Raw genomic sequence first — 144,179 nt, forward strand, 5'->3', positions numbered from 1 at the left:
GTGTGCGCTTGGGGGGAGGGGCAGAAAGCCAACTCTGCAGGGCTTGATCCCACAACCCTGAGATCACCACCTGAGCCGAAACCAAGAGTTGGATGCCTAACTGACTGAACCACTCAGGTGCCCTGATATCTTATTGTTTAAATGTGCAATTCCCTCATGTACTATACAGTGGCTAACTGAACATAATAAAAAAATAATAAAACCAACTCATTCAGAAAAAAAAATGTGCAATTCCCTAGTGACATATAATGTTAAGGATCTTTTCATAAGCTTATTTGCTAACTGTGTATCTTCTTTGGTGACGGGTCCATTCAGATCTTTTGCCCATTTTGTAATTGGGTTGTATTGTTAAGTTTTATGAATTCTTTGTATATTTTGGATACATTTGGATATATTTGGATATACATTTGGATATGTTTTGTGCAAATATTTTCTCCAAGTCTGTGGCTTGCCTTTCCATTCTCTTAAGAATATCTATCACAGTGCTGTTTTTAAGTTTTAATGAAGTACAACTTAGTTTTCTTTCATGGATTGTGCTTTTGCTGTTGTATCTAAAACAGCATCGCCTTTGGTAGCTACAGGATGATTAGGTTTCCACACCCACCTGCCAAATCTTAAAAGTATATATAGAGGCCTTAACTAGTTTCAGTCATGTATACCATCCAGATAATCTCAGCACCACATTTCTTTTAAGGTTGTCTTCTTGGGGCAGCTGCTGGGAACAGGGAAGGCAATCAGGGTGTATATTCCAAGGACAGGGGAGGAGACATAGAATCTCCAATTGCCTGGATCAATCCAGCTCCAGGGTCAACCGACACTCACATCTTCTTGATGACCTACCCCAAAAATCCCTGAGGGAAGATTTAATCCCATGTCCTGAAACAATTGCTCTTTGGCCTGGCCCTTGATGTTTGGGCAGAATTTCAGTATATATTCCAGGCAGAGAAATTGGCAAAAAAATACAAAAGTAAATGGTAGGATAGAGCATGATACAAAAATATAGAAAGTCACGGAGAAAGTAGGACTTAAATTGAGCCTTGAAAGATGAACAGGATGTTTAGAAGAAGTAGGTAGGGCACTCCAGGCAGGAGGTAAGGAGTGAGTGTGTCCAAAGGTGAAAATAAATACGGTTTGTCAAGGAAAGTGTGAAGCCAGGCTTGCTTGGAACCAAAGTGCATTTTTGCAGATAACTGGACACTAAATCAGATGGCTTAGGTTGGAGAGGAAGGAGGCTGGCAAGAAGTTTGGAGGCTTTGGAAGCTGAGAAAGAGTGTTTACAGGTGACACAGGGAAGAGGAACTCCATCCTGACTTACAGTTCAGGAAAACAGCACTCATTTTGCTCTCAAGCAGAGCTGGGTTTGATTTTTTGCTTTGCTACGCACTGGCATTTTGAACTTGAAGCAATTTCACATCGATAAACTTCAGTTTCCTAATCTGAAAAGTTAGGACAATAGCACCTACATCTCAAGCCTGTTAGAAGGATTCAATAAAATTATAATGTAAAATGTCCTAGTAAGGTGCTTTGCATATAGGAAACTGGAGGATTAAAATTCTCATCTCATCTCAACTATAAGGAGAGTTAAATGCCAAGGGTATGCTGTGCTCCTTTACTCCAATCACAAGATTGGAGTCACCATGTTGTTGTTGTTGTTGTTGTTGTTGTGTGTGTGTGTGTGTGTGTGTGTGTGTGTGTGTGTGTGTGTGTGTGTGTGTGAAGGTGTTTAATATTCTCAGGCCCTGCCAGTGAGGAGTGAAGGAGCCAAGCTGAGCATCCAGAGTCGGAAGGAATTATGTGAAAAGTGACAAAGAGGCAGACACTGAAGATGATATAGTTAGTAAGATGATCAAAAGTAAGAACAAAACTAGATCCAAAAACAGCTATCTAAATCTTTCTTGGAATTCTGATTCCTGAGTAAGGCCAGGAAGAGTGCAGCTTGGTTCAAAACGCATTAGACAATCCAGAGTTTTATAAACCAGGGCAATATTTACCCCTGGATAAGGGATAATGTCTGGAAAGTGGCAGAGGACAGATTGCTGGTAATATTTTATTTCCTGTTTTATGTGTTAATTATACTGGATGTGTTAACTCTATGCAAATTCATTGATGCACTTTTCTGTGTGTATGATAGACTTCAAAAAGTAGTTTAAACGCTTTTTACACTATAATCCTAGGGCAAAAGGGTCTACTCACCACACATTTACATAAACAAGAGAGGCATTTTAACTGTGCCTTACTGTAGAAAAATGATCAGTTTTTCTGGAATTAAAAAATTGAACTTCAATGCATTAGAAAGTTGTGTGTAAATTAGAATATCATGTAATCCTGGATGGTTTTATCTTTTATGAAATGGAAACTACCCATCACCTGCAAAGAAAAGAAAATAAAAACAATTTTTTAAATAGTAGGTATCTATATTCCTAACCCTGTGTTTTCCTTGGAGGACCCATAAAATCATAGAATCTCAGAGCTGGAGAGTCTGAAAGCCCTTTTTAATCCAGCATTCCACCTGACATTTATATTTCCTCTCCAGCAATCCTATTCTAATTCTCTTTGAATGACTCCCGTGAAAAACAACTCATTAGTCCCTGTTCCATAGTTACTATAGTCTATTTTCTCATAGGTTATATTCGAAAATAATGAGTACAGGTCTTATGAATAAAGACTAGGGTTCTTATTTCGACTGTGTCACTTATTCTGCCTTTGTAAGCTCTGGCAAAAAACTTCACTGCTCTAAACTTACTGGACCATCTGTAAAAAGGGAATAATAATTTCACTATATTTTTTTAAAGATTTTATTTATTATTTGAGAGAGAGAGAGAGAGCACAAGCAGGGGGAGCTGCAGGCAGAGGGAGAAGCAGACTCCCTGCTGAGCAGGGAGCCCAACGCAGGGCTCGATCCCAGGACCCTGGGATCATAACTTGAGCCGAAGGCAGATGCTTAAACAACTGAGCCACCCAGGTGTCCCATAATTTCACTTTATATAGAGAGGGTTGTGAAAATTAAGTCCTATTCAGCCACAAGTTTCCAAATATCTAATACCTACCAGGTTTTCAGTAAAAGTATGGAATTTTATCTGTACTGATCAGTCTCCTCTGGACACATTCCACTGAAGTTCTTAACTATAATTATCTGAACACCAACAATGTGAAAGGAATATTTCATGCATTTTTTCTAATTCTCAAAAGTGCACTTTCAGGTGAGTATGAAGATTTCCCACCTGTGTTCTCCTAGAAGTTTTATAGTTTCAGGTCTTATGTTTAATTCTTTAGTACATTTTGGGCTGATTTTTGTATATGATGTAAGATAGGGTCCAATTTCATTCTTTTACAGGTAGATCGTTTTCCCAATGCCATTTATTGAAGAACTGAAGAGACTATCCTTTCCTCATTGTGTAATCTTGGCACCCCTGTTGAAGATCATTTAAACATATGCATGTGGGTTTGTTTCTGGGCTGTGATGTTCCATTGGGCAATATGTCTGTTTCTATGCCACTAGCATACTATTTTGATTACTTTGTAATATGTTTTTAAATCAAGAAATGTGAAGCCACCAGCTTTGCTCTTCTTTCTCAAGATTGTTTTGGCTACTTGGGGTCCATATGAACTGTGGTATTGTATTTTCTGTTTCTGTAAAAAAAGATTATTGGGATTTTGATAAGAATTGCATTGAATCACTTTAGGTATTATGAACATTTTAACAATATTAAATCTTCCCATCCATAAACATGGGATGTCTTTCATTTATTTGTGTCTTTCTTTAATTTCTTTCAACAGTGTTTTATAGTCCTCAGTGTATAAGTCTTTTGCCTCCTTGCTTTATTCCTGTTTTATTCTTTTTTAAGCAAAACTAATATATCTCTGTTCATGATGGCGTAATCTTATGTATAGAACACCCTAAAGATTCCACACAAAAAACTCTTAGAACTAATAAATGAATTCTTTTTTTTTCAGCAAAGTTGCAGGATACAAAATCAACATACAAAAATCAGTTTCATTTCCATACACTGACAAGAACAATCTAAAAGAGGTCTTTTTTTTAATCCACTCTGACACTCTATTGATTAATGCATTTAGACCATTGACATTTAAAGTGGTTATTGATACAGTTGGATCAATATCTATCATATTTATTACTGTTTTCTACTCATCGCTCTTGTTTCTTTTATCTTCAACTCTCTTTCTGCCTTTTCTGTTTTTTTTAATAATTTTTATTGTTATGTTAATCACCATACATTACATCATTAGTTTTTGATGTAGTGTTCCATGATTCATTGTTTGTGCATGACACCCAGTACTCCACGCAGAATGAGCCCTCTTTAATACCCATCACCAGGCTAACCCATCCCCCACCTCCCTCCCCTCTAGAACCCTCAGTTTGTTTTTCAGACTCCATCGTCTCTCATGGTTCGTCTCCCCCTCCAACTTACTCCCCTTCATTCTTCGCCTCCTGCTATCTTCTTCTTTTTCTTTTTTCTTAACATATGTTGCATTATTTGTTTCAGAAGTACAGATCTGTGATTCAACAGTCTTGCACACTTCACAGCGCTCACCATAGCACATACCCTCCCCAATGCCTATCACCCAGCCACCCCATCCTTCCCACCCCCCACCACTCCAGCAACCCTCAGTTTGTTTCCTGAGATTAAGAATTCCTCATATCAGTGAGGTCATATGATACATGTCTTTCTCTGATTGACTTATTTCACTCAGCATAACACCCTCCAGTTCCATCCACGTCATTGCAAATGGCAAGATCTCATTCCTTATGATGGCTGCATAATATTCCATTGTGTATATATACCACTTCTTCTTTATCCATTCATCTGTCGATGGACATCTTGGCTCTTTCCATAGTTTGGCTATTGTGGACATTGCTGCTATAAACACTGGGGTGCACATACCCCTTCGGATCCCTACATTTGTATCTTTGGGGTAAATACCCAGTAGTGCAATTGCTGGATCGTATGGTAGCTCTAATTTCAACTGTTTGAGGAACCTCCATCCTGTTTTCCAGAGTGGTTGCACCAGCTTGCATTCCCACCAACAGTGTAGGAGGGTTCCCCTTTCTCCACATCCCCGCCAATATCTGTCGTTTCCTGACTTGTTCATTTTAGCCATTCTGACAGGTGTGAGGTGGTATCTCATTGAGGTTTTGATTTGGATTTCCCTGATGCCGAGCGATGTTGAGCACTTTTTCATGTGTCTGTTGGCCATTTGGATGTCTTCTCTGGAAAAATGTCTGTTCATGTCTTCTACCCATTTCTTGATTGGGTTATTTTTTCTTTGGGTGTTGAGTTTGATAAGTTCTTTATAGATTTTGGATACTAGCCCTTTATCTGATATGTCATTTGCAAATATTTTCTCCCATTCTGTCGGTTGTCTTTTGGTTTTGTGGACTGTTTCTTTTGCTGTGCAAAAGCTTTTTATCTTGATGAAATCCCAAGAGTTCATTTTTGCCCTGGCTTCCCTTGCCTTTGGTGATGTTTCTAGGAAGAAGTTGCTGTGGCTGAGGTCGAAGAGGTTGCTGCCTGTGTTCTGCTTTAGGATTTTGATGGACTCCTGTCTCACGTTTAGGTCTTTCAACCATTTGGAGTCTATTTTTGTGTGTGATGTAAGGAAATGGTCCAGTTTCATTCTTCTGCATGTGGCTGTCCAATTTTCCCAACACCATTTGTTGAAGAGACTGTCTTTTTTCCATTGGACATTCTTTCCTGCTTTGTCAAAGATGAGTTGACCCTAGAGTTGAGGGTCCATCTCTGGGGTCTCGATTCTGTTCCATTGATCCATGTGTCTGTTTTTGTGCCAATACCATACTGTCTTGATGATGACAGCTTTGTAATAGAGCTGGAAGTCCGGAATTGTGATGCCGCCAGCTTTGCTTTTCTTTTTCAATATTCTTCTGGCTATTCGGGGTCTCTTCTGGTTCCATAGAAATTTTAGGATTATTTGTTCCATTTCTTTGAAAAAGGTGGATGGTATTTTGATGGGGATTGCATTGAATGTGTAAATTGCTCTAAGTAGCACTGACATCCTCACAATGTTTGTTCTTCCAATCCATGAGCATGGAACGTTTTTCCATTTCTTTGTGTCTTCTTCAATTTCTTTCATGAGTATTTAATAGTTTTCTGAATACAGATCCTTTTCCTCTTTGGTTAAATTTATTCCTAGGTATCTTATGGTTTTGGGTGCAATTGTAAATGGGATCAACTCCTTGATTTTTCTCTCTTCCATCTTGTTGTTGGTGTATAGGAATGCCACTGATTTCTGTGCATTGATTTTATAGCCTGCTACTTGACCGAATTCCTGGATGAGTTCTAGCAGTTTTGGGGTGGAGTCTTTTGGGTTTTCTGCCTTTTCTGTTTTTAATTGATCATTTTATATAATTCCATTTTCTCTTTATTTTAGCATATCAATTATAGTTTTTTATTAATTGGCTGCTCTAGAGTTTACAATATACATGTCCAACTGATCCAAACCCACTTTTAAACACTGCACTTGCTCCATTTAATAGTTTTCTTACTTCCTTCCCTTACAACATTTCATTATTCATATCACTTATTTATAAGCTATAATCACTGAATACATTGTTATTTTTATTTTGATCTGTTATTAGATCAATTAAGAATAAGAAAAACAAAAGTGTTATTTTACCTTCATTTATTTCTTCCCTGATGCTCTTCCTTTCTTTATGTAGACCTGAGTTTCTGACCTCTATCTTTTCCCTTTTTACTGGAGAATTTATTTTAACATTTCTTGTAAGGCTGTTCTAAAGATTTTTTATTTATTTATTTTTGAGAGAGAGAGAAAGCACATGGGGGGGGAGGGTCAGAGGGAGAAGCAGACTCCCCGCCGAGCAGGGAGCCCGATGCGGGACTCGATCCAGGGACTCCAGGATCATGACCTGAGCCGAAGGCAGTAGCTTAACCAACTGAGCCACCCAGGTGCCCTCTTGTAAGGCTGTTCTATTGGCAGCAAATTCCTTCAATTTTTTTTTGAAAAAATCATTACTTCTTCACTAGAAAAGCTTAATAATTTAGGATTCACTTTCAAAAAAGCATAATAGCAAATATTAAAATGTTATACTTATAATTTGAATACTATAATATAAACACAAGACACAAACTATCCAATGTTAAATACTGATCTCCTTTGCTTGACTCTATGTAAATATTAGTATTTTGTATTTTATAGAAAGGAATTTCTAGAGTTTTATCAATACTTATATTATGTACTATTATTCCTCATCAAAATCTCCATGAAATCTAAAAGGCTGGTATTAAGGTAGTCATTTTTTCTTCTTGAATATTCTAAAACATGCCAGTTTATATTAGCCTTCAGATTTCCAGGGCGCTATTGATATACTAATACAGGACACACGAGTTTTGTTTTGTTTTTTGTTTTTTTTTTCGCATTTAAGTTTGCTTTCAGTATGACAGAAATGCCTTCAACTTTCAGATAATAGGAAAAAACATCCTAAGCAAATAAAAAAGATAAGATGGGTCAAGTTATTTCTTAGTAAAACAATGCATCACATGAATCAATTTTTAAACTAAATCCTTAAAAGCTTTTGAAAAACATTTGTATCTTCTAATTGTCAATGTAATCATGTAGTGGAAGAAGATATAAGAAAAGTAATAGAAATTTTAAAAATCTCAAACCATTCTAATTCCTAAAATAAGGAATTTGCAAATTAAGAAATTATCATTGTTGTTAAAAACTAAGCCTTACTCAATCTCAAATTCACTTTAAATGCTTGACATGTAATTTAATATCTAAAAATTCTCTAGCTAAATTATTTGTTAATGCTCATAGAGTGTTACTTCTCTGGATAGACAGGATTCAACAACAGTTTTCAACTAAATGCTGAAAAAAATCACTTGATAGCTGTTATCGTAATTACTGATTAACTTATTAGTGGCTTACCACTTAATTCAGGAATTTATTGGCATAGGTCCAATGAAGGGAATAACTTGATAATTTCTCATTGTGCAATTCTGCCCATTAGTAAAATTAAGAATTTGATATATATTCCACTTAGTTGCTTTACATGTTTCCATGTGTGTGATTTGACCAACTAAAAAAATGATTTGATCAATAACAACAAAAACCACATGTCAAGCTTTTTCCTTTTTCTTGCTTTCTTTCCTTTTCTTTTTTTTAAGAGCAACTCAATGATTTGGGAGACTGGTTAGTACAAGACAGAGAACATAGGAGAAAAGCACAAAGTGACACTGAACACCAAAGTCCAATATTTATCTCATATGGTTAAAACTAAGGATATTAATAATGTTTGTGCTATTCACTATTTTTTAGAACAAAATCAAAGCCATTAACTTGAGCCTGAGGTATACACAACCTTATGCAAAATACTTTTCACAAGTCATGTTATATATGTATATATATATATATATTTTAAAGATTTTATTTATTTATTTGACAGAGAGAGACACAGCGAGAGAGGGAACACAAGCAGGGGGAGTGGGAGAGGGAGAAGCAGGCTTCCCGCCGAGCAGCGAGCCCGATGTGGGGCTCGATCCCAGGACCCCGGGATCATGACCTGAGCCAAAGGCAGACGCCTAATGGCTGAGCCACCCAGGCGCCCAGTCATGTTATATTTTAAAATAGTAGGAACCAAATACCTGTACTGATTTGTGTTTTGACTTAATGGAACAAGAAGAGAACAATATTCAGCTAGGGAAGGTTATATTAATAGTGATAAGTTCTTAAAGTAAAAAAAAAAGTCTTCCTTTTCCTTTATACTTGCCACATGCTACACAATGCCCTGGAAGTATTCATGATGGGAAAACAATGTCAATCACAGCATTTAAACTTTGCTTTGGAAGGGACTAATGAGAAGCAAATTAGAAGGCGAGGCTTCATTGTTGTTTTTGAATAAGTGGTCTTCATTTTTCTTCTTTATAGAAGTTTAAATCAGCTTATTATAAATATAACTAAACATCAATTTTTGTGGCTTTCAGGTAAAGTCCAACACACTTCATTTATACAGTTTGTGAGAAGAGGTCCTGATTTTGGAAAGACAGAAAAGAGACTTCAATTCTGTTCTGTTCTATTTTTATTTTATGTAGACTGTGTATTTGTATGTTAAGCACATAAGTGTGTGCTGTGCTACCTCAAAACGATGCTTCATGATTTGAGTATCTCACAAATGGGGAGACACAGGATGGCATGGAAGGCTGGAACCTGGGGCCCGAACCCTGTCTTGGGGCTTCAAAGGAGGAATCTCGCACAGCAAACCAAAAAGAAGGACTAAGACATCGTCTTTCAATGTTAATTAAGCACCTGCTAAAGACTAGGCTCAGTGCTAGGGGCTTTGATGTCATGCTTTTTTTTTTTAATTAAAATTTTTTTACATTATTATTATTATTTTAGAGGGCAGGGGCAGAGGAAGAGGGAGGGAGGGACTCTTAAGCAGGCTCCACGCCCAGCCCTGAGATCAGGACCTGAGGGGAAATCAAGAGTCAGTGGTTTAACCGACGGAGCCACCCAAGCGCCCCTTGATGTAAATAATGCCTTTCAATCTTCAAAAAGTTACAAACACAGAATCTTGTTAAGATGTGTTGCAGACTGGTGGATTTATTTATTCACCACCTACTTGCCACTTAACCTCTAGGTCTCAGTTTCCTCAACTGCGAGATGGAGCTAAGAAGAGCATTTCCTGCATAATTTTGTCAGAATGAAATGATTCATGCACAGAGGCGAGTTTAGGTAAGGGCCTGAGAAACACCTGGCGCTGCTGTTAGCATCACTGTTTACCTGGCAAGATTCCAACTGTTGGATGAGAGGGTGATTGGAAAACACAGAGCTCCAATGCTTGTGGTGCTCTCGGAGATGCACCGGAACCATAAACCCAAGAGCCCCAGTGGTCTCAGAGACAAGCTTTCTAAACAGAAAAGAACAACGCTTCTAGCCTGGCCTTTTCCAAGACCCGTACGGGTCCTCCCAAGAATTCAGAGCCAGGCTTCTGGAGGGCAGCCTGGCTGGCGTGGGGTTTGGGGTCCAGGAAAGGAAGGAGGGAAAAGGGAGGCTCACTCGGCGCTGCGGGAGGCGGGCGGGGCGAACAGCTGGGACAGAGTTCCCACCCGGTGTGCAGTGGGGAGGGCGGCAGGGGCGGGGCGGAGTGGGGACTACAGGGGCGGGGCGAGTTGGGCGGGGCAGGTGGGCGGTCCTGCGAGCTCAGCTGCAGGGACAGGCAGGGACAGGCAGGGACGTCGCCCGCTCAGAGCACAGCCGAGGAAGAGGACCGAAGAGCCATGCCTGCGGCGGTGGGCTCCCTGACGGCCGCCGTCTGGGCAGTGCTCCATCTCCGCACCCTTCTGCTGGGTGCCGTCGCCTTTCTGTTCTTTGCTGATTTCCACAAAAGACGGCGCCCAAAGAACTACCCGCCAGGTCCCCTACCCCTGCCCTTTGTGGGCAACTTCTTCCATCTGGACTTTGAGCAGTCGCACCTGACGATTCAGCGGGTAGGAGCGGGCGAAGGTGCAGGGCTGTGCCCTGACCCTGACCCTGACCTGCAGGACAGGGGCCATCCCGGGGATCGAGGGCGGGAGGCTGGGTGGCTGTGCAGCTAACGCAGGTTCCTTGATAAACCCTGGATTGAGCCTCAGTTTTTCACTGTCAACTGGCATGATTACCCCCGCCCTTTCTAGAAGTGAAATATTATTCACTATTTACTATTTAAGGGTGCCAGACATGTTACATTCTTTAACCCATTTAATTGTGTATCTTGTTAAATGTTATTGGAGCATCCTATTGATAATATGATCACTTTGTCCTCTTTAATATTTTTGTCGGGGGGGGGGTTGTTGGGAAGCTGTACTTACCTTCTCGGCTGTATTTCCTGAGTGTAAAATGGTTAACAGTACTACCCAAATCCTCACCACTTTTCAGTAGCTGAGCCCCTCCCTTTCAGTCTCCTCTCCCTGCTATCTGCTCTCACTAAAGTAATTTGTTTTAAAAGTCCCTCTTCTTAAATTTTCTTAGTGCTTCCCCACTGCCTTCCAGAGTTAGGGATCCACTTGGAATTCTTCTTAACTCAGCCTCTTTCCACCTTTTTATAATCATGTCCCACCAGGGTTTCCCAACTCTGGCCCCTCTGATTTTCTTAAAGTTCCCTCCAACATCCAACCCTCTCTTAAAAATCCTCAGCTGGCTTCCTGTCACTCAGCTAGGTACCTCTGCTACCTGTCACTACCTAGCTGAGTGACAACACGGTGGTAGGTGTCTGTGAAGGTTAAATAAAACCATCAATGGTCAAACATGGCTTTTAGTAGGTGCACAACAAATATTAGTTCCCCTTTTCCTAGACGTACCTAGAGCACTTTAAAAACATGCTTCTATACTCAAGTACAGATGGGAGAAGGTTTTATCACTTTTTTGGAGAAACCCCCAGTTGGTAACACTAAATGACAGGATTAGTCACAGAATTTTAAAGCTAGGCTCCTAAACCTATACCCTTGTTTAAGAAATATGTTGTTTAGGGGCTTCTGGCTGGCTCTGTTGGGGGAGTGTGCGACTCTTGATGTCGGGGTTGTGAGTTCGAGCCCCAGGTTGGGTGTAGAGATTACTTAAAAATAAAATCTTTAAAAAAAAAGAAAGAAATATGTTGTTTAATTTCCAAGTATTTGGAAATTTTCCTGCATTCCTTCAATTAATGATTTCCAGTTTGATGTCGCTGTGGTGAAACGACATATTCTGTATAATTTCAGGTCTTTGAAATTTGTTAAGGTTTGTTTTATGACCCAGGATACAGTTCCATGCATACTTGAAAAAATGTATGTGTTCTGCTATTGTTGGGCTGAGTGTTCTATATATATCAATTAGATCTCATTGGATGATCCTGCTGTTTTAGTTCTTCTATACCCTTCTATATCTGACCTCTTATCTATTGATTCTGTCAATCACTAGGAGAGGCATGTTGAAATCTCCAACTGTAATTGCAGGTTTGTCTATTTCTCAATTCAGTTCTGGTAGTTTTTCCTTTGTGTATTTGTCATCTCTGTTATTTGGAAGATACACATTAAAATTATTATATCATCTTGGTGAATTGACTCTTTTGTTACTACATATTGTCTCTCCTTATCCCTGGTGATTTTCATTGCCTGAACTTTAGCTGATGTGATACAGCCACACCAGCTCTTTTTTTGATGATTATCTGCATGGTATATACTTTATTCTTTCACTTTTAACCTATTTTTATCATTATATTTGAAACAAAATTCTTGCAGACAGCATATAGGTGGATCATGTATTTTTATTTTTATTATTTATTTATTTTTAAGATTTTATTTATTTATTTGAGAGAGAGAATGAGAGATAGAGAGCACGAGAGGGAAGAGGGTCAGAGGGAGAAGCAGGCTAGGGAGCCCAATGTGGGACTCGATCCCGGGACTCCAGGATCATGACCCGAGCCGAAAGCAGTCGCTCAACCAACTGAGCCACCCAGGCGCCCCAGGATCATTTTTTTTTTTAATTCTGCCAATCTCTTTTATTTTTTTAAGATTTTATTTATTTATTTGAAAGAGGGAGAGAGAAAACAAGCAAGGAGAGCAGTAGGTGGAGGAAGAGGCACGCTCCCCACTGAGCAAGTCTCAATGTGGGACTCGATCCCCAGACCCCAGGATCATGACCCGAGCTGAAAGCAGATGCTTAACCGACTGAGCCACCCTGACATCCCAATCTCTGTCTTTTAATTGGTGGATTTAGATCATTATATTTAATGTAATTATCAATAAGTTAATACTTAAGTCTGCCATTTTATTATTTATTTTCTATTTTTCTCCTCTGTTTTTTATTCTCCTATTTCTCCTTTTCTGTCTTCCTGTGGGTCACTTGAACATTTTTTTAAGAATTCCATTTTATTTATAATGTTTTTTAGTATATCTCTCCATTGTGTTTAAGTGTCTGCCTAAGGATTATAAGAGGCACACATAGCTTAATGCAATCTACTAGTATCACCATTTTACCATGTCAAGTACAATATAGATACTTTACAACCATTACGTACTTTTATCCTCTCCTCCCTGCTTAAATATCATGTCTACATATATTGAGAACCACATCAGACAATATTATAAACTTGCTTTTAACTGTTAAACACTTTTTTTAATTCAAGAGGAAAATAATCTATTATATTTATCCATTTACCCTTTATGTTGCTCTTCCTTCATGCCCAAAGTTCCACATTTTCTACCAATATCACTTCCTTTCTACCTGAGGAACTTTCTTTAGCCCTTCTTTTAGAGCTGGTCTGCTGGCAAAAACTTTTCTTAACTTTCCTTTACCTAAGAATGTCTTTATTTTGCCTTCATTTCTGAAGTATATTTTCACTTAATATAGAATTCTAGATTGACAGTTTCTTTCATTCAACATTTTAAAATGTTGTACCACTTCTTTCTGGCCTCTGTAGTTTCAAATGAGAAATTTGCTGTGATTTGAATTGTTGCTCCCCATAAGTAATAAGTTGTTTTTCTCTGCCTGATGTCAAGACTTTTTTGTCTTTTTTTTTTTTTAGATTTTATTTAGTTATTTGAGAGAGAGAGAGAGAATCTGAAGCAGAAACATGTTGAGTGCAGAGTCTGACCTGGGGCTTGATATCATGACCAAGAAATCATGACCTGGGCTGAAACCAAGAGTCGGACACTTAACGGACTGAGCCACCCAGGTGCCCCAGGTTTTTTTAGTTTTCAAAGATTAGATTATGGTATGTCTTGGTGTTGATTTCTTTGAGCTTATTGGGTTATTAGATCTGTAGTTTGATCTCTTACCAAATTTGAGAAGTTTTCAGCCGTTATTTCTTCAAATATTTTTTCAATTCCACATCCTTTTTCCTCTCTTTCTGGGACTCTTGGACAGTGATGGTGCAAATGTTGGATCTTTTGTTATTTTAATATAGATCCCTGAGGCTCAGTTTTGTTTTTTTCAATCTATTTTCTCTGTGTTGTTCAGATTGGATACAGTCTATTGATCTGTCTTCAGTTTCATTGGCTCCTTTGTCATTCCTATTCTGCTGTTGAGTTGCTCCATTAAGTTTTTTCTTTGGGTTATTATATTTTTAAGTTTTAATTTTTCCCTTTGGTTCTTATATATATTTTTATTTCTTTGGTAAGATTTTCTATTTTTTTAATTTTTTAAAGATTTATTTTATTTATTTGAGAGTGGGGAGAAGCAGAGGGAGCAGAGAGCGGGGGGAGAGAGAGAGAGAGAATCCTAAGCAGACTCTGCGGTGAGCGTGGAACTTACTGCAGGGCTCAATCTCATGACTCTGAGATCATGACCTGAGCAGAAATCAAGAGTCAGATGCTTAACCAACTGAGCCACCAAGGTGCCCCCAACTATTTTCAAATTTTTTGAGGATATTTGTAATTGTTTATTGAAACATGTTATAGCTGATTTAAAATCTTATTCCTATAATCCCAAATCTGTGTCATCTCAGTATTGGTATCAACTCATTCAAACTGAGATTTTCTTGGCTCCTGGTAAGGTGAGTAATTCTGAAATATATCCTGGACATTTTGTTTTATATGACTTGGGACATATAAATTCTTCCATTTTGGCAGAGAGTCAACCTGTTTGTGGTCAGAAGCTTACTTTTGTGGATAGTGGTTCAAATGTCAGTTTAGGTTATAAAGCCTCTGTAGCACTTCTGGCCTTCCCCACTTATGTGTTGCCCGGCCACGGAGGACTCCGTCCTGCATTGTCATCGGTGCAGGCTGGGGAGAATGAGAATGGGGACAAAAGACAACTCCCACCAGCCCTGGGTACGGCAGCCTCTTCCTTACTGCAGGGAGGATGGAAGTCAGAGATCTGTCCATATCTGCTCCATGGGGAAGAAGCGTCTCCTTATTTCTGTAGAAGGGTAGAAATTAGAACTGCCCCTCTTAACTCCTCCAGTTTGGGGGTGATGGTTACAGTTCAGCTCACAGACTGGGCAGGCAAGGGGCATCACCTTGTTGCTACAAAGGTAAGGTAAAGACAAGTTCCCACCCATGTTTTCCACGGATGCAGCCCCCATTAGGGTGGGGGAGAATCATCTTTTTTCACGGTGTTGCCTCCAGAACAGGGAAGTAGAAAGGTTAAAAAGTCTCTGTCCTCTTAGGCCAGGCTTTTTCTGGCACTTCAGCTAGAGAAAACAGGACTTTCTTGTTATTTTTGCCTGTGCTAATTAGGGTCGTGATTAGTAGAAGGAGTAAGATGAAAATGCTTTTACTCAATCTTGTCTGGAATCAGAAATTTGATCTGTGCCTTTGTTTTACCATTAAGATAGAGCTAATTAGAAAGGGTAAATGATTTGCCTGTCATAAAACTGGCTAGTAATGAAACTGAGGCTAGGATCTTCTCTGTGGCCTGATGTTTTCTCAAGTCAGACTGTTAAATTTTACTCCGTATAGGTTTGCATTTTTTAAATTTTTGGTTGTAAAACAAATGGAGTCAAATGGTTCATTCAGTTATAATGAAATTTACATTCTAGCAATTTGGAAACATTAAGTACCAACTATTTGCTAGGTCTTGTATCAGGATTTATATGTTCATTTTCATCTAATCTTCACAAAGGACACAGAAGCTAGGTATTATCTGGTGGTGGTTCCATTTTGCCACTGAGGAAACTGGCTGAAAACAATAAAGTCATTTGCTTGAGTTACTCAGCATAGACAATAGCAAAAGAAGGACTGGAATCCAGGACTCTTTGACTCTTAGACCTATTCTCTACTTATGCCACTTGACTTTTCATGATAGAGGATAATTGATTTCTTCATGAATTCATTTATTTAACACACATTTATGAAGTGTTTACCACAGGACAGTCACAGTGCAAAACAGTGTATGATGAAATGTGTGGTGTAGACTCATGGTAACTAAATGAGGTATCAGGAGATAGGATCATGGAGAATGGGAAGCCCTCGAGATAACCTCTTGTAGAATATTGGAATAAATTGGACTGAGCTTTAAATGACTGTTAGGCAAGTGGCTAAGTGGAGTTAAGGGAACAGGATATTTTAAATTTTTTATTTTAAATATTTTAAATACCCACGCACAAGTGGCATGACTACTACACGGCAGCAGCACAGTGAAGAACCGAGCGTGTTTAAATGGCATGAAGGGAACGTTCTTGTGTTATTTCCCCTATTTTCTAAACTCTCTCTATCATAGCTATATGACCTATTTATCTAAGTAAGAGAAAACTTTATGGGACCGAAGTGGGAAAATGGTAGATAAGGTGGAGAAATGTATTAGTTAGGATACACGTTAAGCGCTTATAACAGAGACCCCAAAATGCGATGGTGTAAAAAACTGTTGAAATTTACCTTTCTCCCACAAATGAGCTCAGACGTAGGCAGGAAGTCCAGGACCGAGAAGCTGCTTTATACCTTGAGGTCATCCAAAAACTCCAGTTCCTTCTATGTTGGAGCTCTGGTCCTGCAACACCTTCGTGTGTGAGTTCTACTCCACAGAAAGAGCAATAGGGAAGGTGGTGAGCAAGCAGCTTACATTTAAGGCTGAGACCCAGAAGGTGCACACATCGCCACTACTCCTGTACCATTGGCTACACCTGGAGAAGCTGGGAATGAGGTTTTTTTTGATTGGGAAGTCATGTGGCTCATTAATATTTAGGGAGTGCTGTCAGAAGAAGAGCGAGTATCTTCATCCTTTCATTTAAGGATGAAACCTAAAGAGTTAGAAAGAGCCCAAACTTTATGTGCCCAAGCTATGTGCTAAATCTCTGTGCCTCCTTTTCTGAAAACTGAAAATGCTTTCAGGATTGTTAAAAGAATCAAATAACCCCATGAATATCAATTTGTTGCCAGGATGCCTAGCACATAGTTGATGCTTATTTCTATATCTATACCACTCTTCCCTCTTCTTTAAAAGTTGATAGCAAGAAATTCAAGGAAAGCCACTGTTGTTGCATATGAGGCATCCCCTGTCTGGCCTCCTTGCTGGATGGGCTCCATTATCCCACTCTCTGGCCTCTTCCCCTTCATTCCTTTGTCAATATCTTACCAGAGTCCCTTTGCTAAGATATACTCCCAAATATATCAATAACAATAAATAACTTTATGATTAATATTAGTGTTAGGGCTAATCCTGCCATAACCTCCATTTTATAAATTTGGAAGCTGAGACACAGGGAAGGCAAATAACTTGCCCCCAGATCACACAGAAAGTCACAAGTGGATTCAAACGGATTTGTAGGACTTCACAATCCAAGCTCTTAAATACTCACTTACATTATGTCTCCTAGTCAAACATCTCCAGACTTCTAATTACAAACAAAACAGGAATTTCAGAAACTATTTCACCTGGCATGAAGACTCTCCTCAATCTAGCTCAGATTACCTTGCCAGCCTTGTCTCCCATCTCCTTACTCAAAGGAGGAGATACTTTTCCCAGGAACCCGTCCTAGCGCCTGGTCCCCCTTTGTGCTTCTGAACTTGCCTTCCCATCGAATGATTTATTGTACAGAATAGTAAAAATAAGAACTGATTATTTTTCCATATACTCCATTAGACTGTGAGCTGCTTTTTTTTTTAAAGATTTTATTTATTTATTGGGATCACTATCCTTCTGTTTGAAGTACATCACTTAGGATTTCCTTTAGAGAGGGTCTAGGGGTAACAGAGAGAGAGAGAGAGAGACAGGGAGAGAGGGAACACAAGGAGGCGAAGTGAGAGAGGGAGAAGCAGGACTCCCACTGAGAAGGGAGCCCGATGCGGAGCTTGATCCCAGACCCCAGGATCATGACCTGAGCCGAAGGCAGACGCTTAACGACTGAGCCACCCAGGCGCCCCAGACTGTGAGCTTCTTTAAGAGCAGATCCATGCCATACACTAGATTTTCAAAGGATTCTGTGATCAGAAAAGAGTAGGAACCATTGTTAATGATGCTTTATTCCTTATTTCCTTAGGTCTGTTTTCTTTCCCTTCCCTTCCCCTTTCCCTTCCTTTCCTTTCCCCCTTCCCTTCCTTTCTTCTTTCTTTCTTTCTCTTTCTTTCTCTTTCTTTCTTTCTCTTTCTTTCTTTCTTTCTTTCTTTCTTTCTTTCTTTCTTTCTTTCTTCTTTCTTTCTTTCTTTCTTTCTTTCTCTCTCTCTCTCTCTCTTTCTCTCTCTCTCTCTCTCTTTCTTTCTTCCTTTCTTCTTTCTCTCCTTTCTTTCTTCATCAGATAGAAATACTTTTGAACTATAAAAGCAATACAGGGGCGCCTGGGTGGCTCAGCCAGTTAAGCATCTGCCTTTGACTCAGGTCATGATCCTGGGATCAAGCCCCATATCAGGCTCCTTGCTCAGCAGGGACCTTGCTTCTCCCTCTGCCTGCCGTTCCCCCTGCTTCTGCTCTCTCTCTCTCTGACAAATAAATAAAATATTTAAAAAAGAAAAAAGTAAATAAAAGAAATAAAAGCAATACAAACACATTAAGAAAACATTTAAGAATACAACTAGTGAATGAGAGGGAGAAAATCTTGCCCCTCCTTGTGCCAACCCAGCCCCCCAAACATGCTGAGCAATTCCTCTATAGGATTTGGTATATATCTCTCCAGACTCTTGTGTAATAAAATAAAAATATTCCCATTCATAACTTTTTATTAGAACTTCTACCTACCAGTGAGTAAAAAGTTGAACTTCCCAATTAAAAAATAGAAGACATAAACAGACAATATATTATACATATATATTAGGGAAAAGATGTTAAATCCTAGTAACGTATAGAAATGGCATGCATTTTTTTGTCTATTAGAATGATATGTGCACGCATACACACACACACACACACACACACACACACACACACACTGCTCAGGGCTGGTCAGAGTTCAGAGGACCAAACCTTCTCCCCCGCTGCCCGGGAAATGAGAATTGCTACACTTTTCCTCTTTTCCTTTTCCTCTCTTTGTGTCTTTGTTCTGTGGGTTTTTGAGTTTAAGAACTTAGAAGTGGAATGTCTCCCAGTTGTCTGTCTCTTGGGTATCATGGTTCAAGCTCTTGTCTCACTAACCCTCCCTTCTAATTTTTCTTTATTCTCAAGATAAATTTTGTTCTACCTTATTATGTAAGTACTTAATCCCACATTTGGAATTTTGACCATTTGTCTTAAATTTCCTGTCTCCTATTACTTTTGTCCACCTTTTATAGTTCCTGTGTGAATTCTTTTCTCTTTATTTTTCTATTTTCCTTTCTGATATTAAGCCTATTTTAGCCTCCTGAATCATCATATTTTTAACCTCTTTTGGTCTCTTGCTCTCTCATTTTTGTAGTGACTTGGGTTATTGTTGTACATTGGACAGTATGCTCTACTTTATGACGTCTTCAGATGCCTGGTGTGTCACATTTACATCCTGTAAAGTGATCGGCAGGATGATGAGCACAGTGCATGCGAGAACTGTTAGACACCACCATAGTCAATGAGGGTGCTCTGGGAGGTCATTTGACCTATCTCTGTTTACAGTTGACTATGCTGTGAGAGTTTCGGGTCCAGTTCTTCTGGACTAGAAACGTACCTGGGCAGAGAGCTGGTAGAGCTGAAACTCTGAAAGAGTTCATTTCAGTAAATACTAGTGGAGTGCTATGTCCCTGCCAAGTACAAGATTCTAGGTTGTATATGCACATCGTCATATATTCTGAGATTCTAGGTTGTATATGCACATCGTCAATTAGGAGTCATTTAGCTTAACCTGAGATTTTTAATCATTCAAAAAAAATCCTTTCTGAATATTCAAAATTAGTCAAGAAATCCTTTTTATAAAGCCCTAAGAAATTCATCCAGGCAGTCAGCAAGATGAAACAAACAAACAAACAAAAAGCTTTTGCTTGATTTTCATGGGCCCATTCCTGCCATTTCTAAGCAAATCTTGGCTCCACCCTTTCCAGCAAGATAGGACATACTGTGCTAGAGATGAATAAAGATTGATGGAAGACTCTGGGCTAAAAGGACAAGGGAAGCATTGAGTTCAGGCTTGGTTTTTAATGTGGGAGCAGGGTGGTGGAAGGAGACTGGTGTGATCCATTGCATTTGCTCTGATGAGGGTCCAAGGCCCCAAGAGTAGCAAAGGGGAGCGTGAATGCATAGGGATTGGGAATGAGGGGCCACAGACATGTGGAGGAAATGGAACCCTTCTGCTTGGTACCACTGCCTGCAACTAGCCACAGCCCGGCTAGACGAGAGGCAGGGGTAGGATCTACTCAGAGTCATCTCTTGAATGAACAAGTCAGGAAATACCTTGATTAGTAGCCATTCACTCATCCAACCCACTTGCACATACCTGCATATTTGTGCATACTTGTGACACACTACACACTTTTCCATTCTTCCCCTCCCACTCCCTCCCTCCCTCCCTTTCTTTCCCTCCCACTAAACTCTAAGGGCCTGGTGCCTTCTCAGGCTCATGTCTTTGTCCACAACTCACACATAATGCCTGACAAATTCCCTCTACCACTCAATAGCTTTGTCACCTTGGTGACATTACTTGGGCTACGACTCAGTTTCCTTTTCTGAAAGACAAGGAAAATCATTACTACCACTGGGTGGTTGTGAGCTTAAATGAAATAAACAGTGAAAGGTGCTTCACATGGCACCCAGTGTCCACGTGCCTTCCTCCAGCACATCACCTATGTGCTCTCATCCTCTCTGTTGCCATAAGCCCAATCATTCCTCAGGGACTCAAGCAGCTGTGTGCCAGGTACCAGAAAACCAAGTGCCTTTCACACTGTTGCTTTTATTCTTCCTCACCAAACCCTTTGAGGGAGGAATAATTCTTTTCTTTCTGTAGCTGGGGCTCAAAAAAAAAAAAAAGTGAAGCAACTTTCCCAAGAACCCACAGCTAGCGAACCATAGAGCTAAAGTGCCCACATAGCTCCAGAACTAGAGTGCTTTTCTGCGTAACTGGCCCCAACTATGACATGAATTTTCAGTCATCTAGCACATGTTGAGGAAGGGGACATTCTTTTCTACTTCAACAGTTATGATTTGCTAAAAAGTCCATGCTTGCAACCCCAGACTTACACTAAGTATATCAGCCTTCTTTGGCTAGTCACATATTCTGAATTCTCTTCCCTCACTAGACTCTAAGAGGCTTCAGGGTTGGAGACCTTGTTTGTTTTATTATAGTTACATCTTCATACCTTTTTCTTGGGAAAGTGGTGGATGCTCACTCAATTTATGTAGGTTGAATATATGAATGAATATTTATAAGGAACATCCACATCCTGTAGTGAATTCAATCCGAGTCTAGTTGACAGAAGGGGAAAAGGAAACAGGGTAGAAAAGTTCCCATCATGCCAAGGTGCACACTGACTCTCCTCGGTACAAGATCTTCCCCAGCTATACATATATCCTCCATTCCTAGACACACAGACATGTGCATATTCAACTGTGCCTATTTAACTATTTTTCAGTTTGTGAAGAAATATGGAAACATTCTGAGCATGCAGCTCAGTGACTTGCCTGTAGTTGGATTGACTTGCCTGTAACTGGATTGCCCTTGATCAAAGAAGTCCTTATTGACCAGAACCAAGTCTTTGTGAACCGCCCTATGACTCCTATCCGAGAACGTATCTTCAAGAACAATGGTGAGTGTCTTAACCAATGTAAGATGGCTATGTTTGATATTTTATGGCCTGTTAAAGGTGCCTCTGTGACTATAATTCTCCAACACTCTCAGGGAGCAGGCCCATTATAAAATTCCTGAAATTAAAGAAAGCTGGATGCTGGATGCCCACATTTCCCTATTGAAGGCACCCCCTTAGAGAACTTGGCAGGTCCTGTCAGGGATTTGGAAGAAGCTGTGTCTCCTGCATGAACTCACTCTGGACACGCTGATGAACAAGTAACTGCATTACTCAGTGATAGCAGAGGAAGAGGCAATGCATTCTTGCTCTCTCTTTCTGCTTCGTCCTCCGATCTCTTTCCTTAGGCAAATCGATGTAGATCTGCTTCCTTCTGCTGCTTATGTAAGTCCCTCTTCTTGCCTCAAGTTCCCTATGCTGTCTTGGTAGGCCTGTTCCCACAGGGTATATCAAACCTTCCATTCTGTGTTAGAACAGTTTGGCAAGAATACTTAAAATTATCATTAAATAAATGCAAACACTACTCTATGTTGGCTAACTGAACATAATAATAAAAATGCATAAATAATAAATAAATAAATAAATAAAATCTCTGTAAACACCCCCCAAAAATTAAAAAAAAAGTTTTTTTCAGTTTCTTTATTGGTTATATAGATATAATCAAGTTTTTTTGTTACTTCTTAGTTTTAGTAATTATTTCTTAGAAAATTCATTTTACAAATAAACAAACAAATAAATAAATAAATGTAAACATTTAAAAATCTAAATGGATAACTCAAATCTAGTACTCTACCCAAGCACCGTTTTTTCAGGTGCTTCCCAATTCCTTTTTGAAATAGTTTACCTTCCAACTCTACATCCACTCACTCCATTTATTATGTGAAGCACAGTGCTAGGCACTCTACCCACACAACCATGAGTAGTGCAGATAAAATCCATGTCCTTAGGTAACTTATATTCTATTCAGAAAAACAGTATCAGTTAGCTCTAATAACTTAAAGCATTAGTCTTATTAAGATATGTGCAGGATGCATTTATTAGGGGGAATCTAATCTAGTACTGGGATTCAAAGAAAGCTAATGTAAATAAATGGCAATCAATTTAACAAAGTGAAGAGGCAATCGGGCAGATGGAATAGAACAGGAAAAGTCCCTGAGGTGGGAAAAAGGACAACGAACTTGAGGAAGTAAAAGGTGGCCAGTGTGGCAAGTACAGGCATTAAATGGAGATAACTAAAGGAAGATAAAGCTGCTGAGCTTGGCCAAGAATTGTTCATGCAAGTTCTTGTTAAGGGTGTTGGGTTTTATGTTAATAACAATGGAACCTCTTAAATGATTTTAGGGAGAGAAAGAAATCACCACATTTACACTGTACATTTTAAAAACTTATGTAGGTTGCAGTGCAGAAGATGGAATACAGGGAACAAGAGACTATGGTAGCATTTTAGGTTAGAGAAGTTGTAACTTAGACTAGGGAGATGGCAAGAAATGACAATAGAGTAGACTAGACCAGGCTAGTAGCAGTGAAAGTACATGAATTTAAAGTATCCAGGGGGTAAATCCAATAAGATATGATGACCCAAATAGAGGGAGAAGGAAAGCAGAATGAGGTACTGAGGGAGACACCCAAGTGGGTAGATGATGGAAGGAGGAATATTTGGAGGAGCACAGGTTTTAGCGTTTGGCTTGGGTGTGGAGTTGTATGGAGAACATCATGAGTCCAATCATGGGTATACTGAGTTTGAAAGGCGTTGAAGTGGGCAAAGTCAGGCAAACAGTTGTGTATATGTGTCTGGAGCTCAGGGACAGAAATAAGTTGTCACTATCAATAGATGTTATTTAAAACTTTAGGAGTTGAGATTTCCCAGGAATGGGGTTTCAGGGAAGAAGAGAAGAGGCTTTATACCTTATCTTGAAGAACTCCATCATTTTAAAATTTGATAGAAGAAGATGAGCCCGCAAAAGATATGAGAAGGAGGAAAATCTGGAGGGTGTGCTGTCCTGAGCACCGCTGGAAGGGAGGGCTTCAGGAAAGAAATGCCTCGTGCTGCTGAAAGATCAAGAAAGATAAGGTTGAACGGTTTCCCTGGATTTGACAAAGATGGCCATCTCATGGAGATGGGGGAGGCCAAAGCCAGGCACTAAAAGGAGTTGGAGAGTACTCTGGAGATGAAGAAAAGAAAGGAGGGTGGCCTTATCTGTGTTGTAAAACAAATGATGAATTATTGAACATAACAAGTTGTTGTTGTTGTTGTTTCCTTTGCCTTTCCATGTGCTCTGCTTTCTGCATGGAATAGTCACTCTTCCTTGCTTTCTTGAGTCATTCCTTCATCTTTCAAGGTCCAGTTTAGATAAGACTCTCCTAGAAAGCTTTGCCTCCTTTTGAGTTGTGATTTATCTTATCCATGAGTGCATTCTTAGTATGCAGCATAAAACAAGTATTTCAGTATACTTATGTGACTAGTAATCAAAGCATGGGCTTTGGAGCCCGGCAAACCTGAATTTGAATGCCTCTCCAGCTGCTGTGACCCTGAAAAGTTTATCTTTTGTGCCTCAGTTTTGTCGTCAGCAAAATGGGAGAGGGAAGTAAGGATTACACCTATCTCATAGAGTTTCTGTAAGTGCTAACTTACATAATGCAGTAAAAACACTCAAGTCCCTGCACTAAAAGCAATAATGCTAGCCACTCTATCCACTACCTTGGGATTATTTCCCTGAATAGTTTAAAGTGGCTCAATGCCCTTCTTCTTCCCACCAATACGTATTTCCATACCATTTGCCAGATATTTACATAATAGAATAAGAATACCATAATGTTGGCTTTTTTTTTTTCCAGGATTGATCATGTCCAGTGGCCAAACATGGAAGGAGCAAAGAAGGTTCACCCTGGCGACCCTAAGGAACTTTGGTCTAGGAAGGAAGAGCTTAGAGGAACGCATTCAGGAGGAAGCCCATCACCTCATCCAGGCGGTAGAAGAAGAGAATGGTGAGTTGTTTCCTAGGACAGGTGCAGGAGATTGTGACTCATTCATTCACTGAACAGATACTTATTAAGTGCCTAAGGACTTAACCTGTGCCCAGCACTATGCCAGCCACTGAGAATATTACAGTGAGCAACTAACCATGACCCTGCCTTCATGGAGCTCTAGGATTAAGCACAAGAAGACTGGTATTAAACACATTACTGATTTTAAACCCTGGTCGTCAGTTTGACTCCCCAGGTATTGACCGAGTACTTGCTACGTGTTAGACCCTGTGTAGCGGGCTGTGGCCAGAGCCTCACAGGCAGTACTATACTCAGTATGGTAAATGTCATGTAGAGCAGACTCTCAGGAGAAAATAGAAACAAACTAATCTAAAGGTTCCGTCTCTTGTTTCACCTCCAGGACAGCCTTTCAACCCTCGCTTCAAGATGAACAATGCAGTTTCGAATATTATTTGCTCTATCACCTTTGGGAAGCGCTTTGAGTACGAGGATGAACAGTTTCAGGAATTGCTGAGGTGGATGGATGACGTCACGTGTCTGGAGGCATCAGTGAGATGCCAGGTAAGGGGTTTTCTCTCTACATCTTGGGTAAGAATATTGGAGCTGATGTCAGACACAGATGAGTTCTTACTAAAATATCACTTTTTTTGTTTAAGCTGAAGTATCACCTTTTACAATTGACTTCAACTCAAACCTATTTAAAATCAATCTGTTGACTTTAGTGTTTTTTGATAATATTATTGGATATTTACTACATACAAAGAACATTTCTAACATGCATGAGAAGTGTAAAACTTGACATGCCATACACCTAGACACCCGTGTTGTTTCGTCTAAAAGCACGATGTTGCCGTTGCCCTTGAGCCCCGCTCCTCTGTGTCCTTCCTTAACCCAGCCACTCTGCTGCCCCAGAAGCACTCTTCTGCGATTGGCTTCTCCCTCAGCAGATTATCCACAGATTTATCTGTGTCAGTTGCTCCTTTCTTTTTGAAATTCTGAACAGTATTTCATTGTATGACTACGCCACTGTTTGTTGCTCTATTCTCTATTGATGAACATTTGGGTTGTTTCCAGTTTGGGATGTTATGAATAGCTGCCATGAACATTCTTGTACAGTTGTTCATCTGTGGACATGCCCACTCATTTCTCTTGAATTTATACCTGGACACAAAAGACGCCTAAAGGTTTAAAAGCAGTTACACTGCTTACATGCCCACATCCACACTTGACATTATCAATCTTCCTATTCCATAGGGTATAGACCTTTGGGGTTCAAACTTCACCCCTTCCTTTGGTGGACCCTGCTCTCCATTTTGTCCCGCTGGGCCTGTGAGTCTGTCAGAAACTCCACTATTTCTTGGTGTCTCAACCACTTTCCTGGATTTGGAAGACACTTCTATGGGAAGAGTGGCCCTATTAGTGCCACCTCCCTAGTATCTAGAAGTGGATTTATTTTTATTTATTCCTGACAAGCATCTTTGCCTGGAACTTTATGGACCCATCGCATCAAAACCAATAAACCAGTTAGCGTGAGTCCTGGCACATTTAAAGGGTGTAATGAATGTGAGCTATTATTATTATGATTATTGTCAGAGGTATTTTTGAATTCCTTGTTCTCATCTCTAGTCACAGTAATTACCAATTCAATAATTCCATGTTCTTCAGCCCTATTAAGACAGGAAGTCATGAGAGTTCAGTGGGTACCCAGCTGATTTTCCCCAGGGAAAAGTAATTCCTGAGAGCGTAAGAAGGGGCAGTAAGGTAAGGTTATTAAGCATTTCTTGGAGTCCCAAGCATCTCAATGGACAAATATACATTCTTTATCTCAGTTAATTTTTACCAAAAACCCCTTTAAAGATGAAATGAAGCATCATGGTGTGTACAAGCAGATATGGGAGTGTGTAAGCAAATCCAGATAGTGGTCCACTGGCTCTGTGCTAGGTGCTGTATGGATCTCATGTCATTCAGTCACCGGAATAATCCCAGAGCCCCATTGGCAGCTAGTTAAACTAAGAAGCAACAAATTGTATCATCATCATCATCATCATCATCACCACCACCACCACCACCAAACTATTATAGCTAGAAAACAGCAGAGCTAACAGACCTGTATCTGTCTCATTTTAAGTCTAGGTGACTTTCCATTATGTCATGCTTCTTTCTACCAGATATTATTAGAGAAGATATTTTTAAAAATACTTTATTTCAGTAAAATATGTCTTACCTACATGAGGATTGCATCATAGCAGGGCAAATACATATACATAAGACATATATATATATATATCTTACACACACACATATATTAGTGGTAATTACCATGAAGGAAAATGAAAGGAATGGAGAGAGGGTGGCAGGGGTCCTTATAGGATCATCAGGTTAAGACCACACCAAGGTGGTGACATTTGAGCAGCACTTTAATGAAATGAAGGGCTGGAGTTATACAGATTTCAGAGGAAGAGCATTCTAGGGAGAAGGAATAGCAAATGCAAAGGCCCAAACAAGAACATCCTTGATGTCATCACAGAGGCCTGTGGGTGAGTGAGAGAGATTAAGATGGCGGGGAGTAATAGCAAAGGAGGTGACAGGTGTGGGGTGGGGAGCTGGTGCATGCAGAGCTTGTTTGTCAGGAGAATGATGCAGAGCTTTGTCTGAGAGTCATAGAAAGTCATTGGAGGATTGAGAGCCAAGGAGTGAAATGAGCTGATTAAACTATTAAATGATGCCCCGGGCAGCTCTGTGGAAAACAGACTGGGAGTGGGTTAAGAATGGAATCAGTGAAGCTGATGGAGGCTATCACAGCCTCCAGGTAAGAAATGCTGCTGGTTTGTACTAGGGGACAACACGGCTGGGGGGTGAGATGTGGTGTGAAACTGGATACACTGTGGATGGAGTGCTGAAATGCTTTGCTAGCAGGAGAGAAGAGTCAAGGCTATCCAAGGCTTAAGAGCAAGTAAATGAAAGATAGAGAATATCGATTATTTTGTCTTGAAAAACGGGCATCCAATTGTCTCTATGAGTGTTTTGTTTTTCCTCAATTAGCTCTACAACATCTGTCCATGGATTATGAAATTTCTTCCTGGACCTCATCAAACACTCTTTAGCAACTGGGAGAAACTGAAATTGTTCATTGCTCATATGACTGAAAACCACAGGAGAGACTGGAATCCTGCTGAACCAAGAGATTTTATTGACGCTTACCTCAGGGAAATGGAAAAGGTAAGGGAACAAAAGTTGTTCCTTTGTTCTTTCTTTTTTTTTTAAATCATGACCTGAGCCAAAGGCAGACGCTTTACAACTGAGCCACCCAGGTGCCCCTGTTTCTTTGTTCTTAAAGAGCAAATGGGGGTATACTAGTGTCCCATTGCTGCCGTAATAAATTACCACAAACCTGGGGTTTCCAAACAACACAGATTTATTCTCTTACAGTTCTGGAGGTCCCAAATCCGAAATCAGTTTCACTGGGCTAAAATCAAGGTGTTGGCAGGGCTGGTTCCTTCTGGAGACTCTAAGAAAGAATCTGTTTCCTTGATTTTTCCTTTAGAGGCTGCCTTGGCTTATGGCCCCTTTTTCCATCTTCAAAGCCAGTATGTAGCATTTTCTCTGCTTTCATCTTTACATCTTCTCTTTATGACCCCCTTGCCTCCCTCTTATAAAGACTCTTGTAATTACTTTGAATTATCCAGAATAATCTTCCCACATCAAGATTCTTACTCATACCTACAAAGTCCCTTTTGCCATATAAGGTGATATCCACGGGTTTCAGAGATTAAGATATGGACATCTTGGTGGGTCATTATTTAGTTTATCACAGGGGAGTCAAAATAGAGGCAGCATTTCATAGAGTATAGGAGCAGCATTAACTCAGGATTGACAAGGTAAGTAGAAATAAAGATAGGGGTTGATGGGCACTGGGTGTTATATGCAATGGATAAATAACTGAACTCTACATCTGAAACTAATAATACACTAGATGTTGACTAATTGAATTTAAATAAAAAAAAATAAGTTAAAAAAAAAAAAGACAAGGGTTGAATGGTATTTGGCTTGAGGCCTTGGGGATGTCCAAATACTGCCTGTTCATCTTCTGTTCTCTGCCCTTTACCTGTATCTGAAGGAGCTATATACAAAAGGAAAACTAACAAATGAGCTTCAAAGGACTCTTTCATTTTTAGTTGGACCTGTGCCCAGTTGCCTGCCCCTTCCCTCAACCCCCAGCACAGAACACAAGAAAATGCTGATTTGAATGCCAGAGTTCAGGCTTAGGGGCCCGAGAGGAACTTTTCCTTTCCTCCCTGATCTTCCTACCATCCACTTTCCAACATTATTGGAAAGGTGCTGGGAAAAGCCAAATTGGTTGTATATAGCCTTTAGCACAGTACCCCTGTGGTCAATATACATCCATGCATCAGTGTCAGTGTCATAATCTTTCATCAGATTAGTTGAGCCTCCTCTTGGAATTGACAGGATGGTGGATTTCTATCCATCCCCTCTTTTATTTCACTGTATTGGATAACATTAGTAGAAGCATTGATCTCTCCACAGAGGAAGAGACTTCACTTGCTAAATGTTGTGCAGGTATGGGGGCCACGCATTGAGAGGACTGTTGACAAACTGAAGCTTCCAGGGGAAGGTGATAAAGATGATGGAGTGCTGTGAGGAATGGTTGATGGAATCAGAGTGGTTTCACCTAGAAAGGAAGAGATTAACAGGGAGATATGAAAATTGTTTTACATAAGAGGAATTCAGTTTATTCTTCCTGGTATCAGTACAAACATGTGTTGAGTATTTGTAACGTGCTCTTTACATCTCATGTAACTCATAATGCCATCTTAAAGGGCATGCGTATTTCATTTCTATTTTCTGAAACAGGAAACTGAGGTGCAGAGAGATTAAGTGACTTGCCGTAGGTCATGCAGATAGTGAACGACGTAGCTAACACTGGAGTCCAGGCCTGTCTTTCTACCAAACTGTTTCTCTTTCCACTGTACTAATAGATTCTCCTAAATTTAAGCATAAACTAAAGAACTGTCTTGATTTTTCACCCACCAAAGCTAACAAAAGCTTCCACTACTTGGGGCAGGAGGATGCTAGTGATATCGCTGTAACAAGCCTCTACCTCTTAAGATGGCCAAAGGGAAAGATATTTTTCCTGAGGATCTTTTGTTCCAAGTTCTCGCCCTAGGATGAAGCCCCTGTGTATTGTAGCAACCAAGAACCAACTGAATAAACCAGTAAACATTGTGCTTTCTAGAATAGGGGCAATGCTACTTCAAGTTTCCATGAAGAAAACCTCATCTATAGCACCCTGGACCTCTTCTTTGCTGGAACCGAGACAACTTCAACGACACTGCACTGGGGTCTGCTTTACTTGGCCCTCAACCCAGAAATCCCAGGTGAGCACATCAGTGAGTGTGCCTGGGCCAGGACAGAATGGTGCCTCCTGGAGCATACTGCCCCCAAGTTGGGGCTAGAAGATAGTGTGGTAGAATGAAAAGATAGGACAGTCATGAAGTGATGTGGACTTAACGGGTACCTTCTTCGGTTTTTCTGTTAGGATTCTGATGGGTTCACATCATACCAATATAACAGAGTCCCTGCCCTCAGAAACTCAGAGTCTAGAGGGGAAACAATGAAGTCAATTGACATTGTGGTGAGTTCCAGGAAAAGACTTATATTCTTACATGAAATCTAGTTACAGCCTTCCATCCTTTTAAGTAATGTCTTTCGTTGCCCTGTGGATAATGTTCAAACTCCTTAGTCTGGCATATCATGCTTTCTGATGTGCCTCCTTCTGTCTGTCCAGCCTCAGCTCCACCCATCCTGCATAGTGGTCTCACTAAATTACATGTTGTTTCCTTTCCACTGTCCTTATTTATGCCTCTGCCATCAGGCCTGCTCCTCCCTCTACCAATTGCATAGTTCCCCAATTTATCTACATGGTCAGTCACCAGGTGCACTTGAAGAATCTGCTCAAATACAACCTCCTCTAAGATGTCCCCCCATGCTTGTAGGAAACTCCTTCCTCTGAAGATGACTTTATTATTTGGATTATTTTCCTCCTCTAGAGATGACCTAACATACCTCCACTACTGTACTGATTGTACATTATTTGTATGTCTTCCCCAAAGACTGTTGTCCATTCAAAGACAGTGACTGTTATAATCTTTTTTTTTTCCTCTAGGATCCAGAACAGTTTGAGCATATGAGAGATGGGATATTAGGATACAATTTTTCAAACTGTGGGTAACAGTTTATTAATGGGACATAAAATCAATTTAGTAGATCAAGACCAACATTTTTTCCTAAAATAAAAATAGAAGAGAAAATATCAGAGTACTTCCCATGAACTAAGGGTAAGTTTGTTCATGAAACTTTATTTCTTTCCATAATTATAAATAGAAGTATGTTTTATATGTGTGTATATTTATGTTTATGTGTCTTGAATCATGAGGTAAAATGCTTTCGGAACTATGAATTACATTTTCTAAAAAGTTGAAAAGCTACCTCATTTTAGAATACAGATTTGGCTTCTGTAACAGGGTCTCTAAAATAAGAAGAGCTTAAAATTACAGATGTTTATACCCATCTTCATAGCAACTTCCATCAATGGAAGAATGGATAAACAAAATATGGAATACCGTGGAATATTATTCAGCCTTAAACAGGAAGTAAATTCTGACGCATGCTCTAACATGGATGAACCTTGAGGACATTATGCTAAGTTAAATAATACAGTCACAAAAAGACATATACTGTATAATTCCATTTATATGAGATTTCTAGAGTAGACAAATTCATAGAAACAGAAAGTAGAATGTTGGTTTCCAAGGGCTTGGGGTAGGAGAAAATGAGAAGTTATGGTTTAAAGGATGTACAGTTTCAGTTTTTCAAGATAAAAAGTTCTGGAGATTGGTTGCACAATGTGAATATATATATAACATCATTAAACAGTATGCTTAAATATGGTTACCATGGTAAATTTTGTGTCATGTATGTTTTACCACAATTTTAAAAATGTTTTAAATGGCCAGTAAAAAAAAATTCTCCTCTATTTCTCTCTAAAGTTAAGAAACCTAAGCTGGACTCTGCAGAGCCCTTTGGGTTCTAAGCTCCTTCCAATATGTTGCTCTGTTGTGTCTAGAATGATGCCCTTGTTTGCAAGCTCAAAGATGGCTCACCTCAAGGGCTGCCTTTCCACGAGTAGGAAGGGAAGAAGAAAGAAACGCACACCCTTCCTTTAAGAACATGTTTTAAGTATTAAACATCCCTTCTACAGATAATCTGTTGACCAGAACTTAGTCACATGGTCATACTTAGTCACAAGGGAATCTGGGAAATGTAATCTGTAGCTGGGCAACCGGGTATACAGCTAAAATCTCTATTATTGTAGAACAAAAGAGGAAAAGAGGTATATTGGGGCACAATTAGAAATTTCTTTGATTTGTTGGGTGCTCACCTAAATCAGTTCATGTAAATCTCAAGACGTAAGAGGAATGTAGATTATCCTCACTAATAAGAGAAAACTGAGGCTTAAAGAGTTTAACTTTCAGGAGTAATGTTTCAGAGCAAGAGTTCGCAACCAGATATGTCTAAAACCCAGGTCCACTTTTCACTCTGAAATACCTCCTGAGAAACCAGTCTATAGTGCCTGCTATAGGTTTAGCCTTTTTTTTTTTTTTTTTTGCCACTTTGATCCTGATTATTCCATTCTTCAGCTTAATCAGGCTTAAGGAAGGTTGTGGAATAATAGAATAATAGAACTTTCTTTTCCAGAAAAAGTCCACGCTGAGATTGACAGGGTGATTGGCCAGTCACAGCTGCCAAGTATAGCCGCTCGAGAGTCCGTGCCCTATACCAAAGCCGTCATTCATGAGGTGCAGAGAATGGGAAACATCATCCCCCCGAATGTGCCCAGGGAAGTGACAGGTGATACCACGTTTGCTGGATACTACCTGCCTAAGGTAACCAGGGACTCCCAGCCTCAGATCTTCAAGCCCATCTTTTTAGATAGTAGAAACTCTGAACTGAAAGGGTGACCCATGACTCTTGTCCTAGGGAATCACTTAAATGGGAAGAGAGATATATTACACCTGAGATAATATTAGCTTTTTTCCCTATTTGTGGTCTTTGGAACATTAATTGAACTAGACATTAATAGGTATTATGGAGGGGAAGGAGGATTCCTTGGTCAAATATGTTTAGGCAAAGACTGGCTTTTCTTTGCTGTGGGATGTCTCAGTTTTGTTTTTTTTTTTAACCATGTGATGTACATTATGGATCTTTGTGGGGCTACAGCAAGCAGCTGTTCTCAGTCAGACTTTGCCACAGGGCCCTTTACTTTGCCAGGGTGGAGCTTCTCACAGCACTAGGGACCTGCCAGACCTGGAAAATTCTGCTTCATAATCATGGGGTTATAGAATATTAAAATATGAAGGAACATTTGAGACTACTTAGGCCAATATCACATTAAGGCTGGTGTTTCTAGCATGCTATTCCCCACAAGTATTTTTCCAGCTTTTACCTACAACCCTGTAGTGGGACTATCACACAAGGGAAACCAACAGGTGTGTGCAATATTAATTATTTGAAAATGAGAGAAGGGAACCAATGCTTATTAAGCAAGGAGTATGTGCCATGGACTCCATAGGTTCTTTCAAAAGGTCTGAATCAGTCCTGAGAATAAATGTTATTTCCATTTCATAAATTTGGAGGTCAAGGCTCAGGAGTGATTAAGCTTGCATAAGATAGCTCAGCTACAAAGTGACAAGAGTTGAGTTCCAGAAGCAGATCTATTTTGTTTCCCAGGCTCATCTTTTCTGTACTGCACCATGTTCTCTCCACAGGAGTTGCTTTACTGGCACGTTAAAAGAGTCTCTCTGCAATTGTTTTCAGTTGGTCTCTGTTAAATTCCTGTCCTCACAAAGGAAATTCTTTTTTTTAAATTACTTATTTAAATTCAATTAAGTTAAAATATACTGTAGTACTAGTTCCAGGGGTAGAATTTAGTGATTCATCAGTTGCATATAACACCCAATGCTCATTACACATCAAGTGCCCTCCTTAATGTCCATCACCCAATTACCCCATCCCCCCACCCCCCACCCCTCCAGCAGCCCTGTTTATTTCCTAGAGTTTACCATCTCTTATGGTTTGCCTCCCTCTTTATTTTCATCTTATTTTTCCTTCCCTTCCCCTATGTTCATCAGTTTTGCTTCATGAATTCCACATGAGTGAAATCATATGATGTTTGTCTTTCTCTGACTGACTTATTTCACTTAGCATAATACCCTCTAGTTCCATCCACATTGTTGCAAATGGCAAGATGTTATTCTTTTTGATGACTGAGTAATATTCTGTTGTTTATAATATACCACATCTTATCCATTCATCTGTTGATCAACATCTGGGCTCTTTCCATATTTTGGCTATTGTGGACATGGCTGCTATAAACATTGGGGTGCATGTGCCCCTTCAAATCACTAGGTTTGTATCGTTTGTATAAATATCAAGCAGTACAATTGCTGGGTCATAGGGTAGCTCTTTCAACTTTTTAAGGAATTTCCATACTGTTTTCCAGAGTGGTTGCACCAGCTTGCACTCCCACCAACAGTGTAAGAGGGTTCTCCTTTCTCCGCATCCTCATGAACATCTGTTGTTTCCTGAGTTGTTCATTTTAGCCATTCTGACTGGTGTGAGGTGGTATCTCATTGTGGTTTTGATCTGTATTTCCCTGATGCTTAGTGATGTTAAGCATTTTTACATGTGTCTGTTGGCCAATTGTATGTCTTCTTTGGAGAAATGTCTGTTCATGTCTTCTGCCCATCTCTTGATTGGATTATTTGTTCTTTGGCTGTTAAGTTTGATAAGTTCTTTATAGATTTTGGGTTAATCTTTATCTGATAAGACATTTGCGAATATCTTCTCCCATTCTGTAGGCTGCCATTTAGTTTTGTTGACTGTTTCCTTTGTTGCACAAAGTTTTTATCTTGATAAAGTCCCGTAGTTCATTTTTGCTTTTGTTTCCCTTGCCTTGCTGCCTCTGAGGTCAAAGAGGTTGCTACCTATGTTCTCCTCTAGGATTTTCATGGATTTGTGTCTCACATTTAGGTCTTTCATCCATTTTGAGTTTATCTTTGTGTATGGTGTAAGAAAATGGTCCAGTGTCATTCTTCTGCATGTGGCTGTCCAATTTTCCCAGTACATTTATTGAAGAGACTGTCCTTTTTCCATTGAACATTCTTTCCTGCTTTGTCAAAGCTTGGTTGACCACAGAGTTGAGGTCCATTTCTGGGTTCTCTATTCTGTTCCATTGATCTATGTGTCTGTTTTTGTGCCAGTACCACACTGTCTTGATGATTACAGCTTTGTAATAGAGCTGGAAGTCTGACATTGTGATGCCCCCAGGTTTGCTTTTCTTTTCAACATTCCTCTGGCTATTCGGGGTCTTTTCTGGTTCCATACAAATTTTAGGATTGTTTGTTCCAGCCCTGTGAAAAGTGCTGATGGCATTTTGATAGGTATTGCATTGAATGTGTAGATTGCTTTGGGTAGCATAGACATTTTAACAATATTTGTTCTTCTAATCCATGAGCATGGAATGTTTTTCCATTTCTTTGTGTCTTCCTTGATTTCTTTCATAAGTGTTCTACAGTTTTCAGAGTACAGATCCTTTACCTCTTTGGTAAGGTTTATTCCAAGGGAAGTTATGGGTTTTGGTGCAATTGTAAATGGGATCGAATCCTTGATTTCTCTTTCTTCTGCCTCATTGTTAGTGTATAGAAAGGCAACTGACTTCTGTGCATTGATTTTATATCCTATGACTTTGCTGAATTCCTATATCAGTTCTAGCAATTTTGGGGTAGAGTTGTTTGGGTTTTCTACATAAAGTTACATGTCATCTGTGAAGAGTGAAAGTTTGACTTATTCTTTGCTGATTTGGATGCCTTTTATTTATTTTTTTTAAGATTTTATTTATTTATTTGACAAAGAGAGACACAGCGAGAGAGGGAACACAAGCAGGAGCAGTGGGAGAGGGAGAAGCAGGCTTCCTGCAGAGCAGGGAGCCCAATGCGGGGCTTGATCCCAGGACCCTGGGATCATGACCTGAGCCAAAAGCAGACGCTTAACGACTGAGCCATCCAGGCGCCCTGCCTTTTATTTCTTTTTGTTGTCTGATTGCTGAGGGTAGGACTTCCAGTACTATGTTGAACAGTAGTAGTGAGAGTGGACATCCCTGTCGTGTCCCTGATCTTAGAGGAAAGCTCTCAGATCTTCCCCCTTGAGGATGTTTGCTGTGGGTTTTTCGTATATGGCTTTTATGCTATTAAGGTATGTTCCCTCTATCCCTACATGGCAGAGAGTTTTTATCAAGAAAGGATGCTGTATTTTGTCAAATGTTTTTTTCTGCATCTATTGAGAGGATCTCGTGGCTCTTGTCCTTTCTTTTATTAATGTGGTGTATCACACTGATTGATTTGCAGATGTTGAACCCCCCTTGCAGCCCAGGAATAAATCCAACTTCGTCGTGGTGAATAATCCTTTTAATGTACTGTTGGATCCTATTACTAGTATCTTGGTGAGAATTTTTGCATCCATGTTCATCAGGGATATTGGTCTGTAATTCTCCTTTTTATTGTGGTCTTTATCTGGTTTTGGGATCAAGGTAATCCTGGCTTCATAGAATGAGTTCAAAAAATTTCTATTTTTTGAAAAAGTTTCAGAAGAATGGGTATTAATTCTTCTTTAAATGTTTGGTAGAATTCTGCTGGGAGACCATTCTGCCCTTGACTCTTGTTTGTTGGGAGATTTTTGATTACTGATTCAGTTTCCTCACAAAGGAAATTTTGTTCTCAAGAGGCCCACCGTCTGCGGCCATACCACCCTGAACGCGCCCAATCTCGTCTCAAGAGGCCCACCAGTCTTAAGATCTCGGCAGACAGCTCTCCTCTGCCCCCTAGGGTCCTCTCTGCACATTGCACATTTACAGTTCCTTTTCTTTTTCAAGGCCTTGGTCAGCCTCTGTGGATCAATTCCAATTTGTCTAGGTCCCTCTGTGTGTGTCTTACCTGGAGTCTCTCTCAACAGGCAGAACCAGAGGGGTTTACCCATTCTATACCTATTCCTACAGCTGTTCCCATTCACTGTTTTCTTACTGATTGACATCTTGTGGGTGAAGGCTGAGGTCTAAATTATTTCACAGGTGCTGTTTGCACTTTTCCAGCAATTCATTTAGCTCAACAGACTCATTCTACCACTGATTTTTACTATTAACTTTAATAAAGACCCTGGGAACTGAGATATCTAACTGACTGTATCTTGTAGAGGCAAGGAGCCATGGCTCTGAAATGAACTAGACCTTGTACTAATCATTACTCTATCTCCTCCCACTGCACGACTCTGGGCATGTCACTTAATGTCTCAGAGCTTTGATTTATTTATCTGTAAACTTCTTCACAGGTGGAGATAAAATGAGATCATTCATGTAGTGTTTAGTATAGAAAGTGCTCAAAATAGCAGTTCTTTATTAATTTAATAAATGTCCATTAAGCATATAAAACGCCCCCATCTGGGAAAACAACTCTGAATAAAATAATCATGCAAGTATATAGTCACAAACCATGATAAAGGCTCAGCTGGGAGAACTTGCTGGTTTCCATAAAGACATAGGCCAGTTGGAATGGGGAGGAGGAGCAGGAGTGGTCGGAGAGGGCTTCCAGAGGGAAGTGTTGTTTGAGCTACGGATTGAAGGGTGATGGAGAATTAGCTCAGTGACAGAGTAGAGAAGAAGGGCATTCCAGGCAAGGTGAACGGCTTGTAAAAAGGCCTGGGGATGAGCGGAAACATAGCATTTTTGAGAAGCTGAAAGCAGGCCCCTGTAGTGTGAGTACAGGCAGAAGGAGAGTGGTCTAGATGGGGTTTCAGGGGATGGGTCTCTCCCCTAAAGGTGGTGGGAAGCTATTGAAAGTTCAGTATTCAACTTGTGGGGGGGTGGATGGGTGTGGCATCAGTAAATCATATTCAAACCTCACCCTGCTTTTGAAGTGTGGAGCAGATTGAAAGGCGAGAGGTTGTGGGCCCAGTTGGCAGCTCTTGCAGGAGGATAGGCAAGGCAGCTGGTAGCCTGGACCAAGAGGCGGGGTGGACGTAGAATGGAGGTGACAGAATCAAGAGACATTTAAAGAAAAATTGAGCAGCCTCACTGAAGGATTGGATGAAGGCAGAAAGAGGGAAAGGGAGACAATATGGGGGACTGCTGGGTTTCTTTCTACACACCTGGATGGACAGTGGTTCCTTTCACTGAGGTACCTGATTCTATTATTCAACCTCCTAGGGAGTATACCAGACCCTGGAGGGAAGAGAATGGGAGCAGAAGAGAGGAATGAGAGGGATGAGAGATCTTTTACCTGGGTACAGCTGCCATAGTTATCACTTCACGGAGCAGCTGGGTGGGTTCTGGTACAACGGTACTGACTAGCCAGCTGTCGTGTTATTCTCTCCTTCATGTGGATATGTCCCTGTGGAGAGACCCATTCTGCAGTCAACGGAAGCTACATTTCCCTGGTCAAATCCCTGCAAGCCCATCATTTTAAGCTGTCCCATCACAAAGAGCAGGCGCCTGGGTGGGTGGGTAGGGGATTGGGCTAAGAAGACAGTGAGTTGGAGTGGGGTGTGGTCAGGCACTGGCCTAGGGGTCAGGGAACTGCCACTCTTCTGAGTAGGTGTGTTGTGTGGGTCAAGCCTTGCCTGAGTCTTTGCTGCCTTCTCTAGGGGACCATGATCCTGACCAATCTGACTGCACTGCACAGGGACCCTGCAGAATGGGCCACCCCTGACACGTTCAATCGGAGCATTTTCTGGAGAATGGACAGTTTAAGGAAAAGGAAACCTTTCTGCCTTTCTCAGTAGGTGAGTTCTAACTAATAGGCGTGTCAGAATCCAGAGTCCCTCCCCCTGGTCTTCTCCCTGCTACACAAGCTACACAGAGCCCACACTGTGGAATACATGATAGTCTGCTTATCATTAACTTAAAAATAAATATAGATTGGTTGTCTGATCCACTATCATTTTGCTGATGACTCTAAGGCTCAGAAGGGGAGGAACTGGAATTTGATGACCTGAAGCCCGAGGAGCACACCCGCCCTGAGTGTATCTGGGCTGATTCTGATTAGATCTTCTTTGTTTTACCTTCACTTCATTCTATGTCATCATTGTTCACACTGGACAAGTCCCTTCATAATAGGAAAGCTGCTATGAGATGTAGGAATACCTTTCAGTCTTCTGTCTGCAGTAGCTTCAAGTTTTGAATTTCAGTACCAAGTCCCAGCCATATATTTCAAGGATTGTAATTATTCTTGCCTCACTGGTGCTTTGCTATTGAGAATTTTATCATACCCTCTTAATTACAGACTTCATTTGCAAGCACATTATCTCATTTAATCTTTGCAGCAACCCAGTTATTAATAATTAGACAGGAAAGTGATCAGTTATTTCCATTCTTAATATAAGGAAACTAAGAATAAGAGAGTTGTTTCTTATCCAAGATCCTGCGCTCAAGGAATTGGCAGAACAGGGCCTCAGACTCAAGGCTTTATACTTCTAGTCCACTGCTCTCTTTACCACAACCAGAATGTAACTCATCTTCCCACTTAAAGGCCCTTTCACTTTGATTCAGAATTCGTTCCATAGGCATCAGTTAGCATATGCATGCATAACAGGTAGTCCACAAACTCAGTGGCGTAGAGCACTATCATTGCTTACAAGTCTATAGTTCAGCTACAGGTAGCTCTGCTGGTCTTAGCTGGGCTTGTTTATGTGTTTAGGAGGTCAGCTGGTTGAAAAGCTGATCTAGGATGACCCCAGCTGGAACAACAAAGCTTTCCACGTTCTCGCTCATCCTCTAGCAAACTAGTCTGGTTTGTTTACACGTTAGTGTTAAGATCCCAAGAGACAGAATGGAAACACACAATGTCTCTTAAGGCTCAGGCTGCAAACTGACATTCTATCACTTCCACTGCATTCTGTTGGCCAGTGCAAGTCATAAGGTCAGACCCAATTAAGGGAGGGGAAAATACTATAATTTTTGGTGGGAAAGGGTATGAAGTCACATTGCAAATGATGTGCGCACGAGGAGAAGAGGGAAAATGGAGTTGTTTTTGCAGTCTTATCTCTGTGATTGAGAAGAATGAAATTCAAAGAAGGCATACAATTTGGGGATTCCCACAGGAGGTGTGACAGAATGAGGATTAAATAGAAGAAATAGAAATCTAAAAAATCCAATGAGTTAAGACAATGTCAACACACTGTTTTTTTCCCACCCGACTCCCATCTTTGGAACACAGTCACTTCTCCTTGTTCTTGGTCTAGCACCTTCTGAAGACAGCCTCCCTGAAAGAATGAGATATGGACGGCTCCTTCTTTTTTCTTGGGAAAAGATGACCATGTGTGAAATCACTACTTCTGCATAGCCAGGGCATATTGTGAAGCTATTATTGCAAATTTATATTTTCTTTTCCTCACTGAAGTCCTTCCAGGTTGACCTGATATAGCAGCAGGCAGCTTTATGAAAGGCAAGAGTTGGGTTCCTTATTTTTCAAATACAATCATTTGGTCATAGAGGAACACCTAGGTCATCTCTCATTTTACCAATGGAAGAATTGACCTTGTTAGATGGTGATAGCCAGGTGGTGGGAGTACCAAGAAGATACCAGTTTCCTGTGATCCAGGTGGAAGCTTAGAAAGCAAGTAGTCCTCATTTTCATGCTTTGAAAAGTAAATTCCTACTTGTCATCTTCTTGGTATCATTACCCAGCCGGCCACATGAATCAGTTCGAAGAGAGATTATTGCATGGATTTGACAGGTGGGAAAAATTTAGCTCTGTAAGATGAATTTGCTCACTACCCACAGCTGGTTACTGATGGAACCAGTACTTTAACCCTGGTTCCTGACTCTCTGGGTCCAGTTTTGTCATCATAACATGGATTCTTCTAGGAGAATCTTAGTATTTACAGGACAGCCAACTAGGTACCATTTTAACAAATTTCCTCATCGTGCTATGTGTGATGGGTAAAGAGATAAAGACGGAGGGAACGGAAATGAATGAGACACACGCTGGTAGGAAACAGAGGCCCCCCAAAAAGTAATAGCAGCATAATTGTGCAACACGTTTACTAAACACTTCTGCAAGTGTTACCTAATTTTACTTCCTCAACAGCCCCTTATAGGCAAAGGACAAAATGGAGGCATGTATACATTAGTGAGTTTTCAAGAGTATTTAATTACAAGGGAAAATACAAAGTAACACATGCAGCACACAGAATTAACTACAGAGAATTATACCAGTTACAGTGTCCAGGGGAATCCCCACAAGGACAGTGAGGAAATATGTCAGAATGTTAACAAGGGCTCTTGTCTGGAATTACAACCATCTTTTACATTTTTTATTGTCTTCTTTATACTTTTCTTTTTCACGCATTTAAAAAACAAATGTCTGCCGGTGAATACGTATTACTTAAGGAGAAAGTAAGTTATCACAAACACACACACACAAAAGAGATGGTGGTAGTGAAACTGTGGGAGGTTGTTGCAAGGGAGGGGATAACAGAAGCCTAGAGCAGGTGTCAGAGCACAAGTGAGATGAGGTGGGGTCTGCACAGGTCGGCTGTGGCAGCGATGAGAGAGAAGTTATATACAAGGGATACTGATCCAATAAGTAAACCCACTGACAATAATGGGAGGAAGTTACAAATAGGGAAAGAGAGAAGATAAAATGAACTCTGTGGTGTTGAATTGGAATCAGAGGTTATCAATATGAACTCAGATTTCTGATAGGTAGGTAGGTATAGAAATAAATATAGACGTACACATGGATGCATATATATAATTTAAATATATCCTCACATTATATACATACAGATTCCCCAGCTCTAGCCACTGATTCACTGAGAGCAACACTACCCTGATATCAACAAGCATGTCAAATGCCCAGATCTTGGTTTCTAGATATCATTACCCACTAAAAGGAACTTGGGACTTCTAGAAAGATGGCTAATTCTAGGGTTGGGGAAGGGAAAGTATAAGATGATCCTGAAACACACTGTTGTGCCCAAAAGTTAAGGAAATACCAGCTTGAATGGTCATCTAATGGCCAAATCTGGAACATCTTGAGCATCAAAACGAATAATAATAACAAATTATAACCCTCTGAATAAAAATAGGAATCTCTGAACTCATACTGATATAAATAAATGAGTGGGAAAATGGGGATGAGGGAAAGCATTTCCTTTAGTAGAATTCTAGCTAAAAGATGTGGAAGGAATGACAGAATTTTAAAGCTCACGATTTGGCAACCATCAGAGTAATAAATAATTTAGCCAAGAAATAGCAATGGAAACTAGTGGATGAAAGGTCTACGAGGAATGGTTTATTAACATAGTCTTAAAGTATTTATTAGTTACAAAGAGAAAAAGAATCATCTTATAGGGGAGAATTTGGTAAACACCACCTTAATCAAGTGATCAAAGTTAACATCACCAAAAATGGGACAAATCAAAATTCTGGACCACCCAATAGGATGAAATGAGAACACAGCCTCACTTTGGTGCTATTCTTTTCTTTTTTTTTTTTTTTAAGATTTATTTATTTATTTGAGAGAGAGAGAATGAGAGAGAGAGCACGAGAGGGAAGAGGGTCAGAGGGAGAAGCAGACTCCCTGCTGAGCAGGGAGCCCGATGTGGGACTCGATCCTGGGACTCCAGGATCATGACCTGAGCCAAAGGCAGTCGCTTAACCAACTGAGCCACCCAGGTGCCCCTTGGTGCTATTCCTATCAGAAATGCATGACCCCCCAACCTGAATCTAATCATGAGGAAACATGAGAGGCATTTATCAAGTAATTTGTCATCTTCAAAAAAGCCAGTCATATAGACCTGGTGTGGATACACACACACAAACACACACACAATGGAATAGTATTCAGCCATATAAAAGAATGGAATCTTGCCATTTACAACAGCATGGATGTAGCTAGAGAGTATTATGCTAAGTGAAATAGGTTAGAGAGAGACAAATACCATATGATTTCACTCATATGTGGAATTTAAGAAACAAAACAAATGAGCAAACAAAAAAAAAGAGAGAAGCAAACCAAGAAACAGACTCTTAACTAAAGAGAACAAACTCATGGCTACCAGGGGGTGGGGGGCAGATGGGTGAAACAGTTGATGGGGATTACGGAGTACATTTGTGTGATGAGTACCGAGTAATGTATAGAATTGTTGAATCACTATATTGTACATCTGAAACTAATATAAAACTGTATGGAATTAAAATGAAAAGCTCAGTTAAAAAAAAAAAAATGCCAGTCATGGAAGCTGAGGAGTCACTTGCATGACAGCCAAATGCAAACAGTTGATACTCAACTGGTCCTTTTCCAATAAAGGGCATTATTGGGACAACTGGTAAAACCTGATTGAGGATCTCGGGGGCGAAATGATGGTAATGCATCATTGTTTTCCTGAATTGGTGGTTATACTGTAGTTATGTTAGAGAGTGTCCTTGCTTTTAGGAAATACATACTAAAGATTTCATAGGTAATGTAGACAATGTACTTTCAAATAAATAACTCGGAAGAAACAAGTTCTATGTATTATTCTTACAAGTCTTCTGTACTTTGAAAGTATTTCAGAATAAAATGCATGATATGGAAAGTATCACAGTAAAGAACTATAATATACAGAAAGCTATTTTAGTAATGCTGCCACTGAAAACATTTTATTTAAAGGTAGTCTTAAATTTTATTCTTCCATTTTTTGAGAATTAACTAGATGAACTTAATGCTAAGCTATTTTACAGCTAGAATGTTTATTATTATCCAAGTAATGTGTTAAAATACTTTGTTTTGCTATTTAAGTTATTAAATTCTTTGGTCTATTTGGATTCAGTGTGTAGCCCACACAATATATAAAATAAGGTTCCCATTTTATTTTTAGGTTTTTTTTTTTAAGGAGTAGGGGACAGAGGGAGAGAGAGAGAATCTTAAGCAGACTCCACGCCCAGCACAGAGCCCAACACCGAACTCTATCTCATGACCCTGAGATCATGACCTGAGCCAAAATCAGGAGTCAAACACTTAACTGACTGAGCCACCCAGGCGCCCCTAAAATAAGGTTCCCATTTTAAACACATGCTCACACACACACACACACACACACACACACACACACACACACACTTCCCCTGATGCCCAAATCACTTGGCTAGAAAGTGGGAGGATTCAAATTGGATGTCCCTTCTGCCTCCAGTTCCTCCCTAACAGGGAGTGGAATGTGGCTAGGATGGTGCCAACTGTGGGCAAACGGATGCAGCAAGGGCCCCACTGGGGGAAGGACCGCTCTGTGTAAGACTATTCAAGCAGAGAGCCTGAGATAATTCCAATGCAGAGAGCCATCCATGGCCGTGAGATCCGCAGTCATTAGGGAGGAAAACATGACAATAAGGGAAAGCAATCTTGCATTTTAGAAACCCTGCTCTGACATTTATTGGCTTATACTTTCCTACAGTTTTAAGGAATGAAAAAAATCAATCAACACAGAGTTTTTTGTTTTGCTGGCTAATGTTGTTGTTTGCTGATTGATTTTGAAAAGCCTTTCAGCTATACATCCACTTTTGAGGTCAACCCAGGCCTCCCTCATCTTTTGTCCTACACCCTGTAGGGTGTAGCTGTCTGAGGGTCAGCTGTCTGACCCCTGAAAGCATTGGCGTTTTCGAGTCCAGACTTACACTTTGGCCTGGGTAATTGTCAGATTAAATGAGCCTCTGTACATAAAGCTATGGGGCCTACCAGCCCCTTCTTCTGCTTAGATTTTGTAAGAAGTTGAAGATGTCGGTCCCAGGCTGGGCACCCACACCAGTTGGGAAGATGACTTGTCTTATGCTTTTGTCTTTTAGGAAAGCGGGTATGCCTTGGAGAACAGTTGGCCAAGTCTGAGCTGTTTATTTTCTTCACTTCCCTTGTGCAAAAATTTACCTTCAGGACCCCCAACAATGAAAAGCTGAGCCTGAAGTTCAGAACAGGCCTCACCATCTCCCCAGTCAATCACCAACTCTGTGCAGTCCCTCGGTCCTGAAGTTGTCGGGAGGGAGAGGAGAAAGGAACGCAAGAAGTGCCGTGTCCTCTGAAGACACTGGTGCCTGCTCAGAAAGGAGGTGATGGAATGGAAAGTGACTCTGAGGGACGATCATAGGAACTGAACTCAGGAAGCATGATCCAAATCCCAGCCTTGCTAGCAGATCTTTTATGTTGTGAATGATTTACCTTTTCATCCAAGAGATGAAAAGCAGATAATGATTCCTCCTCTGAAGGAAGAGCTGCTGTGAGAATCAGAGGGAATAATGGACTTTGAGTGGTTTGGGAAACCATACAGCTTATCATAAAAATTTTAGCTGAAATCGGCCTCTTTCCTGCTTGCTTTAGACAGGGATTTGCTTCTAGCCTGTGGAGGTGGCTCAGGTCACAGTGGTGCCAAATGATTGGTAAGAGTTAGAATTTGGACCCTGGGGCAGCCAGAGGCTGACCACAAATGCTCTCACACTTGGTGGCACTATGCAGGCTTTATCTTGCTCCCACCTTAGAATGGCTCTCTGGGAAGTCAGCCAGGCAGCTATCACTCCCTATTTGTATTCAGGTTTCTATGAGAAAGCAGTTTCTGTGGTTTACCTAACCTAAGGAAACACTACCTTGGCTTTGGAATCAGGACCAAGCAGAGTGTGACCACTACCAACTAAACACGGGGAACAGGTTTGGGAAACAATGTGGAAATATGTTCTGCCCTTAAGGGTACCTCTTTGTCTTAATTCCTCTATCAGGCATCTCTTCTCAAGCTGTTCACATTGGATTTAACTATGGGGTAGATGTGAACTTTTCTTGCAAATAGATGGTCAGCTTTTGAATGGTTTAGTATTACCAGCCTAAATTCAACTGGGCCCTGGTGCAGTATTTTATAGCAGGGAACCAGAAATGCCAGAATCCTGCCCAATCCTTCTGCATGTACTTGCTGAGGGGAGACAATGGCCAGAAAATTGAAGGCCAGGTAACACTGATGGTCCACAGAGTTTTGACGCCAACCCCAATGCAAACAAACACAAAAACGCCTCCTAAACTGGACTAAACCATATGGAAGATCTTTTTTCCTAAGTTAGAGACCTTGTATGCTTCTGCCTGCTCTTCTGGAACTCTGCTACCACCATTTAAACAGGCCCATGTAACCCCAATGGATGATGAGAAATACATGGCCCGGTCATTGCTGTTGCAACCCTAGCTGACATCTTGCTGACCACCAGAGCTGTTCTAAGACCATCTGAGATGAGCTGGACCCAAGCATATCCAGCAGCTGAACGCAGACGCATGAATGATCCCAGCTGAGATGAGAATTGCCCACCTGAACCCAGCCTAAACTGCCAACCTTAGATTTATGAGTTAAATGGTTATTGTTTTCAGGTGCATTGTTACACAGAAATTGCTAACTAATACATTCCTTGAGGGTAGGAACAGTATCTTATTCAAGAACAATGCCTGGAACATGATAGGGCTCAAAAAAATAGTGAATTAGTAAATAAAATAAGGTAGAATAATTATGGGCTGGTGCTAGATTGGACCTATCACTCCAAATCAGATCTCTGCCACTACCCCTCTGTCCTTGTCACCTCATTCCAATGACCTATTTCTCAGTCCTCATGGCCAATTTCTCTAAAATCCTTCAGGAACACAGTGGAGGAATGCAAGCTTGTTCTTACCTCACTGTTCCATTTCCCAGGTGGCTGTTCCATTTCCCAGGTGGCTTTCTGGAATGGGGCCATCTATTCCTTTTCCCCGTGCTTACTTCTCAAGAATAGGCTGATGTCCCTGGATGGGTATTTTGTACTATCTGTGTTTTTGTGCATTCACCATGAGCTATGTGTTCTGCTGCGAAAAGCTAAGAACTTTTCCCTTTGCTTTTGAAGCAGATAAGAAATTAAGCAAGAATAAAGGGTCAAATGCAAAGGGCCACTTTCAGGGGCTGGCATGGAGTCATTGATGATGCCGTTGCAACAGTCAGGGTCAGAACAGAGGCCTCTCTCAGTCCAAATATTTCAAAGGTCCAAAAATATCACAGAGCTCTGATGTACATAAAACAACATTAAAAGATTCAAGGGGGTGGAGGAGTGTAGCACAGAGAGTCAGATGAACGGGGGGCCAGGCCTGAATTCAGTTCCAGGTTTTACCATTTATTAACTTCCATCTGTGAACTAAACAGGCTACTTTACTTTCCTGAACTCATACCCTAATCTGCAAAATAGAAATAAATGATACCTACTCTGGTAAATTAGGAAACTGATCAAAAGAGCCACTATCCCTCTCTGGGTCGCCTTTCTTTGTGGTACTCTTCCTGGTGGGACAATTATGTATAATTGCCCTGATACATCCAAGAATGAGCATGTCAGTTGCTCAATAAAATGAACAAAAGTTCCACAGATTCAACATGTTTCTTTTTCCTCTGCCCCGAGACCAGCAATGTCCCAGATAAAGGTCTGTCAGCCTACAACCAGTTGACAAAGACATAAAGCCGAGTCACAGCTGATTCAAGATGGACAGGCAATAAGACAAACCTATTTTTTTGTGAGCCACTAAGACTTTGGGATTATTGATTATGCAGCATAAGTTATCCTAAACTGTCTGATATATCAGCATTTTAATTGAGAGGACCATATATATTTATGTTTGTAGTTACCGTGAACACCAAATATGCATGTGTGTGTCTCTCTCTATATTATTATATATATATTATATACTATATATAAAATGTTACTTTAATACATATTAAACATATAAATTTATATATCAGATATATTATATAATTATTACATGTTATATTAAACAAAGTCAGTGTTTGGCATAGAATAAATTGTAGTTGTAATGCTGTTACAGTTATTTTAGACAAAAACTTTAGTTATTTCTACACCTTTTTTCTAGACAATTTGATCTTTTCCTCACTGGGTTCACAGAACAATATATTCTCCCTATTGATGACAGGATCATCATAAATCCTTTGATGGGCTGCTGTACTCTGAAATCCCAGTGTGCCATCACGGGTAGTCTAGGAGAATGGCACCCTCTGCATTTGGACTGTGCACGGCCATATGTGTGGGCCTGCTTCTTGGCTGGGTGTATGATAATTTTTGTGATCTGAAACTTGCTCACTTCATCAATTACATCTTTTAGTATTTCTGCCAAACAAGTGAACTCCTATCAATTCCCTACACAGACTAGGTCCTCTGTCATCTTCATGTTTTTAGATGAGCAATTTTTTTTCTGTAAAGAAGTATCTCATGACACATGGCAGACCCAGCCTAAACGTCAACTCTCCAGTGACATTTTTCTTGACTCTCCGCCAGCTGGTTGCTCCCTCCTTCATTCTCTGAGGATTTTATTCAAAAGTTTTCATTTCCTTTATCCATGTAATCTCCCAGTTACACTGAGCTTTTTGGAGGCAGTTGTGCCTTGCTCACACAGGCTCAGTCCCTAACAGTTTTGGTGCATAGTAGATGCTCAGTAAATGTTTGTTGGACCTATAGGATAGGGAAGAGGAGCCGAGTGACTAAGGCAGAGCAGCGGCACTAAAGGTGCACGGTGTCAGACATTTCCTGCTGCTATGTAGCAAGTTTCTGAGCTCTATGTGCCTTAACTTCACATTCAAAGACTGTACGCTAAGGTCCCTTCTAGTTCCAGAAATCTGACCTGTGGAGGGATCTTCTGAAATGGCAAAGCAAGGACCTTCAAAAAGCCACTCCTCCATAAAAGCGCTAGGAAACTAACAAAAGTTGTCAAAATCCACATTTCCACAACTCTGAAAAGTAACCAAAGTCTTGCAACAATCTGAGCATTGAAGGTGGAAAAAAAAAAATAAAAATAAAGGAGCTGGATCTCAGTAAGAACAGCAAGCTCTGTGGCATTTTAACTTACCCTATTCCCATTCTCTTCTCCCCAGCTCTGCAGTCTCCTTAAAAAGCAGCAGCCTCACAGCCATGGGGCTGAGAACACCGAGCACCAAGTAACCGCGGGAGGAAGTAGGACGGGTTTGGAGCACCAGATGACCTTCACTACTTGACCCGTGTGGCAGTTCCCTGAAAAGCCCCATTCTCAGGGCTGGTCTTTATTTGACCTGACTCAAGTTGAGTCTGTGTGAACTACACTGTAAGGCATTTGTGGAAAAACATCGGTAACAATTGTGCAACACTGCAGTAACCAAGGTGGTGATACCAGTTGGTGCTCACAAGAGGATTAAAAGGGAAAACTGGGGAAGGAGATGTCCATGGGAGCTTCAAACAGCTCTGACACATTTCTGGGAACCTAAAAGGCCAGGCACATGTAAGGACTGTGTGCCTGGCCAGGAAGGACCTGAGAAGGCCCTAATCTCTCATTCTGGCTGACCTTGAGGCTCTGCATAAGCAGGACATTAAAGCTAAGACAGAGTTGTAAACTACCTGCTAGTGTGTCCAAGATGTAACCCAACTCATATGCAGAGCCTTGAGACATTTACTGGTTCAAGGCACTTAAGGAAACCTCTGTCCAAACATGACTAACGCAGTACTAACAGAGCAGAACATCCAGTGGCTGCACATGATGGGGAATAGAAATTTTACAGAATTCGTTCCAGAAAGTCACCAAACAAGAAGCAACAAAACCGGCAACAGTAACAGACCTGGGTGGTTCCTGATTTCCAGAGTTTCTACATCATATCATTTAAAATGTCAATTTTTTAACAAACCAATTATGAACCAGGTAAAGAAATAGCAAACTATGGCCGACACACAGGATACAAAGCAAACAACAGAAATTCCCTGAGGACACCCAGACATTGGATTTATGATACAAAAAACAGGATAAGCTATTTTTTAACAACTTTAAAGTATTAATAAATTCTAATTAATATTTATTTCAATTTAAGAGACTTTAATACGAGACATTTTTGCATATATTTATAGTGTATCACTTGTTTTTATATGTAAGTATGCATTTTGAAAAATATCACTACAATCAAGCTACATAATTTATCCATCATCTCTATAGTTAACTTTGTGTGGGGGGGAGGGTGGGCAGGGGGTTAAGATCTAGCCTCTTAGAAATTTCAAGTATGAAATGCAATATTGTTAACTGTCATCACCATGATGTACATTAGATCTCCAGAACTTATTCATCCCACATAACTGAACCTTTGTGCCCTTTAACAAATACCACCCCATTTCCCCCACCCTCCAGCCCCTGGGCAACCAGTTTTACTCCCTGTTTTTATGAGTTCGGCATTTTAGATTTCACATTTAAGTGATATCATGCAGTATTTGTCTTTCACTGTCTGTCTTATTTCACTTAGCATGATGTCCTCCAGGTTCACCCTTGTTGCAAATGGCAGTGTTTCCTTCTTTTTTAAAAGCTGAAAAATACTCCTGATTTCTTCTGGTTGCCATAGGAAAGGACTGTCTTCCAGTTCTAACAGCCCTTTACTTTCTAGCCTGCTTTATTCTTTCTTATGGATAGCACATAGTCCCGGGTTTTTTAATCCATTCAGCTGCTCTGTATCTTTTGATTGAAAAGTTAAATCAATTTTCATTTAAAATAACTACTGATACAGAAGAATTTATTACCCTTTTGTTAAATGATGTGTTTTGTAGTTTTCTTCTTCTCTCCTGTTGTCTTCCTTTGTGTATTTTTTTTTTCTATTGATAGGCTTTGGTTTTTTCTTCATTTTCTTTTATGTAACTTCTGAAAGTATTTTTCTATGAAGCTTACATAAACTATCATAACAGACAATCTCAAGTGGGTAACCTCACTTATTAACAAATGTCTACACTTCAACCTCTCTCTTCCCCCAACATTATGTTAATGATGTCACAATTTAGATCTATTTATATTGTGTATCCATTAATATCATTTATAGTTGCTGTTAATACTTTGTCATCTACCCACCACTGTAAAGTAATATAGTATTATATTTACCTTGGCCAATGACTTCCATACTTTCTATACTCTTGTGTTGCTGTTTAGCATTCTTTCATTTCAACTTGAAGAACTCCCTTTAGTATTTCATTTCGGGCAGGTCTAGTGATGAATTCCTTCAGCTTTTGTTTATCTAACGATCTTTACCACTCCCTTATTTTTGAAGGACAGGTTTGTCAGGATAAGTATTCATGGTTGGCAGGATTTTTTTTTTCTTTCAGCTTTCTGAATATATCATCCCATTCCCTTCTGGACTGTAAGATTTCTGCTGAAAAATCTACGCATAGTCTTAAGGGAGTTCCCTTGTGTGTAACATGTCATTTTTCTCTTGCTGTTTCAAAATTCTGTCATTCACTTTTGACAATTTGATTATAATGTGTCTTGGTGTGAGTCCTTCATCTTATTTGGTATCCTTTGGGCCTCGTGGATCTGGATTTCTATTTTTTCTTCCAGGTTTGGAAAGTTTTCAGATATTATTTCTTTGAATAAGCTTTCTGCCCATTTCTCTTTCTCTTTCTGGGACTCCCATGATGAGTATCCTCTAAGTCTCATAAGCTCTCTTCATTTTTTCATTCTTTTTTCTTTTTTTCCATTTTACCAAATGATTTCCAATGACCTTTTAGTTTGTTGATCCTTTCTTCTGCTTAATCTAGTCTGTCACTAAAGCTTATTTTTGAATTTTTCATTTCAGTTATTGTGTTCTTCAACTCTATGATTTCTGTTCAGTACTTTTAAATATTTTCTTTTTGTTGACATTCTCACTTAGCTCATGCATTGTTCTCCTGCGTGAGATGTTCAGTGAACATCTTTATGATCGTTATTTTTAATTCTGTTAGGTAAATCAGAAATCTCCATTTCATCAGGGTCAGTTTCTGGAGATTTACCTTGTTCTTTTATCTAGAACAGATTATCCTCTTTCTTCATTTTCCTTGACATTCTGTGTTGGTTTCTGCACATTAGATAAAACACCCACCTCTTCCAGTCTTCACAGACTGGCCTCATATAGGAGATGAGCCTCACAAATCAGCTTGGCCAGAGATTCTGAAAGCCTCTCAAACCTGTGTGCTTGTCCAAGCTGCCATCTTTGCTTTTAGTGGCCCCCAAGAGAATAGAGTATGCCAAGTACTGTCAATGCCTCAAGAAAGGTGAGATAAAAGCCAATTCCTCACATAGCAGCTAGAAAAGTTTGGAGCATTAGGTGTGTGGTCCAATTCCTTCTCTCCTCAGTGAGAAGCTGAGAGCAAGAGTTTATCACTCATTTGCTCTACATTGAGCTGGGGAGTGGAGTTGTGGCAAATTCCTGCTCCCTCGTTTAGACCACACACTTTTTTTTCTTTAAATTTTTTATTGTTATGTTAATCACCATATATTACATCATTAGTTTTTTTTAATAATTTTTTATTGTTATGTTAATCACCATACATTAGTTTTTGATGTAGTGTTCCATGATTGTGCATAACACCCAGTGCTCCACGCAGAACGTGCCCTCTTTAATACTCATCACCAGGCTAACCCATCCCCCCACCCCCTCCCCTCTAGAACCCTCAGTTTGTTTTTCAGAGTCCATCGTCTCTCATGGTTCGTCTCCCCCTCTGATTTTCTCCCCTTCATTCTTCCCGTCCTGCTATCTTCTTCTTTTTTTTTTCTTAACATATATTGCATTATTTGTTGCAGAGGTACAGATCTGTGATTCAACAGTCTTGCACAATTCACAGCGCTCACCATAGCACATACCCTCCCCAATGTCTATCACCCAGACACCCCATCCCTCCCACCCCACCCCCACTCCAGCAAACCTGTTTGTTTCCTGAGATTAAGAATTCCTCATATCAGTGAGGTCGTATGATACATGTCTTTCTCTGATTGACTTATTTCACTCAGCATAACACCCTCTAGACCACACACTCTTTCAAATGGCTGTTTTGTTTTCTGTGCCCCTAGGGTCCTAGCAAGTGCTGGGTCATGCTAGCTCTCACAGATGGCTGGGTTAGAAGCCAGTCCCTTGGGTAGCAGCTGAAAAGGCTGGGGGGAGGGAGGTTAGGTGTGAAGTTGAACTCCTTCTAGGGAGAAGCTGAGGACTTGGTTTTATTGCTGTACCATGCTGGATATAGGAGCTGTGTGAAGTGCCCATACACCTGTTCAAAAATCCCAAAAGAGGAGTCATTACCTGTGCAGTCAGCTCCCAGAAACAGGCAAGTTAGAAGCCAAATTATCAGGCAGCAATTGGAAAAGTCAGGGCAGTAGTATAGTCTCCCTTCCAGAGAGATGCTGGATTTTATTGTGGAATGAGCCGAGATGAGGAGTCATAACAAGAGCCTGCAGGGCCATTCAAAACTGTTGCTTTCTCTATAGACCCAAAGGAACTAGTGAAGGCTGCCCCTTGCCAACTCCTAGAGACAAGAAAGTTAGAAGTTAGACCATCAGGCAACAGCTGGAAAAGTCAGGATAGTAGATGTATAGTTCAACTCCTTCCAGGGAGAAGCTGAAAGCTTGGTTTTTTCACTAGACTGAGCCAGGGGGAGAAGCTACATGAAGTGCTCATGAGCCTGCTCAAGCTCCAGAGGACTGGTAATTGCCTACCTCATCAGCTTCTACATGCAGGCTAGTTAGTGGGTAAATCCTCAGGCAGCAGGGAAAATTAAGAGTGCTAGATGTGTGGTCAAACCTCTCCAGGGAGAAACTCAGAGCTGAGCTTTATTGCCTATCACTCAGCACTGAGCCAGGGGAAGAGCCCGAGGAAGTGTTTGTGCACCCGTTTAAAACCACATCCTTGTACCTGGAAGGGATTATGCTAAGTGAAGTAAGTCAGTCAGAGAAAGACAATTATATGGTTTTATCACTCATATGTGGAACAAAAGAAATAGCGCAGAGGATCATAGGGGAAGGGAGGGAAAACTGAAGGGGAAGATATCAGAGAGGGAGACAAACCATGAGGGACTCTGGACTCTGGGAAACAAACTGAAGGTTGTGGAAGAGGAGATGGGTGGGGGGATGGGGTAACTGGGTGATGGGCATTAAGGAGGACACATGACATGATGAACACTGGGTATTATACACAACAAATGAATCACTGAACACTACATCAAAAACTAATGATGTAATGTATGGTGATTAACATAACAATAAAAAATTATTTTAAAAAAACTAATGATGAATTATATGTTGGTTAAATTTAAATAAATACAAAATAAAAAAAAAATAAAACCACATCCTTGTTCTTTTGAGGTCCTAGGAGACTAGCAAATACCAGGCCCCATCAGCAACCAGAGATGGCTTAGTTAGAACCTCATTCTTCAGGTAGCAGCCATAAAAGTTGGCATGCTGGATGTATGGTCCATACCTTTCCCTCCCCAGGGAGAAACTGGTTGCTGGGGGCAGGATTTATGGTGAGAGTATGTTTCAGCTTTTCCTACCTGTTTCCATATGGTTATTTCCTTAGTCACCTAGTATGCACAAGTCTCTCATAACGGTTTTTCTGGATTTCTCTCAGAAGTATGGATCCATGTGTGGCAGTTTATTCACTGAGTCCATGGATGGAGCATTTCTTAATTTCTTGTCTATTCAGATGCTCCTTCAGAGCACTTCCCTTATCTCTTCAGAGCGTCTTGAGACTGGATTTCTAAAGAAAACATTCTGCGCATCATCAGCAAGTCTATTTCAGCTAGTACATATATACTGACTTGTAGAAGATACTGTGCCAAGTACTGTGGGGGAAACAGATGAACCAGATATGGCCAATGATCTCAAGAAACAGTGTAGTGAGACAGACATTTGAGGGAAAAAAAAAAAAAAAGTAGATCACAGTAAGGTCACAAAGACAGAGCTGGAAATTTTCAGAACAATAGCTCTCATCTTGTTTGAGGAACCCTGGAAGGATTTATGGAAGAGGGAAATATTTGAGCTGAAGCAAGAGGCAAGACATCTAAATTGCAGCTTTTACTACTTACCGATAGCAAGTTGCTGCAGCCCAGGTGAAAAGGGAGTGGAGTGCTTCGCCATCAAAACCATAGCCAGCTTAAGAATCCAACTGCAGCTCTATCCCTGAGCATGTCATTGTGTACAGGAAGAGGTCTGAAAGTTTTACTTCACTACATTTCTGTGATCACAAATCACCTGAAACTTCAGAGATGCAGAATGTATACATTCAACCTACGCATCTAAAACAGAGCTGTCCAATTCAATTTTCTGTGACGATTGCTATTTCCTTACTTGCACTGTCCAATACTGTAGCCACAAGGCATGTGTGGCTGTGAGGGAATAAAATTTATGTTTCAATACCCATTGTGGCTAGCAGCCACCATATTGGTCAGTGCAGGTCAAGAACCTTTAGTTGCTCTTAGTGAACTAATCACAAAATTATGTGATGATGTTGGGCCAGAATTTATTGCTAAGTTCAGAAAGTTAGATTTACAGAAGCATGTTGTTTTGGGATAATGGGATCAATCTAAAGTAAGATGGGATTTCACTTTTTTCTCCATTTTTGCATATCTGGCACATGAACTTCATTCATGTGATAAAACAAGTATTTACTGAGCATCCCTTAACAGCAACAGAATTAAACCTTTCCAAGACATGTTCCAAGAACGTGGTACACCTGCATTTTCCTAAAAATTTCACAACTCATTTTAACAAACATGTAGAGATTAGGAAATAAGTAGGATGCTGGAAAAAAAAATAAAGTAGCTTTAAAAAAAATTGCTTAAGAGAAATTTGGGCTGGAAGTGACAGCTGATATGACTCAATGGCAGTATCAGACATCCAAGTGCCTTCTTCCTTGTTGTTCTACTGTCCCTGAGGTTGCCCCTCACTACTATTCACATCTTTTTGGCCAGAACCTAGTTAAATGGCCTCACCTAGTTACAATGGAGTCTGGGAAATAGTTATTCTCCCTCCCCCACTCCTCCATCACAGGATGGCAAATGTAACAAACTAAAAATAAGGCATTCTGTTACTAAAGAAAGGGAGAATGGTTGTGGAGAGATAAGTAGCAATCTCTGCCAAAGAAAACCCAGAAATATTCTGGATTTCATGATAATGCAAAATGTCTAGATCACAGTGATGAAACCAGAGACATAAAAGGGAACACCAGCAAATGACTTTTACACATCTTCTTATTCACCAAAAAATTCAAATGAAAAACAAAATTAGATGAATTAAATTAATGCAATTATTTTTCTTTAACAAACTAAATATTTGAAGTCCTTTATTTAAAGCAGCAAATAAACGTGCACTCGTACCCACTAAAAAATCCACTGTAATTGTCAGACACAGAAATCAGGAAATTTAAAATCTTTCACAACTATTATAGTTATTGGACAATCATTTATTTAAAATAATATCCTAAATACTTACAAAAATAAATCAAGTATTGCTTCTATTTTTCAAGTGTCAAAGTCTTTGCCATAGAAAATAGAAAGAACCTTTTTTAAACTAAATGTAACATTTAAGATACATCAAGTTTAATAACTGCACACTATTTTCTTTAATGGTTGTGCTTTACAAATTTCCAGACTACTTCTTTGCAATGTACAGGTTCACAATAGGCATGTATGCATACAACCATACACACACATTTTTACATAGGAATGTTTCTCATCAAATATGCATACGGAGAACCTAACACAGTACTGTGGCCTAAAAGCCACCCCCACAGAGCCAAATGTGCCAAAATACAGAAAGAGGTGTAGATGTAGAAACATTATCTAACATTCAAATTAGCAATCCAGTTACCAAAGATGATGACATTTTAATGAAGGACATTCAGTTTAATGTTTCTATATAAGACATTAATTCTTAATCTATACTAAATCATCAGTTCAATAGCCTTACTCACTGAAAAAATAGAATGAACTTCAAATATTTCTCAATACATTAAGTGATCACTGTCATTTGTATACACACAATTTTATTTTAAAAAGAGGAATATTAACCTTAGAGCAAATGCTCGAAATTAAGGATCATTTCCAAATTGGTCTGTTGTTTAATCTTTTATCACTGGGACATTCAATTCCTTATCAAACAGAGAAATGCTGGATTTCTCTTCCCTGGCATATGCACTCAAGCCTCACAACACAGACGTGTATAAATCATGGTTCATGATGAATATTTATAATGCTGCACCACCCACAGGGTGTCAATCTCACTACATTAACCAGATGTGGAAAAGAATCTCACTTCTGATCAGTTCCTGAATTTCTGTACGGTTAATCACAATAATACAGAACTTTACATTACTCTTGTATAAATACTTCTATATTGAGCATCTTAAATTCTACTTATCAACTAGAAAAGTGATAAATCACAAAATTTGTTTTTCTCTCTATTAAAAAAAAGAATCTAGCCTTCTGTCCTAATTCAGAAATTGCATGAATTATTTAGAAATTCCAAATATAATTGAAAATTTATGAGCAATTGACTGTGAAAATACTCATTTATTGAAATTGATGTTTTACAATAAATTCCAATAAAAGGGAGCTTGAAGAGCTTGTAAAATCTCAATTATAAGCAAGTAGTAAACACCAAAGGAGCAGATGTCTTACACTGACCAAAATATACCAAAATGCCATAATATCTGGAAAATTTTTATTAGCATGCTAAAATATTTTCAAAGGGCTATTTCATTTCACTAAAAGTTGCAGGCAAGCAGACTCTAAGAATATACAAAAATGCAAACCAACAATATAACTGCACCAATAAAAAAACATCAAAATCTAAGAGGTAGTCAACAGAAGTAACCCTGATGCGAAAACACATCCTGGTAGCTGCTCCCTAAATCTTAAGAGACCTAACTGCAATAGGAAATTCTTGTATTGTCAATGATTAGAAAAAATGTATTGGTAGAGAATCTACAAACCAAGTATTTAAATGAATAATACTGTAAATGGAACAATACTCAGATATGCAAAGAAAGGCTGACAATAAAATCCAGATCAGGGTCTACAGCCTGCAGGCCAAATCTGTCCTACTGTCAGTTTTTGTAAATAAAATTGTATTGAAACACAATAACATCCATTTTGCTCATATACATTGTTTATGGTTTCTGCTCTCACACCATCTGTCACAAGTCCAGTACTTGGGGCAGATCATATGGCTCAAAAAGCCTACAATATTTGCTAAAATATTTACCATCTCTCTCTTTACAAAAAGTTTGCTGACCCCTGGTCCAGACATCCGCTGAGAGAGATGCAGTTGTTGAATGGCTGGAAAGATTAACAACGAATGTCAGAACATAAGGTATTCAACTCTAAGGAATGCAAACTGCTCTTTATGTCACAATTCAATTCCATTTCATATCTGAAACAGTTCTAACATTTTTCTACTTTTCATTTTTGTCGTCAAATATCAAAGAGTATTTCCAAGTTACTATAAAAAGGTTTAGCAGAGCACTGTCCAATAGAACTTTTTGCAATGATGGACTTTTCTTATATCTGCACTTTCCAATACTGTAGCCACCAGCCCCACGTGGCTCTCAAGCATCGGGAAACGTGGCTGATGTGACCAAGGAACTGAATTTTTCATCTTAATTAATTTTATTGAAATTGCCACACATGGCTTGTGGCTATAATACCGGACAGCAGAGATTTAACTCAACTAAAGTTCTAAAGTGTGACTCTTAAAAATGGCCAAAAGAATTAGAAAATAAAACCTCTGAAAAGAAGAGGTCTGGACAGAAGTGGACTGAAGACCATAAACGGAGTCCCAGACAGATTCCTTAATTCGTAAACAAAAGTCAAACGGATTCCAGACTGTCTCCTCACTGCAACATCTCCTTGCAGTGCAAGGAAAAAACTATTACAGTATGTTTTTCAGCAAAAGCCCTGATAATCTTATGCTTAAAAGCAATAATTACAATCATATTAAAACAGGTGTGGACGTGCCACACAAATTATATTTTTTGCCTTGCTTCCCACCAGAAAAATCACCTTTTATAAAAGTCAGTTCATTCCATACCGTTAGCATGTCAACCATGCTGTACAGAAGCCCTTGTTTATAACAGGTACACTGAAGAACTATGAAGTCTCCTGAATCTGCAAAATCTCCAATTAGTCACTTTTACTATGGCAGAAGTCACTGCAATGGTCCAAACTTCCAAATGTTATATCTTCCATTACATGATAGAACAGACCCATCTGATGACAGATTTGAGGATAGAGGTAAAACCTTATACATATATAAAGTCAAAAAATATAGCTCTTGTATAGTTCTCCACGTACCTACCTCAAGACTATTTTTATATGGACCGAAACAATAAAACAAATATATATTTTTAAATTACTTATTACTGATTATACATTGTAAATTAACCAACTTACTGGTACCACTGAAGACATTAAACTAAAATATACCAAGTCAATGTGAACTTATAACACTCTCAGAAGACAAATGTTTGAGATGTGTGCCTAATGACATCTTCTACTCAAATGTGCTCCCTTCGAGAAATAGCTAATTTTATACTTTGTTTCCAAAGTCAGCTGACAAAATTAATTTTATGCATACTGATTTTTAAATAGCTGACATCCACCATCATAAATTTCTTTTTTAACCTGGCAGTTAACTGAAGGATACAAACTATTTTAAGGGCACTTCTGTTTATGGTTTCTTTTGTAGTTTAATCAGGTGTTGTAGCAGGAACTTTGACAGAGAGATTTCTCCTGGTGCTGGTGATGTGCCGCTGCTGCGCTAAGAAAGACCGGGCGGGGGTACACGCACCAGTGTCTTTGCCAGCACCACTGCCGCTCACAAGTCTAGACTCCATCCCCAGTTTCTGGAATGCTAGACTCTGAACAAAAATAAGCAAACAAATAACAAGACTATTTAGAGTCTGTAAAATGCTTTTCACATTTATTAAGTCACTTAATCCCCCAAATTCTATAAAGCTGTTGTTTTCCTCATTTTATAGAAAAAGGAAAGGGTTCAGAAGCTAATTAATCTGTGCATCATCATGTTAGCAAGGAAGAAGAAACGAAGGCATAAAATCCAGTTTCTCTATTTTAACCTACCGAATTCAAAACCATAAAAAACATTCTAAACTTCAGCTTAACTGTAACAATAAAAAAAGGTTCCAAAGTAAATCTTTGTGTTTGGGCCTTCACTCTACCCACTATGAGCATACACAGCACAAGAGAAAAGCTCAGATCAACGGTTCTCAAATGTGGTCCCCAGATTATCATTTGCACCACTGGGAATTTGTTAAAAATGCAAGTTCTACCTTGTAGACTCTAGCCAGACCTACTAAATCAGAAGTTCTGCAGATGAGTCCAACAACTTGTGTTCTAACAGGTCTTCTGATTCATGCATCACAGTTTACATTCACTATCGTCTATCTACATACTGATGGATACATGATGAATTACTGTGGTTATGGATGGTGGGTTTCATAGTAAGAGAAATCATTACTTTCTCTCACTAGACCATATAACAGAATTTTACTAAGCTTAGAACAGTGAGTTACTAGTATAATGCATAAAATATAGTAAATGCTCAAAAGACATGGGTGGTGGAGGGTGGGAGGGATAGGGTGGCTGGGTGATAGACATTGGGAAGGGTATGTGCTATGGTGAGTGCTGTGAATTGTGCAAGACTGTTGAATCACAGACCTGTACCTCTGAAACAAATAATACATTATATGTTAAAAAAAAAAAAAGAAGAAGAAGAAGAAGATAGCAGGAAGGGAAGAATGAAGGGAGGGAAATTGGAGGGGGAGACGAACCACGAGAGACGATGGACTCTGAAAAACAAACTGAGGGTTCTAGAGGGGAGGGCGGTGGGGGGATGGGTTAGTCCGGTGATGGGTATTAAAGAGGGCATGTACTGCATGGAGCACTGGGTGTTATACGAAAACAATGAATCGTGGATCACTACATCAAAAACTAATGATGTAATGTATGGTGATTAACATAACATAATAAAAAAAATTAAAGAAAAAAACAAAAACAAACAAACAAAAAACAAATCCTTTAAAAAAAAAGACAGGGGTAGAAAATGAATAAATAATGTGTTATTTGGCTCTAATATCTTTAATAATTTATGTATCAAGAGGCTACAGAGGAACAAAGAAAATAATGTTCCTGGTCTTAACTAGGATGACTGACTCATGCGGGAAGGTTCAGGGAACACTTCACCTATAATTTCCTTCATGGCCTTGCTAAATTAAGCCAGATTTTACCAAATAGAGAAGGGAAGGAAAGAGCACAGAAAAAAGTAGAGCGACATAGAAGAGCAGGCATGTTTGAAGCGGGGCACCCAGTTCTATGTGGTAAAGCACAGGGTCCACACATGGACAGAGTCCATAAAGTGATATTCTCTCATACTAAATAAGCAGCAGCTAAAGTAGATAATGGCTGTGTGTTACTCTCTCTGTGGATTAAAATAATCCAAAAGAACCATATATATCACGAAATGCTTGAAAACATCTTGCTGAGAGTAAGGATGACAAAATAAAATAACTTCAAATAATTTTATACTACTCTCTCATTGTTAAGACAGATAATACTGAAGAGTATTCCTGATTTTATTTTATTTTTTTAAGATTTTATTTATTTATTTGACAGAGACACAGCGAGAGAGGGAACACAAGCAGGGGGAGTGGTAGAGGGAGAAGCAGGCTTTCCACCAAGCAGGGAGCCGGATGTGGGGCTTAATCCCAGGACCCTGGGATTATAACCTAAACCAAAGGCAGATGCTTAACAACTGTACCACCCAGGCGGCCTGAGTATTCCTGATTTTAAAAAAACAGTGAAAGACACACTTAGAGGCTTTATGGGATGTTAAAATAAATGCTGAGTACTAGAAGAACTTAATTTTGCATTGCGCAGATATTCCTGCTTCTACAGAAACACATATGAAGCTCAAATTAAATATTTTCACTCAAATAAGACAATTTTTGAAATATTTATGAACTGTTGTATGTGTGCTTCATGTGTATCAGCTAAGGTTGATGAGTCACAAAATCAATTTCCTTATTTTGAGAAGATCAAAATCAACCAAAAACATTAAATTAAAATATACAATTTTAAGTATGACCAAAGTTAAAAAAAAAAGAGAGAGAGAGACTATGACAGGAGATACCTGAGTACAATGCACACAGTCAGGGTAACTTCTGTTCAGTTACATATGTAAACATGTACAGGTACTGATTTATGGTATAAATTATATTTCCTCCTATGGTTCCTGGTCAAAATGTTTGATAAGCACAACATCCAATCACTGGCTGAATGTCAACTCACCTTATTGTACCAGGCAGAAACAATGAGTTTTTCTTCATAATCACGGAATTTTGCTACCTTACATTCACTCTGCAAAAAGATACAAGGACTATCAAGATCCCAGAAATAAACCGAAACTACCAAAAATGGAATCATTTTTTCCTGTGCTCACTTAGAGAATTTTAAAAAATGCACAGTGTGGCATAAAGCAGTCAAAATCTGAGCAGAATCAATGGAGAATGCATGCACAATGCCTTTAAGAAAGAATAAGACCATGACTAGTAAATATTTATTTCAAACACTTTACTGGGAGATGTTCAGTAACAACAATAAACATGACACTGGTGATTCTCATGCTACCGTCCCACCATCTAGAGAAGAACACCTGGCTCAGATGACAGAACAGAGCTGCACCTGTGGGGGTCAGAACTAAGGAGAAAGAGGATACATAACATGTACCCCAGAAAATCCAAGACAAATTTTAATCTTTTAATTCCTGGTGATCTGTATACTAGACTGCCTGTGGCCGTATTTGCACACTTCCCTCGACATCTATTTAATTCCTCGAATATAGCAAATTTTGTAATTTCACTGGGCACCAGATACAGTTGACTCATTATAAACTAAACCATCTGAATTTTCCTACAGCAAGATGCTCATGTGCCTCCCTCATACCTTGTATGCTTTTTGTATCATGAGCATCTTGCTATAATATATATAAAACACTTTGCAAAGGAAACTAGAACATGTCCAATTATAAAATCTATGAACATACAATTCCAGACTGATATAATTAACTCAAGTAGTAAAAATGATACCATCATTAGCACAAAAATAACTTCTAAAATTTGAAGACTCAGCTAGTTAATGAGATGTCATCACTAACAGAGCTGTGCATGATTAGTAACCAATACTGCCATTTTAGTGCAAGGGCTTACTGGATTCTGTGAGCACTTTCTCCCCCCCTTAGGAATTGCAACTAAGCAGCTTTACTTAGGTTCAAGTGAGGAACATGGAGAAGAGAAAGAAAATCTGGTTAACTGAGTATGGTACCTTTTTTAAAAGGTGAGTTTGGTTTCTTCCTTCCTTTCCCTTTCTTTCTTTCTTTCTTTTACATTTTCTGAATGAACGCTAATCCACATAATTTTAAAAGGAGCTAATATTATAGCAGAACTCTATTAGACACTAAGGGATATCCACATGATTGGCTGTTGTGGGAAGAGAGATACAAAGCAGCAGAGTACACACACTCGCAGAGACCAATCTCATGGGCTAGCGAGATTCTGTAATAAACACCGAGTGCTAAAACATGACATCTCTAACTTCTGACCTCAACCAACCTCTTGTGAGACTTGATCATTTACGGCAGATATATGACAGCAATTAATCACCAGGGTTACAGAGGATAATTAAAAGGAGATGTGTGAATATGAAAATTTTACCTCCAGAATCTCAATTCTTCTCTCTTTCTCTGCCAACTGCTTTCTAAGTAGCATTATTTCAGCTGATGCTGGATTTAATTTGGGATCTAAAGTTTTTATTACCTGTTTAAAAAAAAAAATATTTTACATTTACTTTATTTTATCAAGTATTGAAATAAAACATCGTCTATAGTATCTCTGTAAATAAAGTGGAAAATTATCCAGAAAGTAAAATTATCCAGGTGCTAACTATGGCTTATTTGGCAATTAAATTTGAATAACAAAAACAGCATTCTATAAAGGTACAATGGTATCCAACTTCAGTACAAAAATGGAAAGATCCCTCTCCCAAAATAAAATTTCCTTTCTCACAGGCTTGGTACTCAGACAGTAATTTAGTCTTATTAAGCTTTGAGCACTAAGGTCTTGAAATAACACTTTTCATATTTATATGATGAGTATTTTTTTAAATTAAAATGAATTTGATAATTATATGGGCACTTACTGATTATACAGAGTAACAAAAAATTCATAGCAACAATCTTTTTACTACCATTATCTAGTTAAATGTAATTCAATATATGAGAGCAATATAATAGAATCTGGTGATTTTATCTGAAAACCAGAGGGTGGCTCAATCACATTTATGGAAATTACTAACATTTAGGTAAAAGATATTCAATCAGAATGTTGTTCAGAGACTCAACCAAACTATGTAGCCAGCAGTATAACAAGAAATTAACTCAGAAATATCAGGTGTATGTCAGGAACAGAAACAAATTTCCAATAATAAGATCATCTGTATGATGTAATTATGAATCTATTAACAAAGATTTAAAATGATTTAAAGAGGAAGATTTCACCTATATTTATAGCGGTAAAGGAAAAAGACTAAAAGGTAATATGCTAAACATTCCTGCAGTTCGTTCGAAACAATTTGCTGAATGCCGAATATGGCAGGCACTGATGGGGGCACGCGGGGATATAGGAGACTCAGTGCCTGCCCTCACGGAGTTCACATTATAAAAGCAGAGTTTAAATCATAATTTAACTACAAAGACACATCATAATTTGTTACCTCTAGGTGATAAAAAGTATGGTTGTGACTTTTCACTATTTTCTGAATTTTCTATCATGGACATTATGTTACTATAATTAACTCTCCCTCCAAATAACGTAAAGGGAAAAAAATTAAATCATATTTATTATACAAGCAATTTTCTTTTAAATGATAGTGCTTAATGATGACAAGAATATGATATTCATTGTCAGTGCTTTGTCTATTGTAATCCTTTTAGAATATCATTTAGAAATAAGTATCAAGCATCTTAAAATTTTCTTACCCTTTGACCTAGAACTTCCATTTGACCCATTAACCTAGGAACAAGGCTAAGATAATAAACCAAAATAAGGGGCAAGGTTTCTTTTTTTTTTTTTAAAGATTTTATTTATTTGAGAGAGAGAGAATGAGAGATAGAGAGCACGAGAGGGAAGAGGGTCTGAGGGAGAAGCAGACTCCCCGCCGAGCAGAGAGCCCGATGCGGGACTCGAGCCCGGGACTCCAGGATCATGACCTGAGCCAAAGGCAGTCACTTAACCAACTGAGCCACCCAGGCGCCCAAGGGGCAAGCTTTCTATATAAATATGTTACCTAGAGTCTTATTTCTAGAAGAAGAAAAAAGAAATGGAAATGAACTATTTCCAACAATGGGATGATGATGACTAAGTCAATTATGATATACCCCACTCAACTGAGTATCATACAGCCATTCTTTTATTTTGCAAGGTCTGCTCCGTAAGTATCTGTCTTGCTTACTGCTGTATTCCCAGTGCTTAGTGTAACAGGTGTTCAATAATTATTAAATTACATTTATATAACATGAGAAAATTATTTTCACTTTTAAAATGTGTTTTAACTTTTAAAATCATATGTGCTATGATCATACAAATTGTGTGTGGGTGTGCGTGTGTGTGCGTGTGTGTGTGTGTGTGGTATTGTGGTCAGCAATCACGGAGACAATATACATTGAAAAAAATGCTCTGGTAAGAAAATACACCAAAAAGTTAATAGTAGTTATCTCTGAGAACCTTTCTATGTTTTATGTTTTCTACTGAGAACATTTATACTTTTGTATACTTTTATAGTTGAGAGAAACTGGACTGTAGCAGAGACTGATTGCCTTTGTTTACCAGGGCTCTCTAGAAGCTGCGTGCCTGAGTGCTGCCCACTGAAATGAGGGTGAAAGTGGTTCATGGCTCCCAGACCTGCCCCATCACGAATCTCCTCCAGTGCAGTCTAGCCTGGCCTCCCTCGTCTACTGGCTGGACTATCTCGAGTGAGCTTGGGAATACCACGTTCAAGAAGGCAAAGCCTCTGTCAGCTGGGGGCTCTGGCAGATTGCATGGAGCAGTGCCCCTCCCCCACTGAAAGATGGGCTTCCTGTGATCAAGAAGTAACTTCTACCTTTTAAGCCCTGAGATCGTGAGGTTTATCTGTTGCTGTAGGTACTATTTACAACTTAATAAATATAAAACTTAAACATAAAAAGAACAGACACATTAGCAGCATTTTTAAGCTTCATCATATAATCCTTTTATTCAATAACTAGAAAAAAGTATATTAACATTCTCTAAGCAAGAATACTTATAGTTAATTAGGAAAATATGCAGTATTCATGGAAATAAAAGATTTTATGAGAATAGTACTTACAGATATTTAAGTTTGAAATAAGGAAAAAAAAATTAATCTGGTAAACATCAGAATAGCGCCTAACTGTCTAATCTAGAGGGAAGGCTAAAACAATTTTAAACAAGTTTGAAGAGCTAAATTTTCACAAAAGGCAAATGTTCACTTTAAGAGCTAAAGGTTCCATACTTCATAACAGTCATCTCCTCTAATGAGGTCACTCCAGTCCCCACTGAAACTGTCCCAATAAAGCCCTGTGTTTGTTTTACCTGCTGCTCATGAGTGAGAGTGAGAGAGCGTGAGAACTGGCCCGCAAGGCAGGGAAGAGGGAGCAAAGTCACATGACACAGAGAGGAGGAACAGTCCCACAGGCAGAACTGGCTTAATAAGAACCTGAGTCAGAAGAGTTGGGTTCCAAAAGATCAGTCACTCACATTTCTTGCTTTCTCCAAGTACATTTTATATCTCTCCTCCATCGCTTTCATATCTTCATCTTTCTTCTGAAGAGCAACTTCAAGTTCATTGATCTTTTGTGCTGTTATTGAAAAGGAAATGAAACATGACCAATTTAAAATACTCCCTCTTCACACAAAAATTGTACTTATCGTATTTTTTCTAAAGACTGATGAGAGAACTTAAAAAATGTTTATTTCTTCTTTGTAATGAATTCTTATCTAAAACTTTTGAACTATAACCAATACATCCTCGATCATTTCATATTATTCTTTCTTAAAAAATATCTATAATCTCCTTTATCCAGCTATTTTTCTCCTTTCTCTCAAGTGTTTCAATGAGCAAATACACTTTACAATGTAATCACAATCATCATTAGAAGATAAAGCATTCCTTCTACAGAATGTTTAAAGGTTACTTTGATTATACATTATTTTATTTACATTTCCATAGTATTAATTCTACTATATTTTACAATGTTTGATACTCCTATATATCAATCAGTTCATTTCATTAGATTTTTTTTTTTGCTTTAAGATTAGATCACTTATTACTTAAATCACTAAAAAATTACCATGGTTCTTATTTGCAATGTATGTATTTATGGAATGTCCAGAAACTTATACACAGTTCTTGCATCCTTCAACTAAAAAGGGCAAGTCCTTAGATGTAGTCTGATCCAGGTTTTTACAAATACCTACCATTCTGGTTTACATCTGGCTGAAGATCTTCAATGAGTTCTTGTTTCTTCTGTAATTCTTCCTGGACCTCAGTTAGTTTTTCCCTAAGTAGTGGAAAGAGCATGGAGTTTTGGAGACAAATAGACCTAAGAATGAAAACTGATTTCTGCCACATAACATTTGTGGACTGTGGGCAAATCACTTTCTGATCCTGAATCTCCTCACCTGTGAAATGGGAGTAATACCTGCCAAATATTATAGGGGTTGCTGTGAGAAGGTAAACTGCCTAGCACATGATGGGTGCTAAAAATGTTAATTTTTTCCCCTTGCCATCCTTGCTTCCTAAGAAAGTCAAAGGAAATATTTTATTGGTTAAACATCCCACATCCCCACACAGTCAAGTTGTGACAGCTGTCTGCTTTGTAAACCCTTCAAATGACATTAGTGATTGAAAAATGTAGGATCTGGGATCACTGGCAGGCAGGCTGAACATTTTAGAACATTTTTCTTTTCACTTCTTGGTGGCAGTGGTGAACATTCAATTGCCATCAGGGGATTTTTCTTTTTCTTTCTTTTTTTTTTTTAAAGATCTTTGTTTTTATTTATTTGAGAGAGAGAGAATGAGAGATAGAGAGCACGAGAGGGAAGAGGGTCAGAGGGAGAAGCAGACTCCCTGCTGAGCAGGGAGCCCGATGTGGGACTCAATCCCGGGACTCCAGGATCATGACCTGAGCAGAAGGCAGTCGCTTAACCAGCTGAGCTACCCAGGTGCCCCAGGGGATTTTTCTTATAAACAAAATCAGACAAGGATACTAACTTTAAAAGTTTTTAAAACCCTTCCCCTTGCATATTTGAAATGAAATGTCAGTTTTACTTACATATGAGCTTCCAACTTCTGCTTTAGTTTGCTGGACTATAAAAATTAAAAAAAGTTGCTGTAAGATAACTTTTGTGACAAAGATAAATTTTCCAGACATCACAATCTCTTTACCTCCTTTTGAAGTGTATTATTTAAAATTATAAATGTTTCAAAAATTTGTATTTCTAATAACATACTCGTAAAAACATAAAATTTTAGGTATTTTTTACTTCAAAGGGAAAGGAAAGGAGGTTAGGAAATGAAAGAAGGAAGAGTACAATAGTAAAAAGAAAAATGCTTCAAATTTCTGAATACCATGAAAATAAAATTTAAACTTGAAGAAAAATAGCAAATGCAAGCTGAATGTGATATACTGAGGAGTATCAAACATTTAAAAATCATTATATAAGATTTTAGGCCTTTAAATGAAGAATAAACTTAAATAATTATCTTTATAATAAAGTGTTATCATAAAAATGCAAGCACTTTAATATTAACAACAAAATGGAGCAAGTGGATTTTGTTAAAAAATAAAATTTAAGACATAAAACTTCCTCTTTAAAAAGCAGGAGTTTAAATTGCAATACTGGTTCAAGATCATCTACTGAATAGATAAATGAAGGGTTTAAAATATATAATCTGAAATATAACTCAGACACTAATACATTTTAAAAAGAGAAACATAAAACCTTTAAAAATACTGCAATCCAAAAATGTACTCCCCAAATTGATCCCATTTTAAAAGTATTCCCTAATGTGGCTTAGAAAAAATATTTGTATTTGAGAGGTTACAATACCGTATATATGCACATACGAGATGCCGCCACGCATGAGACGATTTCTATTTTCCAAGCCCCCGAGGAAAAAAGAGAAAATCATATAAAGCATATAAAAGAGAGAGGAAACACAACCTTTTCAGTCTTCTTTCTCATCTCTTTACTTACTCTTTATAGCTCTCTCCCCTGTCAACACAGGTACAACCACCTCACATTGTATCTACCCAGTATCTAATGTACATTGAGCCCTATTTTTTTGTTGTTGTTAGTTATAGTTAAATGCCTCCCTCCCTCCACTGTTACTTCTTTTCCCCTCTGCATACAGAGATCCAACTACAGACACATGGCTAGGTATATTAGATTTGGGCTGTTCAAGCTCTGCTGAGTCCTCTTATCCATCCCCTACAATGTTTGCCATCAAAGCCCATTAGAAAGGGCGAGGCCATAAGTCCACTTGCAAGGAGAGAAGAAGTAAGGGGTGACTCATGTCTTCAAAACTGCATTAAGGTTTCTGTCCTTTGGAGGTTGGTATGATCCACTTCTTTGACGCTCTTTGGTAGAAATCATTGTCTTACTCTCTCCTTCCTGTTAGAAGATTTCCTCAATTCTGACTGCTGACTACACTTACTAGGACTTTTCTCAAGCCTGAGAAAAGAGCTGTGAAGACCTCACTCGTAGCATGCTCTCAAGCAGGAATTACCATGAATTTATGTGTAGCTGTTGAAGTAGGACAGATAGAAATCACCTTCCAATACATACGATTAATTTATAGGCTCCAAGTTGGCAAAATCACTGCATCTGTTATGCAGATATATACGGTATTCGGTATTCGAGGGTACCCCCAAAGATAAGGGTAGCACTTTCAAATACAGGACTAATTTGGGCATCAGGACCTATCGGGGAGAGTCCACACACAGCAGAATTATTACAATGTTTAAGTTACTTACACTTTCTCCTTCAGACCTGGAGCCTTGTTCCTGTAAAGATTTCTGGAGATCCTCAATCTGCTGCTGCAATTCTCGGATACGCTCTTTGCTCAGCCTATTGTTAAGATGAATCATATGTATTTACTTGTATTGAAAGTCAAAGTAGTTATGGATCTATAAAGGTACATTTGTGCAATTTAATTCACAAAGTCTGCATTTAACAGCAATGACGAATGCCCAACAATTGTCTGTGGCTAGGTATAATATATAGTGTGAGTACAGTAGGCTACTTGCAAGAAAATATTTTTTAAAAAAGAAGACATTTTATCATGGACGTATGTATGCCCACATTTAAAAATTTCAGGTACTTGTGTGCCAGCTGCAAAAGCACATCAATTCTGCACTGTCCTCGCTGGTACGAAAATCAGAAAAGTAGTTCAGTTTTCCTATAATTGTATCTTTAATGAATGGGAACTAGGTTTCTTCTTCTTGTATCAGATTTCACAGTGTATTGATCAAGGCCACCATTTCCCAACCATTTCTTCATAAAACTTTTTATTTAAATTAAAGAGACTAACACTAGCAACTAGGGCACATTTCTAACTTGGCAAAATCTTGTACTTTAAAACCCTGCTTAAGAGTTACCTCCGCTGAGGTTACCAGCAAGAGAAAGTATCTGTCTCTTTTCATGTATATATGACCTAACACACCTGCCTATTATAACACTCCACTGTTCCACTATTGCAGGTATCACATAATATAATCATTATTCATATGTCTATCTTCCTATAGTAACTCTTTAAAAGCTGAAACTTTGTATCTCCAGTGCTGATATTGAACTGGATAGGATAGTAAAATCTGATGGTCCCTTCAGAAAGCTAAAATGTTGATGTAATACAATATATACAAGTTTGAGAGAGAAGGTTCAAGTGTATCTAAAATTCCTGGTGGTCTCTAAGATCTAATAAAGTTTGGTCAAATAAAATCAAATAGTTTTATAGCAAAATATGCTATTTATAAGAGGCAAGTTAGCACAGTGGTTAAGAGTCCGGACTCAGGAATCAGACTGACAGAAAGTTCAAATGGGGGATTGAAAATTTACTAGCTTGTAACTCTGGACAAGTTACTTAGCCTCCTTGTACTTCAGCTTCCTTATCCATAAAAAAGAGATAATTACAATTCTCATTTCATAGAGTTTTTGTGAGGATTTCTGAGTGAATACCAAAAAAGTGCTTAGAAAAGTGCCTGGCATATAGTGAACACTATATCAAATGTTATATATTTTTAATACTCTAATTCTTGAGCTCCTCATTGCTATCAGATGAGTACACCATTTGTTTGTATAGCTGAAGACACCAAGTGTGAGTTTAACTTGCCCAGGACAGAACAGCTAATAAATTTAAATAGAGGTGGGGCTCAAATTTGACTGCATGGTCTATGTTCCATCCATGTACAGACTGCAACCCAAAGCCAGCTTGTCATTTATCCATTTGTTAAATTTTCTGTGGATTGTGAAGACATATAAATGAAATTCAAGAAAAAGCAGCCAGGTTAATAAAGTCTGCTAAAGGGGTGCGTGGGTGGCTCAGTCGTTTAGCGTCTGCCTTCGGCTCAGGTCATGATCCCGGGGTCCTGGGACTGAGCCCCGCACTGGGCTCCCTGCTCTGCAGGAAAGCTGCTTCTCCCTCTCCCACTCCCCCTGCTTGTGTTCCCTCTCTCGCTGTGTCTCTCTCTGTCAAATAAATAAATAAAATCTTTAAAAAATAAAAAAAAATAAAGTCTGCTAAAATAATGTGAGAGGCTGAAAACAAACAATTTAAACTTCTTTAAATTCTACTTATTTTAACTACGTGGCTAGCTAATGCAATCACTATGAACGTCAATTACAAAAGAGTGTGTCACCTTTGCTCGGTTTCCAGTTCATTCATCTTGCGGTGCTTCTGTTCCAGCTGCTCCTGAAGTTCCTCAATACGCTCGTTCTCAGTACCTTCCTGTTGCAAGCGGAGCATCTTATTTTCATGTTGCAGTCGGATAAACACTTCCCTGATGTTGAAAAGCAAAGTTTGTTTTTAAATTTTTAAATGTACATTTTACATTTTTTTTATATTGTGAACTTCTGGAAAATTCCTGTTCATTCAATAGCTGTCATTTAAAAATGTTACCAATGTTTCTGAAATTTTTTAAGAAAAAACTATGTACATTGTAGGACTATCTCAAAAAACAAGTAATAAATTTTTCAGAGCATAGGTATTATATTATATTATATATCACTAAATATTATGCAAGTTCCAAAAGAAACAGGAGTTATTTTACTGGTAACTTAGATGCTATTCACTATAGCATAATCTCAGAAAATATATGCATTAAAAGCAACAGATTTAAGAAATCAGTTTGTTTAATATTTTTTAAATAAACTCTTATGATGACAGTCATATGACTGCTTCTAGGTTTTTTTGTTTTCAAAAAACAATTTTTCTTAAAAGTTTACAAATACACACTTTCTAAAATGCAAATGATAGGAATCATATTAAATAAAAAAGTAATGTTCTCCTACCTGCTGCCTCCCTAAATGCATTTTTTAAGATTTTATGTATTTATTTGACAGAGAGAGAGAGACAGTATAAGCAGGGGGAGCGGCAGGTAGAAGGAGAAGCAGGCCTCCCACTGAGCAGGGAGCCCGATGCGGGGCTCAATTCCAGGACCCTGGGATCATGACCTGAGCCGAAGGCAGACGCTTAACTAAGTCACCCAGGCGCCCCTAAATGCAATTTCTGAAAAGCAACTAATTTCAATTAATCTCAATTTATGTTCTTCTGAATGGCAACATCATGACTTCAAAATACAGCTCATATGGCTATTTTTTTTCAAATGGCTATTTTTAAAGTGACATTAATATCACTGGATATTAACAACTAAAAAGTTGCTTGCCAGTCCAGCATGTAAGGAGCTCTACCTTAACAACAAAAAATTGAACAAAATTAAAATTAACATATTTGCAAACTATATGCTGAGTGAAAGCAGTCACAAAAGGCTGCCTATTGTAGGACTCACGTATGTTAAATTCCGTTAACAGGCAACTCGACAAAGAATTGATTCTCCGCTGCCCAGTGCTGGAGCCTGGGGGGAGGCAGGACTGAGGAATGACTGCTAAGAAGCACAGGCGATTTTTGGGGGGGAATGGAATGTTCTCAAATTAGACAGCTGCACAACTCTATGACTACACTAAACACCACTGAGCCATACGGTTTTAAATGGGTGAATTATATCTCAATAAATCTGCTTAAGAGTAGAGTCTGAAGTAGTAAATAGAACTGTTACCACAAAAAGGAAAACCATAAAAAAATATCAGATTAGTCAAATACCTAGAAGCAAACATAGCAGTAAGATACCATGATAAAAGTTGGTTAAGAGGAAACTCTAAAATTTGTATTTTATTTAACTTCTGTTTAATCCTTCTGCTATTATTCATAGCTCCTCTCCTACTAGTTTCACTCGTGTGGATGTGAATGCCAGGTATAAAAAAGTTTTTCCATTGAGTTTATAGGTAGGAAAAGAAGTTCAACACAATAAAAGTCATATTATAAAAACCAGAATATTTTATTCATCTAGTTTGTGAAATTTTACTTCTAATAAATTCTAAAACTGCTGTAGTAGCAGTAACAATCTAAGAAGTTCAGGGGCGCCTGAGTGGCTCAGTCATTAAGCAGCTGCCTTCGGGTCAGGTCATGATCCCGGGGTCCTGGGATCAAGCCCCACATCGGGCTCCCTGCTCTGCAGGAAGCCTGCTTCTCCCTCTCACACTCCCCCTGCTTGTGTTTCCTCTCTCGCTGTCTCTCTGTCAAAAAATAAAATAAAATCTTAAAAAAAAATTAAAAAAAAAACAATCTAAGGACTTCAAGCAGATGAAACAAAGTAATTTTGAGCTCCATGACTCATAAAATGGAACACTCGAAAGGCTAATAATTTTTTTAGAAAGAAATCATATTTCTAATATTAAGTATAGATTATCAATTAATAAAAACAAATTTACCTATATTCCACTGGCATAATCTCAGCAGCAAGATTCTCATAACTTTTTGTAGCAGATGCATCTAAACAACAACAACAAAAGATTAACATTTCAGTATTTCTACCATTAAAAAAACTTTTCTAAATCCAACAAAATTCACCTGTTTGGTTTAGATGATCTTGTTGTACTTGTGAACAACGAAGCTCTTCATTTGTTTCTTTCAGAGTATCACGTTGTTCTATTAGTCTCTAAAAAAGAATTGTATATAAGCATTAATCTACATGAAGGTATCTAGCCACAAAACTGATACAGTGTATGATGGCATATCCTGGACAGACTGGGCAAATCTGTAGAGAGAGAAAATGGATGAATGGTTGCGAAGGCCATGGAGAGGGGAGCAGAATGCAGGGCAGCCACCAGTAGGCACACTAACGGGCTGATGACAGTGCTCTAAAATCCGACTGTGGTGATGGCCGCACAACTGGAAATACGCTAACAACTACTCCACTGTACACTTCAAGTGGGCAACATTTATGGTACACAAATTATATCTCAACAAAGCCATTAAAAGATAAAATCTATGGTCCTTGCTTTCAAGAAGCTGATGGTCTAGAATGGGAAAACGTGCAATGAGACATACGGCCTCGCCTCTGTGACTTCATCTTCCCTTGTGAAGGCAATTCACAATACTGCACATTAAATTTCTACTACTTTCTTTTATACCAACACTTGAATTTGGATAAAGACAGAAGATCTGATTGACGTGACTTCCATTCTTAGAACAGCAAGGATAATATTAAACACTAAAAGAGAAGACAGACGTATTACTCATCTACTATATTCATGTGTACCTCTTTTTCCTTAAGTAAAGCTTCATGTTTTTCTTCAAGCCGCTTCATTTCAAATGCTAGTTTATCTGCCCTTTTGGATTCAGAGGAAAGTTTATTGTGAAGATCCTGAACCTTTTGTCAGAAACAAAAGTAGATAACAAGAGTATATAATATTAATAGTTTTTCAGAGTTTAATAAATGAGAAACTGATTGGAAATAAAATTTATAGTAAGAATATAATCAAGTAATCCTAAATAGTTGTGAAAATAGCATGTAAATAAGAGTTAACATAAATTTTAAAATACCCAAATAATAATTTAGTAAAAAAAAAAAAATCAGCCTTCTATTCCTAAAATAATTTAGTAAAAAAAATTGCCTGATAAATAGCAAAACAGAATATTATCAGTTATAGCTCCATTCTCTAGGCAATTATTACTGGTTACCAGAAATGCTAATGAACAATTAAATGCCCAAAAATATATATAAGCTCAGAAGACAATAAAAAGGGAAAGATCTAGATAAGTCAAATTCAATTATCAACCCTGGAATTAAAATTACAGGTAGAAGAATTCTATCATAAGTTCACAGCCAACTATAGGCAATGTTTCTTCACATCTCTATCATTCTTAAAGTATCAAAAGGAATCAAAAGGAAGTTGAGCTCTTTTATTTAAAAAAATTAAGATATTTTCTTACCTGCCTCTTGTATGTTTCTAACTGCGTACGTGCTGCATTTGCCTTCTTTAATTCTTCTTCTAAGCTGACTGTATTATGCATATACATCATGTTTGTTTCTTGTAAAGTTTTCACCTGCTTGCGAAGGTCGTTCAGATCTTGTAGCTTCTGACGATATATCTCGACTGTTGACTCTAGTTTATTTGCTTTATCAGAGGTAGCCCTATGATAATAAAGACTGCACATTACTGGGTAAGAACTAGTAAATGCACATAACAATTTTATTCTGTCTGTAAAATTAGTCAACCAGATAATCAATTGGCTGAAACAAAAGGAAGGAAGGAAGGAAGGAAGGAAGGAATTGAGAAAGACAGACAAAAGAAATAAACTTTGTGGGAACTTTGGAAAAAGACTCAAATCCAGCATTGAGCCTTTTTGTTGTAAAGGCATCAAAACAAAAATGCCTTAAATTTGACACACTAAATTATCAAACCACTTCATATAGCACAATGTGTAAAAAAGAATGGTTTTGCAAATGCAACTGAACAATTCTAAGCTTCTCTGTAGCTTATAGACCAATTTTGCTTTGTGTATAGTATTTAGTACGGTTTTGTTCTAAGTATTTGATATACTTAGGAAGTTGACTCAACTTACAATTTGTCTGACAAAGAACTTTGCTTTAGAGTTGTGCTTACCTGACCAACCGGGCTAGAGCAAAAGTAAATACATAAACCAAATCACTTTCCATCACATACAGGTTCAAACGAATGGGTATAAAGTTTTTGTTTCAAATGGATATAAAACCTGTGCAACAAAATGGCCCATTAAGAAAATTTAACAGAAAATATAAAGAGCATATGGATAGTCTGTTTGCTTGATTAACATTTCACAGGCAAAAGCCAAATAAAAATTTTATACATTGTCAAAGACAATAAGAGAACCTTGGGATAACCCTAAAATAAATGTTAAGATACTTAATTATACCTATTTTATATCAAATGCCAAAATATGGATTGAGAATGCTTTCCCTTATGTAAAAAGTTCACAAGATACACTAATGAGTACAAGGAGGTCAAGCTAAATGTATCTAAAAGTAATTCAGCTCACACAGTTTTAAGAAAAAGGTATCATTTTGGGTTTACGAATTCTAATATGAAATTGTGCTAACACAGGTGGCTCAGTCGGTTGGGTGTGTCCAAATCTTGATTTCGGATCAGGTCATGACCTCCTCAGAGTTGTGGGATTGGGCCCTACATCTGGCTCTGCACTAAGAGTGGAGCCTGCTTGGGATTCTCTCTCTCCCTCTTCCTCTGCTCCTACCCTCCCCCCATCCTCCCTCTCTTAAAAAAAAAAAAAATGAGCTAACAAGATTTGAATATTCTCCTTAAACTACAATTACCATCAACAAGCATAAAATAAGTAAAGACTAGGAGCCCGGATAAAAACTGAGCAGTACTTAATACACAGGAATAACCCTAAGAATCCCTGATTAGAACATGGTATACCAAAATGACTAAGGAATAACTTAGAAGTGACATAATTATATTTAGATATGCCATACCTAAGAACATCTATTTCATCTTTCAGGGCTCTTGTTTCTTCAGCAAGACTAGTCAGTTCATCATTCCTATGCTGAAATTCAATTAGTTGCTTTTCAAGTTCTTCACAGTGAACACGGTAATCATCTTTTGCAGCTTCAAGCCTTGAGTAAAGAAAACAAGTACTTCTAATGTAATTTCCATCATTTGTTTTCTTACTGAGACATGTGCAAGACATACTTTAATTTTTTTTTTTAATTCCACTCAAAAGAAAGGCTCCTGGATTTGAAACTGGCTGAGAATAAACTTAATGGTCTGAATTTTCCCATTTTCACTTCTGAAACACTGTGCTTCATTATCTCTAGCTCTAATAAGAGTTTTAATTTCAAAAGATGAAGAGAAAATATATATTTATTAAAATTACTCAAAAATACTTATCACATGCAAAGTAGTAAAATATTAACTCTAAGTAGACTATAAATTAAGGATAAATACTTAAACTCTATAGCAACAACAAAAAGTAAAAAGACAACATAGTGAATAAAGTCAAATATTAAAAAAAAATTTCATTTACCCAAAGGAATGCAGAAAAGAAAAACAAAAGGATGTGACAAATGAAAAACAGCAAACTGACAGACCTAAATACAACCATAACAAAAATTACATAAAAGGCAAAAAGACTAACACATCAATTAAAAAGGCAGAGACCATCAGACTAGATAACAAAACAAGGCTCAAATATATGCTAATAACAAGAGCTGGTTTAAATATAAAGGCACAGATAGATTAAAAGTAAAAAGATTAAAAAAAACACCACGCAAACAGTAAGCAAAAGAAATTGGGGTAGTTATGTTGACATCAAACAAAATAAATTTTAAGACAAAAGAGTATTATCAGAGATAGAGATATTTCATAATTATAAAAGGGTCAATTCATTAGAAAGCCTTATCATAAACGTGTATATACCTAAAAACAGTTTAAAAATACATGAAGCAAAAACTGACAGAATCAAAGGCAGAAATCCACAAATCCACAATCACTGCTTAATACCAGTCTCCAATAAATGACAGAAACAAAAATATCAGTAAAAATACAGACGAGCTCTGAACACCACCATTAACCAACTTGATTTGACATGTATATAACATGTCAGGCAAAAATTACAGAATACACATCCTTCACAAGCACACAGGGAACACTCATCACAATGAAACAGGCCGAGCAATAAAATAAGTATTAGTAAGTATCAAAAGACTGAAATCTTGTGAAGTATGCTCTCTAACCACAAGAGACTTAAATTAGAAATTAGTCACAATAAGAAGTCTAGAAAGCCTTAAATACTTGGAAATTAAACAACACATTTCTGAATAACCCACAAGTCAAGGAAGAAATCACAAACGAAATTAGAAAATACTTCAGAACGAATAACAACAGAAAGACAACCAGTCAAACTTTGGGGACCCAGCTAAACCAGTGCTTAGAGGAAAACTTACAATTTTAAAGGCTTATATTAGAAATGAAGAAAGGCTTAAAATCAATCATCCAAGTTTCAACCTTAAGAGTCCAGGAAAAGAACAGCAAATTAAATCCAAAGTAAAAGGAAAGAAAGAACAGAGGTCTAAAACCAGTAATATGGAAAGCTAATAAAGTGTTTGAAAAGATTAATAAAATTGATAAAACCCTAGTTAAGAGTGATCAAGAAAAATGAGAAAAAACACAAATTAACCAATATCAGGAATGAAAAAGTGAGTATCAGTATAGCTCCTACAGTCATTAAAAGGATAATAAAAGAATACTATGAACAACTTTATGCCAATAAATTCAACAACTTAAATGAAATAAACATACACCTTGAAAAGCACAACTTATCAAACTGACAGAGATTAAACAGAAAACCTGTGAAGCCTTTTGACCACTAACAAAACTGTATTTGTCATTAAAAGCCCTTCACAAAGAAAACCATAGGTCCAGATTGTTTCACTGATAAATTCTATCAAACATTTAAGGAAGAAATAATATCATTCTTACATAAACTCTTTCAGAAAATAGAGAAGGAGAGAATACTTCCCAATTATTCTATGAGACTAGCAGAACTCTGACAACAAAACCTGAAAAAGACATTACAAGAGAAAAAAGTTATAGACCAGTATCTATATGAAGACAATCAAAAAATTCTTTCAACATATTAGCAAACTGAATCCAGACATATATATGCAGAATAATAAGGATGACCAAACTGGTCTAACCCTGAAATATAAGACTGTTCAACATTTGAAAAATTAAACAATCATAATAAAAGAATGAAAAAGAAAAAAAACCACACTGTCCTTTCAAGATGTAGAAAAATCATTTGTCAAAAATCAATACCAATTAATGATAAAAACTCTTAGCAAGCCAGAAATAAAGGGGAATTCCTGCAAAATGCAAAAAAAAGCACATTAAAAAACTCTACAGCAAGCATCATACTTGATGGTACACTTAATTGAATGTTTTCCCCCAAGACCTGGAACAAAGTAAGATGTCTGTTCTTGCTCAATACAAGAAAAATAGAGGGCAGAAATAATAAAAGGAAGATGTAAAGCTCTATTAATAGATTAGATGATTGTAGTTGCCTTAGATTTTCTATATAAACAAATTACTAGAGTCAATAAGTGAATTAAGAAACTTTATAAGACATAAGTTTCAAAATATAAGATCAGTTTCAACATATAAAGATCACCTGTAGATATTAGCAGCCACTTTTCAGAATAACTTTAATTGTATTTGTGATAGCATCTACTTGGGAATAAAGTTAATAAAACACATACAAGACTTCTCTGCCAGAAACAACACAACATTGCTGAGAGAAATTAAAGACTTAAATAAATGAAGATACCATATTAGCAGAAATTCTCAATATAGTTAAGATATCAATTTTATACAATCTAAATCATGATCACAAAAGGTTTTTTAAACAGAAACTGACTAGCTGACTCTCAATTTTAAGTAATAATGCAGAAGACTTGGAACAGCCAAAGCAAATTTTGAAAGGAAAGAACAAAGTTGGAATACTCACACTACCTGACTGTACGCTTACCTTAGAGCTAAAGTAATCAAGACTATACCATATAGGTATAAAGACAAAGGGATCAATGGAAAAGAATTAAGGAGTCCAGAAAATGATCCAAATTTTATGGTTACATCATTTTTCACAAAGGCACAAAGCAATTTAGAATAAAACTAAAATCTTTTCAAATTATGATACTGTAACAAGTAGATACCCGTATGGAAAATAAAAATACAAATAAAGCTTGACCATACACTATTTTTAAAAAAATCAATTCAAGATGGACCACAGACTTACATGTAAAAGATAACACTGTGAAGGTTCTAGAAGAGAACAGTAGAGAGTATCTTCATGGCATGGAAGTAGACAAAGATTTCTTGGGTAATACACAAAAACACTAATATTAAAAATACTGATAAAGTAGACTTTTAACATCTAAGTTAAGAACTTCTCCCCTTTGAAAGACATCATTTAAAAATGCAAAGGCAAGCCACAGAATGAGTGAAATATTACTATGCACATATCTGACAAAGGATTTGCATCCAAATTCTTAAAAATTCCTACAACTAATTGATAATGACAAATAACCCAATGTAAAAACAGGTCAACAGTATGAAGAGACAATTCACAAAGTAAGATATATTTCCAATAAGCACATGAAAAGGGGCTTATCACATCACTGGTTATCAGGAAAATGCCAATTAAAGCCATAAGGAGATACTACTACACTCTTCCTGAACTATTTAGTTAAAAAGATGGATAAGAATTATGCTATGCAGGCAGAACAACTAGAGCAATGAGTGCAGACTCTGCTCATGGAAGTATAAGATGTTATAACCACTTTGGAAAATGGTTTGGCAGTGTCTTTTAAATTAAACACAGAGCTACTGCATAACTCAGCAATACCACTCTACATATTTACCAATGAGAAATAAGAAAAAATATATCTACAAAAAGTCTTGTATTACAATGTTCAGACTAGTTTTACTTACAAAATCTGAAAACCCAAATGCCCATCATCTGAAGGAAAATGGATAAGTAAGTGTATAATGTGGAATAATTCCAAAAATTTGACTACTCAGCCATAAAAAATAACAAATTACAGATACATTCAAAACATAGATGAATCTCACAAACATGCTGAGCAAGGGAAGCCATTCACCAAGGAGTTCATACTGCATGATTCAATTTATGTGACATTCTAGATGAGAGAAAACTCTTTTTTGGTAAAAAATAATCAGAAGAGTAATTAATTAGCCTCTGGGAGGTAGACATTGGGAAGAAGCATAAAGGAACTTTCTTCAGTGATTGAAATGAATTGTATTTTGATAAAAGTGTGAAATTACACAGACGTATGCATTTGTTAAAACATGTCAAACTGTACTTAGTATTATTCATCTCACAATATGTAAATGTTACCTTGCAAAAGAACTGTAAACATACTGAAGTCTTATTAATAGTTTGCTTAATACAAAGGTAAGGTTAGCAATTCTTAAATTACTTTCTGTGTGTTTTGGGATTGAGTATATGAGTAAATATATTGAGGAAAATGGGAGCCAGGTTTCTCATCATTGGAGAAGGGGTTTACAATATGGAAATGGAGAAGATCAGAATGAACCCCAAAAACACAGAACTAAAATGAAAGATGTCAAAATGAACTCATTGTTCACAGTGAGAGACATAAAAACCAATGCAGACATGTGTATATATAGGCGTATGAACACAGGCAAGTGTGAATATGGGCAAGTATATTTCCTAGCTCTGTACACCAAAGGGGCCTAGAAGCAATGACAGAAAAACTCATCTGGAGCACTAGATCTTTGTTTCTAAATAACATTGTCCACTAAAAGGAAGTAGGGATCCTTGGAGAAATGGCTGATTGCAGAGTCAGGAAAGGACGAGATGAGTCTAGAATATTTTGTTGTTCCAGAAAGTAAGAAAGTGCTCAAAGGCTAGTAACAGGTTGAAAGGACACAGAGGCCAACTAAAAGGCTTCCCAGTGGTGGAATCTGGGACAATTTCTCCATTAAATAAAAGATGATAGCTACTGATTTATAGACCACTGAATAAGAATCAATTACTAAATGCAAATGTATGATCCTGGATTGGATGCTGACCCAGGAAAAAAAAAAATAGCCATAAAGGACAACGAGACAACTAATGGAATTTGAGTATGATCTGTGGATTAGATAATAATATTGTATCAATGACAAATTCCCTAATTTTAATCACTATACTGTGGTTTATAAGAGAGTGTTTTTGTTTTAGGAAATACATGCCAAAGTATATAGGGATAAAGGTGCATGGCTGCTGCTTACTCTCAAGTGGTTCAGAAAAAAATATGAGAATCCATAAGAATATGTATAGAGACTGCTAAAGCAAATGGAAAAAACTGCAGAACAACTGTGGAATCTGAGTAAACGGTATAAAGGAGTTCTTTGCACTATTCTTGCAACTGTATTTGTGTTTAAGTTTGATATTAAAACAAAAAAAGGAACAAAAACCATAGAGTACAATTAGAGTGCCTACTCTCAAGGCCTTATAGTTCCAGGCTCAACAGCAAGCATGCAAGAGACAATGTTTATTAAAGGCAAGATGTATAACACTTTTTTTTTTCAAAGAAGAAACATAAAAGTTAAAGAAGAAAGCATCTCTTTAGCTTAAAATTTCCATTTTTTCCATTTATTATCAAGTTCCCTCTCCTTTATAATAAACACCCCATTCTCCCCAGGCCTCAGCAGTCACTCCCCTTAACTGCTATTGGACTTACACATGGCCTTCATTTGGCCCTTATCACAAGTTATTTTGAACTGTTTTGATTTTATAGACATACCCCACTTGCCTAATTAGATTGCAAGCACTGTGAAGGAAGGAACCACTTATACCATTTGGTATTTTCAGAGCTTACTCAGTGTCCTAAGCATGCTATGAAGCTCCAGGATGCTACAGCATACTATAAAATGCTTAATAATTAGTTGTTGATAGGAATTTTTAGCTCTTAGTTTAACAGAACTCTATGGAAGGATTTTTACTAAAAATGCTACCTGAAGTTTTCTTCCTGTAATTGTTCTAGTTGTAACTGTGCATGAAAATACTTTTTTGCAACCACTGTATTTGGATCATCAAAAGATCCATCCAACTGGTCAAGTTTTTCATTCATCATCTCATTCTCAGAAACTAATGAATTCTTTTCATCTTGAAGTGCAGTCACCTGAAAAACAAATATACAAACATAAGCACCAACAGCAAAAAAGCTTAGAGTCCAGAGTTCACATTATAATCGTGACTAAGCCATTAAATTAATTTGGTCAATCAGACTAGATAATTTTTAAGGCTCCTCCTCCTTGAATTTTGGGTCTAGGAGGTTTGAGTCAAACAAAAGAAATCAAAATAATTTATTTTTATTATTAATATACCTTATTAATTAAGTGTTAATACAGAGAAAACAGTTAATTCATATAAGGAGAGTATCTTCAAAAATGTTATGCTTGGGGGCGTCTGGGTGGCTCAGTCATTAAGCGTCTGCCTTCGGCTCAGGTCATGATCCCAGGGTCCTGGGATCGAGCCCCGCATCGCGCTCCCTGCTCAGCTGGGAGCCTGCTTCTCCCTCTCCCACTCCCCCTGCTTGTGTTCCCTCTCTCTCGCTGTGTCTCTCTCTGTCAAATAAATAAAATCTTTAAAAAAAAAGTTATGCTTGTCCTAGTTTTGGGAAGAAAATGTTTCCAAGTCTCTAAAATTACATATGGATAAACTTCAAAAAATTAATTTGTTCCTCTTTTAGTTATAAATTTACTATTAGGATGCTGTTATCTAGTAGAAAATTATCAGTTACATATCATTCCTTCAGGGATAAGCACATTATTTCGTTAATGAATCAATAACAAAAAGCTGAATTGAATCTATTTGCACATTAAGACTGTTCACATTTTAAAATGGATAAATGTAATTTTAGAACCACATCAATATCAGTACCTGATTCCTTGTTATTTTACTTACATATTTATGCAACTCCTTTTTCTTTTCCTTTTAAAAATATCTTCAAAAATTTACAGCTAGGCTGTAACCTTTTATAAGACCAGAACTTTATATATGATTTTATTAAGATTTGTTTGAAAAACATGAATCTTTGACCTCTTATGACTTTCAACATATTACTACGTAGGTTTGCGATTACTTATTTTTTCAATAGATGTAATAAAATCAACCCAGTTATGTGAATGGGACTATATACTGACACAGTGAGCTAGTAATAGGAAATTAAAGTCGAGTGAGTGCCTTTAAATACAGTATAGGCAGGTTACAAACACTGTCCTCCAAATGAGCAACACAAAGGCTCGGAAAACTGTCCCCAGGCAGACCGCAGGAGAAAGAAATTTCTCTTCCTAAATTTAAGGCATGCATCCATCCTTGCCATGCAAGCCGTTTAGTGTCTATTACCTGCCATGTACAATCCTAAATGACTGAGATACACAAAAGAATGGGAGTTTGAACCTTCAGTATCCTTATGGTAGAAATGTAAATAATTGTGTAACAGAAAATGTTCAAGGTGCTTTGATGTAGTGGGTTCTAGACATCTCCTTTAGCAAGCTCCCATGGTGATATTTTCTTTAGGTTTATAATGTACCTGCCTTTATCCCTCTCTGGTTTTTTCTCTATTTCTTTGTTTCTCTCTCCTTTGTTGCTATCTTTCTCTCCCTCTCGCCCCCCTTCTGAGTTAAGAGACAGAAAAATTTTAAAAGCTAAAAAAAAAAAAATACTCGTTTTCTCATATCACCCAGATTTAACTTAATTCTTGTATACCATTTGCATATTTAAGAACAATGAAATATAAAATTCTATAGCTGGAGTCCCCCTTTACCACATTAGAATCAGAAAACCACCGCCTCAGACAGAAACTTATCTTGTACAACGGTGGGCAGGAGTGTGTTTTCTCTAACATACCGTGAGCAAGAATGACTGGCCACTGCTCCTGCAGTAAGTGAAGAATTGCTTCCTATTGCTGCCAGGTGGTAGGAAGAATGGCTGGGAAAGGCAGAATAAAAGCCACTGGCAAACATGTCATAACTTGCCTGAAGGCCCCATAATAATCCTGACTGGAACAGAACTAGAAGACTACACCAGTTTCTCAAAACTTCACATCAAAATATCACGTGATTTTTCTCTCTCTCTTTTTTTAAAGTACACATTAACGGGCCTGCCTCCTGATTTCCTGAATCAGAATTTCGCTGGCCCCAATATTTAAAACCATAATTTGCACAGAACCAACATAATTCTTATTTAAAAGGATTCAAGTTTCACCAGATCTTTCATCAGAGAATCTCCACTTTTTCATTCTTTATTTCGATTAAAACATGTTTGCTAGCTGAACTGTGTCAACAAGTAGTTTCTCCAAGAAGGGCCCATGAGTCTGCATCTGAGCTCTGTCTGGGTACAGGGCTGCTTCCCTGCCGAGGCAGTCTGCAGATACCATGCTTCCATATTCTGGCATTCATGTTGTAGGGGAGCCGGATTTTGTCTTTGTGGGTGATCTGCCTTATCTATCTGAACGACTTAGTACTTGTTTTTCCTTTATTCTTGAAGTTCAATAGCTTACCTAGGATAAAGTCTGGTGTTAAAAATTATTCACTGATTTGTTTCTATAGATCTGCAATTTCCTTTTAAACCTCATTTTGTTGTCCTATTACCTAGTCTATTTTACTGATGTGTTCCTATGAAATTGTTATACATGAAGCAAAGGTTATTTTCTAAGCGTGGCTAAAGTCTTTCATATGCTCTTTAACCTGCAATGTTTGCAGAGATGTCATGCTTTTATTCTTTTCATCTAAATCATGCTTTACTGGCAGTTAAGATACCCTATATTTTCCAGTGTAGTTGAAGACTTCCTGGACACCCTCTCCACTGTACTGAAGACCCAGTGTGTCTTCCCTTCTAAGTCATGGTTGGGACTGTTTTCCCTCCACACCATTCTACAGCCTTGTGAAGGGTTAGGGAAGCATGGGTTGAGGGGAGGCAATGGGCAGTGTTTTTGTAACGCCTGGGCTATGCTCTCATGTCTGAGGTTTAAATACCTTTAACCAGGGTGTGAGAAGTGTATCCCATTCCCAGGGAGGAATTCCTTTGGGCATCAGACCATTCCCCCAATGCAGTGTGTAGCTCTACAGCCTTTGTTTCTAACAGAAGGAGTCAGGCTGAGGGGGCCTGGGTGGCTCAGTCGGTTAAGCATCTGTCTTCGGCTAAGGTCATGATCCCAGGGTCCTGGGATCAAGCCCCACATTGGGCTCCCCGCTCAGCCGAGAGCCCGTTTCTCCCTCTCCCTTGCCTGCCACTCTCCCTGCTTGTGCTCTCTCTCTCTTTCTGTCAAATAAATAAATAAAATCTTTAAGAAAAAAAGAAAAGGAGTCAGGCCCCCTAGGCTCTTAGTCACCCTTCCCCAGTCCAGTGAAAGAAGGGTGACTTCCCTCCTGATTGGGTAGACTGCAGTGAAAAGCATCAAGATTTCTGTGGATCTCCTCTCCCACCCCACCCCCTGCATGGGCTAGGGATAAGGGTCGTGAGATCGAGCCCCATGTTCCTCCTCGAGGAGTCTGAGATTCTCTCCTGCTCCCTCTGCCCCTCCCCCTACTCATGCACGCACGCCTCTCTCTCACTCTAAAGTGAATAAATAAAATCTTAAACATTAGCTTTATTCAAGCACAGGACTGATTTTTTAAAGATGAAGTTAAAAGACTAGGATTCCAGTGCTGTCACTGCCTTAAGTAGCTGAGTCACCTTGACCTGAGTCACTTCTCTTTTCCTATCTGCAAGCCCTTAAGGGTTAGAAATATTACTCAGCCCTATCATTATAGATATTTATCCCATCAAGTCAGGATAATACTACCACAACCCTTGTTCCTTGTCTTCATACTTTTCAGAGAGTATTATTTATGTAACTCATTATTTGAACAAAAACATGCAATTTACATATAGCATACTATGATGGTACATTTACCCTTTTGCATAATTTTTCAAGACTTACTGTGTAACTTTTGCATTTGCATTTTCATATAACAATAACAACACATGCAAACACACATAGAGTTTATGCGTGTCAGGTCCTGCTCTAAGTGCTTAATGTATATTAACTCATTTAATCCTCATAATCACTCTGGAAATATATACTATTATCACATCATTTCTCAAAAGAGAAAATTGAACTATAAAGAAATTAAGTAATTTGCCTGAGAGGACACAACCAGCTAGTAACATGGCTTGAGTCTGAATATAGGTGGACTGGTTTAACAATCTACCTCACTAACCATTAACTACTATCTCTCATACCAAGTTATACTGTCTCTCATATGAACTCAAGAATTATATACACATGTGTTCAGATACATGCGTGTTAGCAAAACTCACTTGGTACTCACATTTATGGGCGGGGGGGTCAAGCACTTCTAAATACTTCCATAAATGACCTCACTTAAATATATACACTCTATGCAGTAGATACTTTAATTTCTTCTTTCTACAAAAGCAACTACAGGCTCATCTAAATACTTGAAATTCTACAATTAAAATGATTTTCTCAAAAAAGTTAGCAATTTTCAACTTGAAGAGAAAAATAATTATGAAATTCATGCTTGAATATTCAAGCCTGTAACAAATACTTTAAATATGTCCTCCATGAAATGAAACCCAACCTCCAAAACACTTTACCAGTGAATTATTTACAATAAAACCCTTTGTAAACTTAAAGAGGACATTTTTCTCAGGCTGGTTCTTTTCCACACCTGCATATCTAGTTCTTGGCATCTTTGCCTCAGTTCTTCTTTTTCTGCTAGTGCTTCTTGAAGTTCTTCCAAGGCCCTTTTAAGCTGAAACACAAAATGTCCTGATTCTTAGTAAGACATGTTTTGACACAGATTGAAAAATACATGTATATACACATAAACACTGATATTAAAAATGGTTATTAAAATTTATTAACAAGCTTACTCTCTTTGGGTCTTTGAAACTTTGAAACTTTCTAGGGTTACCAAGCCAATTACACAATATAGGAAAAGCACTAGCACAGTGTCTCTGGCACATAGTGGACACTCAGTAAATAACTGACTACTCAGGGTGAGTGGGAAGATTTTAAGGTAGTGACCTTATGCAAATGGACAGTTGTGTGAAATAGTTGTTTCGGTAATGGGAGAAGATGTTGATTAGTACAGAACAATGATGAAGGACCTAACTGTGGGTGGAAATCATGCATTTATATGACCCCAATTCAAATAAATAGTTGTGCTTTTCTCTAACAGTGCTCAACTGCACGGATGTAGCAGTAAAGAAAGCACTCATTGTAGTTTTGATTTGCATTTCCCTGATGATCAGTCATGTTGAGCATCTTCTCATGTGTCTGCCAGCCATCTGTATGTCTTCTTTGGAAAAATGTCTATTCAGGTCTCCTGCCCATTTTTTAATTGGATTATTTGTTCTTTGAATTTTATACGTTAACTCTAGAGAACAAACTGATGGTTACAGAAGGGAAATGGGTGGGGGGGGGGAAGGGTGAAGTAGGTGATGGGGATTAAGGAGAGCACTTGTCATGATGAGCACCGGGTGATGTATGGAAGTGCTGAATCACTATACTGTAAACCCGAGACTAGTATTACACAGTATGTTAACTAACTGGAATTTAAATAAAAACTTTAAAAAAATTTATCTATTAAAAAATAAGTCTCAATGTTGTTTTTCTGTGAATAGTATTCACACAGTCGCATTAATGTTTAAGGCTCTGGTCCCACAGAAATAAAATTTTATGTAAATCTTTATGAAAAAAATATTTTGGCTCAATGTGCATTTTTTAAAAATTGAAATATCATTAACATACAGTATCATATTAGTTTCAAGTGTACAATATAACGATTCAATAAACAATAAAACAATGGTTAGATGCCATGAAGTAGGTGGCAATGCCTTAACCATGTTGTGTGCTGTCAGGCCCAAGGGCCTCTTTCATCCCTGTCAAAGTAAGTGCTTGCTAACCTTCTCTCCTTTCATAGAATACTCCTTATGAAATATTTAAACAACAGAGTATTAGAGGATGTTGTTTAATTACAAAAAATTTAGAAAAAAATGCAGTATGTTTAAAGTCAAATAAAAATTTCATAGAAAAAGTTTTAATTTGAAATATTTCGTGAGATGACTGGTGACATTCATGATAAACATGTTCAACAATATAACAGAAAAAGTACTAGTTGCATTTGCCTGTCCTTGTACCCTTTCCCCTACAACCCAGGTCGGGTTACATGTCAGAGGAGAGTGCCTTTTTCTCCATGTGAAACAGTCATGTCATAGAATCAGGGAAAACAGCCTGAGCACAGGGTCTTGGAGCTATTTCTTCAACATGACAAAAATTATATTAATTTATTAGATAAATCAGAAATAAGCAGAATTTTTATATTGTCTACTATTAACAGTGTAACCATCTAGAATGAGCCATATATGTATTATAAGTTTCAGAAGAAAAGTTCAATGTCACTCAACTCTTTGAACATGAGCATAAAAATTTCTGGAGACCAACACTACTTGCATTCATGAAGGAATGCATAATAATATTCAGCTGAGATATTACAGAATAAACAACCTAAATTTCATGGAAAAAATATTCTTGTATATGTTCTCCAATGAAAGCCTTATGATACTAATTGGCCAAGGAACTGTAATGACTGTTTTCAACATTTTCCCCAATTACTGAGATACTCACCTGTTGCTCTAATTCTCCAACAGCATCATTTGTAGGAGAGCTCAATATTTCTTTACTCATCAACTAGGAAATTAAAATAGTAAACTTAAGTACAATAAAGAGATGTTATGAAGTAAAAATAGGTTTACTTGAGAGTAAAATGCTTTATATTTAGTTTTCCTTTGCCATAATTTGATGATCCTTAGAATATTATTCAAATAAAAATTTTATTAGAGGCTTAGGCTAAATAACACAATATTCAACCATTACATCAGTGAGGACATCAGAAGTAAAGTGTACTTGAAATACACTGATATTTTTAAAATACCTGTATACTGAAAAATTACAATCCAAGTTCTAAAAGATGAACTACTAAATAAAACTGATAATAATAACTAATAATAATAAGATTCTTCCATGAAATAAATTAACACTTTTAAAATACAGCCTTTAAATGAGTGATACGGTAAAATTCCTAATTTGAGAAGTCATTTTAAAAAGTAGGAGTTACAATTCTATGAAAAAAAAAAAAGGATACGATAAAAAGTAACTTTTTTGCATCTGAAAGGCAGATTTATTGTTTTGATGCTTTAAATTCAAGCCCACAATGCAAACTCAGAGCACACAAAAGAACTTCTTGTGAGAGGTCTCCCTCCAAATCATGCCCCTGCCAAACTCTGTTTGCCCCCACTAATCCCTGGGCCTCCTTTGCATTCCACATCATCTCAGCCCTTCAGGCTGATGTTAAGAATCAACGTGTACCATATGAATTCTGAATTTTTCTGGTTGACTTTACACAACTAGAATGGCTTGAACCCAGGCTACGTGGCTCCCAAACCTATCACCATATTTGTTCACAGTACTAACATTCTGAAAATGAACATAAGATATATTTCCACACATGCTTTAAAATTTTGAGAAAGACTGTTCTAATTGGCAGGGAAAAAAGAAGAAATAAAAATTCTTATCTGGTGAGAGGTTGTTTATCCTGCTTAGGTGAAGTTATCAAAGGGAACTGACAATATTATCTTTTTTAAAATACAGAAGTACTAAAATTGAGCTTGAAGTTTTTTTAAGATATTTTGGGTAAAGAAAAGAAGAGAAGACACACTAGCTTAAGGTAAGTAAACCTGCTGCAAAGGGCAAGTTTATACAAATAGAAAAATATACATCCATAAGATTTATGTGAAAATTTTTGTGTCATTTGGTTAAGGATTTTTATATGTGAATATAATAAAAACTTACCTCTTGAATAGCAGTCATGACCACATGTTGAACAGACTCTTCTAGTGTCATTATATTTTGAATATGTTCTGTGATTCAAAAAAAAAAGATGGATCTGACAAAAATCTACTCTTTACCCATGGAACTTCAGCCATTCAATTAACTAGCATAAAAGTTCATTTACCATACATACTTCTTTATGCAAGTATTTTTCCACAAGAAATATGTCCACTAAAATCAGATAAGCAGAATTGAAAATATTCATATTTTTAAATGTTTTCTTTTTCCTAAAGAAGAAAACCTCTAATTTCCTTATAAGGAAGAGAAAGAGAAGAAATTATAATCTTAAAACAATTATTACAATTTCCTACCTGTTGTTAGATATTCAGTATTATAGGATGAATCCATACATATTAAATGAATTCCTAAAATCTTCAGCCTAGAAAGTTACATTTTATCACCTACTTAGCTCATTTCAGGAAGGCTTTTAAAAAATGGACTCATAAAAGCCTCCTGTAAATGTGTGCTCAACATTCATCAAGTCTCATCTCAAGGAGATACTTACGCCTTACCACAAACACATAGGCAGTAAGTTGATTCTGTCCCAATAAGAAATGAGGAACCATAAGAAAAAGTGTTTCATATTTTTGCATATTTCATATATTTGCATAATCCACTTCAACTATAAGTTCTACAGCTAAAACAATATCTAAAAAATTCCAAACTTCAAAAAAAAACCTTACTATTTTCAAAACTTTTATCGTTTTAATGATTCTTCTGGAAAACTTCTGGAAAAGTTCTCTCAATCTTTTATTTGTAAAGCCAAGAACTGGACAAAGACTCTGATAGATTCTGGTATGCACCAGAAGTAGGGAGTGGGTGGGAAAGGGGAAGAATTAAGTAGAGAAAGCACAAGCGATGCAATGGTTTCCTTTAACTGGCTTTTCTGGATAATGGAGTGTTTCAAGTCTGCTGAAACCTGCAAAAAAACTATCTTTTTTCCCCACCAAGATAAACAGGGTACTACTAACCAAACAAGGTCATTCTTTCCAGACTGAGACTGTTGCTATACCTTGGAATCATTTTAAAATCAATTCTCCCTGCAAAGTATAAAGATGTATAAGCTGTTTTACATTTTGTATGTGTTTTGTTTTTAAGTTTTAATTAATTTACTCCATTTTTCTTTCATTTATTTGCTCACTCCTACAAGCTGAGAGCCCACATACCTCCAAAAATAAATCCAATTAAGAAACACTATGTTTTTAATAATGACAATGAAACTATTCTATATTTACTACTTGCTAAATTTTTATTTATGTATGTGGAAACTTAATTTCCTTTTAAAATTCTGAGGACAAAATTGCTAAGTAATGCTTGGAACTAAATAATGAAAATAATACTAAAATACACGGAAGATAATAAATCATAACTTAGGGGAAAATTACAGCTTAAAATGTCAATTATAACTTGGAATAGAAAGAACTGATTCACAAGAAAATAGATGAAATGAGATAAAAGACAAGAATAGATATTAAATAGTACAAACAGAGTCAAAGCCAAAAGTTGGTTTTTTGAAAAAGACTACTAAAACTGACAAACATGGGAGAGGGAAGATGTGAGGGTTGCTGGAGGGGCCATCAAAGGATACAAAAAAATAAAAAGATGTAAAATATGACATCATATACATAAAACGTGGAGAAGGAAGTCTATTTAAGTGCTTTCAGAACCTGAGCAACCATCAACTTAATACAAATCACTATACAGGATGTTATGTATCAACTCACTGGCAATCAAAGATCAAAAGCCTATAATAGATACACAAGAAATAAACAGAAAAGAATCCAACCATAACCCTAAGAAAAGCCATCAAACCACAAGGGAAGAGAGCAAGACAAGAAAGGAATGCAGAACTACAAAAACAACCAGAAAATAATTAACAAAATGGTAATAAGTACATACTTACCAATAATTACTTTAAATGCAAATGGACTAAATTCTCCAATCAAAAGACACAGGGTGAGGTAATAGATAAAAAAACAAGACCTATCTATATGCTACACCTGTATGAACCTACAAGAGACTCACTTCAGACCTACAGATACAAATAGAGTAAAAGTGAAGGGATGGAAAAAATTATTCCATGAAAACAGAAGAAGAAAAAAACAGCCAGAGTAGCAATACTTGTATCAGACAAAACAGACTTTAAAACAAAGACTGTAGCAAGAGACAAAGAAGGGCACTGCATAATAATAAAGGGGTCATCCCAACAAGAGGATGTAACAACTGTAAATATGCACTCAACACAGGCATCACCTAAATAAAATATTAACAGCCATAAAGGGAGAAATTGATAGTAATATAGAGTAGAAGACTTAACAACCCACTTACATCATTGGATAGAACATCCAGACAGAAAATCAATAAGGAAATAGTAGCTTTGAATGACACATTCGATCAGATGAACGTAACATATATATAGAACATTCCATTCAAAACAGCAGAGTACACATTCTTTTCAAGTGCACACGGAACATTCTACAGGATAGATCACATGTTAGGACACAAAACAAGCCTCAATAAATTTAAGATGATGGAAATCATATCAAGCATCTTTTCCAACTACAACAATATGAAACTAGAAATCAAATACAAAAAAAAAAAAACTGGAAAAGAACACACATACAAAAACGTTAAATAACATGCTACGATATTATCAGTGTGTTAACAAAGAAATCAGAGGAAATAAAAAAAAATACATGGAGACACAACAGTAATGAAAACACAACAGTCCAAAATCTTTGGGATGCAGCAAAAGCAGCTCTAACAGGGAATTTTATAGTGAACCAGGCCTACGTCAAGAAACAAGAGAAATCTCAAACAACGTAACCATATACCTAAAGAAACTAGGAAAGGAAGAATAAAACAAAGGCCAAAGTTAGTTGAAGAAAGGAAATAATAAAGATTAGAGTGAAAATAAATGAGAAAGACTAAAAAACCATAGAAAAGATCAATGAAACCAAGAACTGATTATTTAAAAACATAAAACTGGTAAGCCTTTAACTAGTTTCATCAAGAAAAACAGAGTCAACTCAAATAAAATCAGAAATGAAGGAGGAGAAATAATAACTGACAACCACAGAAATACAAAGGATTATAAGAGAATATTTTGGGAAAAATTATACGTCAACAAATTGGACAACCTGTAAGAAATGGATAAATTCCTAGAAACATACAATTTTTCAAAATGGAATCAGGAAGAAATAAAAAAATCTAAACAGACCTATTACAAGTAATGAAACTGAATCAGTAATAAAAAACAGCTTCCAATAAACAAACATCCAGGACTAGCTGGCTTCACAGGTAAATTCTACCAAACATTTAAAGAATAGTTAATACCTATTCTTATCAAACTATTCCAAAAAAAATAGAAGCAGGAAAACTTCCAAATTCATTCTATGAGGCCAGCATGATTTTGATATCAAAACCAGACAGAGACACTACAAAAAAAGGAAATTGCAGGTCAATATCTCTGATGATTACAGATGCAAAAATCCTCAACAAAATATTAGCAAACCTCATTAAAACACATTAAAAGGATCATTCACCATGATCAAGTGAGATTTATTCCAGGGATGCAAAGGTGGTTCAATATTCACAAATCAATCAATGTGATACATCATATCAACAAGAGGAAGGATAAAAACCATGTGATCATCTCAATAGATGCAGAAAAGCATTTGACACAAAGTACAATATTCATTCATGATAAAAACCCTCAATAAAGTAGATTTAGAGAGAATATATCTCAACATAATAAAGGACATATCTAAAAATCTCACAGGTAACATCATGCTTAATGGTAAAAAAAATAATGAAAGTTTTTCCTCAAGATCAGTATCAAGATAAGGATTGCCAATCTCACTACTTTTATTCGACATAGTACTGGAAGTCCTCACTGCAACAAGAGGACAAGAAAGGAAATAAAAGGCACCCAAAATGGTAAGGAAGAAGTTAAACCGTTACTATTTGCAGATGACATGCTACTATATATAGAAAACACAAACGACTCCACCAAAAAACTATCAGAACTAATAAATGAATTCAGTAAAGTTGCAGGATACAAAATTAATATACAGAAATCTGTTGTGTTTCTATACTAATAATGGAGTAGCGGGAACAGATATTAAGAAAACAATGCCACTTGCAACTACACCAAAATAAAATACCTAGGAATAAATTTAACCAAGGAAGTGAAAGACCTATACTCTGAAATCTTTAAGAAACTGATGAAAGAAATTGAAGATGACACAAACAAATAGAAAGATATACCACACTCACAGACTGAAAGAACTAATACTGTTAAAATGTCCATAATACCCAAAGTCATCTACAGATTCACTGCAATCCCTATCAAAATACCAACAGCATTTTTCACAGAAGTAGAACAAATAATCCTAAAATTCTATGGAACCACAAGAAACCCTGAATATCCAAAGCAATCTGGAGAAAGAACAAGGCTGGAGGTATCAGAACTCCAGATTTCAAGATATAATACAGTGATGTAGTAATCAAAATCGTCTGGTACTGGCTTAACAACAGACACATAGATCAATGCAACAGGATACAGAGCCTAGAAATAAACCCACACCTACATGGTCAATTAATCTATCACAGAGGAGGCAAGAACATACAATGGAGTAAAGACAGTTTCTTCAATAAATGGTGCTGGGAAAACTGGACAGCTACATGCAAAACAATGAAACTGGACCCCTTTCTTACACCATACACAAAAATAAACTCAAAATGGACTGAAGACCTAAAGGTGAGACCTAAAACCATAAAATTCCTAACAGAAAATATAGGCAGTAATCTCTTGAACATCAGCCTTAGCAACGTATTTATGGATATGTCTCCTCAGCCAAGGGAAACATAAGCAAAAATAAACTACCGGGACTATACAAAAATAAAAAAGCATTTGCATAGCAAAGGAAACCATCAACAAAACAAAAGGCAACCTACTAAACAAGAGAAGATATTTGCAAGTGATACATCCAATAAGGAGTTGTATACAAAATATATAAAGAACTACTACGCCTCAACACCAAAAGTACAAACAATCTCATTAAAGAATAAGCAGAGGGCCTGAACATTTTTCCAGAAAATAAATACAAATGGCCATCAGATACATGAAAAGATGATCAACAACCCTAGTCATCATGGAAATGTCAATCAAAACTACAATGAGATACCACCTCACACCAGTCAGAATGGCTAAAATAAAAAACACAAGGAACAACAAGTGTTGGCGAGGATGTGGAGAAAAAGGAACACTCGTGTGCTGTTGATAGGAATATAAATTGGTGCAGCCACTGTAGAAGACAGTATGGAGGTTTCTCAAAAACATAGAAAAATACCATATGATCCGGTAATTCCACTGCTGGGTATTTACCCAAAGAAAACCAAAACACTAAATCAAAAAGATATATGCACCCCTATGTTTATTGCAGCATTATTTATAATAGCCAAGATATGAAAGCAACCCAAATGTCTGTCAACAGATGAATGGAGATGTAGTATATGTGTGTATATATATATACACATATACATACAATGGAATATTACTCAGCCATAAAAAAGAATGAGATCTGTCATTTTCAACCACACAGAGGGACCTAAAAGGTATAATGATAAGTGAGATAAGTCAGATAAAGACAAATACCACATGATTTCACTTACATGTGAAATCTAAAACAAAATAAAATAGAACAGAACAAAACAAACAAACAGACTCTTAAATACAGAGAACAAGCTGGGGGTTGTCAGAGAAGGGGTGAGTAGGAGGATGAGTTAAACAGATAAAAGGGATTAAGAAGTACAAACTCCCACTCATAAAATAAATGAGTCACCAGTGATGAAAAGTACAGCATAGGCAATATAGTAAATAATATTGCAATAACATTGTATGGTGATAGATGGTAACGAAACTTATCTTGGTGAGCTTTGAGTAATGTACAGAATTGTCAAATCAATTTGTTGTATGCCTGAAACTAATGAATGTCAATTATACTTCAATAAAAATAAAAAATAAATTATAAATAACCAGTAACTGAAATAGAAATGAAGCATTAATCAAATAAAAAATAAAGAGGATAACAGAAAAATTCTAGATCTATAAATTAATTGCTATTTGTCAATTTGTAATTAAACATTTATGGAAGTTTTCCATGAGCAAATTTTCCTTATTTTGTGAAAAAAACCCAATATATAGATCTTTGACATTTTCTCTAAGTGAGAAATAAAAGTCTATGGAGAAACACTCACTTGCCCTAGAAAAAAAAATAGCTAGTTGATGATAGAGATGGACTAATACCAAAGTTTTCTGATACCCAATCCTTATTCTTTTTTATTAATAAGCAATTAATTTCATATATTTTTTTTTCTCCTTCCTTCCTAAATTTGTTCTTATTGAATTTAACCTATTTCATATTCTTACTTCATTACATAGATAAGACTGAATTTGTCTTCTCAGGTCCTGGTTTAAAGCACTATACACACTAAAGTACCCAACATATTCTTATAAAGGTGATGTACTAAGACCAAGTTTGGATGAATCATACAAAAAACATCAGCATCAAAAAGCTCACTACCCAGACTGATGCAAGCCCTGAGGGGAGTAAATCTTGGTCTGTTCAGTTCATCATTTCATTCACTACATGCATCCAAAAATGATCTCTTGTACTTATTAGGATACGGATCACAGTGTTTGTATATACCAATATCAAATACCAATTCCATTTATGTCATCACACTGCTTAACTGGAGGATACACTAGACAGGCATTCTTCTGAAAAGAGCCGAATATCACTTGAAGAAGCTGGGATTATAATTTAGTATCTGCATATTTATTTATAAAAATCTGAATCAATCTAAACTTCTATCTTACATATGAGACAGAAAATGTATCAGATGAGTAAGTACAATTTTTACTGAATATCCACTAAGTCCTAAGCACTGAATATGCAAATTAAATTAATTAAACTAAAATACATTTAATTTAGTCACTGACTGTAAATCTCAGAATCCAGGCACAAATAGGATACTCAAGATTTGCCGCTTTTTAATGGCAAAACTGGGCTAGCCTTAAGACCTCCTGGGTTACATTTCTAGGTGCTTTGTGACAAAGATGTAGTAGTAAATTTTTATGCTACTTTGTATAACAATGTAGGTTGTTTCTAGAAAGTAAACTTTCCCAAATTAACTTTGAATTTATTGAAATTCACTTACCTTGCTTCTTTTCACAGTTGACCGCACAACCTAAAATAAGCTGGAGCAATCTCCCAAGCTCCACAGAATCTGAACATTCAATTATTTGGTTTAAATCAGGGATAAGTTCTTCAGAAATCTGCTGCCCCAAAAACTGCAGTATTGAGACAATAAATTAGATCACTCATTTCTGTAGACTACAAAGAATTTATTACATTTAATTATTACAAGGAAAACAAACTATAAATAGGATTGTGAAATGACTCAGATAAACTAACAAAATGATAAATCCATAATAACTGACTGAAACCAGTTAGCAAAGTTCAAGCAACATCCCCAAATTTTGAGTAACCAACCAACAGCAACTAAAATGGTTTTACATAAAATAACTTGGTTCCCACTGTCTGAGGGATTAAGAAACCCCTAGACTGATCTTTTATGACAAAACTTATGCCTTTCCAAAAATGAACAGATTTATGGTAAGCTGAAAGATAACCATATTTTGATGCATGACTGATTAATAGTAAACCACAGTATAAACCATCATCACACTTGCAAATGAACAGCAAATCTAACAAATCTAATGGATTAATCTTTCTGGCCTTAATTTTTTTTTAGCTCATTAAAAAGTTTTCTTGGCATTAAAAAAGCTCTAAAATGAGCTTGAGGCATTAACAGGTTGAAAAATTTCAGTCTTAAAATTACTGGAAAAAATTACAAGTATAAATATGTGACAACTTTAAAAAATAGAAACCAAGTCTTTTAACGGCAAAACCAAACCAAAAGTTTTCAAACATAGGCAATAAGCTTTCTTAGATCAAATAATCCTACTAGAGAACTTGTTATTGTACTAAGAAAAATAAAACCTACTTGAATAATGTACTATCTAAAGTGACTTTAATACTACTTTCATTTTGCTTTTTTCCCCAATTTACTTGCACAAAAGCATAATTTCACAGTATACCTTTGTTGCTGTTTGCACTGAGAAGGTCAAAATAATACTTTACATAGGAAATACTTCAATTTAATTATAAAGTCTACTTTATAGCATTGCATAAAATCAAATCATTTAGAGATGATGGTAATTCTCTTGGAGGAAATAACAAATTTCAAGAGTATCAATATAGAAGCAACATTATTTTACATATCAATATATTACATTTAAGCCTGTTCATGTTCACAAAATTTGAGTGTTCTGAAAATGGCAAAAAAAAATACATTCTAATTATGAATTACATTTTAGTAAGATGTTATAAACAAAAATCCAGGTTATTTTTTGGTGTCAATATAAATATCATATAGGATTTTGTATTTAAACAAAGTCAGATGTTTTTCATACCTCACTGTAATAACTCATAATTCCTTGAAGTACCTTCTTTAAATTACTAGCCTAATGGGGAAAAAAAGAATAAGAGTTCAATAAATTATTTCGAATTAGCAATGAAAGAAAATTTATGCCAAGGTGAAAGACAATAAAAACTCTGGCCTCATAAAAATTACAACAAAAAAACATATATTAGAGTTTTATAAATATAAGTATATGATATTTTTTAAACATGAAAGCTTTAATTAGAGTTTGATGCTTACATAGATTAACCAGAGTGGTTCTATTTATTTATTTATTAAAGATTTTATTTATTTATTTGACAGCGATAGAGGGAACACAAGCAGGGAGAGTGGGAGAGGGAGAAGCAGGCTTCCCACGGAGGAGGGAGCCCGATGCGGGGCTTGATCCCAAGACCCTGGGATCACGACCTGAGCCGAAAACAGATCCTTAACGACTGAGCCACCCAGGTGCCCTGACTGGTTCTATTTAAAGTGAGCTGTAATGAATCAGATAAAGGGCTAGTATCCAAAATCTATAAAGAACTTATCAAACTCAACACCCAAAGAACAACTAATCCAATCAAGAAATGGGCAGAAGACATGAACAGACATTTTTCCAAAGAAGACATCCAAATGGCCCACAGGCACATGAAAAAGTGCTCAACATCGCTCGGCATCAGGGAAATCCAAATCAAAACCTCAATGAGATACCACCTCACACCCGTCAGAATGGCTAAAATGAACAAGTCAGGGAACAACAGATGTTGGCGGGGATGTGGAGAAAGGGGAACCCTCCTACACTGTTGGTGGGAATGCAAGCTGGTGCAACCACTCTGGAAAACAGTATGGAGGTTCCTCAAACAGTTGAAATTAGAGCTACCATTCGATCCAGCAATTGCACTACTGGGTATTTATCACAAAGATACAAATGTAGGGACCCGAAGGGGTACGTGCACCCCAATGTTTATAGCAGCAATGTCCACAATAGCCAAACTGTGGAAAGAGCCAAGATGTCCATCGACAGATGAATGGATAAAGAAGATGTGGTATATATACACAATGGAATATTATGCAGCCATCAAAAGGAATGAGATCTTGCCATTTGCAATGACGTGGATGGAACTGGAGGGTCTTATGCTTAGTGAAATAAGTCAATCAGAGAAAGACATGTATCATATGACCTCACTGATATGAGGAATTCTTAATCTCAGGAAACAAACTGAGTGTTACTGGAGTGGTGGGGGGTGGGAGGGATGGGGTGGCTGGGTGATAGACATTGGCGAGGGTATGTGCTACGGTGAGTGCTGTGAATTGTGCAAGACTGTTGAATCACAGATCTGTACTTCTTAAACAAATAACGCAACATATTTTAAGAAAAAAATGAAAAAGAAGAAGATAACAGGAGAGGAAGAATGAAGGGGAGTAAGTCAGAGGGGGAGACGAACCATGAGAGATGATGGACTCTGAAAAACAAACTGAGGGTTCTAGAGGGGAGGAGGGTAGGGGGATGGGTTAGCCTGGTGATTGGTATTAAAGAGGGCACATTCTGCATGGAGCACTGGGTGTTATGAACAAACAATGAATCATGGAACACTATATCAAAAACTAATGATGTAATATATGGTGATTAACATAACAATAAAAAAATTAAAAAAAAATAAAGTGAGCTGTAATGAAGTACCAACTTCAAAGATTTAGCTATGAGCATGTCAACCTCCAGTCACAAGTGAGTAATAGGGTTTCTATTTATTCTCCTGCCACAAACAACAGACAATAGGACAAAATTCAAGGAACAACGTTTTCCAAGCTTTAGCCACTGGACAATATGGAGGAGGAAAACAAAAAAAGATGAGCCCAGCTCTAGTCCAAGATTTCTCTCTGGAGGCAATTTTCATTCCATGAAATAAAGTGGTAGAAACTAAACAAAGCCTGATGTTCTCACTGAGTTGAGGAGATAGACATCAGAAGTTCAGGAAGGTCAAGGGAATTAGAATTTGCAGGGCAAAGAGGTGAGCCCTACAGCTAGAAAATGTTTCAGAAATCTGCACAGTGGTTTGTCACTTTCAGCTGAATACCAATTTGCAAGTGCATGGGTGAAACTCACTGAGATTAAACAAAAATAATTTCACCTTTTTTTTCTCCCCCAGTCAAAAATAACTTCTGGAGTGCCTGGGTGGCTCAGTCCTTAAGCGCCTGCCTTCGGCTCAGGTCATATCCCAGGGTCCTGGGATCGAGCCCCACCTTGGGTTCCCTGCTCCGCAGGAAGCCTGCTTCTCCCTCTCCCACTCCCCCTGCTTGTGTTCCCTCTCTTGCTGTGTCTGTCTCTGTCAAATAAATAAACAAACAAACAAACAAATAAATAAATAAATAAAATCTTTAAAAAAAAATAATAACTTCCAAGGAAAAAACAATCCAAGGAACTTTAAGCTGAACAATTCCCAGAGCTTACACATGGCCAGAAATTGTTGAAATTCCCACCAGCCAGAGGGAAGAGACTATCTGCATCAACAAGCAGTCACTAAAGACCCTGAAAAGGTCACTCCTTAGTAATGGTCTAACCTAGCCCTAGAGGAAAAATAATTCCAGATCTATCTCCTAACCCCCAAAGCTTTGGAAGGATCAAACTGATTCACAAGTATCTTAACTGCCTGCAAGAACAAAGTCCAACACTCTTTAAAGGAAAACAAAAAATCCAGCACTCAACAATGAAATTCATACTGTCTAACATCCAATAAAAAACTACTACATATGTGAAGAAGTGGGAAAATGTGGATCATAATCAGGAGAAAATTCAGTCAACAGAAATGGGCCAAGAAATGAGAGATGAAAGAAGAAGACAATAATGTTAAAACTGTTAGCTTCAATTTGTTCACGGATTTAAATGAAAACAGGAATATAAGAACAGAAATGGAAGGGCGCCTGGGTGGCTCAGTTGGTTGGGCGACTGCCTTCGGCTCGGGTCATGATCCTGGAGTTCCAGGATCAAGTCCCGCATCAGGCTCCCTGCTCGGTGGGGAGTCTGCTTCTCCCTCTGACCCTCCCTCCTCTCATGTGCTCTCTCTCTCTCTCTCTCATTCTCTCTCTCAAATAAATAAATAAAATCTTTATTAAAAAAAGAAGAGAAACGGAAGAGTTTCTTTTTTTTCTTAAAGAACAAAATAAAGAGATGGTCTCTAGATTAAAAAAAGGAAGACTCAACTGTTAGGTGTCTCCATGAAAGACCTAATATGAAGACAGATTAAAAGAATAAAAAAAGATATACTAAAGCAAAAAATAATCATAAAACTGGAGTGGTTACTTTAATATCAGACAAATTAGACTGCAGAACAAAGATTGCTGGGGATAACAAAAGGCCTTTCATAATGATAAATAGAATCATTCATCAAGAAGACGTTTAAAAACTGATGTATATAAACTTAATAACAGAATTCAAATTACATGATTTAAAAGTTAACCAGAACTGAGAGAAATCAACAAATCCACAATCACTGTTAGAGATTTAAGCACTCCTCTTCCATAACTGATAGAATAATCAGACAGAAAATCAATAAAGATATAAAAGATGCAATAGTACTATCAATACATTTGACATAATCCATCTGCAGAATACATGTTGTTTTCAGGTGCACACAGAACATTCACCAAGACAGACCATATGTTAGGTCGTAAAATAAGTCTCAATAAATGTAAAAGAATTTCTCAATACAGAGTTATGTTCTCAAACAAAAATGGAATTAAATTAGAAATCAATAAATACAAGAAAGGTACCTTAAAAATCCTCAAATATTTACAATTTGAAATACCTATTTCTTTTTTAAAATTTTTTATTGTTATGTTAATCACCATACATTACATCATTAGTTTTTGATGTAGTGTTCCATGATTCATTGTTTGTGCATAACACCCAGTGCTCCATGCAGAACATGCCCTCTTTAATACCCGTGACCAGGCTAACCCATCCCCCCACCCCCCTCCCTTCTGTAACCCTCAGTTTGTTTTTCAGAGTCCATTGTCTTTCATGGTTTGTCTCCCCCTCCGATTTCCCCCCCTTCATTCTTCCCTTCCTGCTATCTTCTTTTTTTTTTTTTTTAACATATATTGTATTATTTGTTTCAGAGGTACAGATCTGTGATTTAACAGTCTTGCCTATTTCTAATCTACCTGTGGGTCAAAAGAAACCACATGGGAAATGAATGAATATTTTGAACTGAATGAAAATAGGAACACAGTATGTCAAAATGTGTGGGATGTGTAAGGCAATGTTTAATATTAGGAAAATAAAAGACCTAAAACTTATGATTTAATTTTCCACTTTAAGACACAAGAAAAAGAAGAGAATATGTTAAGTAGAGGAAAGGAAATAATAGAGAGGAAATCTATAAAATAGAAAACAAAAGCAAGTTCTTAAAAAGAAACCAATAAACTTGATAAATGTCAAGCCAAACTTATCAAGAAAAAAAGAAAAGACATAAAATGCCAACATCAGCAGAGAAAGAGGATACATCACTAAAGATCAGAGTCATCAACATATTTTTAGCAAAACAATTAAGAACTATATGCCAACAAATTGGATAACCTAAATGAAACCCAGTCAAGAACAATTGTATGCCAACAAATTGGGTAACCTAAATGATACACACAAATGCCCTACAAGACACAACAAAACTGACCTAAGAAGAAATGGAAAATCAGTCTGGTAGTTTCTTAGAAGGTTAAATATATACCTACACAATGGGATACAATCACATTCAGGAAATTTACCCAAGAAAAATTAGATATATGTCACTGCAATTGTACCCAAAGTAGGTAAACACAGAAACAATTCCAATATCCATCAACAGGTGAATGGGTAAGCAAATTATGGTGTATCAATGTAATGAAACACTACTCAGGGGAAAAAAAAAAAGAAAGAACTAATACAGGCAACATGGATGAATCTCAAAAACATCACAGTGAATGAAAAATGCCAGACACAAAGAGTAACAGAGTATATAATGTCTGATTCCATTTATATGAAACTCTAAAAATCTATAGTGACAGAAAGCAGATCCATGGGGCCAAGCAAGGAGTGGGGATTAACTGGGAAGAGGCATGTAAGTGCATGTTTTGGGTTAATGGAAATGTTCCATATCTAATTATGATGGTAGTTACATAAGAACATACATAACAAACTGTACACAATAAAATGCACCCTTAATTCTAAAAAATGATTTAATTGAGTTTAGTGTTAATTTTAAAATCACTGTTTGGATTAAGTGCTTCTACTACTTATTCTGTATACCTTTATTCTCCAGTTGTCACCAATATCCTCTTTAATTCGGCTTAACCAAGATTCATTGAACCAAGCTACATCACTGAAACAAAAATACAAATGAAAAACATTAAGATGTTTTTGTTACACAGAAAGCATCAAATTAAATCAATATATTATATCAATATTTTATATCCTAAAGCCTGCCCTTAATAAGAGTAGTAAATATTATTTAAATGAATCCACTGAATTTTTAGTAATTCCTAAGGATTTCTTTTGTAATTTCTCATAATAAATTACTTAATTCATTAACATCTTCAATTTAATAAACATTTACTAAGTATCTCATACTAGATACTCTGGTAGCAGGAAGATGTAAAAGTCCCAATCCTAAAGGAGGAAAAAAAAAAAAAGAAGAAAACTAACATTTTAATGTGTCTACTCTGTATCAAGCACTGTGCTTGCTGTTTTTCCATAGTGCAACATTTCGATATCATAGTAATTGGCAAAGGATTGATTATGATTATCCTCCATCTTACTCTTCAGGGAACTGAGGATGAGAGAAGATAAGTGATTTTCCCAAAGTGACACTAGTACATGGCAAAGCCCAAAATAAATCTATTTGATTGTAATTGAGTAGAATGAGTGTAACGAGAAGTCTACAAGGACAAACTTAGTTTTAAACTTGTAAAGTTAAGTCATATTAATATGGAAGGCCAAGACAAAGAATTGCTATATCTATTTTTTAGGTTTCAAAGAATAACATTTGACTATAGTGAACTGTGTTAATAGATCGTACATATTCTAAACAAATATTTGGATGCTTGCTCTGAGTAAGGAATTGAGCAAGATTAATATGAAGATGAATAATCTACTACATGACTCTTAGGGAAATAACTATTAAAGTGGGAAAGAAAAGAGCATAAAAACATACTCAAAGGAGAATGTGAGAAATGCTGTAATCGTTAAACAAACACTACAAACTAACAGAATAATAGTACTAGCGGAGGTCTTCAAAGTCTCATCTAAATTTTTACTTTACACATAAGCCAACAAAAGTGAGGGAAGAGGGGCGCCTGGGTGGCTCAGTCGGTGAAGCGTCTGCCTTAGGCTCAGGTCAGGATCCCAGGGTCCTGGGATCGAGCCCCACTTTGGGCTCCTTGCTCAGTGGGGAGTCTGCTTCTCCCTCTCACTCTGCCTACTTGTGCTCTCTCCTCCTCTCTCTCTGCCAAATAAATAAAATCTTTAAAAAAAAAAAAGTGAGGGCAGAAATCAAAGGGATTCTTTTCCAAGGCCTGAAGTTAAAAATGTAAAGCTGAAACTAGAACACAGTGCTTAGCTTTTCAGAAATCATTCTGCCTCAGATGCTCTAATATAGAAGATACCACTTCTGACTGGGGTAACCAAAAATGACTTAGCCATTTCTAATTCATCTATGTGGAATCTGTAGCCATTTTCTTCTGAGTGAATTAATGTTAATTTTATTCAACCTTTCCCAGATGCTAAGGCTACAATTACCAAAATAATTTGGCTAGATGTATAAATGGTATATTTCTAACCAAGTATTTACCTAAAAAGTCTGATCCATTTAGTAACGAGTCAAAACTGTATCAAAGCAAATTCACTTTCTTTTGACATCAGATTAAGTAAAATAGGTAAACCAGTTGTGATGGTTACTTTTATGTATCACCTTGGCTAGGTTATTTGTTGCTCAAACATGCTTGGATGTGGCTATGAGAGTATTTTTTAGATGAGATTATCATTCACATCAGTGGACTTTAAATAAAACACATTACCCTTGATAACGTGGGTGGACTTCATCCAATCAGCTGAAGAAATAGAATAACCTCCCTCAAGAAAGAGTGAACTCTGCCAACAGATTGTCTGTGGACTCTAGTTACAACATCAGCTCTTCTCTAAATCTCTGGCCTGCAGGCCTGACCTGTGAATTTTGAACTTGCCGGCCTCCACAATCACGTGAGCCAATTCCTAAAAACAAACCTCTCTCCCCACGGTGTATGTGTACACATCCTACTGTATATGCCCACGTCTTATTGATTCTATTCCTCTGGAGAACAACTGACTACTAAACCAGTCTTCTAACTGACCCTAAAGATATCTTGATATATGATTCTTTAATTACCTCTAGAAAATGGATCTCAACATAACCTCTTCTAGCTTTGCTCCTTTTATCTTGTGTTCCTCCTTGTCTTTCTTTCTACTCCAAATCAACTCCAGCCCTGTGTCTTAGTCTGCTCAAACTTCTATAACAAAAGACCACAAACTGGGTGGCTTACACAACCGAAATTTATATCCCACAGTTCTGGAAGCTGGAAGTTCAAGATCAAGATGCTGGCAAAGTAGGTTTCACTCTCAGGTCTCTCCTCTAAGCTTGTAGGTGGCTGCCATCTCACTGTGTGATCACATGACCTCTTCTCGGTATGCTCGAGTGAGCTCTCTAATGTCTCTAAGGATCATAATCCTATCAGATCAGGGCCCCACTCTTATGACCTTATTTAACCTTAATTATTTTTCAGAGGCCCCATCTCCAATATAGCTACACTGGGGGTTAGGGCTTCAACATATACATTTGGAATGGATATAAACATTCAGTCTATAATACCCTGAGAAATCCTTTCTAACTTCTTCATAAAAATATATCTCCTGCTTTCTTTTCTTATAAACAATTCATCCTTCTTAAACAATTGTAATGGCAGCCAATCTTTCCCAATATTAAACTTGATATGCAACCTCCTAACTCTCTGGACATATCCTTCTTTTATTTTTTTGCACTGTCACATCTACATGTCTTAACTAGACTCTTGGCTCTAACAATTAACTCCTTTTCTCATATTTCCCAGAACTTCAGTGAAACTCAAGGGACACCAAATTAGGGGACGTAAGACTGAGAAAGGAAAATATGGATAAACTATTTTCTAAAAAGAGGTAAGTAAGAATCAGTATAAAATTATTTTTTAACTCCACCCATGGTGTTTGTCTTCAACAGTTTTACCAACTAAATACAGGCAGTAATTAACACCTACAGGTTACTATACACAACATAGTTGTTTTGCTTCAACAGACACCCTGACACTCTTCTTCTTGAATAATCAAAAGGCTTACCTGCTTAACACATCAGATTGTGATCTGTACTTTGAGCATGTGCATCTGGCCTTTTATGTATTAAGACCCCAAAGTAAAAATCTATCAGGAGAGGTTCAAGATACTAGATTTCAATGATTACAGTTGACTGCAAGCACTGGTGTTAGAGTCAGGCCAAAGCTATGCAAATCCGGGCTTTCAAGTAATTAACTCATTATTTGACTTTAACCTCTGCTTCATGTATAGATTGAGGAATATCTACCTCACAGAACAGTAAGAACTAAATGAAATAACATATGTGTAGGGTATATAACAATGTTTTATGGTTTAGTAAATATTCAGATGTTGGCTATAATGATTTATCATTCAAATGCTCGAATATCTGCTGAATGAATGAACAAATAAGTACATGGTACTTGAGGTCTCTGGGTTTCTATATTCTTGGTCTCACTCTTTTTCCTCTAGCAAAAATGTCTAGTGAAAGGCAAAAGAAACAAGCAGAGAAGTTACCTGTTGTTTAAAATGGCCAAATTAAGCCCTTCTTTTAGGGGAAGTCACATGCTATTATATTTACAGTTGTAGTGGGTTGAACTGTGTCTCCAAAAAGATATGTTCATCTCCTAACCCTTGATACCTGTGAATGTGACCTTATTTGGGAATAGGGTCACTGCAGATGTAATCAAATTAAGATGAGGTCAAACTAAATTAGGGTAGGCCCTAATCCAATATGACTGGTGTCCTTCTAAGAAGAGGAGAGGACATACAGACAGAGAGGGAAGACAGCCACATGGAGAAGAGACAGAGATTGGAGCTTTGCTGGGGCGGGGGCACCAGAAGCTGGAAGAAGGAATGATCCTCTCCTATAGGCTTTGGAGAGAAGATGGCCCAGCCAATACCTTGATTTAGGACTTCTAGCCTCCAGAATTATGACAACAAATTTTTGTTGTTTTAAGCCATCCACTCTGTGGTACTTTGTTATGGAAACCCTAGGAAACCAATGCAGTTGTAGTTATAATTTTTCCCCATTTTTTAAATATCTACATATATTTTAAAAATACATATATATATAGTATGTATTCAGACCAGAGATAATAATTAGGAACTTGCAGAACCCTAACAATAAGTCCGTGACTCCCCATGTCTAAGTTATACGCTTTGGGCACTGATTTTCTTTTTTTTGAAGATTGATTTATTTATTTTTTAGAGAGAGTAAGTGAGCACAGGGCTGTGAGGAGGGGAGTAGGGGCAGAAAGAGAGGGAGAGAGAATCTTAAACAGACCCCATGCGGAGCCTAATGTGGGGCTGGATCTCACAACCCTGAGATCAGGACCCGAACTGAAACCAAGAGTCAGACACTTAACCAAGTGCACCACCCACGTGCCCTGGGCATTGATTTTTACGATCTTATTCTTTACATATTTGCCCCAGGTAAATAATAAAAGACTTATTCATTTAATTTTACTGCTTCCTTAGAAAACAAAATTTCCCTTTTCATCTTCAGTAACAACTCTGATGTGATTTGATATGAGTCACAAGAGCAATCAATGCAGTACATAATAGACTGTAACATATACAAAGTGCTTTGAAGTGTTCAAAGAATTATGGTAAAATGTGCTCTTTTAGCAGGAATATGATATACTGATCCAACTAGGAAAAAAATGTATGCTTCTAAGTTTCACTGACAAATCCAGACCTCTGGAAAGCTACAAAACAAGAAAGGGATTCAAAAAGAAAAATTAATTTTAAATAATCCTTAGATGATAAGGAGGCTTAGATAGCTAAGTACATGCAAAAACAGGCAAAGCAAAAAAGAGGTTTCGATCCAATTTTAGTCAGTCTTATGTTTTATGAAGAAAGAGAGCTTTCTGATTGGTTAGCTATTATATTATTCTTGCAGAAAAGTATTAGAAGACAGTAAGAGACAAAAAAGAAAACAAAAAAGAAGAGGAAAATCAGAGAGACAGAGGATCAGCAGTGACAGCAGAATCCAACAGATTATGGAAAATGAGTTGGTGATAAAGGGTAGAGTTGAGCTAAATTTGAATTGGCCCTACTCTAAACATCAGGTACAGTGCTAAAGTACAGGGAGTTAATTTTGTATCCTTGTATCACATCATGGTAAAAACAGGTCTCATCCATTGTATTATAGTATAAAAGCTACCAGAGCTACCACAACACATATAAATAAGAGCCTTGGATGGCACTGTTGAATTAATGAACGCATACCAGCCTTACAATCCATACCAACTACAATGTAGCTGCATCCACACCAATACCCACAACATATGGCAATGAGAAAAGGCAAGGCATACATTCTAACGACAAAAAACAATGAGGACTTTTCCCAAATCAATATCGAGAATGCTTGCTTCTGACCAATGAAATCACTTTGAAACTAAACAGGGTATAAATAAAAAAATGTTTAAGAACCATTTTAAGAAAACAGGAGAGGGAAGGCGTATTTTAGAAGACTACCAAAAAAAATGTTAACATGTTAAGTTTGTCTCTTAACGTGTTAATCTTGAGTTAACCATAAAATCTGTCTATTCAAATTACATCATGTTGAAGATGACAAGTAACCAGAATTTTGACATTTTAAGTTGTCTGAGGGTGAGAAGGAATTTTGGCAAATCCATCTACGGGGTTTTCAATATCAATCACAACAAACCTTGACAAAATGATGGCAATAGTTAAATAAACAATCTCTGGCTATAAAATAAGTGGCAGAGGTAGGATTCTGGTCTCATTGAAGAATTATTATCATAAAAGTAAGCAAATACAAAATCAATATGACTATCAACTAATAAATTGGCTCCATTTGTTCCTACTAAGGGTAGAGCTCATATTGTAGATGTTATAATCATAATCCTTACACAATGTTTGGCAAAAATTGGGAAATAATGGATTTAGGAGCTTTTGATACTATATAATTATACCTAATGGGTCTAACCCAAACAGAATTATTAGTTAAGATTTCCCAATATTTGTGACTTCAAATTTCTTTTATACTTCATTTCATTATTAGTGGAGTTATAGAAGTTCTACGTGTAATTCAAATGTAGATTTTAAAATTAAATATTTTTCCAAATCCAATATTTATATTTCAGTTATCTCTAAAGTAATAATCTCCATGCATTGATACCTTCCAATGACAGTAATATAACTGGGGGAAAAAACGTTATAAACAATTATACCGTACATTTAAACTGTTTCTTTTCCAGTTACTCTAACTTGTGAATGTGACCAGAACAAGCTTAAAATTAAAATCTCTTAAATAGGTAAGAATCCTGTTTGCTCATTTAGTTAAGATCTATCTCTGTGAATAAGCGAGGAATAATCAAGTGGTAAACTTTTTTGTTCCCCAGATGCAATAGTGCCTTGGTACCATATGGCTGTCAGGACGTCACAGGATACAGTTTCAGTGACTTTTAGAATATGAGTCTAAGCTTTCTTCCTTGGTAATGGGTTTACAATTCTTTCAAAATCGGGCTAGACCACTACTTACATTTGATGAAGAACTTGTGCCATGGCAACTCCGCTAGTCAGCTGTGCGACATCCTGACAAGGTGCATCAGTATTGAATGTCTGCAGCTAAAATGACATAGAGCAGATGACTTTACTGCCTCTTTATACTTACAGGGTAGTGTTACCAACCTTCCCAAACACACACACACACACACACGAACGAACATCACCAAGCTAAAACTTGTCCTGTTTTGTTTAAATTCAGACCGTGCCAAACCAACAAAACTATATTAATAAGTTTCTATGGCTATGTAATATTTTTATAAAAGTAAACACTTAATACATAAAATCATGAATAATCATACCTAAAATAGTTAAATACACTGATGTAATGTATGAAGTACTTCAGAATTTCTGAAAGCCGCATGTAATGCTCTTAAGATAGACAGCATTGTGTTCATTTTTAGAATAACATCAGAAAAAGCTTTAGGAAAACCTACTATTTCAAATTAAAACTTCATTCACATCATGTGGTAGGACAACAAAGGCTAGAAATGTCAAGTCTAAAGCTACTTAATTGACCAGTGAGCTCTGAAATAAGGCAGGGTCTTAGCCTGCCATCTAACAATTAGTCTCAGGGCATGAATGGTCCAGGGCCCACCCATCACATCAAGTTGTTTCTATCTACTTTGGCTTTAGATATTACTCTTTTCAAATCTGTATTTGTTAAACATTCATGTACCTATTAAAAAGAGAAGTGGGGTTGCCTGGGTGGCACAGTCGGTTAGGTGTGCGACTCTTGTTTTGGTTCAGGTCGTGATCTCTGGGCTGTGAGACCAAGCCCTGTATCGGGCTCCGCGCTCAGTGCAGCATCTGCTTAACTCTCTCTCCCTCTCCTTCTGCCCCCCCAATAAATAAATAAATCTTAAAAAGAGAGAGAGAGAGAAGTGGAACTGTGGCATCTTTTTCTAATAAGCAAATACAAGACAGAAGAATTTTTGAAAAGCAAATTACAACAGAGCTACAATGGTTCATATACTTCCTAGAAATCTCATCTGAATCCATAATGATCTTAAATTAAATACACTATGATTCTCTTTTCCTATACATAATCATCCCCTTTACTATTCAATTATTATTCTTTAGTTTACCACTTAACTATCTTAATCTGATACAATTCTCTCCCCATGATTCACTTTTAGTGATTGTTCATTTTGAGATTCTACAAATCTATCTCCATTATCCTAATACAACATAGAAGGATGACACAGACAAATAAATCTAGACATAGTTACTTTCAAAGTATACACACAAAGATACTTTACTGAGCTCCTTACTCTATGTGGGCACTGTACTATACGATGGGGTTACAAAGGAAAATCACCAGTTTTGTACCCTCAAGCAGTCTGAGTCAAGAGTTAAGGAGAGGAGAAAAAGACATAAATTATTTCTAGAAAATGCCATTCCCAGTCTTATGACTACATTATGCACAAACTGTTCTGAAATAGATGGGAGTTAACTAATTTAATTAGGGCTTGTATTTAGGAAAGACTTCTTCGAGATGATTCCTGAACAGAAGGTCTTGAGTAAAGAAAGGGCCAAGAAAAGGAAGCTTCAGGAAATAGAAACATTATAAGAGCACAAATACATGAAAAGAAATGGTATTTTTACGCAGCATACAGTTCAGTATTACTGGATTTCCAGTGCAAAGAGGAAAGAGAAGTGGTGACAACCAAGGGGGGTGGGGTAAGAAAACAGACATGGGTCAGGACTCTGGAGGGCCATGACAAGCCTGGACTTAGCCTTGATGGTATCATCCTTATAATAGGAAACAGTAGAACCGTTTCTACCTCAAAAGATGGTTGTGAGAATTAAATGAATCAGGAAACATAGCAAATTTAGATCAGCACCTGGCACATGATACAAGCTCAACAGCTGTTAGCAATTAACTATGATTCAGGGTTTCTCAAAGTTTGGGGTGGAAGAACAATAAGTATCAGAATCTCTAGACATATTAAACCAGAAAATCCCTAAGAAATTGTTATGCACATCAGTTTTTTAGAACCATCGTTTTGGGTGATGAATCACTGAAGAGTAGTAGTAAGGAAGAGAGTGACACCTTTAGCATATTTTGAATAGCAGCAATAGTGACAGAGAAAGGAACAGAGTAATTTTACACCTGAGTCGGTTAGAAGGTTCCTGCAATGGTCTTGTTGATAAAATGGATGGCTTAGAGCTAATTAAGGTAATGCTAACTAAGAAGACAAAAGGAATTGATGGAATTTAAAATATAAAATAATAAGGATTTTGCAATTAAGTGGATGTACAGGGAAGAAAAACCCCAGGGCATCTTTAAAAAGAAGACAATCATGGGGTGCCTGGGTGGCTCAGTCGTTAAGCGTCTGCTTTCGGTTCAGGTCATGATCCCAGGGTCCTGGGATCGAGCCCTGCCTCGGACTCCCTGCTAGGCGGGAAGCCTGCTTCTCCCTCTCCCACTCCCCCTGCTTGTGTTCCCTCTCTCGCTGAGTCTCTCTCTGTCAAATAAATATTTAAAATCTTTAAAAAATAAAAAATAAATAAAAAGAAGACAATCATATACTTTCAGGTAAAATGTGGCTCTCACTTTTCAACCCTTCCTACTGACACTTTGCTTCATTAACTTTTTACAAAATGGATGTGGTTAGTTATCTAAAAAGGATGATTTCAGAAGCACAGAATACCAAGGAAAATAGTACAGAAATACGTAAAAGTAGTAATAGTTGCCTTGTTGCCCACCACGTCCAGATTAAGATTATTTTTTCCTTTCTACAGACATGGAAATTGGAGTCTCCTGAAAGTTCTTTAACTAGTTGCAAAATAAATTAGATAACATAGAATATAAATTCATTTGGCCAAATAGAAAGGCTTTATAACCAAGAAGAGTGAATAAATTAAAAAAGCTTGGTATGGGTAAGGAGGCCAAAACAGAGGGATGAAGGAAAAGTGTCTCCTCTCATAGTATTCTTCAGAGAGGTGAAGAAGCTAAAGTCTTTTAGTGAGTGGCCCAAAAGGGACAGACAGGGCTTCTATCAGTAACCACAGTGTTCTGGCAAATAACCATCTTAGTTTCTTCTTTATCTTTAAATAAAGCAAATAATCAGAACTGTGGAAATGTTGTTCCTGAATTGCTTCAATGTAAATGTCACCAAAATCAGGAAAAAAACAAGGATTTTCACTACTGACAACCAATGAAAACTCAACTTTGGGTCAGCTCTATTCTCATACTCTCTTCCTCCAAATGCTCATTTCAGAAAGAAGATTATTGTTTTGAGTTTCATGGTTTTCATAAAAATGATTCAGCCTTTAATATTTTTTGTTAATTTGGGCATATATTTGGCATGAGTTTTTCCTTCACCTGCCTTTCAAAGTCAAAAAACACAAGAACTAAGAAAGCCATTAAAATAAATATGGTTCAACTCTCATTTTATTGGTGAAATCAAAGTCCAAAAATTTTAAATTTCCAAATGTCACAGAACTGAGAGGCAGAATTAAAGTTATCTTCATATGAATACTTAAAACTCTTAAATACTCCCTCTACCTTGTAAATGGTGCCCAAATTTATCCTCCAGCCCTGAGTTTTTTTTGCTGAGTAGCAGTATAACATTTCTAAGAATTATTTTAAGATGAGTTCCATATTATAAAATATAACTTAATAACTGCCAAAAAAGGCATCTCTTTACTAGCCAGCTTTTCTTTATGACTTCTCAAATTCTGTTAGTGTTGCTTCTACTGTCCCAGAACAGTCTAGTGCTGAAAGAACATAGTCTACTACCAAATGGTTCTCACCTCCATGATTTAACGCCATCATAACTTTTTAATCTTACATCTCCTACTACTTCCCCTCAACATGTAACATTACTCAATACGGTAGGAAGCACATTAAGAGATGAGAGATATCATGACAAGATGTGTATTCCACTACTTCTTTTCGATCTACTGCCAAAGGAGACCACTTACATTACCACCAGGGGTTCTTCCCTGTGTTTAGAAATTCATTTCCCTTGATTTCTACTTGTTGAAATCCATCAATCCTCTATAATAGTTAGAAGTTCATCCCTGGTATCTACAAGAACCTACTAAAGGGTGAAATACTGATCTCTGAGGTCAGGACTAAGACAAGGATATTGACTATCACCACTCTGATTCAATGTTGTACTGGAGATTCCAGCCAGTTTCTTGTTCCTGGGGACAGAGCAGAAAACTGGTCATACAAGGGCTCTGACCCCAAGGAGCAAATAGGATGACTTCAGAAAGTGTTACATGTTATAGACACAAAGGAAGTGGGTAACAGGTTACAAAGGATAGGAGTGGGAGCGGGGAGCAGGTAGGTCATTCACTGTTACTGATTCTGAAAGATGACAACAGATCCAAGAACTGAACGGTGAAAAGAAGCCAGCTACTAGAAGAACTAGAAAGAGACTATTCTAGGCAGAGAAGAGAAAAGTTAAGAAAGACCTGATGTATTAAAAACAGCTTAACTTCCTCAAGAAATAGAAAGTCAGTGCAGCATAGTAGGCGTGGGGAGTGTGGCATCAGGAGAGTTTGGGGAAACTTGGGGAAGTGTAGTGACATCAACAATGCAGTGGCTGGCAAAGGCAAAAAAAGTGATACCAACGTTCACTGGGAATCATCTGGAGAGGTAAAGAGAAGCCAACAGACAGGTACCCTAGAAACCAAGGCAGAAAATCATTTCACAAAGGAAACATCAAGAAAGATAAAGATAATATATAATAGTTTGCCAAATCCAGGAGGTGAAGGCCTTAGAGAAAAGAAACTCAAGTGCAGTGGGTTGAGGAGGGAATGAAAGTTCAAGAAGTATAAAGGATGAGTATTAAAAAACTCAAATAATTTGCATAGGGAAGGGGAAATACTGTGTGGTTCTAATAGGGAGTGATGTCTCTTCATTCTTTCTCTTTAAGATAGGGAAGATTTGAATAAGTTTTGAATAATATGTTGAGAGGAAGGAGCCAAAGTAGAGGAGAAGTTGTAAATACAGAAAGAGGATAAATGATAGAGCAAAGTTTTAGAAGAGGTAGAACGGATGGGATCTAGAGCTAGAGCCAAAGATAAGGAGGAGGTCATTCTCCTGAGGGGAGAAAAGTTGGGGGCTCAAACAGGGACTGATAAAAGTTTGCAAAGAGAAACATGAGGGGAACTGTGTGGTTGTTCTTAGTCTTTATATGGCTGGGCATTTACCTGTTATGGGAACAGGTAGACTTGGCTGTAGCAGCATTTGTAAAGGCAACAATCTGCACAATAATTCCACTTTCTCTGCAGTGTTTCAGCAGCCTTAGAACTAGAGAGGCAAATAACCTATTACTCTCTGTCATCTATACCATTTTTGCAGTTTTTAAGGAATATTGCCTCTCATTGTAAAAATGCACAGCTGTGTCTACCACTCCAGCAAAAAAATGGAAAGTTCTTTGATTATTCTCAGTATCTGTCTTTCTCAGTGCCTTGAACAAAGTAGGAACTCAATAAAGACTGGTTCAAAGAATGGATATAGTCACATAACAGTTTAAAATACTGCAATACAATTCAAGAAAATCCTATACTTCACCACCACCTCATATAAGTCAATGACATCATAAAGACTAAGTTTACTACTTAAGTCAGATGTTTGGAGCAATAAAGTAACAGATTAGGATACACCCTTTAATTAGCCACTTGTTTTAACAAAACACATCATTAAAAGTAATGTTGCCTTATTTCATGACAGTCTTAAAATACAGCATCTAAATCCCAATACTTATTTTAAATGAAAATACAGACGAACAGTTAGCTAATTGCTTTTAACTCAGAAACCCTATATACTTGGATTCCACTTACAACACAAGCTATTTACCTCTACGCTGTAAATGCTGCTTTAAATTATGGTTATTTCCAGTAGACTTCATACGTGGCCAGAAACCTTCTCTGATTTCTCTCATTCTTTTGAATTACTCAAATTAGGAGATTGCTAGGGAATCTCACCAACCAATTATCACCTCCTGATCCAGTCTGTATACATTCCATTATGCACACACCCCTCTACACACAACTAAACAACTAGCTTGGGGATGGGCACCTTGTGGATAGACGATTTAGCATCAAACTTGCCCAATAAGGGTTAGAAACTACACCTGAATGCCAGCTCTCTGATGGCTGAGCATCTCCAAAAGGTGAGACATCATTTTACTGAGGAGACTACTGGGGACAGATTCTGCCTGTCCAAACCTAACACAAATTAATTAGAAATACTTAACACGCACAGGGGCACCTGGGTGGCTCAGTGGGTTAAGCGTCAGGTCTTCATCTCAGGTTCCTGAGTTCAGGCCCTGCTGGGCGCAGAGCCTACTTCAAAAACAAAAACAAAAACCTAAACACGCACAAAGTGCAAACGAAAATGCCAAGTCTTTTTCTTTAAAGAATATGCTGTCCACTGGAGGGCGAAGGGGGGGCAGCAAGAAAAGGGGAACACAAGCTCCCCACCCCCCAACATGTCTTTTTCTGCACACAGGAAATACGTGGAAATATCCCTTCTAAATGACTTCTACAAAATCAGGTGTCCTGGGATCCTGGAGGAGCTTTCATGATCCAGGACCCAAAACCACGTCTTGGCCACCTGTGTCCAAGCAGAGCAAAGTGGTTTGGGTGGGAGAGGAGTTTCGGAGGGGGCCTTCGCTCCCAAGTGGCACAAAGATCCGTATAAGAAGGCTGTTCAGCAGACAGAAGGCGAGACAGTCGGTGGCCCAGAGGGAGAAAATAGGGCAGCAAGGAGTAAAGGGGATGGACACTTGGCTCCAGCCACAGCTGTCAGAAGCACGATCAGAGGGGAGTAAGAGGAGTCTCCTCCGTCCCTACCTCCAGAGCTCCCTTTACCCTTCCCTCCTCTCCAGACACAAACATACAAACACTCAAACACACACACACACCTGCCTCGCAACCCGCAGGTGGCACTCTCGCGGTCAAGGGCGACAGGAGACGCGGAGGGCAAGGCACCCAGTCCGCGGCGCAGGTGGCCCGGCTTACTCCTCAGGCTCACCTGCGGAGAACCGGGGGCCCCGGGCACCTCGCCTCCGCCCCTCGGCCCCCCTCGCCCTCTCGTACTCACCCAGATGATAAGGCTGTCGCACAGCGGCAGCTCGGACTGCGGAAGCGGCTGCGTCTCTTCCATGACCGGGGCCGCCGTCGACTACGCCGCTGACACCGACACCTCCCTCCTCCCCGCGCTCCGCCAGGAGCCGGCGTCGACGACCTGCTCGGCGGCCGGGAAAGCTCGGTAGCCAGGCCCAGCCTGCGCGGCTCACGCGCGAAGCCTCGCGCTGCCGACGTCGCCGGCGTAACCCCCTCCTCGCCACCGCCCCCGTCCCCGCTCCGCCCCCCTCCGCTGTTCGCCCCCTCCTGGGTCTGGCCCGACTGCGCGGCTCAGCACCTGAGCCCCGCCCCCTCCCGCCCCTCCCCGTCCCCTCCCTCTCCTCCCCCCCACCTCCCGCCCACTCCCGCACACCTCTCCCCGCCGCACTGAGTGACCAGAGCGCGCACCAGTCACAAAGGAAAGTAGGTGCCCGAGAGGGGCGTGCGGGGCGGCAGGGGGCGGGAAGAGCGGGGATAGGTTGCGCAGGAGGGATTGCTGATTGGACGCACCCTCTTGGCTCCGACCAATCAATGTGAGACAAGACAGCCTCCGGGAGGGAGCGCGAGAGGGTGGGAAGGGGTTTGTGACCTGGCAGGTGCGGTGAGGACGGGGGCGGGGAGCGCGCGTGCGCGGCGGGGCGTCGTAGAGGCTGAACTTCGCGCAGCCCCAAGGGCAGAAGAGGCAGCGGGGCTCCAAGCGTAAGTAGGGCGGGCTCATACATCTTCGCGCCTTCTTTCTCGAGGTAGGGCAGCTCCTGGCTACACCTGTGGAGACCCACGCTCTGCTGCCATCATGTCTTCAGAAATAGATCCTACCCAACAATAAAAAACACTCGCGATAGGGAGAGCTGATTTTCTCCTGGGCGCTCAATGGCAAAGGACATTTTAATTTGCAGGCATGGCAAAGAAATGTGTTCGCTGAGGGGGGAAAAATACCATAAAGCTGCTTAAATTAAATAAGCTCTCACAAGATCACAAGCCACGGGGCTTTTATTTGAAATGGGGCAAAAGGGAAGACCATTTTCAGGTAGGAAAATGGAAAATGAAATCACCTTGTAGTTTCCAAAAAACATGGAAGATATCAGTGTAAAATGCTTCCGATTTTCCTTTGGAGGTTGAAAACCTGTCTTTTTTGAGAATGTGAGGGAGGGGCTGACTTAAAGTTGGAAGCTCTCCAAGGTACTGATGTATGGCTTAGGCTGATGTATGGGTTGGGATATTCTTACTCCTGCTGTTGATTTCCATCACTTCACTCATTCATAAACTCATCAGTTCATGCGCTGTGTAAAAATGCAGCTGGCTCGTTTATATTGCCGCGTCTTTATATTTAGACATTGAAAGTTTAAAACTGATAGATGACTGCAATTAAAAGCCCTCAAATGTAAATCAGTCTCATTCTAAGAATAGAGTCCTTGCATTTGCTATCAAGTCTCTTAACATTATTCCAGAACTTTCTTACCCCATGTGGAGTCGTTTTATATTTCTGGACACTGGCAACATCAGTAAAGTGACTTAATGAAGAGGAAGAGATCTAGGAATTGAAGACCTGGTCTGAGTCTTCACTTTACTCCCCACTGGCTGTTAACAGCTTTCACCTGTGGAACCCAACGTCCACATTTCTACAGTGATGCTAATGACACTAACCTGCCCAATCTCGTTCACAGGGGCAAGACTGATCATGGATGTGGAAGAGTTTTATGAATTGGATAGTCCTTTACAAATATGAGTTACTACGATCATATATGCTGATCACTAAGAGTCACAGGTGAATTACCGGGAATATTTAAGAAAAGTAACCGGGGGGCAACTGAGTTATTCTTCTGAGCTCTGTAGAAGCAGAGAACAGATCCTCAGAGAAGGATGCTCTGTTGTCTTCATGATACTAGGTCTAATGGGAAAATATGTGAAGGACATGATCAGTGAATTCAAAGAAGAAATACAAATAATTCAAGGAATATGAAAAGGTTAGAAAAATGCAAAACATGAATCATTGAAATAAAACAATGAAAAAAAATGTTGAGAAGAGTGAAGTGCACTTTCATACAAAGCTGGAACAAACATTTTAGAATAATTTTTCTGATTTTCTATCAATATTTATCAAGAAACTTTAAAATATCCATGCTATTTAAGCCCATGATTCTATAATTCCACTTCTCATCATAAATTCTATTGAAATTATCAGAAATGTAGTCAGGTTATGAACAATGTTATGTATTGCAATTCTATATATGCTGATCAATGCACATACAATAAGAAAGAAAGGTTAACTACATTATAGCCAGTTTACAAGATAGATTTGGCAACTAATAAAAAAATGCTTTGGAGAATATTTAATATAAATTTGTAATGATATATAACATTAAATTAAAAATTCATATATAAAGTATGAGTCATATGATCTCAACATTATAAATATTTATTTAATATGTGCACAGCAAGAAGACAAAGGAATGTTCATCAAGCTGTCATTTTTATTTATGGATGAAGGGATTATTTTCTGTAATCTATATTTTTCAACCTGCAATTAGTTTGTATTACTTTATAATTAGAAAAAATATATATTGAAAAAATGCCTAATACAATTTAGTCTATCATTTTCCCACTGTTGACATTCGTTTCTAAAAGTTGGCATCTATATTTGGAGCACTGAATAAAACTGATTTTTAAACACTAGTTGTGGGGTTGTAAATTGGAATAACCTTTTGAAAAATTTTTGACAATATATATCAAGAATCTTTAAAATGCTCAAAGCCTTTAAACCAATAGTTTCACTTCTAGAATCTACTCTAAGAAAATAATCAGATGCCAACAAAATTGTTGGTTGTGGCGCTAGTTATCAAAGTAGAAAAAGAAACAGCCATTAAATGTCTCAAAGAAGAGTGATTAAATACATTATGGTATATCCATACAATGAAATATATTGTAGCTATTAAAATATTTGGAAAGAAGTTTAATTGCTCAGGAAAAGGTTTAAAGAATAATATCAAAAGGAAAAATTGATGATACAAATCTGTATATACAGTATGGCTCTCTCCCTCTCTCGCTGTTTTTTATATATATACTATATATGTAAATTTATGTATGGACCCCTATTTTGTATGCATATGAGTGCATATATAACCCACTGAGAGAGAGAGAGAAAGAGAGAAAGAGAAGAGAGACTAAACAAACCAAAATGTTAATAGTAATTTTGATGATATCAGGGTATTGAAATAATGGGTAAGTTTTACCTTCTTTGTACTTTACAGTAATTTAAAATTTTTCTTAAGTGATTTTATTATCAGACAAAAAAACTGAAGGCTGAAAATGATTAAAATTTTTAATATGGCCAGATCTTAATGTGGAAGAATACATATAATACACACACACACACACACACACACACACACACTATCTGTACAGAAGGAGATCGAAAAGAGAGTTGGTTAGAATTAAGCACAAACTTTAGTATTACGGAGATCTGATATGATTTCTTATTGCCTGGGTGATCTTGAGCAAGTCACTTCATTTCAGTAAGCTTCAGTTTGTCTCTGCAAAATAGAATAATACTTGTATTATTATTACTACTATGTATTTCTATATTAGTTATGGGTTTTTTGGTGGTAAGTGGGAGAAATCAAACCTGGGTAACTTTATAAAGAACAATGTTGTTGCAAGGATATGAGAAATCTTAGATTCAGAGGAGTATCTGAAGAAGCCAGCATGGGCAAGAGCAGGTCCCAAAGCCACTCATAAGATGTAGGTAAGAAATCTATGGAAGTTTTTCAGGAGAACACCACCTAGATGAATATGATCAAATGGCTGCTAAGTCTTTCTGAGTCATTCTATTCAAGATTCAGTTTCCAGAGAGGGCATCTGATTGGCCTATCATAGGATATGTGTTCAGCCCTATGCCATAAAAAAGCACATCCCCAGACTATCTGTTCCACCAGGACTAGTACCAAGGTGAAATTATGGGGTGGTTGATGGAGGGTGGGGGAGATGGATGCCTGCAGACAAAAATAAAAACAATTCTCTCCACATAATTTCCCATGGTTCCTGTGAAGATCAAATGAATATAAAATGCTTAACAGAACATAATTGCTCAGTACACGTTAGCTATTATATACACTGTGTATATGTGTGGGGGGGCTGTGTGTGTGCATGCTTATGTTTCCACTCATTTTTTAAAACAAAGTAAATATATTAGAATATTAGGAGTGGTTATTCGTTGTGATTATTAATTTTTATTTTCCAATTTCATCAAAGTGAACAAATATCACCTTTTTAATTAAAATAAAAGATAAGTAAAATTAAATTTAAATTTAAAAAATAAATAAAAACAAATATTTTCTTAGAGAAAGATGGGGTCAGGATGAGGTTTTAAACTCTGAATTCTGCTATAAGCGGAAGGAGAAATGATAAAAGAGAATCCCTTTAGGTATCTCAAATAGAACTGTAGTAGGCTCTACTTGTAAAGAGGAAATCTGTACCTTGCACATACAAGTGATGTTGAGAAGAGATGGAAACATCAAAGGTTTCCCCTGCTGATACCTAGATACCTTGAATGGCTGAGAGTAGACCTCAGCTAGAGGAAAACTCTGGCCTGGACAGGCACTGATCTAGATGTTCAGACACAGCACCCATTCTAGCAGAGTGACCATACCAGCTGCAAACCTTCCAAGTGGACCTCATTAGCAAAGCACTTATTCCTGAAGCAAACTACTGGGCCCCATATACAAGATCCTTACAGCATTGTTTAGGTGCAGCTGTACCTTGCATAGTCCCTCAACCAGAAGTCCTACAGATGTTTTAAGGACAGAAAGAAGGGAAAAGGGATAAAGAAAGGGAGGGAAGAAGGAAGGAGGAAATAAAAAGCAAAATAGGCTAGATCTCAGCAACAGAGAGAAGAAGCCAGAATGATGTAAGATCTACCATAGGGGTTAACTTGGTTTTCTATATGATACCCCCAGGATTGGTCTGCAGTCCACACTATCCAAAGAACTATAGCAGACTCAGGTTATGTCCAATCAGCATCAAGGTCCACGGGCAGTTAAATGTAACAGCAGATACTTCTAGATTGACAATTTTCAGAATCTGAGAGATACTTTGGAATGATAGCGTCTAGGCTCTGGGAAAGATTTAAAAGCCCTTGTCAGAGTTCTAGGGAAGAGAAATGGTGACAAAAATTGACATTTTAAAACTGCTTCTTCCTAGGCATGTGATCCCAGTGGGCATTAGTGCCTAGATCTACTAACTACTGTACCGGGTTTAGGGAAGCAAGACCAATCCCAGGCACTAACCATGGGTAAGCTTTGGCTTTCTAATAAAGAGAAAATCTTGGACAGCATTGACTTGGATACTCAGTAGATCTGAACTTTAAGGTGATGGGGTTGGGAGAGACTTGATCTCCACAGATATTTCCAGCTGGGGTACCTATTTGCGTAGAGACTAGAGGAAGGGGATCCAGAATGTGGACTACTTCCCACTGTACAAAAGGAAATACCTATTCCTCACACTGGCCAGGAACTGAGTCCTGTTATGAAACTAATGCTGCATGGAGACTGTAGGTGACACCAAGAATTTTGCTTTTGGTGCTTTTATAGACTTAAGTTCAAGAGACTTTTAAATCATTTAGTGAAACTGCCTTTTGATGCATTTCAGTTCAGTGCTTGCAAGCAATGTTATCACTAACCTGGTGGGCTGCCCAAACAGAAACTATTTTAAGATTTTGATGGAGAAGTTCAAGTTAAGGGTGAAGGCATCTCTGTTACTGGGGCATGTACATCTATATAGTACAAGGGTTTTTAAAATTACACTATAAGCAGAAAAATTGCAGGAAGTAGACTCTGAGATGGAAATTAGCAGGCAGGAGGTTTATTAAGAAGTGGTCTTGGGAATTGAGGGCTGTGGAGGAGAAGAAAGGGAAGCAGAAGTGCACAGAGGGAGAAAGCAGGCTGTAGTGCAGTTCCCTAATGAAAGTTTCAACCAACCCCTGGGGAGCTCTGAAGCTAGAGTGGCCCTTCCAGGTTGTCTGAGTTTGGATGAAAGTGACTTAGTCTTTAGGCCTCCATGTTGATCAATCATTGGATGTGAGCTCTCCTGAAAAGGTGGTGTGCCAGCCAAGGCAATTCACAACAGCATTCCCAAATGTTGGGGATCTGGGCATCACGTCACATTATCTTCTGGGTGGACATGGTATGCCATCATTCAGAATGGTAAAGCATGGTGTCAGAAATGGAAAAGTATCTCTAACTGTGGCAATAGTATAACTGCAAAGTTAAAATGGTCACAGAGGAAGAATGTTGGCCTTGTTTCTTATATTGAAAAGCTCCAAAATGGAAGGGGATTGTAGTCACAGCTATAACTTCATGTAGTGACTTGGTGTCAAATCACTAAACAGATGCCACCTTAGAGTACTTGGGAAACAGAAATTACAAAAAGATAAATCACAGCACAGGGTAATATTATAAATTGAATTTTTAAAAAGATTTATTTGCTTATTTGAGAGGGGGAGTGGGGCAGAGGGAGAGAGACAATCTCACGCAGACTCCCAACTGAGTGCAGAGCCTGACAAGGGGCTGGATCCTACAACCCACGAGATTATGACCTGAACCAAAATCATGATGGGTCAGATGTTTAAATGACTGAGCCACCCAGGCGCCCCTAGAAATTGTATTAAAGCTGATGGAAAGGGATGTTTAGTTTGCCATTTATTGAGTTAAAATTAATGCCACCATCTTATTTATAAGGCATATTTAAATTCATCCCAAAGTCCTAAGTGAAAAAAAATTGGACATAATTATTTCATCTTGTCCTAAAATAACTCAGATGATAAAAAAATTAATAAAAAGATATATGTACTATGTTTTCAAAAACTTAAAAATAGGTAATAAAAAGACATTTAGTAAAATGTACTGATAGTGTTACTAATCTAAAGTATCATTGAGGGGCACCTGAGTGGCTCAGATGGTTAATCGTCTGCCTTCGGCTCAGGTCATGATCCTGGGGTCCCGGGATCGAGCCCCACATCAGGCTCCTGGCTCAGCAGGGAGCCTGCTTCTCCCTCTCCCTCTGCCTCTCCCCCTGCTCATGCTCTCTCTCTCTCTCTCTCTCTCTCTCTCTATCTCTGTGCCTCAAATGAATAAATAAAATCTTTAAAAATAAAGTATCATTGAAACCTATAAATCCTATGCTTTATAGTTCAGTTTAAGTGAATCACAAGACATGTCATCATTTTACACTGTTAAAGAGATGATCCATGCTTATCATTCCAATGGTGACCCTATTTTTTATGTAAAAAAAATCCTTCTAATCCATGTAAGCAGATTTTAAAAATAAAGGCCAATATTTAAATATATTTTAAGATTTTAACACTTTTTTTATTGAAGTACAGTTTACACAAGATGTTACATTACTTTCAGGTGTACAAAATAGTGATTCGACAACTCTCTACATTATGCTATGCTCACAAGTGTAAACTTGGACTTTTACTTCAAACACAATTCTCCTTATAAACTTCACATGATTTTTCTGAAGAATAACTAAACTGACCATTTGGATTAAATAACTGGCCTATTCTTTGTGGTGTATTTTTTTCTGTACAAAGTTCTTTTTTGGTTATAGTTAACCAACCACATTTTCTCTTTCCATCTATATATTTTAAGAGTAACAAAAATAATTATCCTTTGCCCTTAAATATGTCAGCATCTATCTTCTAAGAATAAGGACACTCTCTTAAGATAACCATATGTAATTGTCAAACTTGGGAAATTTAAATTTAATATTATTATTTAATATGCAATCCTTCTTTAAATTTACCTAATTGTCCCCGATTATTTTTCTCTATTTTTTCCCTCTGGAATCCAAAATCAAGGAATCAAGAATCATTGTGTTTATGGCCATGTCTCTTTTGTCTCCTCTAATGTAGGTCAGTTCCCTATCTGGACGTGTGTATGTATTGTGATATTTCATGACAACAACATTTTTGATAGTCCAGTCCAGCAAGATTTGTCAGATTGTTTCTTCATGATCAGATTTATTTCATGATCATGTTTAGCAGAGATTATATTGTGAGCTCAGTGCATCACATTGGCAGGAGCATAGTATTGGATTGTCCAGTTATGGGAGATGTTAAATTTTATCATTTAGTTAGGATGGTGTCCACCAGATTTCTCCATTATAAAGATATTTTTCCCACTGCAATTAGTAAATCTTGAAACTGTGTGGATATATGGTTCCTCAAAAGTTTATCACACAGAGATTTTAGCATCCATGTTACTGTCTGAATTTATTAATATTATGGTGGTCATAAAATGATTTTCTATTTCTGTTATCCCTCTTATATCCATTAATTGGCACTATTCTGGGTTTTCTAAAATATTTTTTAAAGATTTTATTTATTCATTTGAGAGAGAGAGAGAGAGAGAGCACAAGCAGGGGGAGAGGCAGAGGCAGAGGGAGAAGCAGACTCCCTGCTGAGCTGGGAACTTGATGTGGGGCTTGATCCCAGAACCTGAGCCGAAAGCAGAGGCTTAACCATCTGAGCCACCCAGGTGCCCCACTATTCTGTTTTTACAAAAAAAAAAAGGGTTTTTCCTCTTCTGTCCATACCCACCTTTAAATTTTTAAGTGTTATTATGGATTCATAAATGTATTTTCATTCAATATGATATAATCCATTCTTGTCACTATTCATTTTAATCATCAAATTTTCCCGAGGTCAGCCAGTGGGAACCCTTTCAAGTTGGTCTCTTGTGTCCTTTCTGCATACCTCCTGTTTTTTAAATGCTTCTATACTTCCTGGGACAAGATGTTTCAGGTGCTTTCATGTCCCTATCCTGGAATCATCCATTTCTCCAAGAAGCCCTGGCTCCATTTGGTGAGGAATGATGTTTAGTAAGCCTGAATTTCTGTAACCAAACATGGTTCCATTTTATAATGATTATTTCATTCATTGGCCATTCGATTTTAGTCCCCTGTTAAAATGAGCACGTTCCTGTAAAAATTCAGTATTGAACCTAATAGTCATTTATTACACTTTAGGGTGAAAGTATTTATCATGTCATGTATTTTATAAGGGATAAAAAGCGAAGGGAATGAAGACACTGAACAATGTGAAAGTGGGAGGGACAATGGAGAAGTGAGAGGGACCCTGATGAGGAAAGAAGGCGGGTGTCAGTTTTTTCTCTTCCAGGCACCTCACAGGCAGGATATAAATTAGTCCTCACATAAATCCTTATTTCTGCAAATGAGGAAGTTACTTGTTCAAAGTGGCAATGCATATGGCAGATAGCCCATATGCCCCCTTTTTAACTGTAGAAGCCTCGCCTATGCCTTCTACTACACCAGGCCATTCTGCAAGCCAAGCAAGGAGGTCTGTGGGCTGAGAAGAAAAAGTTCACCCACTTCTAAATTTGAGAAATGCAAGCTGTGAACATGCTGCCTTCCTATTTCACTTGCAGTTACTCATTGTGACTTGCATGCACAGCCACCCTCACAAACTTTGTCCTTTGGTTGAAAAAAATAGCTTCAAGTGTTTCTCTCTACTGCTCAGGAAGCCTGTGGGAAACAATTCTATTTCATTTGCTTTCAGTGTCGATTCAAAAAGAACAGATAAGCATCTCAAATTGGATGCTGTCTCGGTTGGATTATTCATTACAAGTATTGCCTATTGCCAGAAGTTAGTGCTAGTGGTGGGAAAGCTTGTTGCAGGCTTGTAAGAGATAACTGAGACAAGCTGCCTGGAAAACAATGTTGGGTACAAAGCCCAGAAGAACATGTTTTTCTCCCCTTCTTCTTATTACCTTGGTGAAGTTCCTGAACCTTCTTGGTTCTCAGTTTCTCACTATAAATGGGGATAATAATAGCTTGCCTGCCTGAAGAAAGAAGGCAGGGTATCTAGGACAACATCACCAACCACATTTTAAGTGCATTCTATAAATAGAACATTTCCTTTGACTCTGGAAATGTGGGGAATTATAAGGCAGAGTCTCTACCCTTACTATGCTACCATGTAATTAAGGATGCTGGACTTGCAGATCAAAAAGGCACATGAATAATACAGAGACATAGTTGTAACAAATCATGTGTCAAAGAGGAGAGAAAGAATTAATCACCGAGGACATTATAAGCTTCCCAACGTAAGATAATAGTAAAGTACAACTTTCTCTTTTTTCCTACCAACGTTTGAAAGAAAAGAGAGAACAAGGAAGAAACAAAGAACAAAAGGATGAGTGAAAAGTGAAGGGGGGAAGGGAAGGAAAAAAAGAAAGCACAGGGGGAGCCGTAAAGGTGACTCCATAGGTAAATATATGTCAGTATTTTAATTTGCAACTCCTTATTTTTCCTATGTGATTTTTTAAAAAAATGCATAAGATAATAATTATAAATCTATGTTGATGAGTACGCAACGTATAAAAATGTAATCTGTAGCTATAACAACATAAAGGGAGGGATGGAGTTGTATACAAGAAAACTTTTATATATAAAATTGAAACTAACCTGAAACTCAGTCAAAGTGCATTGCTATAAATTAAATTGTTAATTGTAATCCCCCTAATTAGATGGCAAACCACTAAGAAAATAACTTAAAAATGTGTAGGAAAAAAAAACGTGGTATACTAGAAAATATATATTTAACACAAAAGAAGGCAGTTATGGAGGAAATGAGAAAAAGATATGACATATAGAAAACATATAGCCAAATAGAAGTCCTTCTTTATCAGTAATTACTTAAATGTAAATGGAATAAAAACTACAAACAAGGGGTGCCTGGGTGGCTCAGTCGGTTAAGCATCTGACTTCAGCTCAGGTCATGATCTCAGGGTCCTGGGATCGAGCCCCACGTCGGGCTCCCCGCTCAATGGGGAGTCCGCTTCTCCTCTCCCTCTCCCTCTGCCACTCATCCTCTCTCTCTCTCTCTCTCTAATAAATAATCTTAAAAAAACAAACAAACAAACAAAAAACCCCCAAAGACTCCAAACAAAAGGTAAATAATGGGAGAATGGAGTAAAAAACATGACTCAGCCACATGTTATCTACAAGAGGCTCACTTTAGATCCAAAGAAAGCTAAGTTGACAAAGGATATGAAATATATTCCATGCAAATACTCTCCAAAAGATAGCTGGATTGGCTATATTAATACCAGACAAAATAGAGTTTAAGAAAGTGTTACAATGGACAAAGAAGGACATTACATAATGAGTAAAAATTAACCCATCAAAAAAATACACCAATTATAAACATATAAACTGAGGCCTAAAATATATGAAGCAAAAACTGACAATTACAGATAAAATAGTTCAATGATAATAGTAGGACACTTATATACCCCACTTTCAATAATGGATAGAACAATGAGACAGAAGATCAACAAGGAAATAGAAGCCTTGAACAACACTATGAAACAACTAGCTCTAAGCGACATATATAGAACACTCTACCCAATAGCAGAATATACATTCTTCTCAAGTGCACATGGAACATTCTCCAGAAAAGACCACACATTAGGCCATAAAATAAATCTCAGTACATTTTAAATGACTGAAGCCATACAGTGCATTTCCTCTGACCACAATGGAATAAAATTAGAAGTAACTGTAAAACTCCTAGAAGAAAAACAGAGGAAAGGCTCATGACATTGTGTTTGGCAATGATTTCTTGCATATAACTCCAAAAGCACAAGCAACACAAGCACAGTTACAAAAGTAATTGAACCAAAAATCTTCTGCACAGCAAAGGAGGTGGCCAACAGAATGAAAAGGCAAACTAAGAATGGGAAAAAATATTTTAAAATCATATATCGGACAGGGATTAATATCCAATATATGTTTTTGCTCAACAGCAAAAACAAATAACTTAATTAAAAAATAGGCAACGAACTTGAGTTGACCTTTCTCCAGAGAAGGCATACAGTGGCTAACAAGTATATGAAAAAATGCTCAACATCACTAATCAGAGAAATGCATATCAAAACCACAATGAGATATCACTAATATCTGTTAGGATGTCTAATATCTATATATATCTATCTGTATATCTATCTATCTATATAAGTTAATAAGTGTTCATAAGGATATGGAGAAATTGGAGCCCTTGTACATTGTTGGTACATGTAAAATACAAAATGGTGCAGCCTTTGTGGAAAACATTATGGGATTTCCTCAAAAAATTAAGATTAGAATTACCATCTAGTCTAACAAGTATATATCTAAAAAAATTAAAATTAGGATTTCAGTGAGATATATGCACTTTCCATGTTCACTGCAGCATTATTTCAATAGCGAACATATAGAAATAAATGTCCATCAACTGATGAATGTGGTATATACATACAATAGAATATTACTCAGCTTTTAAAAAGAAGGAAATCTGCTCTATGTGACAACATGGAATAACCTAGAGGATATTATGCTAAGTAAAATAAGTCAGTCACAGAACAAATACTGCCTGATTCCACTTATATGAGGTATCTAAAACAGACTCTTAGAAACAGAGAGTAGAATGGTGGTTGCCAAGGGCTGGAGAAAGGGGAAAATAGGGAGTTGCTGTTCAATGGGTACAAAGTTTCAGTTATATAAGATAAGTTCTAGAGATCTGCTTTACAACATTGTGCCTATAGTTAACAATCCTGTATTGTACACTTAAAATTCTTTAAGATAGTAGATTTCATGTTTAATGTTCTTACCACACACACATAAACACACACACACACACACACACACACACACACACAAATCCTTTTGGAAGGAAAGAATGGACAGAGGAAGGGAGGGAGGGAGGAAGAAAGAAAAAAAGAACAGAAGGAGAACTGGCAAATTCACAAATACGTGGAAATTAGACCACACATTCTTAAACAACCAATGGGTCAAAAGGGAAGTCACAGAAAATTAGAAAATACTGTGAGATGAATGAATAAAGAAACACAACACAGCAAAACTCATGTGATGCAGCTAAAGAGTGCTTGCTCAGAGGGAAATTTGTGGTTCTAAATGCCTACATTGATGGAAAAGAAAAATCTTGTATCAATAATCTCACCTTCCTAAGCAACTAGCAAAGAAAGAGCTAACTAAACCCAAAGCAAGCAGAAGAAAGTAATAAAGATTTGAATAGAGATAAATGAAATAGAAAAATAAAAGAGTAAATGAAATAAAAAGTTGGTTCTTTGAAAAAGTAACAAAATTACCAAACCTTTAGCTCTGCTAATCAAGGGGGAAAAAAGATTCAAACTACTAAAATAAAAAATGAAATGGGACATTACTGTTTATAAAAATAAAATTTATAAGGGAATACTATGAATATTTTTCATGTGGTATTTTACATGATTTTGTTAAACACACATAGCTTCTAAAAGTTGCACAGCAGTACACATACTTCCATGTACTGATCTCACATAGCCCCGGTCCATTTCAGGCCACATGGGGTTATACCATGCTTTTTACACTTGGCCCATTGCCAGCAAAAAGCCCAATGTGTAGTCTTTTTTTTTTCTTAAGTTTTTATTTATATTCCAGTATAGTTAACATACAACATAATATTAGTTTAAGGTGTATGATATAGTGATTCAACACTTCCATACAACACTCAGTGCTCATCACAAGTGCACTCCTTAGTCCGCATCACCTACTTTACCCATCTTCACCACTTACCTCACCTCTGGTAACTATCAGTTTGTGCTCTATAGTTAAAAGGCTGTTTCTTGGTTTACCTCTCTCTCTCTCTTTTTCCCTTTGCTTGTTTGTTTTCTTAAATTCCACAGATGAGTGAAATCATATGATATTTGTCTTTCTCTGACTTCTTTCGCTTAGCATAATACTTTCTAGAGCCATCCAGGTTGTTGCAAATGGCAGGATTTCATTCTTGAGTGATATTCCATTGTATACATATACCACCTCTTCTTTATTCATTCACCAGTCATCAAACATTTGTGTATCAACAAATTAGATAACCTAGATAAAATAAACAAATTCCTTTAAACACACAAACTACACACACACCAACTATCAAAACTTACTCAAGATGAAATAGAAAATCTCATCAGACCTAAAACAAGTAAGGAGATTGAATCAATAATCAAAAGCCTCCAACAAAGAAAAGCTCAGAACTGGATGGCTTCACTGGTAGAGTCTACCAAATGTTTTAAGAAATAACACCAATTTTCCTCATACTCTTCCAAAAAATAGAAGAGGAGGGAACACATTATTCTATGAAGCCAGCATTACCCTGATATCAACACCAAAGACATCATGAGAAAAGAAAATGATAGGAAAAATATCCCTTATGAATTTAGATGCAAAGGGCCCCCACAAAATGCCAGCAAGGCAAGCCAAGAGCATATTAAAAGCATTATATCCCATGACCAAGTAGGATTTATCCCAGGAATGCAAAGGTGGTCCGGCATATGAAAAACAATCAATATATTATAGCATATTAAAAGAAGGAAAGAAAAACTGCCCACAGTCATCACAATTGATGCAGAAAAGGCATTGGATAAAATTCAATAATCTTTCATGATAAAAATACTCAGAAAAGTAGGAAAACAAGGCAACTTCCTCAATGTGATAAAGGCCACCTATGACAATCCCACTCAATGTGAAAGAATGAAAGCTTACCCTAAGATCAGAAACAAGACAAGGATGTCTACTTCTGCCACTTCTATTCAACACTGTACTGGAAGTTCTAGTCAGAGCAACAAGGCCAGAAACATAAAATGCATCCAAATTGGAAAGGAAGAGGAAAACTCTAGTCACAGATGACATGAATATGTTATATATACACGTTTTTAAGTAAAAACTTGTATGCAAATGTTTATAGCAGCGCCATTCACAATAGCCAAAATGTGGGAACAACCCAGTGTCCGTCAACAGCTGAATGGATAAATAAAACGTGGTATACACACTCAGTGGGATATTCATCAGCCATAAAAAGGAATGGAAGTCCTGACCCATGCTACAGCATGGATGAACCTTGAAAACAGTAAGCTATGTGAAAGCAGCCAGACACAAAAGGCCACATACCGTATGACTGTATTTATAGGAAATGTCCACAAAAGGCCCAGACACAGAAAGCAGATGAGAGGTTGCAAGGTGCTACGGGGAGTGGGGAATGGCCAGTGACTGTCCGATGCGCATGGTGTTCTTTGTGGAATGATGAAGGCATTCTGGAATTAGAAAGTGGTAAGAGTTGCAAAACACTGTGAATGTACTAAGCACCACCAAATTGTACACTTTAAAATGACTAAAAGGGTGAATTTATGTTAGGTGAATTTTAACTCAATTAAAAGATACAGAAGGAAAGAGGAAACATTTAATAATTCTTATTTTATGCCCTGCCTTGTGTTAGTCATTTTCTATCCATTATCTCACTGATCCAAGTGGACATTTGTCCATGAACAGGTCATGACTTCATTGAAGAGAATTTGCAAACTGGAATTAAAACTTCAGAATTTGCTCAAATTCCACCTCCTCTATGAAGAATCCTCTTAACTCTTGTAAAACAGAAAAAAAAGGGGGGGGCTACATTGTACGTAATGCTTCTCTACTCCCACCTTCTGATATTTGAACATATTATGCTTTGGTTTTACTTTTATGTTTGTTTTTTTTACAGTGTGACATGTTTATTGTCTCTCTTACTAGTCTATGAGCTCCTTAACATCAGGACTTGTCTTTTGTTTTTATATTTCTGTGCTCAGCACATAGTACATGCTCAATAAAGGTTTTCTCTGGCCAGCTGGGATTTCATATTTGGTTCCTGTAAGTATACTGCATTTATGGCTCCTAAAATAGCCGCGTCTGTTTGGCTTGCCGGTGCAACACTCAGCATCCATTTCCCAGAATGAAACTAGGTCACATCTGGGACACGTAAACAGTTTTAAGGAAAGTTCCCTCTGAAACACAAAACCCTTAAGTGTATATCAAATATAATCAAGCTGATCGTGCCAAAAAATTGTAAAGGATTAAAACTTTGCTTCATTATTACATTTTTGGTCTTTGCTCTTTTACCTCATTTAATAAGTTTTATAGCAACAGAATGATTTACACATGTTGAAAATCAAAACAGGATGAAAATGGCAAAAAGAAAAGCAAAGTGTTTTACTTTATGAGTTTTTTTTTTCTAAGTCCTCCCCTACACTGTGGTTATTTTATACAAGATGTGTCTGTTTATGGAGATGATTTATAAACAAAAGATCTAAGACGTCTCTGCTCTCCTGTAAAAAAAAAAAATGCATCAAAAGAGAAAAAAACGTATCTCTAATAATAGAGAGGATCTGAGGAAGAGGACCTCTCCTGACCACAGTGACATGTAGGATAGTTTATTAAGAGAAACACTTGGGATGAGCTGACTGGTGATTTCTGGGAATAACAACAGAATTTGCTGGATGCCCACAGACCTTTTGTTGTACCTCTGCTAGACCCTGTGAACAATACAGTTTGAGGGCGCTAGTTACTTTCTCTATTGTTTTAAGTCATTCTGAAAGTTGACTTCCCCTTTTTTTATGTGAAAAGGAGGCAAAATATTTATTTTCTGATGGCACATTATTTGAACATTGTAAATCATTCCAAAAAGTGGTTAGCATGTGAGAATACTAGTCATTCCATTAACTATATTATACCCAACCACCTCTACCTTACACCCAAGTACGTAAAATGGCACAAAGAAATATCGTGACTTGCTCTTTGCCACATCATTTCTCTTTGAATTGTATTAAAACTGAGGACATTTTCTATCTTCAAAAATTCTAGCGTGTTGTTGTTGTCCAGACTAAATCCTGATTTTCTTTCTTCTGTTCACATTCCAAATGGGGAAAGGAGGCCATCTGATGAAAAGAACTCTGTCCTGTGTCTCAAATTCTTGTGATACCACAGTTTCTTTTATCCTGTCTCATTCCCCTTTGTTCAGACTTATCATTTATTGAATATCTATCATAAACAGTGTCTGTGCTTGGCCTGGATTAGGGGCTCAAAACTAGGACTCTATTCCCTTCCTCTTCCGTCTTGTTATAAATATTTATTGTTATCAGTCAGGGCCCTGGCCAGAAACAGAATGCATGCTCACATTGGATTCTGATGAGAATTTAATGAAGGGCCTAATTACAGAAGTATGAATGCAATTGAGGAAACCAACAAGTGATTAGAGGCACCAGGCATCTAGAAGTTGTTACTACTCTTAGGCAAGGCGGAGGCAGCAGTATTTTTGGAGCCTGGGGACAGCTGGCATTATGGAAGGCTGCTGCCCATCAGAAGCTGTAGCTATAGAGGGAGTGGCTACCATTACTTTCAGTATTGATGCAGTGGGGAGAGGTTACTTCTTCTTGGCTGAACCAAACTGGAAGCCAGAGGGCAAAGGGATCCTGGATGATGCAGTTTGCAGGGTCAGCCTCCCATGGCATGGAGCAGGGCAGAGAAGTGAGGTCACCAAAAGAAAAATAAAGAGCACATTCACTTTGGAATTTAACTTTGAAACAATTCATGAAGTAGTAGTATCCAAATTTTACAAATGAAGACATTGAGGTAGTCAAATTTAAGTAATTTGCTGAAAGTCACATGGCTACTAAATGTAAATAGGATTTAAATTCACGCCTTCGAGTTCCACTTCTATTCTTTTTTACCAACGTGTCTATTTTATACTTTCCTTATAGGAACTTCCTTATACTTTTGACAACGTGGATCTTGTAAACGATTGTGACCCCCATTTTTAATTTAGCTACTAGATTGTGACTCCCATTTTTAATTTAGCTACTAGGAAGTTCAGAGCCAAGTTTTATTTTTATTTATTTATTTTTTAAAGATTTTATTTATTTACCTGACAGAGAGAGATGCAGCAAGAGAGGGAACATAAGCAGGGGGAGTGGGAGAGGGAGAAGTAGACTCCCCGCTGAGCAGGGAGCCCGATGTGGGGCTCGATCCCAGGACCCTGAGATCATGGCCTGAGCCGAAGGCAGATGCCCAATGGCTGAGCCACCCAGGTGCCCCCAGAGTCAAGTTTTAAGCCCCCTTTGCTAAGGGTGCAGGATTTTATGGATTGCATTTCTCAGTGGCCTTATCTTGTTATTTGATCTTACCTGCCTTTTTCCCTGATTTCATCTTTTTATATTAAATATTTTCTTCCATTTTTTTTAAGTAAGGGGTAAGAAAATGAATAAACGAGTATGTAGCCATGGGCCTGTGCTTAATCAGCCTTTTTCTTAATCCAGAGCCATGACTCACTGCATAGGGACTGTCAGCCCCTCCCCCCCACCCTCAAATATACACATCCATGACCTTTGCTTTAGAGTTTGATTTTACCATCACAGTTCAATTCAACAAAGTGCCCCCAACAGCCACTACCAATCAGTTAGAATTGGCAGGGGAACTGAAACCTATTTGCAATGTAATATGACCAGTAAATTAACTGATAATACCTCAAGATATTTAATATGGAAATGCCCTATGGAGAGAGTGGCTTCCACGTTTAATAGCAGGCATCCTGAGAGCCTTTTACTCAGGCTCACTGTATGTGTTGAGCATCAGTATATTCTGTTTCTCATACTTGAAATACTTTAGTAAAAGGCAGGATGAGCAATATGTGAATGCACTCCCTCTCCAAATTGATTTTTCTTCTCCAGACTCAAATCTGTGGCATTATTCCAAGGATATCTCAGTGGCTATTTTTTTTTAAAAAGTGCTGTGCTATTTGTTTTTATTACCCTAAATAAAGGCCTATTTGGCCTTATTAATAGAGATAGCTCCGCTAAAGTTGTAGGGTCACAATTCCATTAACTAACATCCTGAAGCAGCACTCTACCATTCAGGAGAGAGTGGAATTCATTTAAGCAATTCAAGACTTGGATTCCACTCAAGATCATTTAGTGAAAGCTCCCAAGGGGCCATTATTAAGAAGCCTTGCCCATAAGATTATAATGGCATGAAGAAATATAAAGTAAAAATACTACTGATAGTAATAGTTTCTTATAGTTCTATAAGTATTTGTACATGATAATGTGTTTTCATATATATAGTATCTCATAGCCCCAAAACAAAACTTTAACACATTTCTTTTTAACACATATATACTCTCTCTGTGTATATAAATGTATAATCAAAACAAAAGTTTGATTGTGCAGGGAAATCTATCCAAATTCATTGATTGCCATCATTAATATGTTCTTTAACCAAATTGTTCAACTTCTAGCTGTTGTGTGAAACTCAGGTGCAGTGACTTGTGAGCTTTGACCATGAGAAATGACTATTCCTTTACTCAAGCTGGTAGCCTGAGCATTTTCTCATTCTCCCCCAAGTCAAGTTGATGAGACTTTAACATTGTCACAGTTTGGCTATTTCTGCTTCAGATACATTATTTTATGTGTTTGAGAATTAAATTAATAAAATGCTCAGGATTCTGACCTCTTCTAATGATGATCTTCCTTGATGTTCTTTCCATGCTTTTTCTACTCTCTTTGTTTTGAAGATGAACAATGAGCATGTTGATGATGTTTATGCATTTTAAATATTGTTTTTTCATATATCATCTCAATATATTTCTATATCATCCTATGTAGTTAGGTATCATGATGCACACTCTACCAGGGAAGATATTCATGTTCTAGCCTTCAGAACTAGACAAAATCTGGGAGGGCCCACTGATCCAATGGTGTCATAATCATTGGTAGTCATCATTTATTATTGATTCCAAAATACCTGTTGTGTGTCTCTGTGTGTACAACACAATACCAGACATTGTGAGGGATACACAGATATATAGAACAGCTAGAATATGTCATCTATGCTCCAGGAGTAACTTACAGGCAGTATACTTCTTCTTACACTCAGGCCTTCCCAAGTGCCATTTTGTCTACAAGATTCTTCCTAACTTTTCTTAACTCTTCCTGATTTTTCTAAGCTCCATGAAGAGGTATCAGGCTCTGTTCACTAGTATATTCCCTGTCACCAGCACAGTGCTTTGTGCATAGCAAATACTCCATCAGTGTTTGTTGACTAATTATGTGAAGTCAGCATAAAATCTTGATGTCTCTTGCTGTCCATATAATAATTACAGTTCCTTGCTGCCCCGATGCAACAGCTCACATTTCTCTTGCTCTTGGAATCCTTATTGTAATTTATGTTTCTGACTCTCAAATAAAATCCTGAAAAATAGATGATACAGAAGGTCTCAAAAGTTTTTCCCCATGACAATTTGTACTGAAACTCTGCCTGGGCCCATTGTCAGTCTGAAATGGAAAAGCTGATCAGAGAAATCACTGGGAACTCAACATAAAACCTGGTAGAATTCACCAGTTAAGTACACAATTAACCAGTTTCTCACTTTTTTACTAGAAATAACAGCATCATAAGTTATATCCTGTTTACAAGTCCAGAGTTTCAACTACATTGTTGACATTCAGTATATAATATCCATGACAAATTTAGAATAAGATTATTTCTTTAAATGACTAAAACTCCCAAATTCATCCTATGAAGCCATGATTACCTCGGTCCCAAAACCAGACAAAGACCATGCTAAAAAGGTGAATTATAAACCAATATCCCTGATAGACATGGATGCAAAAATTCACACCAAGATACTAGCTAATAGGATCCAACAGTACATTAGAAGGATTATTCACCACGACCAAGTGGGATTTATTCCTGGGCAGCAAGGGTGGTTTAACATCCCCAAATCAATCAATGTGATATACATTACATTAATAAAAGAAAGGACAAGAACCGTATAATCCTCTCAATAGATGCAGAAAAATATAGCATCCTTTCTTGATAAAAGCTCTCTGCCATGGAGGGATAGAGGGAACATACCTTAATATCATAAAAGCCATTTTTGAAAAACCCACAGTGAACATCACACTCAAGGAGGGAAAACTCTCTATTTTTTGAGCTTTCTTAATTCCTGAGAAATTAAGGAATTGATCCCACTTAAAATTGCACCAAAAACCATACAATACCTAGGACTAAACCTAACCAATGAGGTAAAGGATCTATACTCTGGTCGAATTCACCAGTTAAATAGGCAATTAACCAGTTTCTCACTGGTTAATTATAGACTATAGAACACTTATGAAAGAATTCGAGGAAGACACAAAGAAATGGAAAAACATTCCATGCTCATGGATTAGAAGAAGAAATATTGTTAAAATGTCTATGTTACCCAAAGCAACCTACACATTCAAAGTAATCCCTATCAAAATACCACCAGCATTTTTCACAGAGCCGGAACAAACAAACCTAAAATTTGTCTGGAACTAGAAAAGACCCTGAATAGGCAAAGGAATATTGAAAAAGAAAACCAAAGCTGGAGGCATCACAATTCCAGACTTCAAGCTGTGTTACAAAGCTATAATCATTTAGACAGTATGGTACTGGCATAAAAACAGACACATAGATCAATGGAACAGAACAGAGAACCCAGAAATGGGCCCTCAACTCTATGGTCAACTAATCTTCAACAAAGCAGGAAAGAATATCCAATGGAAAAAAGATAGTCTCTTCAACAAATGGTGTTGGTGAGAAACTGGAAAAAGGGGAACCCTCTTACACTGCTGGTGGGAATGCAAGCTGATACAGCCATTCTAGAAAACAGTCTGGAGGTTCCTTAAAAAGTTCAAAATAGAGCTACCCTGTGACCCAGCAATTGTACTACTAGGTATTTACTCAAAAGATACAAATGTAGTGATCTGAAGGGGCACCTGCACCACAATGTTTATAGCAGCAAGGTCCACGATAGCCAAACTATGGAAAGAGCCCAGATATCCATCGACAGATGAATGGGTAAAGAAGATGTGGTCTATATATACAATAGAATATTAGCCATCAAAAAAATTTTGAAATCTTCCATTTGCAATGGGATGGAACTAGAGGGTATTATGCTATGTGAAATAAGTCAATCAGAGAAAGACAGTTATCATGTGAATTTAATTCATATGTGGAATTTAAGAAACAAAACAGAGGATCATAGAGGAATGAAGGGAAAAATAAAATAAGATGAAATCAGAGAGGGAGACAAACCATAAGAGACTTTTAACTCTAGGAAACAAACCGAAGGTTGCTGGAGGGAAGGGGTGTGGGGGGATGGCATAACTGGGCGATGGGCGTTAAGGAGGGCACGGGATGTAATGAGCACTGGGTGTTATATACAACTGATGAATCACTGAACTCTACCTCTGAAACTAATAATACACTATATGTTAATTAATTGAATTTAAATACAATAAAATAAAAAATAATATTCTGAAGTTGTTACATAGATTTAAGAACTACTACACATATTTTTAACCCTATGCAACTTTGGTTGCTGTCATTGTCATCATCATTATAATCATAACCGCCTTTTCAAACATCTGCACATTTTTGGCATGAGCATTGGGCCTGGCACATAGTGTGTGTTTGATGTTTTTGATACGAATGCATACATATACTATGATTGATACTTGACAAGAACTTTATAGTGTACAAAGCAAACAGTTTTCCAGCCATTATTCCACTTGAACCATGTAACAGCCAAGTAAAGAAGGTATAGGAATGGCTATGGTGAGCGCTGTGAATTGTGCAAGACTGTTGAATCACAGATCTGTACTTCTGAAACAAATAATGCAATATATGTTAGGAAAAAAGAAAAAGAAGAAGATAGCAGGAGGGGAAGAATGAAGGGGAGTAAGTCGGAGGGGGAGACGAACCATGAGAGACGATGGACTCTGAAAAACAAACTGAGGGTTCTAGAGGGGAGGGGGGTGGGGGGATGGGTTAGCCTGGTGATGGGTATTAAGGAGGGCACGTTCTGCGTGGAGCACTGGGTGTTACGCACAAACAACGAATCATGGAACACTGCATCAAGAACTAATGATGTAATGTATGGTGATTAACATAACAATAAAAAATTTTTAAAAAAGAAGGTATAGGAATGATTACCAACTCTCTCAAGATTTGACTTTGAATGGCAACTCCATACCTACTAAAAGCTACCTCCAGGGATTGATTTGTCCAAGTTCAGTAGCAATTAGTAGGTATGGAGTTGCCATTCAAAGTCAAATCTTGAGACTCCAAGTCCCAGCACTCTCCTGGCTTGACTTTCAAACTTAAATTTATGTATGGGGGAAGGACTGAGAATTCCTTAGCATGTTAACTGGTGCTCAGTATATTTTTTAAATATCAAAATAGAATTGGTGTAATTTCTTAAATTAGAGACTCATTAATCTAAACAGATGTAGGCACCACTAAAACAAACTTAGAACCTGAAAGTAATTGAATACATTGTCTTAGGACTAAAATTAGAGGCAACCACAGGGTGTGTGGAACAAAAACAGCCATACTGTTAGTGAACTGTCAGCATCTCTTAGTCCGAAGGAGTGCATAATTATCACAAGAGGAAAGGAAAAATAAACCATAATTAAGCAATGGCTGTAATAGTGTTCCCCTGGGGATAATTATTTTTCTCTATTGCATTCTAACAGCACTACTCTATAGAGGATGTAGAAACTTCTCTTTTCATTTTTATAGTTATATTTGATGCGTGCAATTTTGAATTTTGCTTTTTAATAAGCAAATTATTTTCTTCATGTGTTTTACACTTCGTAAACCCTAAGATTTTACATAAGACACTATAAACATCTTTAAACAACTAGTGCCTCATTATTTAACAACAGACCATTGTTTATTCATTTGGCATAATAATCAATAAACATCTAATAACTTTGCGGTAATTAGAGCTGTTCAGAAAAACAGAACCACCTCAGGAGTTCCACGTAACTGCAATCCTCAGGATGAGGCTGGTGGTGGGGCTAAAGAGCAAATTCCTGCTTCAAGTAATAGGATGGGCCTCTTTATATCTTTGTTAATTTTTACAAAGTGTGTAACTGTCCTAATTTCAAAAGAGGTCTTCAATTTACTTACAGTGAAAGTACAGTTATTTATAATAATAAAAAACAACAACAATGCCAGCATTCACTTAAGGTAACTAATCAGTGAAGGAGAAGAAGAGTTATATTTTATTATGAATTCATATGTCAGGAAAATATGACCGTGTAGAGAAAACATAGTCATGGGGCGCCTGGGTGGCTCAGTTGGTTAAGCGTCTGCCTTTGGCTCAGTCATGATCTTAGGGTCCCGGGATCGAGCCCCATGTCAGGCTCCCTGCTCAATGGGGAGTCTGCTTCTCCCTCTCCCTCTGCCACTTCCCGTTTGTGCTGTCTCTCTCTCCTACAAATAAATAAAATCTTTTTAAAAAACAAAACAAAACATAGTCATGAGTTTTTAGCAACTGAGTAAGAGAGAGAACCACTGTCCCTCATATGAGTGTATGTTATAGATAAGACCTTAGTGAAATCCCAAACCTAGAAAGGTAAGCCTATGTTGTGGCCAGGTGCAAAATTTCCTGGGGGTGACTGCCAGCAGAAAAAAGCTTATAGGAGGTGGGGTGGGCGAGCTGAGGAAGTTGGTGAGGTTCCTACTTCACAAAGCTCTACATTTCTCAGTGAAATAGGATGCATCTCCCTTCCCTATTTAAAACCCTTTGATGGCAACCCATCGCATTTACGAAAAAAATTGAAATTCTTACCATGGTCTTCAAGGCCCTTCATGACCCAGCTTCTGCTCATTTGCGGTCACATTTTCCCTGGATTACTCTGCTCACACCATGATGGACCTCTACCAATTCTTCAAATGCATTGAGCTCCTCCTACTCAGTACTTCTTCAGGTGCTGCTCCTTCTGCCTGAAGTGCTTTCTCCTTGCCCTTCCACCTGGCTATTTTCTATTCATTTGATAGATTTTGGTTTAAGTATCCCTTCTGCAGAGAAGACCACACTGACTTTCACCTCACTCCCTTTATCTTAATCATGCCTTTAATTCTTTTACATGGTATCTGGCATTTTTCTTCATTTCTGGCATTAATAACAACATATTTGTACCTTTTCTCCTTAAAGTTTGTCCATGGGTTTGTATACATCCATACATATATTTTCTAGCTCTTTCCACTGAGGGTCTAGAAGTACATCTAGCCTGAGAACTTGGGTTTCTAATACCTTTATCCAATAAAAGGAACCAGGGCTCCTTGGAGAAACAGTTGATTCTAGGGCTAGGGCAGAGAAAATGCAAGGTGAGTCTGGAGCATCTTGGAGTGACAGGAAGCAAGGAAGTGCTTTAAAAATAGTGATATGTGAAGAAGACAGTAGTCAACCTGCAAGAGTCACACAGACCAAAGCTGGAATAGTTGGAGCCAGAAAATCAACAATGATAGCATTGGATTATAACTTAAATAAAATAAATGTCCATGAATCTACACTGATATAAATGATTGAATAATCAGAGGAGGAGGGACAGATGTTACTTACAGAAGAATCACAGATAATAAATGTAGTTGCTCCCGCCCTCCAGGAGGTAGAACTGCATTCCTCTCCCTTGAATGTGGGCTAGTCTTAGTCACTCACTTCTAACTCACAGAATATGAAAACATAAAAATAGTAACTTTACAGGAAGGAAGTGAGGTACATACAATACCTCAACTAAATGCTTAAGGTTAACATCACCAGTGAGAAATCATGTTTATAGCGTGCATCCTGGACATGATGTGATGAAAAAGGCTCTTCACCCTTATATTACCCATCCAAAAAATCCATAACTCCCGTCTCTTATGAGAAAATATCAGACAAACCCACACTGAGGGACTTCCTACAAAATACCTGACCAATAATTTTCCAAGGTGTCAAGGTCCTATGAAACAAAGGAAGTCTGAGAAACTGTCACAGGCTGCAGAAGACTCAGGAGATGTGATCATGATATTGTCTATTGCAACACAGTTAATAGTATTGCAGCAATGTGGATCGTTAGCCATGATAAATATGTTATGGTTGTGTCAGATGTCAACATGAGATACAAGGGGAACGTTCTGTGTTGTTTACAACTCTTCTCTAAACTGATTGCAAAATTAAAAGTTAAAAATCTAAAACTAAGGATGTACTATACGTTGGCTAATTGAACTTAAAAAAGTTAAAAATATCTTCTCCAACTAAACTATAACTCCATTAGC

At 37.7% G+C, this 144,179-nt stretch overlaps 2 protein-coding genes and 1 non-coding gene across 5 annotated transcripts; 1 reads left to right on the top strand and 2 right to left on the bottom strand.

Moving 5' to 3' along the window:
- Positions 1 to 10,269: 10,269 nt before the first annotated feature.
- CYP2J2 (cytochrome P450 family 2 subfamily J member 2) lies at positions 10,270 to 45,028 on the top strand. Its single transcript, XM_025871915.2, is given in 11 exon segments — positions 10,270 to 10,484; positions 21,408 to 21,464; positions 21,467 to 21,581; positions 24,414 to 24,563; positions 24,964 to 25,124; positions 27,606 to 27,782; positions 29,818 to 29,959; positions 32,340 to 32,527; positions 38,334 to 38,406; positions 38,409 to 38,471; positions 44,512 to 45,028. Coding segments are annotated over 11 exon segments (1,515 nt in total). The 5' UTR covers positions 10,270 to 10,274; the 3' UTR covers positions 44,691 to 45,028.
- HOOK1 (hook microtubule tethering protein 1) lies at positions 27,961 to 118,719 on the bottom strand. 3 transcript variants are annotated; one of them, XR_012379453.1, is made up of 24 exons: positions 118,168 to 118,438; positions 111,076 to 111,161; positions 104,499 to 104,571; positions 99,231 to 99,281; positions 97,913 to 98,045; positions 90,650 to 90,717; positions 89,426 to 89,488; positions 87,465 to 87,548; positions 82,740 to 82,906; positions 76,673 to 76,813; positions 75,133 to 75,334; positions 74,459 to 74,569; positions 73,768 to 73,855; positions 73,629 to 73,689; positions 71,501 to 71,641; positions 69,620 to 69,713; positions 67,916 to 67,950; positions 67,059 to 67,141; positions 66,339 to 66,439; positions 63,240 to 63,341; positions 61,819 to 61,887; positions 54,007 to 59,372; positions 52,761 to 52,983; positions 27,961 to 29,253 (listed from the first exon to the last, which is right to left on the bottom strand). XR_012379453.1 is itself a non-coding variant. In XM_073896652.1 (23 exons), exons 2-23 carry the CDS (start codon positions 118,228 to 118,230, stop codon positions 59,202 to 59,204), a joined length of 2,187 nt encoding a protein of 728 aa, XP_073752753.1. In that variant the 5' UTR covers positions 118,231 to 118,311; positions 118,701 to 118,719; the 3' UTR covers positions 59,165 to 59,201. The 3 variants fall into 3 exon arrangements, 2 of the variants coding, with proteins under 2 accessions (XP_073752753.1, XP_073752752.1); XM_073896652.1 differs by lacking the exons at positions 27,961 to 29,253; positions 52,761 to 52,983 and adding an exon at positions 118,701 to 118,719 and having other exon boundaries at positions 59,165 to 59,372; positions 118,168 to 118,311; XM_073896651.1 differs by lacking the exons at positions 27,961 to 29,253; positions 52,761 to 52,983 and adding an exon at positions 118,564 to 118,638 and having other exon boundaries at positions 59,165 to 59,372; positions 118,168 to 118,311.
- On the bottom strand, positions 88,596 to 88,726 carry LOC112824096 (U6atac minor spliceosomal RNA). The gene has a single exon (XR_003208227.1). It is a non-coding gene; the product is annotated as a U6atac minor spliceosomal RNA (small nuclear RNA).
- Positions 118,720 to 144,179: the final 25,460 nt, after the last annotated feature.

Source organism: Callorhinus ursinus, unplaced genomic scaffold, assembly GCF_003265705.2.
Source record: "Callorhinus ursinus isolate GAN/ISIS: 27379988/994484 unplaced genomic scaffold, GSC_fseal_2.0 scaffold9, whole genome shotgun sequence".
NCBI classification, from domain to species: Eukaryota; Metazoa; Chordata; class Mammalia; order Carnivora; family Otariidae; genus Callorhinus; species Callorhinus ursinus.

Bases quoted from the DNA above. Each gene is read 5' to 3' on its own strand.
- HOOK1 (XM_073896652.1), bottom strand. From the start codon at position 118,230: ATGGAAGAGACGCAGCCGCTTCCGCAGTCCGAGCTGCCGCTGTGCGAC. The intron at 111,162-118,167 runs GTGAGTACGAGA...ATGTCATTTTAG, and splicing joins GCGACAGCCTTATCATCTGG to CTGCAGACATTCAATACTGA. The intron at 76,814-82,739 runs GTAGCATTTTTA...TCTTTACTCAAG, and splicing joins TTACAGGAAGAAAACTTCAG to GCTTGAAGCTGCAAAAGATG.